The sequence below is a fragment of the Puma concolor genome, chromosome A1 (genome assembly GCF_028749965.1).
Source record: "Puma concolor isolate L17-30 chromosome A1, mPumCon1.1.hap2, whole genome shotgun sequence".
Classification (NCBI taxonomy): domain Eukaryota; kingdom Metazoa; phylum Chordata; class Mammalia; order Carnivora; family Felidae; genus Puma; species Puma concolor.
In genome coordinates this window covers 102,662,988-102,786,009 of record NC_141667.1, presented here as the reverse complement: position 1 = coordinate 102,786,009, position 123,022 = coordinate 102,662,988, and the positions used below count along the sequence as shown (strand labels likewise).

Genomic DNA, 123,022 nt, shown 5'->3' with positions numbered 1-123,022 from the left:
CATCTATGAGATGGAAGCCACCATATTCATACATATGGTTTATGGAGAGAACCAAAGGATATAATGTCTGGAACATAACGAGCACCTGATAAAAGCAGCTGATATTTTCCATCAGTCTTATTCGCACCTCTCGTCTCCATGAGCTAGGCTGATGGCTCTCTGGCCCCATGGCTTTCCACAGCAGTTTCTGCCAACCTCGGTCCTGCTTAACTCCAAGTACTCCCAGAGAGCCCCGTTTTCCAGGAGTTCCCACTCCAAAGTGTCCCCCCCGCCCCCGATACAACTTCCTTATGTCAAAAATAGAGTTCTTGCTTCCTAGGGCAATCATTACTCAAGAAACGCTTCCCACATTGGATCACGTACCTCGATGTGCCCCATTAAGTCACCTCTCTTCTTTCCCATTGCTCCTGTAGGTGGACTGTGTCCTGTTTCAGCAGAGCCGACATATTTACTCCAAGACACTTGTGCCATTTAAAATGGACACTTTCTCCCAAGCGCGCCACCCCACGGCCTGCCAGGCTGCTGCATGCCAACACGGGGCTTGGGAGGGGTGCATGCACAAACTGGCTATTCCTAAACCTAAGAATAACTTGCACCCTGTGCGATGAACTATTTTGTGTTTATTCACGGCCTGAGCCCCACCCACATTCAACTTGACATCACTGTTTCCATAGTAAGTAATAATCTTCAAATGGAATACAGCAGGAACTGAAAGCCCCACAAAATGCAGCCAAATGAGACAAACATGTTCCTTAAACAATGGATACAATAGTGTGGTGTGGCCGCAAGCCTATGCATTTATGTTCCAGATGACTTCCATATCTCAACCCCTGGTTCTTCCATTCAACAAGGAATGGGGAGGATTTGCAACTATGCAAATAATACACCACAACCTCACATATCCTATGGGAGCACATATTTATATAGAGAGACACGACTCACATTAACTGTTAAGACGTATTCACGCAATCCTGCATCTGGAACATGTGTTAATCCTCAACGTTTCAAAGTAAGTATTTGGACTTTAGTTCTTTACAGAATTTAAAATAGACCTTGGAACCTTGCTCTCATTCGTTGTTTGTAGCCCTCACTTAGCGCCCAGGATAGGTTCTTTTCATGGCTGCCTACGTTTTGATGTTTAGGTGTTAAATATAAGCTCTTTAAGGGCAGCGGCCCTGTCCTATAACAGATACCATGATTTCTCAGAACTGAGCACAGAGTCTTACACACAGAGGTAGTTGTTTATGTTTACGGATGGACAGAAAGCATAACACTGCCCAAGAGAAAAGAGAATCCATATGACAGGTAGTATCTGAACACACGTAAGGGCATTTTGTGCCTGGACATTGTAGAAAGACATTAACACATCCTTACCTTCATGCCTCGAAGTGTGGTCCATGAGTCAGCAATGTGACATCCTAGAGGTTGTTAGAAATGCAGAATCTTGGGGCGCCTGGGTGGCTCAGTCGGTTGAGTGTCCGACTTCAGCTCAGGTCACGATCTCACGGTCCGTGAGTTCGAGCCCCGCGTCGGGCTCTGGGCTGATGGCTCAGAGCCTGGAGCCTACTTCCGATTCTGTGTCTCCTTCTCTCTCTGCCCCTCCCCCATTCATGCTCTGTCTCTCTCTGTCTCAAAAATAAATAAAAATGTTAAAAAAAAAATTAAAAAAAAAAAGAAATGCAGAATCTTAGGCTTACACCTCCGGTCTATACCACCTTCACATGCATGGTTGAAAGTGGTATTCAGGAGAGAGAGAAAAGCCAATGATAACATTTACTGAGTTCAAACAGAGCCTAGGACGGGGGGTGCAGGGCAGGGGGGAAGATAGGGGCTGGGCATTGAGGAGGGCACTTGTTGGGATGAGCAGCGGGTATTGCCGCGATGAATCACGGGCATCTACACCCAAAACCAAGAGCACTCTGTATACACTGTATGTTAGCCAACTTGACAATACATTATATTAAAAAAAAAAAAAAAAAGAGCCTAGGAGGTAGGTACTATCATTATTCCATTTCACTAGCTAGTAAGTGGTGGAGATAGAATCAAACCTACAGAGTACATGCCTGTAAGTGCATTGCAACTTACAGTCAGGTGGAGCTTCCTTCATGAGGCATTTGCATACTGATAGGACTTAAGGCAGCCTATATTCTATATGTTACATGAGTACTACATGCTTATCGTAGAACAATTTGAAAATACCGGTGAACAAAAAGAAGTAAAAACCACCCAATAATGGTAGCATAGTTATTATTTTAATAAATACTCTTCCATATATCATTTGTTGAATATTTACGAGTGTCTATATGCATATATGTATATATTCCCTCACCTTTTTAACAAAAAAAGGAATCACAGTATCCATGCTATTTTGTGACTTTCCCTATTTTAAAATATCTTTTGAAGTTTAGATCTCTCCACTTTTCACCGTCTCCTCTTCTCCGCACGTGTTTTTAATTCCCACCCACCCTTGAAGGATTAGCTCAGGGTTCACCTCCTCCAAGAAGCCTCCCTTGATCACCCAGACCATGGGTGGCAGTGATGCTTAGCTGACACTGCCAGCATGGCCACCTCTGCCTGTATGCCTGTGACCCTCATTCCTGGGCCACACCAGCTCAGAACAGGGTTTGAATGATATTCACAGGACATCGGCCCCCACCTCCAGCTTCTGCTGATGGAAATTCGGCAGCCACATCAAGTTTCTGTCTCCAGGTTCCAGGGTGCTCTTGGATGCCTCACACATGTGTCCCATCTGTCCTCTTCTGTGACCCAGTGTGTCTGTCCTCCCCGTGCTGGCTGCTCCCGGCACTAACTTGTCCACTGTGAGCACCTATCCTCTCCCAGCCATAGCTGACAGTCAGCTGCTGGCTGGGTTGGATTAGAATTAACAAATGAAATTGCCAATATTCTCCGGTTTTTGACCTACGTCCGTGGCATTTTCCTGAGATTCACCCAAATACTCCCACTCTTGCATTCCATGTGACCGCTCCTCTGCTGAGCTCTGGCAGCTGTTCCCAGTGCCTGGAGTAGACCCACCCGCCTGCCTCATGCTCCTTCATTAGGGCACAAAGCAGAGCAAGCTTTCCTCTGGGCGTCCCTCAAGCTTCTGGTGGGCGAGGTCTTTCACTGAACCTCGCCTTTCTTCCAGGTGACAGGACCTTCTCCTGTAGAGGCTGCCCAAGTGTCTTTGGGGACACCACACCTGAAGACAATCTGAGTTACCTGTACCGGGTAGTACTCAGAACGGCCCCTCTTCACCAACTGCTCACCTATGTGACTGGCTCGGCTTGGGCACCATGGGGGTGGGCCCCCCCCCGTATCCGGTCACTGTCTGGTAAGCGAAGGGTGCCCTGCTTCTTCACTGCTTGGTAGCACCATCTCCCCCATGAAGCTGCTGCCTCCTGGCCTCTCTCATGCTCAAACACCCCACATTTCTCAGGGGTGTCAGCTCGCACCTTTGCTCTGGGGTCCTTGTTGTAATTAGTCTCCTCTCTCTACCAGCCTGCTGGGTGAGCATGCATAGGATCCCACTGGCAGGCTCAGCCAGGCTTTGAGTTCCGGCTCTAACACTTGCTAGCTTGCCTTAGTTTCTTTGGCCACTCAATGTCTCATTTTTCTTGGCTGCTAAAAGGAGATGATAAGAGTGCCTGGTTCACTGAGTAGTTTTGAGAGTTAAATAGAATCACCCATGAGAGAGGCTTAGAGCAATGCCCAGAACACCTCAAGCCCGTAATAAAACCTGGCATGAAGCCCCTGACAACATCTCCTTCCCCTTAGCACTTCGGTCTGTGCCTGATACCCCCGTGGTGGGTGATTAAAGCTACCTGTAAGGAAACGGAGGCAGCTGTCCTGTGCTAATTATAGAGAAAGCGGACTGCAATGAGAGAGAGTGAATAAGGGCATGGAGGAGTCTGTGTCAGAGGGGCGCTGCACCCCAGTCTCCTAGCCCCTGGTCATATCCCTCATCTCTGGGGGACATTTCCGCCCAGCATCCACAAACACCCAGGTACTGGCCGGGTGCTTCTGGAAACCTCAGGCTAGAGCTGTGCAAATTTCAGAACCTTGGAAAAAAGTGTCCTCACTCCATAAAGCAGCCATTCAAGTCCCAAGAACCTGGGGGCCAACTGGAAGACATCATAAACGTCAGGATCTGATGGCTTCAAAAGCACATTATTCAGCTCCAAATATATACAAAGAGTCCAGATTGATGTACAGCTTCTTAAGATCTGTGCAAATTTCAGGCCGAAAAACAAGAGGGGGCTGTGCAGGGAGAAATACTCCAAACTGTCAGCACCAGGCAAGCGCTCGTTCCTGGGACCAGGCTGGGACTCTTGACACACATATGTGACTTTCGAGCCTGCTCCACTGGAACCCGCTGACAAAACGCCCCCCCCCACACCCCCAGAAGCTTTGCTTTCATCTTGGCTACCCCTTCTATGCACCACCATGGCTTTCATATATAGCGTCATAATAATACATATTAAGTTTATATTTAGCCCTACTTTTACGGGAGAGACGAATGTAACCAACTCCTTTGGTGAATGAGCATTATAGAAACACAACAGCATGAATAGGCATGAGGGGGTCATGATGCATGTGGACGTACGGTGGGTTTGCCTGGTGGTGAGCATTCTCAATAAGTTCCCCAGCCCTCGGCGACGAGTGCTCCTAAAGATGCAAGACTTTTGGGGCGCCTGGGTGGCTCAGTCGGTTGGGCGGCCGACTTCGGCTCAGGTCATGATCTCACGGTCCGTGAGTTCGAGCCCCGCGTCGGGCTCTGTGCTGACAGCTCAGAGCCTGGAGCCTGTTTCAGATTCTGTGTCTCCCTCTCTCTCTGACCCTCCCCCATTCATGCTCTGTCTCTCCCTGTCTCAAAAATAAATAAAACGTTAAAAAAAAATGTAAAAAAAAAAAAAAAAGATGCAAGACTTTTGAAGCGTCTGCCATGTGGGGATGCAGCAGCCATGCATTTTCACAGGGCCAGCTATACAATCGGCACGTGAGTGCAAAATGAAACTGGGTCTCCTCGTCCAAAACGTATTAAGAGTTTCAAGATGGTGACAGCAGGGCATTGAAGTGCGGGGGGCTCTTTTAAGTATGAGGTCCTGGGTGACTGGACAGGTCACAGAGCCATATCATTAGCCCTGCATTTCAGGCCACCGTATCGAATTCAGGGAATGTCACATTCCCTTATTTCTCTAAAATGAAATTTAGCAGCCAAAGAAATTAGGGTGCTCCCTTCCCCTATCCTGGGAGCCTACAAGAAACGTGGGCTTATATGGCACTACCCAATGGCAGGGGTAGGAAGGGAGACTGTGTCCTTGGGCCCTGGTGGTATCCCTCTACCACTGCTCCTCTGGCTACATGAAGCTACAGCTGATCCCAGTCCCTCACCATCTGTCTTCTGGGCCCTCCCGGCAACTCAGAGAGGACCTCAGAGCTCTCCTCCTCCCTTACCACAGACCTGGCATCCACTAGCCACCCAATCTCTGCCTCCCCATGTTCCTCGACCATCCCACCCCTTGCAAGCCTGGGAGAAGTCAGAACCCTTTCTCCAGATCTGGCTGCTTCCATCTAGTCAAGGCATGGCTCTTCACCCTCCCTTCTGAGATGTTTCCAGATTAATGCCCCTCCGAAGGCCTGCTGCCCCTCCGCCTGAGGTGGGAAAGGGGAAAACAGACGCTTACCACATTGAAGCAAGTTTCGAATATTCTCACCCCTGTTGGCTTCACCAAGGTTGTGGTGAGATGACGGCCTCCCATCTTCTGGGTCTTCAAGTGCCTTTCACCTTTCGCACCTGTGGAGAACTGCGGAGCCCCGTGGGAGATGGAGAGGGGTAGGTGGGTGGAGTAAATGCAGTTGACTAAGGGGGAGACCTTACTGAATTCCAACTCCACTGCTTCCGTTGCTATGACCTTAATTTCCCCATCCGTGGAATGGGTGACAGGCCTGTCACTGCCCGGGATGGTAGGGATGGGGAAATCAGACGCAGCACATACCCAGCCCTTGGCCATGTTTAGCTCTCTCTCCTCTCTTCCCTTTCTCTCATCTGCTAACCCCAAAGCAACTCCAAGCCAGAGGAGATCAAGGAGTTTTACAGATTTGGAAAACTGTCTCAAGATGTTCGTAACAGACTGTTGAGTGAAAAGGCAGGCGATCAACATCCCGCCTGATTTCATTTCTGTAATGTTGTGCACATATCCATTTGAACCAGAAATATTTGGAAGCATATTCACCAAAATGTTAATAGTGGTCTTCTTTGGGGGCTTGGATTTCAGGTGATCATTACCTTGTCCTTTATACCTTTACAAATCGTCTTAATTTTTTTGCAATGAATATGTCTTTTTATTTTATTTAGTTTTTTTGAGAGAGGGCGTGCATGTGTGCTCGCCAGGGAAGGTAAGAGGGAGGGAAAGAGAGAATCTTAATCAGGTTTCATGCTGTCAGCACAGAGCCCAACGCGGGGCTCAGTGTCACAACCATGAGATCACGACCTGAGTGAAAATCAAGAGTCGGAGGCTTAAACCAACTGAGCTACCCAGGCGATGAAAGAATATGTCTTAAAAAACAAAAAACAAAAAAACATACAAAAAAAAACCTTGAAAATGTTGTAAAACGCAATTATCTAGGATGAGAGTGGTTAGTTTAGAAAATTTCTAAAGGTGAATGCATGACACTGTTTGAGGACACAGGGCAAAGATACGAGCATACAATGCAAGCTCTCTGGGCGCCTGGGTGGCTCAGTCAGGTAAACGTTCGACTCTTGATTTCTGCTCATGTCACGATCTCATGGTTTGTGAGATGGAACCCCGTGTAGGGCCCCTCACTGACAGCACGCAGTCTGCCTGGGCTTCTCTCTCTCCCTCTCTCTCTGGCTCTTCCCCATTCATGTGTGCTCCCTCTCTCTCTCTCTCTCTCTAAAAATAAAGAAATAAACTTCATTTTTTTTAAATTAAAAAAATAGAATTAAAAAAAATGTAAGCTCTAAAAATAGCTGCTCTCATCACAAACCGGTCCACTCTCTTTCAGATTCATTTGGCAAGTATCAAGCAACACTGAATATGGATATTCACTCTGACTCAGTAACTCCACTTCTTGCTATATTCTTGGAAGAAACTCGGAGGCATGAGCACAAAGACATTATGTGTAAAGGGATGTCAACCACAGCATTGTAAACAACAGGGAAGAACTAGAAACAATGCAAACATCCATTGTCTTGCTCCCTTTTGGCTGCTATACCGAAATGACCTTAGACTTGGTGGCTTATAAACAACAAACATTTGTTTCCCCCAGTCTGGAGGCCAGGAAGTCTGAGATCATGGCACCAGCAGATTCAGTATCTGGTGAGAGAAGACATTTCACAGTTTGTTGGCTATAGCTAGTCACATGTCCCTGCAAGGGGTGCTTTTAAATTAGAATACAGCTAAATGTATCTTTATGTTGCAATTGTTCTTTAAAAGTAGTCATGTGTGGCTTTGTCTAAACATGGGAAATCAGATTCCCAACATGTTTTCAATCATTTTTTTTTAATGGGTTAAAGAATCTTGTAACGATTTCTGGGTGTGTTTAGTAAGCTCGACGTTATGCAAAGACATTGCATTCAGAAGCAGGAAGCTACTTTATTTGTCTAAGAAATCATTTCACTATCCCAGACAGTGGCAACGTGCATTTCTGAAACCCATAGTTCTTTGCACAGAACTGAACCACTGTGGGAAATAGCTATCTGATTCCACACTTCCTTCTACTTTCTTGTAAGCTTTAGTTCACTGTTAATTCCTGACACTACCCAAGAGTAAATGTTCATCTCAACCTGCACGTTTCCCTATTTCTGCCTCCACCTAACCTTACAGATTCACTCTTGACTTTGTTTTTTATTATTAATTTTCCTATGTCCACTTGTCATTAAAACGTTCTGCAGATACCTGCAAGGCATCTTGCCCTGGAGTTGCTGAAATCCCTTGTCTATTTAAAGAACCCGAATCTCACGTTATGGTGTCAGGTTCTGGGCAGAGCAAACAGAGGGACCCCCCCAAGCCGGAAAGCAGTGCTCCCCAGAATCGGCACACCCCTCAGGGAACACAGTGTCAGGCCAGCAGGGAAACCCGTTTGCAGAATTTGTCTTTTAAGGAACTATCAGGACATTCCTACTGGGAGGAAGCACATGTGAGATCATCTATGGGGTGAGCCTCCCTGCCTCCTGCCAGAACTTCACACCGCAGACCCTGTGAATCCTGGTTCTGTCTGTGGAGCCACCATTGCCTAGTCACTCGCAGGCAAAACCAGAGCTCCTCTCTGCCTCCTCTTTGTCCTCCAGGCCGCTGGGGAAGATGATCCTGCCTTCTTGGAATCTGCCCTTCCCTGGCCCTTGTCCAGGCCCTTCTCATTGCATCTGCCTCTCTGCACCTGTTTCTTGGCTAGTCTCCCAGCCTCCAGTTTCTCCCACACCCAGAGTCCTCTGCCCTCTGCCCTACTGGGACTCCACCTTACTTCCCTTAAAACTGCGGCGGCGCCCCCTACAGGACAAAGGAGGAAACTCAGCGGGGCTGCTCCAACGGGATCCACACATACCTATTCGCCTCACTTTTCCCTGCAGATTTTCAAGCACACTGTGAAAGGGTCTGCCACTGGGCAGGAATGCCTTTGGCTCAAACTTCACCTTTACAAAGAGCCTCAAATTTAGACTTCTGACGTAATCTGCAAATGGTGCTATGCGCAGAGTCTCAGAGATAAACGGACAGAGGTTCCCATGCAACTTTATCTGAGGTCCTGTTCCTGGGCCACATTATCTGTGGGGAACTGTAAGTTAACATAGTTTAAGTAAAGTATGTAATTATTCTGTAATTATATTTTTTTCTGTAACTGTAAAGCATAATAATCTAGCATTACGTTTTGTGTTTAAAGGACTTAATTGTTCAGTGTAACATATTTTAAAATGATTACAAGAGCTATCACTCTGTTAAGCACTTCTTTCTCTTATCCTTTTCTTTCTTCCTTCCTGTTTAGGGGTGGGGAGGGAAATTCATCTTTTAGAAAGCAGAATCTTTTTTTTTTTTTTTAACTTTTTAAATTTATTTTTGAGACAGAGAGAGACAGATCATGAACGGGGGAGGGGCACAGAGAGAGGGAGACACAGAATCCAAAACAGGGTCCAGGCTCCGAGCCGTCAGCCCAGAGCCCGACGCGGGGCTCGAACTCACGGACCGTGAGATCATGACCTGAGCCAAAGTGGGACGCTTAACCGACTGAGCCACCCAGGCGCCCCTCTTTTTTTTTTTTTTTTTTTCTAAAGGCCTGGTTTTCCTGGTCTCTGCCTTGGGTGCGTCTCTCTCTCCCCCCACCCCCCAAAGCATCACTAAGCTCCCCCTGCCTAGAATTCTCTCCTCCCTGCTGAGCTCAGGCCAGGCTCCTCCAAGGCTCAGCCCTCGCCTCCCCACCCTTGGCGCTCCCACAGTCCACAGCCTCACCTCGCTGAACTGCAGCACGGCCTGGACCCTTGTGTGGGCCTGCCATAAAGTACCTTGAACTCATATCTTTCTTCCTACGCAGTCATGTCTTTCCAACTAAACTGGAAGTGGGACCTGTTTCCATCCTCACTTCTTGTATCCCCAGCTTCCCTCCTTGTGCCCTGAAGTCCCATAAATCCCACAGTGGCCTGTAAGCCTTTACTCAGGCTTTTGAGGACCCAGCTCATCATGCCTGTTTGTGGACTCCCCTTAGGGGAATGTCCTTTAGGGTGGATATTCTCTTTTTAAAAAAATGTTTACTTATTTATTGTGAGAGAGAGAGAGAGCAAGCAGAGGAGGGTCAAAAAGAGGGAGAGAGAAAGAGAGAGAGAGAGAGAGAGAGAGAGAGAGAGAGAGAGAGAATCCCAAGCAGGCTCTGAGCTTGATCAGAGCTCAACCAGGGCTTGATCTCATGACCATGAGGTCATGACCTGAGCCGACATCAAGAGTTGGACGCTTACCTGACTGAGCCACCCAGGTGCCCCCAGGATGGACATCCTTAACCACAGGTCCTTGGATAGGCTTCAGGGGGCTCCATGAACCCTCCAAAATTGGGCAAAATCTTCTGTGCATGTGCAGTTTTGTTTTATGGTGTGAGGTTTATACTTTCATCAAAGTCACAAAGGGCCTATGACCTAAAACTCGTGATGAACTCCTGCCCGGAGGTGCTCTGGCATACAGCACAGAAAGGAAGGAAAGGACTCAGTCACCTCATCTGCAAAATGGGAATAATGATGGGTGCCTGCATGTGAGGGGTGGTCAGGAAATGGCAATTATTAGCATTTCTGACCTACTCCCAGAAAGTACTCATAGGAAGGAGTCCCCCACCCCAATGACTTAGGTCAGAGGTTCCCAAACTTGGGTAATCATCACAATCACCTGGGGAGCTTTAAAAATACATGTTCCTGCCCTCTGTTCCAAACCCAAAGAGAAGAATCTCCAGAGATCTACATCTTTATCAAGTTTCCTCCCTAACAGTTCTGATGATCAACAAGGTCTGGGAGTCATTGCTCTCCCTTGCCCCCCAGGCTTGTACCCTACACTCCACGAGGCTTTGTCACCCCTGCCTTTACTCATTCTGAGAAGTACATGTGTTTAAGGAAATGGCCAGAGCCTCTGAGGGAACAGCAGGCTGCAAAAAATCCCTCAGAACAAAGAATTAAGTATCTTTATAATTATATCCAGGCCTATATTTAGGCCATGGCTCATATGGCCTCTTGAACTTCAAATAAATACCTATTTTGTTCCTTGTTTAAACAGGTGTAACAATATTGGGGGATACTAGACTTATCCAGGCAGGAAGGCAGCTCCCACAGCTGTCAGAAAGCACTGCCCTTTCATTCCTCACAAGAGGAAAAGCTAATTATACTGTCATAGAGCAAAATAAATGTACAATTTCTACCCCTGAGCTCACTGAACCACTCAGGGCAAACTTTTTTTTCTGGGCTGCTCTCTGGCAGGACCCAGGGCCAGCTGGCTTGGCCCAGGCTCAGATGTTTCAGAAGCGACTGCCGTGGGTGATTCCGGATTGGTGAGGCCTCCCGTCCCCAGAATGCCTAACACTGTCACTTGAACACTGCCCCCCCACACACACTCAGTCACACACTCTTATCCACACACACACATCCTCTCGTACACTTGCACGCGTTCCTGTACACAAACGTGCAATGTTCTTACGCACACTCGAGTGACATTCACATAAGCTTTCACACACACTCACGCTCATGCACACGCTCTGTCACACGCAGAGACACACACACCCCTCTTCTGATGCCAGAATGTACCACCCAACCATGAGAGTCTGATCCTGTGGGCTTCAGACCTCGAGTTCCCTGTCAAAATGGCCGAAACGTTCCTGTTTTTAGCCATTAAAGTCTCATGTCTGGGAACACCCTGTCCCCCAAGGTCCTGGGCAAACTGAGATGGCTAGTCACCATAGAAAGCATCTGCCTGGGAAGAGACCCAATGCACTTTCCCAGCCATGCAGTGTCCTGTGAATAAGGTTCTGCCCGCTCTCCTGACAGGCACACTTGCTCTGACAGCCCCACAGTTATTGACTTGGCAGAGCTGACTCATCCAGACAAGTCCGCACAGCGACAGCAGGTGTCTCCATAGATCAGGTAAAGGATATAATTGTGGGGAAACCTGGGTAGCTCAGTTGGTTAAGCATAGACTCTTGACTTCAGCGCAGGTCATAATCTCATGGTTCATGGGATTGAGCCCTGTGTCCTACTCTGCACTGACAGTGAGGAGCCTGCTTGGGATTCACTCTCTCTCTCTCTCTTTTGCTCTCCCTCTCTCTGCCTCTCCCCTGCTTACACACATGCATGCTCTCTCTCTCTCTCTCAAAATAAATACAACTTTAAAAAAAGTATATAATTTTGGGAATGCAAGCTGGTGCAGCCACTCTGGAAAACAGTATGGAGGTTCCTCAAAATACTAAAAATAGAACTACCCTAAAACCCAGCAATTGCACTACTAGATATTTATCCACGGGATATAGGTATGCTGTTTCGAAGGGACACACGCACCCTCATGTTCATAGCAGCACTATCCACAATAGCCAAAGTATGGAAAGAGCCCAAATGTCCATCGATGGATGAATGGATAAAGAAGATGTGGTATATATATACAATGGAGTATTACTCAGCCATCAAAAAGAATGAAATCTTGCCATTTGCAACTACGTGGATGGAACTGGAGGGTATTATGCTAAGTGGAATTAGTCAGAGAAAGACAAAAACCATATGACTTCACTCATACGAGGACTTTAAGAGGCAAAACAGATGAACATAAGGGAAGGGAAACAAAAATAATGTAAAAACAGGGAGGGGGACAAAACAGAAGAGACTCATAACTATGGAGAACAAACTGAGGGTTACTGGAGGGGTTGTGGGAGGAGGGATCGGCTAAATGGGTCAGGGGCACTAAGGAGTCTACTCCTGAAATCACTGTTGCACTATATGCTAACTAATTTGGATGTAAATTTAAAAAAAATAAAAAAAAAAACAAGTTAAAATTTAAAAAAAAGTATATAAGCTGGTGGGATAGGGATCCTACAGTGGTTCTACTGTGCATTAGAATTATCTGGGAGACTTTGAACTGTACCTTGATGCCCAGGTCCCACCAGACACCATGTGGTTTAACTCCCTGGGATGGGGCCTGGCCCTGACGGATTTCTCTAGCTTCTGAGGGGATTTGACTGCAGCCAGGATTGAGAGTCACTGAATCCAGGCAAAGTGTACATCAGCCAGGTCATTCCCTGGTGCCTTCCTGACCCTTTGCAAGTGTGTGTGGGGCTTACATAGCTGGCAACATGGCGGAGGTCACGTCAAGAGAGAGGAGCGCTGAATCTCCCCACTCTTGGACTTTGAAATGGACACACTATCTTGTAAACCAATAGACCCAAATTGAGTTTGCACACAAGGAGTGTCCCACTATGCCCCTAGCTGGAGGCTCAACCTGAACCTTATTTGCAAATGAAAGGAGCTTTCCAAACAGCAGTGCCATCTACAATGGCAGAAAAAGGCAGCTGTCCTTCTGTATGAGAGTGAGTATTCCTGTAGATGGAACAGGATGGGGATGAAGAACACCCTGGCTTGTAAGTTCCTCCTTGAGAAGCGGCAAAAAAGGGGTTGGAGAAAATAGCAAGGGTTTTGGAATTAGCTGACGTAGAGCACGTATTCTTTCTCTCCTCCTGTCAGCACTGACGTGTGGCCTTGGGGAAGTTATTTTTTGACTATGCTGAGCCTCAGTTTTACAAAGTGCGTAACAATTCCGGGCACAAAATGTTCTTGCGAGTATATCAGTGACCAAGCACTGGACCTGGTTTAGCGTTGGTGGTAAGTTAATGACAAATGACAGCTATTGAAAAAAAAAGGAACGCGGATGCTGTTTTATTCTTTGTGTTGTACCAGTGTTCCCATCAAATCCCCCCAAAAAAGTATTCTATCCACAAGTCACGTAAACAATTAAGTTACTGGATGGAGAGTACTGAGTTCCTCTTGTCACTGTAACAAATTACCACAAACTTAGTGACTTAGAATGACGCAAATTTATTATCTTCTAGTTCTGGAAGTCAGAAGTCTGAAATGGGGTTCACTGGACTAACATCAACACGTGGGCAGGTTGCATTTCTTCTGGAGGCTCTGGAGGAGGATCTATTCCCTTTCCTTTTCCATCTTCTAGAGGCTTCCAGCATTCTCTGGCTCTTGGCCTCTTTCTCCTTCTTCAAAGCCAGCAGTTCTTGGGGCTCCTGGGTGGCTCAGTCAGTTGCGTGTCTGATTCTTGATTTTGGCTCAGGTTATGATCCCAGGGTGTGGGATCAAGTCCGGCGTTGAGCCCCACATTGAGCTCTGCTTGAGATACTCCCTCTTCCTCTCCCTCTGCCCCTCTCCCCTGCTCTCTCTCTCTCTCCCCCCCCCTCTCTAAAAACAAAAAACAAAAACCCAGCAATTCAGCATCTTTCTCTGACTCTGACTCTCCTGCCTCCCCCTTTCACTTATAAAGACACATGTGATCTCACTGGGCCCAGCCAGATAATCCAGGATAATCTCCCCATCAAGGATCACATCTGCCAAGTCTCTTCTGCTATGCAAGGCAACACATTCACAGGGTGTGTGGATGAGGAAGTGGACATTTTTGGATGGCCACTGTTCTGCCTACTCCATGGGGACAGCTTTGTCACTTTTAAGCTTTTTATCTTCTAAAAGTCTTCCTCCAGTCTTTGACACCTGCTCCCACTCACCTGGTAGCAACTGCTGCAGAAAGCTAAAAACTTGTTTGAACCCATTAGCATATCCAGAACATTCAGAAATTGCCAGTCAGGAAATTCAACAGTTTTCCTTTGTGCCTGCATGTGAATCTTCTCGATAGTTGTGATTTCCTAGTACATGCCACAGCAGAGGCATAGTCTTCACTTGTAAATTTGTTACTAGCACATTTGAGGGGACTGATCGGTGACACAGTGCCCTGCAGAGATGACCTTGACAAGTCTGAGGACCTCTGACTCCTGACAAGTCTAAGTACTGCCCGTAGGGGCTGCCAGGTTTAAAACTTTACAAGACCGCCCTTCCCCTGGGAGGGGTACCATTGGCAACTCCTCCCATGGGTTTTTTATTCCTGCTCCAGGAAGGAAAGGCCTGAGTGTGCAACAAGCTCTTAGGTTCTTCAAATGAGTCGAGAACTTAAGTCTGGAGTTTGGACAGGAAACTGGAACTCAGTGGGAGGTCTGTGAGGGGTGGAGGACGGGGGGGGGGGGGGGGTGCTTCCAGGCTTTCAAAACACAAAACAGGTGGTTTTCGGCAGTGCAGGCCCGGCTGGGGAGTGGTGGGGAGGGGAGGGGTGAATACCAAGTAGGCAGGCTTCTGGATGGGTGGGGCTGGGCCTGCAGCCTGGGCTGGCTGCCTGAGAGTAGAGAGTGACAGGTGAGGGCTCTGAGCTTCCCTGCTTGCCGCTCAGGAAAATCCTGGGACTGCCAACAGGCGTGGGGAGGCGCGTCGACTCTGGACCGAGACATACTCAACAGTGGGAGTCCAGCCAAACTGAAGGCCCCCTGAAGGAGAAGACCGGGGAGCAGAGTGGCAGGAGCTCCTTCCTCTGATGAATCAGCAGTGATGTGGGCGACAGGGAATCTGAAGCCATGAGTCCAGCCAGAGGCACCATCAGCCAAGTCTGACAGGCTTTAATTATTTTAGGGTAAGAAATCTGTGCTTTGTAAACACGCCAGATGTCCATGCTTTTGTATATTTTGATTTCTTGTTTGTTTTACTTTTGGTTGTTGTCGATGATGTTGTTTTAGTAAAACTTGAAATAAGAAGAGGGTAACAGAGTCCTTGTCCTTTCCTGGAAAGGCCCAGCTGGAGAATCAAGGAGTCCTTGTGCAGCTGAGGCCCCTGGTGAAGTGACTCATAGGAATGTGACCAATCTCAACTCCAGAAGTGGCTGCTTGTGAATCTCCTGGGAAGTCTTTAATTACCTCTTGAACACATTGTGTGAGCGAGCGAAATGGTGATTTTAGTGGCATGTTAGTCATGGGGACAATAAGAGCAGGCACTGAAATGGACAACTTAGCCACGTCCCATCCAAATCACCCAGAAGGCTGGATGACAGTGCTTCTTTAAGTAGCTTGGCAGATAATGCAAAATGCCTCCTGACTCCCCAAAGGGCCTTAGCTGCCCGTTTTCTCTTTACCCTCCCTAGCCCTTAAACAAACAAAAAAATAAATAGAAGTCTACAGTCTTTGCAACAGACCTGCCTGACATCAATTAACACTAACCTCCGGCAAGTGGCAATCCTCACAAAGCTCCAAGATGTTTTCAGCGCGAGGATTTTCCTGTGTTCTCGAAAGTATGAGTAAAGTATGAGAATACTAATGACCACTTTCCTGACAAGGCAACCAGGCTCGAGATACTAAATGGTGACACTAGTTAAGTGATCCCGCGAGAAAGGGATAAATCCGTGCACAGAATACGGTCCGAGGGCCCCCATTCCCTGCATGTTCCATTAGACATTTGAAATCTCTCAGTCAAGCATGGAGCAAATGGGTGTCCAGGACTGGAGGCTGACTGATAAACCCCTGAGGTCTGATTCCAAGCTGTTGTCCAGAGAAAACTTCCACTGGTCACACTTGAGGGGGGTGGCCGGAGTGGCAGCAAAGAGAAGGGGGGAGGGGAGAATTAATTCAGGAGCTGGGAGCTGAGAAACAGATTTGGTAAGCACATACTTCAAAGCTCACTAGAGAACTCCAATAAAACATAGACTCTCTGCAGCAACCAGGGAGTGATTTAAATCCACTTGGAATTTCTAGGAGGAAGGAGTGAGACTTACCAGCTCTGCTCAGAGCCTCATGAATAATTTCACCTGACACAGGACACTGAACCAGCAGAAATCAGGGATGTACAAAGGATAAAGTGTTTCCAACTCATCTTTGTTACTCCAGTCTTATTCGTAAGTGGGGAACCAGGTTGGGTAAGGGAAGCCTAGACAGGAAATTCACCATTTTTAGACGCATTATTTTTGTCCTTGTGCGAGAGATGTTGGATAGGAAACACATTTTCTGGCAGCCAAAAGCTCGCTGGCTGGGTTGGCTAAGAGAAAGGCCACGCACCCACGTACTACGAGGATGTGGACAACATTGAGAACTCCCTCTGGGCTAGCGGACAGTGAAAGGGAAACTTCCAGAGAAGTAAGCACCTAAGCCCCCATCGGCACAGGTGGTGCTACGGAAGTTACTCTTGTTGCCTTGAACCCCCGGCTGTTGCCTTGAACCCCCGGCTGCGATCCCCTCACACTCCATCTCCTTCCTCCACACTGCACATCCACTGCCCGCCAACAGATCATCAAGTTTTTGTCAATGAGGCGGCCAGTCCTGGCTCTGGGAAAGGGTGTCCCCCCGCGGGTCCTCACTGCGCTTAGATGGGCGGGTAGGGACGGCCTGAACCCTCTCGAAGATCCCAGGGGGTCTCGGTCCGCAGGAATCACCCCTGCCCCCCTTCTCGGGGCTCAGCCTTTCCCGCCCGCCCAAGCGCAGCGCACCCGCGCGCGACCCAGGTGCCCACCGTGGAGGTGGCAGCGCCGGCGGCCCTGGCAGCCAGGGCCCAGAGGTTGCTCTGCTTTCCCCCTGATGGCCGCAGGGGGGCAGGAAAGAAGGACTAAGGATAGAGGCCAGCGGAGGAGCCGGCCGCGCGGAGGGTGCGGGGTTGGGGGGCAGGGGTTGGGGGAGCACGGAGAGCGGGGCGCGGGGCGCGGAGCCCGGGCGGCGCAGGTGGCTAGGACACCGACGGGCGGAGGGCGTAGGAACCGCCCCGACTGAAGGAGCTCGGCCCGAGACACCCGACGCCAGCCGCCTCGACACCCGGCTCTGACGTCCGCAGCGACTCGGGGACGGGAGCCCTGGAAGCGCCGCACCCTCCCGCCGCTGCGGGTGCCTGTCTGAGGGACGCGAGGGAGCCGGGGGTCCGAGGGGCCCCGCCGTCCCTAAGAGCCAGAGACAATCACTGCAGCCTCCGGGAGGAAAGCCGCGCTGGGAAGAAAAGACGCGAGCTGCTCCCTGCGTCCCCTCTTTCCCAAGATCCAAACCCGCCCTGCAGCCTCTGGCGACTGAGCATTACTCTCGTTTTGCAGATACTGAGGCCTGGACGTGTTGTGAGCCTCAGGGACCCAGGCATAAATCAGTTATGCTAATCCTGATCTCTGTGGTTCAGATACTTTAAATCCGGGAGCCACCCGTTTACATCTAATTGGCTGGACACCGTTCTTTTTTCTGTTTTCTCCAACCGAGGCCATTCCAACTATTTTATCTCCTAGTACAGACTTCCGTATACTTCGATCATTCCACCCCAAGACGTTACAGTAAACAGGTTCTCTTCCCCTCATCACATCGGCCCCATTTCTCTACTTTCTGCTTCCACATTTAACTCCTGACCCATCTGGACCAAAACTCCCCAAAAGTTCTAGACTAGAGAGCCCAACATACACAGAAATGGCCCAGGAAAAAAGGCGGCGGTGGGGTCAGGGAACGGGGCTATCAAAAAACCAAACTGAATTTTTGTGGTGTTTTTTTCTTTTTAACCTGATGGACATTAAATTGCTGTGTAAAATATTTCATCTGTTCAGAAACTTTATTCTAAAATGACTTGCGCATTTGTTTCACCGATGCTATTTATTTTGGAATTTCAAATAACCCTTAGAGACCATGGACAGTTTTTATGTTCATTAAAACTACACTGGGGTTCAAAAGGGTTGTGAGACCTTGCTGTTATGATGTTAATAAACCAACAAAATAGATAAAGATCAAATAGAAAGCAGCATGAGGAGGAAACCAATAAAATGTAGGCCAGTGGGATTTACAAAGTTGTCCTAAAAAACAAAGTCTTTGTCTTCCTCTCCCTTTCCTCATCCTGTTAGCAAATCGTGCTCAAGTAAGGAGAGAGTGCTTGGACGAGTCCATTGCCTGCTCTTTGGTACTGTGAGCCAGAAAGCCAGGCTCCTGGTTCCAGCTCACTCTTGCTCAGCTCAGGTGAACACCCAGCTGGTCACACTGGGGACAGAACGTGATCTGGGTGGGGCAGCACTGCCAAATAAGACGGCCCTCCACCTTCTGGAAACTGTAGCGCAGTGCTCCCAAGGCGTGGGTCTGTGGGTTGCTCCTTTACGTTAGTCCTCCAGTACCTTCCATTTCCTCAGCGTCTGCGTTTCTAGCTTGGCAGTGGCCCAGGCTCCTGAGTTTTCACTTTCCTTCCTGCAGTCTTCTTTTCTGGCAGTTTGGTTGATTCATTAACATCTCCATCAGAGGGATGGGCAGGGAGCTTGAAAGTCCACTCAGCTCTTCTTAATGGTCCTTCTGGTACTGGGTTTGGTGGGAAAAGAGCCACGCTGTTGGCTAAAATGAGATTTTGGGATTATCCATGGATTTAATCTGGTCTTCTCACATCTACCATTTCCACAAGTAATTAGAGATTACTAGATACATTGAGAAGTTGCATTAGCCTTAAAGAATTTGGAGAAAATCTAAATAGGCTTAAATACCATCTTGGAGTCTAGAATGTTAAGCTCTATGCTCCAGATAATTAACATTTTTAAGGCCTTTCCCTGCTCCTGCTCCCTGCACCCTGTGGTTAACGTCACTACTGGGTAACAAGTCACTGAAAACATTTTAAATATAATATATTTTGCAGGGAGGGTGAGCAGAGTAGAAACGCAGTAAATACACCACCGTTGTATTCAGAGAGAATAGGCCAGGCAGCATTGGCGATTTGAAACTTCTCTATCATCCGAAAGTACATTCCGATCCGGGCAGTTTGAGAAGTTGAGAAGATTTTGATTATTAACATATATGAGAGACCGGCAGGTGGAGGACGATTTGTAGAGCCATGCCCTCTCTGTAAGCGTGGGCATACCACCCCTCCTCCTGGAGAACACCTTAGACACACAGTGCCTGTCCAGAGCAGTGGGTGATGCTTACAGAGGGAGCACGGCCCTTCCTCCAAGCTCAGGGGGCTCCTTCCAGAGACTGTGAGTGTAGGCAATAGCATTCTTTTGATTTTTCTTTTCCCAGTGGGAGTCCTACATTAGCACTGACATAAAAAAGGCATCCTATTATGGCAGATGGCTGAGAACATGGTAATCATAGTATCTCGTGCTTCTGTAGCGTTTGACAGTTTTCAAGGCAATTTTGTATTTGTTCTCTTATTTGATCTTCATAATAACTGCGAGGTAGGATGGATATTATCACCTCCATTTCTTTCTGACGAGGAATTTAGCCACGGTCAGAAAGGTAGGAAGAGCAGAGTAGAATTAGAATCCAGCCTTCTGACACACCTTTCCATTAAGGTTCTATACCATTAAAGTTCTATAATAAAACGTCACAGTTTCTTATGTGACTGCATTATCATGCCTGCTATATGTTCATTAACTACATTGCACTCAAGCATGATAATTTTATATTGATTTAATTGTGCAAATTATACTCATGAAAAAATGGTCTCTTTTTTTAATAGTCTGTCTCCTTGGGGATACTATTATTGCAATAACTCTGTCCTTTTGTTGAATTTCTCCCCCTTAATAATCAGCGAAGTGTTAATCTAGCCACGTTGGACAATTTCCCCAAGTCACTTAAACTGACTTATAAAAGATCACCCACAATTCACTTTATCCCATGGCTCTTCTTTTCCATTACTAGAATCTGAGTGCATACTGAGCTACTCCCCAAAGGAACGGGTCAAGATCACAGGTTACCGAAAACAAACAACTCCAGCACAAACCAAAGGTTTTTATGTATACGTAATAACTACACATTTTATATCCATAGGTATTTTTAGAAAGATTGATAAAAAACTCTCTGACATACCCACATGATGGTAGTCCGATTCATGCTCAAAAAAAGCTTTTCAGCTTTTTCCATCAACGCCATTCATATTTTAGAAGACGGACTTTGCAGGGGCCTCCCCAAAGAATTTCCTTAAATCTCTGCCAACCTGCGGGGAGAAGGAGTAGAGATATTACATAAATATCTGCATTGAGTTCTTGGATAGAGTTGCACAATGGCCATATATGGTGAAAGGTAGATTTTCCCTTGTGACTATATTGTTGGAATATGTTAAATGCATATGTCTCCATTTCTGCTCCCAAGAAGCTGGTGTACAGATGTTTAGTATTGGGGTCGTAGAAACGCCGCGGTCTACAGTTTACATGATGTCTAATAGGTTTCTAGAATGTGCTTAAAAGGCAGTGTTCAGAATTGGGCCTCTAACCTTCTTTGACGTAATTGTCTTTCTTTGGAGTCACATCTTGAAGGAAAGGATGAAGATTTGGAAAGGGAATTAATTTTCTCAAAACCAGACTTACTCTTTTCCTTCTGTACTTTATAGTAATCCTTTAAACTCAAAAAAACTTCAGCTAATTATGGATTTCTACCTGACTAATGTTGCCATTTGAGTGGCTACATGTCACTCTTTCTGGTTTCTGACCCCCTGTCAGGCCAATTCTGCCTGATTTCACTCATGTGCTGCTGCTTTTTATAATCTGAACATTATTTCCACTCAAATGTTTCCAGCTTTGCAAAAAACCTAGGAATCTGAAAGGCGGGGGGGGGGGGGGAACCTCTCAAAACTACTATTTGGATAATTATCACTTTCAGTTATTCTGATTTTTTTTTTTTCTGCAAAACGGATACTATGAGAAGAACATTTGAAAAAAGTTAAAGGTTTTACTTTGAAAGCTAAATTTTCTAACTCACATTTTAAAAATAGAGCTTAGGCAGTCTCCCTGGTAATTAAAATATAATTTCCCCTCTATTTTCTATGCTCAATAAACTCAACTGTTACAATATATTTTGAAATGTACAACATGGAGTCTAGGGCATTAAACAAAAAAGTTAAAAGGCTTTGAGGGGATTTTTAAAGATCCAGTTTCCTAATAAGCAAAATAGACCCTGGAAAGATTTCATGGTGTTTAATATGTTTTTTCCCTATCTTCTAAATGCAATAATCTCTAACCACCACTTGATCATCAGAGATTTATATTCACTATAATTTATGTCAACTTATATCTGGGATTCTTTTTTTTTTTTTCTACAACGTTTGGCAGCAAACTGCTGGTGGAAACTAGAATGTTTCACATTAGCAGCCCTCTTAAATTATTTCTATGAAATAATTTACTGTGGATTACAAATTCTTATATGGCATTTAAAGTTAATGATTAGGCAGAGAGATATATCAAAAATATGATTAGTCACATATGTACCTGACTTGCATGGTTTTAACTCTATGTGTGTTTTACAAGAATTGCTTTTCAAAAAGATATTTCTGGGCTTATGCATTTTTCCTATTAAAGCCAACGTATTTTTAAAGGAAAAGAGAAAAAGACATACATGCTCCTATAAACTGTCTCCTCTAATTAAATGTCTATAAGATTATTTTCTATTTCTTGATGGCCATTTACAGCATAGGTATTGCTGCATGGTCTGAAACTTAAAAGAGCTCACAATGGTGAAGATCTCTTGCAGCATAACTTGAAGTCAAGATGTAAAAATCCTAAGAGAGTATGAGAGTTTTAATGAAAATTGTAACGTCTCTCTTTCACTGCCAGGAATCAGTAACGAAGTGATGTACCCCCAACAGAACAAGAAATGAAATGAAACCCAGGGCTCCTTATACAAAGCTCAGAATGAGCTCCTTCCTGACTCGATTTCATTTTCTCTACATAGTTAAGGCTTAAAGCTGTTAGATATTTCTGTGCTTAATTTCACTTATCACCCAGGGAAGTAAGACTCAGAAGGGTGGCCATGAAAGTTGGGTTAATAGAAAATAAAAAAATAATTAAAAAAAAAAAAAAAAGAAAGTTGGGTTAAAATTTTATTTGCATGGAAGCAGCTCCTCCCAGAACATCTCTTCTGTATCTCAGACAGATATTTCTTTTTCTCCTCCCTTCTTCTCTTTTCCTATTTCACAGTGGTTTTCTTAACTCAACTATTTATGATTCATTTCATGAAAGGCTAGGTTTTCTCCGAGGGTACTATAATGTCTCAAAGTGGTTTTAGAAACTAGCAGTAACAAGAAACTATTTTCTTTTGTGATGTAAAATAAAGTCATTGCTAATAGCCTACAACCTGCAATTAACTATTAAAAAAGGAATTTATGAGGGCTGGTTATTATCCTCCTGAAATAACGTTGTTACAAGTCTGCCCTTGTCAGTCATCTGCAGGAATCACGTGCTGGATCCCAAACAAAGGGAGGGTCTGGATCCACACAGAGGCTCGTGGCAAATTACCCAGTGACAGCCTGGCCTGATAGCCCCTTATGCCCTTTGTCACCTTTTCAAACCAAGAGAATAATAGCCACATGTGTATTTTATCCTGATTGGACTAAAAGGCACCTGTTTGTGAAGCTGAGTTTGAATTGGGAATTAGAAAAATATTTGCATGGCTGGTAACAGCAAATTACGTGGGAGTGCCTTGGGGACACTGGGGCAGTAGCAGGCAGGGCTTAGGAAAGACAACTGGAAGCATCCTGCACACATTGAAAACTGCGTGTCAACTCTTTTCCTTCTTTCTAACATTAATATAAGTTCTAAGAAGAGCTTCCTCTTCCTCTCCTTGCGCTGTAAGCGCTTTCCTTGGCCGAAGCTGGGTCTCTCTGGCCAGCCCCTTGTGAGTCCTCTTTGGCATCAGCAAAGAAGAGAGGAATAGAGAGAGCATCCTATCAAGCAGCTGAGCATGGCATGGGCGGAAGAGGGAGGAGGGGGCAAGGAGAAAGGCACAGGATTATTCACCAGAGGCTGAATTAGTCTAAAGCTCAGCAACTGGAACAGGTCTGCTGATGTTGCAGAAGCACCAAAGGTAGAGGGTCTGCCTTGGAAGGAGAGCTAGAGAGCATGAAGAATAATGAGATCGTGCGTGGCTGGGGAAGGATGGGAGATGGTCTAGGAGGTGGATGAGGAGAAGGAAGGGGGAGAGAAGGAGGAGGATTAAAGAGGAGGCAACGGGGGCGCCTGGGTGGCGCAGTCGGTTAAGCGTCCGACTTCAGCCAGGTCACGATCTCGCGGTCCGTGAGTTCGAGCCCCGCGTCGGGCTCTGGGCTGATGGCTTGGAGCCTGTTTCCGATTCTGTGTCTCCCTCTCTCTCTGCCCCTCCCCCGTTCATGCTCTGTCTCTCTCTGTCCCAAAAATAAATAAACCTTGAAAAAAAAAATTTAAAAAAAAAAAAAAAAAAAAGAGGAGGCAACGGCCTGAGAATGGTTTGATTGGTTTCCAAGAGCCAAAGATATAAAATTCCAGGTTCTAAACCTTTATAATATAAATCATCATTCCCTGAAGAAAGTAATAGAATCTCACTGGTAAAGTAATGGCCTTCTTTACTTAAAAAAAAAAAAAAAAAAAATTTTGCAGGGGGGAATGCAAGCTGGGGCAGCCACTCTGGAAAGCAGTATGGAGGTTCCTCAAAACACTAAAAATAGAACTACCCTACGACCCAGCAATTGCACTACTAGGTATTTATCCACGGGATATAGGTATGCTGTTTCGAAGGGACACATGCACCCCCATGTTTATAGCAGCACTAGTAACAATAGTCTAAGTATGGAAAGAGCCCAAATGTCCATCGATGGATGCATGGATAAAGAAGATGTGGTATATATATACAATGGAGTATTACTCAGCCATCAAAAAGAATGAAATCTTGCCATTTGCAACTACGTGGATGGAACTGGAGGGTATGATGCTAAGTGAAATTAGTCAGAGAGACAAAAATCATATGACTTCACTCATATGAGGACTTTAAGAGACAAAACAGATGAACATAAGGGAAGGAACACAAAAATAATAAAAAAACAGGGAAGCGGACAAAACAGAAGAGACCCATAAATATGGAGAACAAACTGGGGGTTACGGGAGGGATTGTGGGAGGGGAGATGGGCTAAATGGGTGAGGGGCACTAAGGAATCTACTCCTGAAACCATTGTTGTACTATATGCTAACTAATTTGGATGTAAATTTAAAAAAATAAAAAAATACAATTAAAAAAAATAATAAAATAAAATAAATAAATAAAACAATGGCAAATCTGATGTTAAAAAAATTTTTTTTTTTTTTTTACACCATGCCTGCAAATGTGGGGGGGAAAAAAGCTCTCCAAGATTTGGGTGAATGTTGCTTAATATGAAATGCCAAAGCACAGAAGATTGGCTTTAAAATGAGAATAAATGAGAATAAAAACACAAAACTAAGAACCATCACTTCTAAGACCTTCACTTAAATAAGCATAGTCTAACACGCTGTGATGTTCATTACTGATTTCAGAAAGTTATCAAAAGCATCTGTTCAGTATGTTTGGAAAGCCAACTTGCTTAGTTCTGTGAAACAATGTCTGAGTTAGCGTCTATGGAAAACAGAATAGCACACACACGATTTTAATCCCATTATTTTGAAAACTTGGTAAAGCTTTGGTGTCATCTGAAATGGCTGATTTTCTTATTTTGTATACTTAGACAAACACTAATAATAATTTTAGGAAAAAGTTATGTAGATTTAGAAAACTGAAAATCATAATCTAGAATTGAAATTGTCACTTAAGATAGAGCTCTGATTTGTAATTGTCTGAATACAATTTGTCCTTCATAGGATCAAAACTCACCTCTAAAGGAAAATCTAAAATCCACTACAATAGTTACAAAAATTTGGAAATTAAAGACCCACTAGAAATAAATATAACAAAACAATAAATGCCATCTGCCAAAGTATTGCTAATTTATATACTAGCAGTCTGTTTGACTTTATTATACAAAACTTCAGAGCAGCCACTATCACGGATATTTATGGAATGATGGCCTGTGTAGTAGTCCCTGCCCGTCACTTAATCACCCAATAAATCCAAACCTGGAATATTTTCAGCAACATTCATCAAGGGTCGCTTTTTTTTTTTTTTTAAAGCTTATTTATTTTGAGAGAGAGAGCACAAACAGTAGAGAGACAGAATCCCAAGCAGGCCCCACGCCACCAGAACAAGCCTGATGTGGGGCTCAAACTCACAAACTATGAGATCATGCCCTGAGTCAAGATCAAGAGTTGGTCGTTTAACCAGCTATGCCACCGAGGTGTCCCCATCAAAGGTCACTTTTAAGTGATGTAAACTATCAATGATAGCCTTTTAAAAGACTATCTACTTTCGGTCAAAATGTTGCTATAGAAAATCATCTCCCTTTGAAGTGCTATGTATTAATTGCATCTGCAATCACGGTGTCAAAATAAAATGCAAAGAACACCTATGAAAAGCCTTTCTTAGTTGAATGTAGAAGAGAAGCACAGAAGATGATGTTCATTTTGTAACATGCTCTTATTCCGTGATTATCTATAAATAGCCAGAGCAAAAAGAGACTCAAATGAGTGGCCTTCTGGTCAAAAGATGGAAACTGATATGTTTAGCCATTGAAAACTTAGGAGAACTTGTCACTGTACTGGGAAAATAAAATCCAGTAGAAAATAGGGTTTTCTAAAATGTTTTTCTAATTATCACATTGGTTCTCTGTGGTTCTGCAAATACAAATAGAAAGCTAAGTTCATTTCTTCCCAACTCTCAGTTTAGCTACAAAACTCCTAAATGAAAACACAATTTTCCTGGTGTTATAGAAGTCAGGAGTGGTGAAGAACAGAGGTTCAAGTATTCCAGGAAAGGCTGTGGAGGGGTGCAGAGGCCAGTGGGAGCAACCAGAGGGGTGCTGGCGAGTGCTCCTTTGTCTCAGACTGTCTACTCCTCACCTTGATCCACTGGCCACATTCTTTCCTATTTTGGAAAAGTGGAGCTGTTAATGTTGGTTCAATACCATAAGAAACACTGAACCTCCTATCACCAGCATCACCATTGCTCCTTGTAGCAAGAGAATGCTGAAATGAGCAGTTGTTGAATCCTAGAATGTTAGAGCTGGAAGGGACATTAAAGCAGTCTCTCTGGGTACAGTTTCTAACTATGTAGGGGCTAAATCAAGCATAGATTAACCCTTAACTCTCAATCCATAGTTGTTTAATAAGGAAAGATCACAAATTGGTATAGCCAACGGATTAGAGATGTTAACATATTTTGTAAGATTTATACCTAAATCGGTTAAGTGTCTGACTCTTGATTTTGGCTCAGGTCATGATCTCAGGGTCGTGAGACCAAGCTCCACGCTCAGGGAGGAGCCTGCTTAAGATTCTCCCTCTCTCTCTCTCTCTCTCTCTCTCTCTCTCTCTCTCTCTCTCTTTGCCCCGTCCCAACCCCCACCACCAACTCTCTCTCTCTCTCAAAAAACAAAACAAAAAAAGGATTTACACCTAATTATTTCATGGTTTTCTATATCATAAATTAGAGTCCAGCTCCCTAGAACCCTAAATTAAATCTGGAGCACCTGTGTCCCATGTGAGTCACAGAGACCAGTGCTGTCCAACAGAAATGCAATGTGAGCCACACGTGCCATTTAAAATTCTCTAGTAGCCACATTGTAAAAATTAAAAAGGGAAATTAATTTTCATAATTGTGCATTGGTTATTTATTGCTGTGTAACAAATTACCCCCCAAACCTAGCTTGAAACAAACATTTATTATTTTACAGTTGCTCTGCATGAGTGGTTTAGCTGGAGAGTTCTGGCTCAGGGTTCCTCCTCAGTTTGTAGTCAGGCTATCAGCTGGGCTACATTGACGGGGGCAGGAGGGTATGCTTCCAAGAAGTATCACTCACATGGCTGGTTGTTGGGTGATGTGCCTCACCTCTCCTCCACGTGACTTCTCATCCTCCAGGGACTCTTGTCTTCATTTGGCATCTTCTGCATGGGAGTCTCTTCTTTACTGGTGACTGTGCTCTGAGATAGAAGTAGAGAGGGCACAAGCTAACGTAGGGAGGAAGGAGCCCCCAAGATAAAAGCTGCATTTTGTAGATTTGTAACCTAATCTTGGAAGTTACATTCTATCACTCTTGCCTTTTTTTCTGTTAGAATTGACCCATTAAGCCCAGCCTACATTCTAGGGGAAGGAATTACACTTATGGGTTATTGGGGGTCATCTTAAAAGTAGCCTACCGCAAGTCTGAATTAATTATCCCAATATATTGGGGTATTATTTATGGTATTATTATATAATGAACATAAAAATTATTAATGAGATATCTTACATTCTTTTCTTCACACTAAGTCTTCAGGATCCGGTATGTATTTCATACTTACAGCTCCAACCAACTGGTCTAGCCACATTCCAAACACCACTGGGCACATATGGCTAGTGGCTACTTTAGCACGGTACATCTCTAGATGCTCTGCAGTCACCTAAAGACCCAAAGACCCTAACTTAGGGGATCTTCTTCATTTACAATGTAAGTGATTGATCAGATCTGTATCAAGGGATTACCATGTTCCAGGCACGGTGCTAAACGCAGGGAACCCCAAATCAGTAAATTACCATGCCTGCCCTAAAGGAACTCAGCCAGACAAATAAGAAGTTAAATTCTAAATCTAGATCAACCATTTTGGGCCTACCTCAGAGAGCTCTAACCTGTGATGGGTTCTAGAATGAAGCAGAACGCAGTCTCTCCACACTCCTCGGGAAGGTGGTGACCCAGAGTCTTTTCAGACCAGCCAGAACCTCCGACAATGACCATAGACATCACTCACCCCCAGACCCAACCTGAGGCTATGTCTCCAGCTCTAAGCTGGAGCCCATATGTTGGCCTGAAACCTGATTTGCTTTGGATGTGGAGCAAATTAAATATTTGTTTAACTCAGTACATTGTACTTTCCACTATTCTCCATAAGCAAGACCCGTAGGGGAAGGGAGATATAGGGCGTACCGTAACTATTTCAGGCTTCTTGGGTGCTTTGGAGGGACGTGCCATTGTTGCACCAAGTTTTATACATAAATGTGACTCCGTTTACATAGAACGGAAGGTCCTTAATTATCTTACCGGCTATGAATGGATTTAGCAACAGGGAGCATTATTTTTAGTCTATTCTCTGCCCTAACTCTGATAATGTACATACGTATTTGACTTGAGTCTTTTCTCACACTTTGTGTCCTGAAGCATATTTGTGCTGCTTAAAGAATAACTCTGTGCAGCCAGGACCTACCCGAGGAGTTTCCCATATCCCCAAAAGGCACTTACAGGCTATGTATTAATGGTGATATACCTGGCAATACAGTTAAAGAATTCTGGGTTTCATTGGGGATGGGGGGGGGGGCGGCGGGGAATGCAACATACTTTTCACTAGCAGTAGAGGAAAGCAGTTTTCTGAGTGGTTTTTCTACCACAGTAAAGAGTAGTCATGTATTTTCAAGTTAGAGGAAAATCCATGCCTATCTCAACGGGAAGAAATAAGTTTTATTCAGATGCTGTCTGGAAAAATGGTCTTGAATACCTTCTTTATTTCTTGTCTTCATAAAAATATTGTTTAGGGAAAAGAAAACCCCATAAAGACAATTTCAAGTCAAGGACCAGACATAAAACAACACACCTTTCTTACATGTAAAATTCATTTCTGAGTTTCCATCATGTATCTATGCACTGTTTCATCAAAGTGATAGCTGTATCTTTCAAAATAAAATACCTTTGTTCCACAATGTGGATACTATAAAACCCAAACCAAAACAAAACACCAACAACCTGATGACACATCTCGTTTCTGTGTCTAACGTCACGATTTTTGGTTGAACCGTCATAGTCTAAGGCCCAACCACTCAACCTGGAAAAACATTCATGGGGTCTGGAACATAGAAAAATCCCTAAAGCTGTTCAGCTGGAATTTTAAGGGTGAGATTACAGCTTCTGTTTTGTGTAAATCTGTCCAGATTTAGCATTTTACAGTATCAGGTACTACTCTAAGAGCCAAGAATGACTCTGCCTAAAGGCCCCTGCACAGAGACCTCCATGCCCCAAAGTCAGGTCACATTAGAGAAAGAAGTGAATTGTAAACACTCCATTGTAAATACAATTTACACACGTCATTTTTTTTTTTTTTTTACACGTAGAGTAGATTCATTCTAAAAGCACACTTTGCTCCTGTTTTGGAGGTTCTAAATAAAAGAAAATAGCATTTTAATGGGCCTTTGGGAAGGCCAGCATGCTCAAACAGGGCATATATGATGGGATCTATGACTATTTTCGCTGAGTTTTAGAATGCAAACTTAAGTCCACAGTATACACTCCAGCAAATATATGTATCTATATCTATATCTATATCTATATCTATATCTATATCTATATCTATATCTATATCTATATCTATCTATGTATCTATCTGTTCACAGACTGATACAGCCCGCAAGCACATAATGTGTATATGGACAGTGACAAAAATATCTCGATTTTTTTTTTCAATTACAGCTTTTGTTGTGATTTATTCTAACATATTCCACAAAATAAACGTTTCATTGATAGTGCAGGCAGTGTGAAGTCTGGGGGGTGTACAGCCCCCTCTTTGGAGAAAGAGGGAGACTCCTTTAGCCTTTTCCACCCGAATTTTGATTTGCTTCTTAAAAGTGGAAGCTGAGTCCATCAGCTAAACAGCCAAGCTTGAGATCTGGTTTAAACCGGGAACTCACTCCATTTGGCCGGCGTAGGCGGCTGCCAGCAAAGTCCCTGGGCTGCCTGTTCCCTAGAGCATTTGCTTGCCCTGTTTACCCGGCCTGGTTCGGCGCGCAGGGGGGGGGGGGGGGGGGGGGCTTCCCGTCCGGGGAAAGATCTTGTTTACTACCCTCTCTCCCAACCCCCAGGCTAACCGTGCGGCGCGAACCCGGAGAAGCGCGCCCTCCGCGGGGGCCCTGAGTCCGCAGCGCCCGGCGCCTCCCCAGCGGGAGGCGGGAGCAGGCCCCGGCTCGAGGGCTGGGCTGTAAGTGCGATCTTGACATTGCGCCCTTGTTGCCAAGACTCGTGGGGCACAAGAGCAACTGCAGCGGGTCCCGACCCGCGCCGGGAGACTGGGACTGCGGGGCGCGGCCTGCCGCGCAGTCCTCACAGCCCTCCGGGCCCTGGTCCGAGCAGCGCTCCCGGGCCGCGGGGCGAGAAGCGGGGGGGAGCCGGTCGAAGCCCCTGGCTCCGGGTTGGAGGCGCTCACGCCCGGGTCTCGCCACGCAGACCTTCAAGGAAATCTTCCTAAAAACAAAGTCCTAAACTCCAGGATATTCGTGATTACGCGGAGTGTCGTCCCTGCCCAAGGGCGCGTCCACGCGGACCCCGCGCCTCGTAGAGCTAGCTGGCTTCCACGCAGGCCGGAGCGGTTTGGTGGCCGCCCTAGCAGGGACCTGTGCAGCAAAACAGACAACGCCGAACACCGCAAAGTGAATTCATCGTAAAACTCACGAAGGTTAAGCTCCGGGTTCCTTCACGGCCCGACCCTCCTAAAGCCCAGAGAGGGGCGCTAGCAATTCCGGATTCCGAACTGTGCCGGTTAAAGTTCCCCTCCCCCGCCTTCCAAGCCCAGGCCGCACTCCCTGCGCGGCCCACCCGCCTCGCCGCCGCCCGCGGGGCCGGAACCGCCCGCCCCGGGCACCGCGCTCGCGGGTTACAGGGGAGCGCCGTGAAGGCGTAGCCAAGGAGTAACTCCGAAACGCCAAGCTGACTCACGCGGGGCAGAAATTCAGACTTATGACGTCATTTTCACACCTCCTTTCTCGGATTGTCTCGCGTCTGTTGAGCCCACCTAGGGAACAGGCCCACACAGCAGCTTAAGCCAAATTGTTACGATTCCGAGGGATGTTGTAGATTCGATGGAACTTTTCATTCTCCTAAGCATCATTTTTATTTTCTTCGTATAATAATCTCATCTTTAGGTCAAGGGAATGAATTCGATTATTAAATATCATATCTTTTATATGTTATTGAAACCAGTGTGGTGAGATGAAATATAGGCAGTATTAAATCGCAAAAACAAAACAGTACCCTAAACCAAAGCCTCCTCTTTAGGGCTGCCTCAATAAGCAGCTGGAGAGAGAAGAGGGAGGATTTCGGAATCACCAGAAAGCAGCAGGAAGGTCTCCCTTGCTTGTCATCAGAATATTATACACACCCACTTCTAGAATAAATAAATAAAGCATTGATTGCCTCTAAACCTGAGGCCTAGCCTGAACAAAAAAATGTCGCAGCAGTCTGCAAATTCAGATGGCTTTGCCCATTTCTATGCAAGGAAAACAGCTCGGTACTTTGAAATCTAGGCTTTTAAATTTCCTGACTCACTGTGAGGGGAGGTGGGATAGGTTGTTCTTACACGGCAAAGAAACACAAATCATTCCTGGTTAGAATCTTCCCAACTATATTCTGGCCAAGGAAATTATCAGAAGCCTACGATTACAAGAATTTTAAAAACTACCTACAATTATAACCTGCATTTTGTACTTAATCCTAAACAGGCTGAGGGTATTTTAATAAAAAATGATATCAAGCAAGTAGCATTCTTTCTTTATTTGTTGGCAATGTTGCTCTCATAGGATTTTTCCAAAACCATAGGGGTGGAAGGAAAGAGAAAAATGTGGGCAAGTGTGCGTTTTGCTTGGATCTGAAACTTCCTGATCTTAAATCTTTGTCTCTATCACAATCATGTCTAGACTCAAGCTGGCTGTGCTTGGCTTACTAACCTGGGTTTCTGCTGTATAAACTGAGAACCACAAGTGAGCTTAGCTGATCCCTGCTGGGCAGGTGCTATACCTAACGCCCCTGTGGAGGACCCCAGCCAGGAGAAAGCCTAGAGATCACCCCAGCCACTTCCCCCAGTCCCAGGCCTAACCCGGAAAACATTTAACCTTGAGCTTTTTTTTTTTTTAAGCACACACTTTTCACAAGCCAGGTCCTCTCCTCTAGACCAGCGGGCCCCAGCGCGTGTCTTCTGCTGCGTGGGGAGAGCCTGGCAGCTGGTGGATCCGTCTGGCCCACAGCTGCAGGATCGGGAGCTCCTCTCAGACTCGGCTTCTTTCAGAAAACTCTTTTCTTGTCGGATGTGGTTTCCCTTTAATTAATCACTCATGCCCGCGTGTCCGCCGCGCAGCTTCCCCACTCTTCCTCCAGCCCCGCGTATGATCCGCTTTTTGGAAGCGAGAGCACAGGCCGAGCAAGTGGGGGCGGCGTGGGTGTGGACTCCGCCGGCCACAGGGCTGCCGGCTGTCCTGAGAGACCCCAGTTCGTGGTACTTTCTAAGATAGGCTTTCTGGAAGATCCACTCCCTCCTCCCAGACTTTCTAGCCAGTTGGCCACGCAGTTCCAAGCCTCGGCCTGGGTGGTCCAGGTGTTCCGGGTGGTCTAGAAGACCATGTTTCCGTCAGGTTCTCTCCCTTCTCCACCTCCTTCCCTCCCCTCCCCTCGCGGCTTTAGGAGCTGGCATCCTGCTGGCAAGAGCCACCTTTTGCCCCCCATTCCCACCCCACTCCCTCAAGGATGGTCCCTCCAGGCCTGACGTGGCCTTCCCGAATGCTGTGGTTTACTGGACTTCGCAGGGCAAACTGGCCAAGCTTCCAGAAAGTTCAGCCCCTGGATGATGTTGGCCGAGGCCTCTGCAGTCTCCTCTCCGGAAAGCCTTGGCCCTAAACCCTAACACCAGGGTAGTCTCAGGACTGTGGGCCCTGATGATGCAGCCGGTGTCCATTCATCCCTTTTCCCTCGTTGCGTTTCGTTCTGTTACTTCCAAGCCACAAAGGGAGGCCTCCTAAGCGGGCATCAGCTTTAAGGGCGCAGCCGGTTGGAGCAGGGACCACCCTGGGACTCGTGGGTCTCCAAATGTTGTTGCTTCAGGCGCCACACGCCGAGCGGGGAGGGATCAGACATTCCCGTTTGTGAGCGGTGGTGGCTCCCAAGAGACCACGTGGGGCTCGGTGTGCAAACTTTAGTAGAGAAACGATCGGGGTGCTGCTGCATCGATGCCTCAGGCGGCTGGGGCGCCAAGTTCGTGTCCAGCCCGCCGCGGGGCGCTGGGCGCGGGCCTCGGCTACCCCAACCCCGCCGCAGGCCCCCGGGGTGCAGCAGGCTTCCGAGGCCGCGGGGGCTCGGAGGCTGGAGGCGGGGGGGGGGGGGGGGGGAGGGGGGGACAACCCACTTCCCCCTCCCCCCAGAACCGGGAGGCCTGAGCGCGATAGCGGGGCCCCGCGCGTGGACTCCGCCCGGCCGGCCGCCTGCCCACCCGCGGCCCGGCTCGGCCGCGTTCCCAGCAGCCGGGAGCGCTTCCTCGCTCGGTCACGGATCCAGGCCGCCGGTCCAGCTGTCAAAACAGGGGGTGTCTCTTTCATTCTGGCTCACAAAGTCCCAAAGGGGAACAGGGGGCCTTAATGCTTGTGTTTGGACACAAGCAATTATCCCTAATTATTCTTTTTCTTTTGAGCCTGCCCGTCCCGCCGGCGAGCTCGCCGCGGAACGGGCCCCGTAATCCTCCCCGGTCGGCGGATCGCAGTGGGTTCTGTGCGGCCCGAAGCTCGGGCGCTTTCATGTCACTGCGGGTTTAGAGCTGATTCAAACTCATTGCGATGGGGGAATTAACCCCGGGGCCCGGGCTTTCAGGGGCCTCTGATAAGAGATTATACGTGTTGATGGCAAGCTTTTCTTGGCAAAATGTTTTCAAAGGGCTTGGAGTTGTTAAATCAAAGCGCCATTGAATTGCTCGGGACCGCCCCCGCCCCCTCCCCCTGCCCTTCCCCCTCTCCATCTCTTTTCCCTTCATCCCTCCGCCCTCCTTCGCCGCCCGGGACTGCCCACGGTGAGCGGCCCAGCCATCCCGGAGTTTGCAAGACACTTTCCTTAGTAAGATTTTCCCTCCGTGCCTCACCATGTGAGGATTGTTTTTGTAGGTGCTCCGGCTGCTGGGCACATTGGTACCCCCTTCTCCCCTCCCCCATACACTTGTTCTGGTAAAGAAAACACATCCCAGATGAAAGACTTTTTTTCCCCCCTCCTAAACGTACATGTGTTTTGTAGAAAACGGAGGTGACAGGGTGGGATAACGAGGAGTAAAGGAAGGGTGGTTTTCTAGCCTCCCCCCATCCCAAAGGTCAGCGCAGTCAGAGGGGTAGCCGTGGGGTTAAACAGTGTTGTGGGCAGAGTTCAGATGTCCCGTGAATCTCACGATCCTGCCCTGGGGGCGATCTGGGGCTGCCCAAAGGAAGAAAGCGAGTGTTGGGAGGGCTGTGTGGATGTAAATTCTGCACTGTGGAAAGTCTCTTTATTCAGGACTCAATTATAAATTACAAAGGCTTATTGGGTATTCTGAGGGGCCCTGCTAGGAAGCAGTGGGGAATGCAAAACTTAGATGGGGACTGTAAAAGTCCTATCGGAACTAGATAGACTTTTCCCCTTAAGCGGCGCGGGGGGAGGGGGGGGAACTAAGATACTAAAAAACAAAACAAGTGCCAGATATGTAAAGCTGTGGCCCCTGTCATCTCCTTCCCACCTCCAATATATTCCATATACCACACTATATTGGTCAATTTCCACAGCTATACTTTTTGGCCATCCTGACCTTTGCCCGCCTCCTCCCCCCCTCCCCCCCCCCACCTACACCCCCCTCCCCCAACCCCTGGACTGGAACCCTGCCTTCCATCCATTTGGTTGCTCTGGACCCCTGCCTGGTTCCTGCCAGGAACCCTAGGAACAGGATCATGTTCTTTGTACCCTACCCAGTGGCTGGGGCCCTGGAATGAACTGGTTACTGGGAGAGCTGACTGCCTGACTCAATCTCCACGCTCCACAATGGATTGGACCCCATGGCATAAGTAAGCTGCTACCTAAAGTTCACAAGAATTCTGCATTGCACTGAGCCTCTAGGCAAATAGTTCCCCACCCTTGCCTCTCCTTCCTGTTTACTTTTCCTTCCCACTCTAGCTTTGCTAAGACCCACTGCGCCTGTGCAGAAGCCTGCACACGAGTCTGCCCAAGTTATAACAAAACTTGGTGCCAAGTTGGCACCTATTTGGTCTGCTGGCTTCCTGAAGGATAAAATGACCCTTGATTTGTTTTTCTGCTTCTTTCATAGTTAATGAGCTATGGGCCCTGTAGGATGCAAAATTCAGTTAGGACTTTTTGATTACACTGCCATGAAATCTTTGGCCCTGTGTCCAGTGGGTGCTTAATCTGTAGCTAGCTTTGTCTTCTTCTTCTTTTTTTTTTTTTTTTTTTAGCTTATATTGTCTAAGGTATGCATGTTTTTTTTTAAGTTTTTTTTTATGTTTACTTATTTTTGACAGAGACAGACAGAGAGAGAGCGCGCGCGCGCGCGCGCGCGCGCGCGCGCATGAGTGGGGGAGGGGCAGAGAGAGAAGGAGACACAGAATCTGAAACGGGCTCCAGGCTCTGAGCTGTCAGTACAGAGCCCGACGCCGGGCTCGAACTCACACACCGCGAGATCATGACCTGAGCCGAAGTCGGTCGCTCAACCGACTGAGCCACGCAGGCGCCCCATGCATGGTTTTTATAATATCAATCTACTTCATTGTTAAAATTTTATTTAAATTTTTGATTCTGCCGAGACTCACTTATACTTCCCCCTTTCACTCTGTTATACTAAATGCATTCCATTCCAATCCACAAATATTTATTGAGTAGGAGTGCCTGGCTGGCTCAATTGGTAGAGCATGTGACTCTTGATCTTGGGGTTATGAGTTTGAGTCCCATGTTGAGTGTAGAGGTTACTTACAAAAAATAAAATCTTATAGATTTATTGAGTGCTTCCTACATAGGCACTCAGACACTCTCAACGGTAAACAAAACAGATGAAAAATGGCAAAAATCCCTGCCTTCATGGCGGTCACATTGTAATGGAGAGACAATTTAAAAAATGTCAGAAAGAAATAAATGAGATAGTATGTTGGAAAGTGTAAGTGCTGTTGTCAGAATAAAGCCAGTACCAAAAAGACAAAAACAAGTGTTGGAGGAGATACGGAAGAATTGGAGCTTTCCTACATTGTAGAATAGGAGCTGTTCCTATTGTAGGAACATAAAGTGGTATAGCCACTTTGGAAAATAGTCTGGCAGTTACTCAAAAGGTGAATCATGGACCTACCATATGACCCAGCAACTCAACTCTTAGGTATATACCCCTCCAAATGAAAACATGTTCATACAAAAACTTATACACAAATGTTCATAGCAACATTATTCATAATAGCCCCAAATCAGAAACGACCCAAACTTCCATCAGCTTAAGAGTGGATAAACGAAATGTAGTATATCCACACAATGGTATATTATTCAGCCATAAAAAGAAATGCAGTATTAATACATGCTACAGCATGGATGAATCTTGAAATTTTAACGTTAAGTGAAAAAAAAGCCAGTCACAAAGGACCACATATTATATGACTCCATTTCTATGAAATGTCCAGAATAGGCAAATCCCTAGACACAAACAATAGCCAAGAGCTGGAGGAGGAGGGAAATTGGGGGATATAGGCTATGCAGGTAATGGGTACAGTGTTTTTTCTGGGGTGATGAAAATGTTCTAAAACTGATTCTGATGATGGTTGTACAAAGTCTGAGGAAAACCACTGAATGATGTACTTTAAATGGGTGAATCGTATGGCATGTGAATTTTAGCTCAAAAAGTTCATTTAAAAAGCAGATTTGGGGTGTAGTGGTGGGGGGGTTGCTCGCAATTTTTAATAGAGAAGACATGTTTAAGAAGTGACATTTGGGCAACAACTGTGAAATGAGGGCATTACTCATGCAGATATCTGGAGAAGAGCATTATAGGTAGAGGAAACAGAGACAGCAAAAGCTCCAAGGTGGAAGGCTGGCTATTTGAAGACCAGTGGGTGGGCCGCCGTGGCTGGAGTAGAGTGATGGAGGAGGAAGGGGCTCAAAGATGAGGTCAGAGACGAAGTGGAGGCGAGGTGTGGGGGAGAGTGTGTGAATGGTGTAAGCCTTCTGCTTGTGGGCCTGGGGAGGTTTCAGTGGTGGAAATACATGGCCTGACTTACTTTTTAAAGAATGTCTGGGCTGCAAAAGGACAAGGATAATGCAGGGAGAACAGGCAGGAGGCTATTATAGGCATCCAAGTGGGAGACAGAAACTCAGAGCAGGGTAGTGGCAGCGCAGGTAGTGATAAATGGTCAGATTTTAGATATATTTTGAGATACAGTCACAGGAACTTCCTGATGGATCAGATGTGGGACACGGGAGAAACGAGTTTCAGACTGTAAAATTTTAGGGTTGAGCTACCAAAAGATGATATTGCCTACAATTGAGATGAAGAAGACCAGGACAGAATAGGTCAGTGGGAGAAGGTCAGAATTTCAGTTTGGGTCATGTTAAATTTGAGGTTTCTATTGAATAGCCAAGTGGTGATGTCTATTAGGCAGTTCGATTTGGGAGTCTGGGACACACGGGATACGTATAGTCTGATAATAGAAGTCTGTCAATTGTTGAATATTGACAGCATGTAAAGCCATGTGACTAAGTGAGAACAATGAAGGAATAAGTATAGATAGAGAAAGAGAAGAGGATGCAAAGCTGAGCAATGGTGGCGCTCCAATATGGAGAAGTTAGGGAAAATAGGAAGAACCAGCTAAGGAGACTGAGGAATGAATAGTGATGTAGGAGGTAACCAAGAGAGTGAGGCAATCCTGGAAGCCAAGTAAAGAAAGGGTATCAAACAGGAGGGAGTGACCGACTGTGTTTAAATACTGTGGAGAGATCGAGGACAAGGATGCTGAAATTAGTAATTGAGAGGATTTAAAGAGGACAGTTTCAGTGGAGTGGTGTGGATGAGAACCTGATGAAAATCTGCATTTCAGAGAGAATGGACAGAGGAAAGAGTATCCAATGGAAAAAAGACAGTCTCTTTAGCAAATGGTGTTGGGAGAACTGGACAGCAATGTGCAGAAGAATGAAACTAGACCATGTTCTTACACCTTACACAAAAATAAACTCAAAACGGGTGGAACACCTGAATGTGAGACAGAAAACCATCAAAGCCCTATAGGAGAAAGCAGGCAACAATCTCTTTGACCTCAGCTGCAGCAATTTCTTGCTCGACACATCTCCAAAGGCAAGGGAGTTAAAAGCAAAAATGAACTATTGAGACCTCATCAAAATAAAAAGCTTCTGCACTGCAAAGGAAACAATCAACAAGACTACAAGGCAACCGATGGAGTGGGAAAAGATAGTTGCAAATGACATACCAGATAAAGGGTTAGTATACAAAATCGATAGAGAACTTACCAAACTCAACACCCAAAAAACAAATAATCCAATGAAGAAATGAGCAGAAGACATGAATAGACACATTTCCAAAGAAGACATCCAGATGGCAAACAGACACATGAAAAGATGCTCAACGTCACTCATCATCAGAGAAATAGAAATTAAAACCACACTGAGATACCACCTCACACTGGTCCGAGTGCTAAAATGAACAAATCAGGAGACTACAGATGCTGGCGAGGATGTGGAGAAAAGGGAATCCTCTTGCACTGTTGGTGGGAATGCAAACTGGTGCAGCCGCTCTGGAAAACAGTGTGGAGTTTCCGCAAAAAATTAAAAATAGAACTACCCTACAAACCAGCAATAGCACTACTAGGAATTTATCCAAGGGATACAGGAGTGCTGATGCATAGAGGCATGTGTACCCCAATGTTCATAGCAGCGCTTTCAACAATAGCCAAATTATGGAAAGAGCCTAAATGTCCATCAAGTGATGAATGGATAAAGAAGATGTGGTTTATATATACAATGCAATAGTACCTGGCAGTGAGAAAGAATGAAATCATGCCATTTGCAGCAATGTGGATGGACCTGGAAGGTATTATGCTGAGTGAAATAAGTCAGTCAGAGAAAGACAGATATCACATGTTTTCACTCATATGTGGATCTTGAGAAACTTAACAGAAGGCCATGGGGGAAGGGAAAGGGAAAAAAATAGTTACAAAAAGAAAGGGAAAAAAATAGTTACGAACCATAAGCGACTCTTAAATACAGAGAACAGACTGAGGGTGGCTGGGAGGAGGTAGGGGAGAGGAGAAAATGGGTGATGGGCATTGAGGAGGGCATTTGTTGGGATGAGCACTGGGTGTTGTGATGAACCATGGGAATCTACCCCAAAAAAACAAGAGCACATTTTACACACTGTATGTTAGCCAATTTGACAATAAATTATATTTAAAAAGAGAGAAAGAGAGAGAGAGAGTTGAATGGAAATAATCATGGGGGGTGGGGAAACGAAGAGAATGGATGGAAAGGAACTGAAGTGAATGTAGACAACGCTTTCAAAGAATTTTGCCATAAAGATGAGCAGAGTAACTAACGGGAGCTGGTGGGGGAAGTGAGGTCAAAAGAAAGTTTCTTTCAAGATGGAAGAAATAACCACATGTTTATGTGATAATGGAAATGATCCAGTAGTGAGAGAGAGGGAGAGAGAGAGAGAGTTTCTGGAGAGATGTCTTTTACTAGCCTTAGGTAAACAAGAAGAAATAATACCTAGTTCTGAAGTTGAGATATTGACTATGGATGGAAGCAGGGCTGGGTCATGAATAGTAACAGATAAGAAGAAAGAATACGTGGACTCATAGGTTGTGAGAAGGGCAAAAGTAGTGTTGGGAGTTTGGAAATTCTCCTCTGATTGCTTCAATTTTCTCAGTGAAGTGGAAAGCAAAGTTTTCAGTGAGTGAGGGTGTGGAAAGAGGTGTTGGGAATTTGAGAACAAAGGGAAAGATATACAATAGTTAAATATGATAATATGAGATTCATAAATTGAGAAATATAGTATCTTCCAGGGAGCATCAAGGGTTCATTTGGGGTTGGTGGTCCTGAATTTAAAATGGGCCAGTCAGATTGGTTGTGTCTCCCTTCTGTAGGCTCAGAGTAGGTGGAAAGTTGGATTTAACTAGGATCATGGTTTTGCCACCTGAGTAGGACTAAGGAGAAAGAGATGATGACATGGAGGAATTTCAGGTGGGTAAGGTGGAAAGAGAGGAGAATATGAGAGTATGAGAGGTAGGGGAAAAGGTGCCAGAATGAATACAACGGAGGTCCTGCTAGGTCAAAGGGTTTACTGAATTCAGAGTGCTGCAGTGAATGAGAAAGATAAGAGGGGATAAGAAGTTCTTTTTTCACCTTGACTTTTGACCCAACAGTTTAGCTGGGTATAGAATTCTAGTTGTCGGCGCTTTGCAGGTATTATTCTACTGTCTTCTGGCTTGTGTAGAGAAGTACATTAATTGCCATACTTTTTTTTTTTTTTTAGATTATCCATTGTTCTTTTTCTGGTAGCTTTTAAGATCTTTTCTATGTCTTAACGGTTTCTCTCTTTCATTATGATTTGCCTGGGGATGTCTTCGTGTTGATTTATACTGTAATTTCTGAAAAAATTAGTGACTTCTATTACTTGTGAAACATTTTCAGCCATTATATTTTTAAAAACCATTTTTAAAAACCATCTTCATTGAGATATAATTTGCATACTGTAAAATTCACACATTTAAAACATATATTTCAATGGTTTTAGTATATTCACAGAAGTGTGCAACCATCACTATCCATTATCTTTTGATATTATTTTTCCTCCAACCATTTTATTCTCATTTTAGAATTTCTTTTAGGGGTGCCTGGGTGGCTCAGTTGGGTAAGTTTCCAACTCTTAACTTTGGCTCAGGTCATGATCTCATGGTCATGAGATCAATCCTTTCTTCGAGTTCTACACTGGGTGTAGGGCCTGCCTGAGACTCCCTCTCTCCCTTTGCCCCTCCCCTGCCTGCATGCACACTTGTGCACTCTCTCTCTCTCTCTCTCTCAAAATAAAAAAAGAGAAGAATTTCTTTTAAATGTATGATGGGCTATTGGGGTTTGAACAGGCCCAATCTATAATACTCCTTTCACACCAAAAGTCAGAACTGAGAGATAGGCAAGGAAACTAAACACATGGAAATAAAAATGACAGCACTATTGCTAATAAATGCTGTATTGAAGGAGATGGCTTAGATCTTTCAGAACTAAACCCTGGAGTTAGAATGATCCACATCCTTTGCCACAGGCAGCACTGGATTACCAAATGCTCCCCACATGGAACTTGCCCCATAAAATGTGTGTTCAAGACTTATAGATCAGAAGGCATGTTCTCTGTGGGCAGGCTGGCTCCCAAGAGGAGGGCAGGAGGCAGGGTCCTGCTCTACCCCAAACTCACCAATAAGATAGGTCACTCTGGCAGAAGCCACACTATCACACTGACTGATGTCCCACCACATGCATGCAAAGCTACCCAGATTATTCGATGAAGCAAACAAAATTCTGATACCAAACCCAATACATATACACAAACCAAAAACTATAGATATTTTGAAAATGCAAAACTCTGGGGAAAAGAATTGAATATTATATGTTGAATACAAAAATAATGCATAAAATGTATTTATTCAAAAATTCAAGGACGTTACAATTTAGAGAAATATATTGAATAGTTATATAAATGTATGTTAATAAGAGTCACTAAGAGAAAACATGATGATTTTTAAGACAGGTTCACATAAAAGTATTGAAGGACAACAGAAGAGAAGGATACATTCTTAGGCCAATATTCCAATTTACTCAAAGCTGCATCTGACATGTTCACATGAAAATTCAGAACAAAGTTGTCCTCAATAACATTAATATCATTTTGGAAATTTTGGATAATACAAGATGATTAAAAATAGGATGAATAAATATTTCATCAGTCAAAGTGTCAGTTTTGGTAGACTGTCTAAAAAAGAAAAGACAAAGGAATTAACTGGAAACTGCCTTGGAGTAAAGAGTAAAACAGAGGAAATGTCAATCCCCCGAAATTAATGGTTAGTTTTAACCCAATCATGGAGAGAAAAAAAATCCAACACAATTTTCCTGGAAACTCTATGAAATTTTAATAAAATTGATAGGAAATATAACTGGGTAGGAATACCAAAAATATTTTGAGGAACAGAAGCAATGGGGGCTGTCAGCTCTGAAAATATATTTTAAAACAATAATAAAATAAGACCCAGATACTGAAGTAACACTAAACACAGGTATCAGTTAAGCCGAATAGAATGCCTCCAAATATATCTTATCATACATAAAAATGTAATATGTGATATAAAAAAGTTATAACCAAAGATCTGTAACATTTAATAAGCCTTGTGGGGACAATAGATGACTATATTAGAGGGGAATTTATGTACATGTATTTTATGTACCAAACCTCTCCCCCTAGTTTGAAGTGTAACCAAAAAATTAACTGAAAAAAAGAAAAAAAATCACAGAAAAAGTACAAGAAAATATGAATACTTCTTAGGTCTTTGAAAGAGTGAACACATTGTATGCTTTGAAGCAACAGAAGAAATTAGAGACAAAACAAATCAACAGATTTAACTCCATAAACACTTTATACCTCTGTGTAAATAAAAATATTTAAATAAGCAAACACGGAGAAACACATTTGTGGGGGGCACACACACCTACCCACCCCAACCAGCAATAGGGTTAATATATATAATCATATAAAGAGTTCCTCAGATGGAAAACACAGTTTGCTATATTCATACCAAAATTTGGAATTAAATTTGGCCATTTAAATGAACGAACTGGATCTCATAGTTAATCAAAATGGATAAACCTAGCAATACAACATTGAGCTTAAAAGGAGCCATTTTCAGAATGCTAAGTTTAGTATATTATCACTCAGATAAAATATAAAAACTTACAATATCAACACTTTGTGTGTGTGTGTGTGTCTGTGTGTGTGTGATAACCAAAGACCAAAAATATTAAAATGTGGAAAGGAAAGATATACAGCAAGTGTAAGTGGTTATCTCTGGCAGAGGGGGTGGGACGTAGGATCTGGGAAGTTTATAAAGGAGCTCTAAATATATGTAATTTTCCTTATGTCTGAAATATTCCATAATAAAAAAGGGGGAATTATGAATTGTTAAGAAAAAACTCCATAAAACTCCAAAATACATATATGAAAAACAACAGGAACAAACAATTTGTAGGACAGGAAACACACACACACAAAGATGTATAGCCCCTTTGTAAGCAAAGAAGTTAAGACTAAAATGAGATACCAATCACATTTATTAAATTAAAACAATTTTGAAAAGAAACACTGTCCCACATAGTCCAAGAGTTAGTATGATGTTTTAAAAATATGTATACAACATACAGAATCTTCAAATTTCAGAGTGGAAGATAGTGGTCATCTAGAGCAAGAATTTCAAGCAGCATTTGAGATTTTTCATTTGTCTTTTTCTTTTCTTTACAGTTCAGACCATACTCGTCACCACTCCTGAATCTCAGGAGCAAATTTCTCCTTTAAAGAACTTCAAACTTTCCTAGAAACAAAGACGACTCACGAAAGTAGGTAGGGACAGAGTCTGCCCTAAATGTTTCACAAAAAAACAACTCTTAATACTTAAATGTCTCTCAAATAAAACTTTTAATTCTCAAATATCCACCAAATCCTCAAATTTTTCTTAAAACATTTAAGATAATTTATAGTCCTGTAAATCAAATCCAGACTCTTGGGGAGCCCTCCTCCCACCTATCTGTGTGTACACACACATACACACACACACACCAGAGTTGACTTGTGGTTTTTGTTTTCAAGGACTTGTCAGTCAAGACGGAGCTCATCTTTTGTGAAATAGCATTCCTCTCCTTTACTGGGACATATTCGAACCCCCCAGCGACTGTCATCAACACTTGGCTTTTTCCATTTGTTTTTAAAGAGAATGGTGGGGGGCATCAGAGGAATAGAGATGTTGAAGCAGTGGGAGGCATTTTTATTTTTGTTTTTGTGTTTTCACAAGGGAGCCCTAAATATATTGAATTTCTGGTTCATCGCAGTTCTTAAAGTTGTTTCTTTGGGATTACTGTCTTCTGTGAGGTTCTTCATTCCGCCAGTCCTCCAAGGTGGTTAAAAAGAGAGACAGCAAGAAAAAGTCACACTTCCTTTAGAATCTAAATATTAGAGTTCGTGAGTAAACGGAGACAGGTTTGTGTGACAGCTCTCATCAATTAATCCCTCATAGTGATTTCAAACTAAAATAGAAGGCAAGTTGGGGTGCCTGGATGGCTCAGTCGATTGAGCTTCTGACTTCAGCTCAGGTCATGGTCTTGCAGTTTGTGAGTTCGAGCCCCGTGTCGGGCTCTGTGCTAACAAACAGCTCAGAGCCTGAAGCTTGTTTCGGATTCTGTATCTCTCTCTCCCTCCCCCTTCCCCGCTCATGCTCTGCCTCTCTCTGTCTCTCAAAAATAAATAAATGTTAAAAAAAATTAAAAATATTAAAATAGAAGGGAAGTTGGCAGTCTGCAGGTTCAAAGATGCCTAAAAGAGAATGCCCAGAGCCTATATATTGATTGAACGGGGGGACAAGTCAGGATACCAGTGTTAGCAACACAAGAGTTAGCTCGAGCAAAGTCGAATGAAGCTGAGACAAGAGCCCAAAGGGCAAAACCTTTTCAGCTCAGGTAAGGGAGCGGAGGGCGGCAATGGAATAAGAGCAGCCAATACTATTCTAAGCACTTTACATGGATTCATTCGGTCAGTCATCGTAAAAACCTACGATGAAGATATTACCGCTCCGGTTGTATGCACAAAGAGACTGAGGCTCACAGATTACATAACTGGCTCAAGGCCACACAGCTAGGAAGCCAGAGAGCTGGGCTTTCACAGGACATGGTAGTTAGAAACCATGTTATTAGCTCCTATGTTACTACACACCAAATACTTGGTCAGAAGAAAGCAGATGGAAGAGGAAAAAGGAGAGTGAAGTTGAACGTTCTTGGTTAGATACTCCCAGGTGCCTTTCAGTTTAGAGAAAGGACTCAACAGTTAGGGCACTTACTCTGTGCCCTGGACTGTAAGGAGCCCTAGGGCCACACAGCTGGGTAAAGTTTGTGCTCTGCTCTCCAGGGTCTCACGCCCTGGCTAGATGCAAGGCTCAGTTGAAGTCAGGGGATCTAGAGGAGTTCTAAGCTCTGAGACCCAACTGTTAAGATATTTAAGAATATTTTTAAAATCAACTTTTTATTTTAGAAAACTTTTAGGTTTTTAAAAAAAGGCAAAGATAACACAGAGTTCCCATCTACTTTGCACCCGGTTGTCCCCGTCCCTGAGGCCTCACATAACAGGATACGTTTGTTAAAATGAATGAACCAATATTGATACGTTATTAACAACTAAAGTCTATATTCAGATTTCCTTAGTCTTTACTTAACGTCCTTTTTCTATTCCAGGTGCCCATCCAGGATACCACATTACCTTTTGTCATTTCTCTTTAGGCATCTCTCGATTGTGACAGTTTACTTGGCTTTGATGACCTTGACAATTTTGAGGAGTTCTGATCAGCTATTGTGTAGAATGTCCCTCAGCTGAGATTCATATGATATTCTTCTCATGATTAATGTGGGGTTTTACATTTTTTGGAAGAAGGCCACGGAGTTAAAGTGCCATTTTCACCACATCACATCAAAGGTATATACAATCAAAATGGGTTACCATTGTTGGTGTTCACCTTGACCACCTCGCTGAGACAGCGTTTGTCAGATTTCCCCACTGTAGAGTTACTCTTTCTCCTCTCTTTCCATCCTTTCCTCTTTGAAAGGAGGTCATTATGCACAGTTCACGGTTAAAGAGAATATTCAAGAATTGTATTAGCCAGTTGTTAAATCTTCAGTAGCTTGAAATCAGCCCAGATGAGAGTACACCATGGAAATCAGCAGAACTCTTTAACTGGGGTTCTTTTTGGAGAGCTGGGTACCAGCAGACCATTGGTTATGTGGCTTGGGCTGAGTTTTACAAGATGGTGGATGGGCGGGTGGGAAAGTATTTGGATAAAGGGGATCACAGGGTGGCAGTGAAGACGCCTCAGAGGCGGCGGGGGCGGGGGTGGTGGTTCTGTGCTTGTAAGACATGGGTTGGGATGAAAGAAGTTTGGCACAGGCATTCGGCCACCTGACAATCTGACAGAAACCATTATCCAAAGGGCTTTAATATAAACAACACTGGGACCCTGCTGGAACTACCTCTGTGTTTGCCTTTTCATAGTAGTAATGACTACCACTTGGTGAGTACCTCCTCTGTACAAGGTGTTTTCCAGAAACACAACCAGCAAGCGGCAAAACTGAGATTTACACTTCCTGTGTAACTCCAAAGTGTGTTTCCACCAGCCACGTTATCCTGTTTTGGTTACTGCCTCCTTTCCTGATTATTGGTTTACTCATCAGACCCACGTCAAGGCTGTGGAATGGTGATTGATGGTGAGTTTCCCAGGAGTTGATTAGTGGTGAGAGTGTGCTGCCATTTGCCGTTCAGGGCATTCTGTCACAGTTCATGCCCCAGGAAGTGTGCGAGAGCTGAGACAGGCACCCCACTATAGACTCTGGAGGTTTCATTTCGAGTCAGCTAAAGTACGCTGGCATTTTACTATATCGTCTTCCAGACCAAAGTCCTCCTTCTTAATAACTTTCTTTATTTTTCCTGTGGATGTATCATTAAGGAGGCAGAAACTAGGACACCCTTCAGCTTTGTATCTCCGCTGGATTCTGTGACTGTGGCATCTTTCTGGTTTAACTCAATGTATAACTTCATTCTTTTTGAAGGTGGTTTTTAAGAAACAGATTCATACAAACTCATCGCCAGATTCAATCGTTAGGGTTTTAGTTAACTCTACAAAACCGCATGATCTATCTATACGCATACTGAACAAATACATGTAAAAATGCAATATATTTCATTTTAAAATTCAAACATAAAAATCACTTAGAGTTAATGTAATATTTAAGGCAAATGAAATGTTACTTGGCCTGTTTCCATTTGAGTGATTCAGGGAGTTTAAAGATATTTTAGGATAAATAGTCTTAAAGACGTTTCAAAAGGTTAAAATGGGACTTGCTTGCATTAGAGGCAGTTGAATCATAAATTTCAGTTACTATTTTAAGCTAAGACCTCATTGGATTTATTAAATCTGGGTGATATTTGGGAACTGTTCTCAAATGATGGTAATGCTATTTTTACTTTCTTCTCACATCATTGAGGCTGTTTTTAACTGTACAACTGGAGGTGAGGCGGTACAAGAGTTACATTCAAGAAAACTTTGTTTTATTTGGTCCATTGCCTCTCCCCACCCCCGCACCCCTTGCCTGCACTCCTAGCCCCAGCTGCCTCTTTTTCTCAGAGGTCTGGCCTCAGATGATTGGACCCAGGACAGACACCTGATCCAATGGGGAGTCAATTTATAAACCAGCTGAGCCAATCTCCTCCCAAGAGCATTTGCATTGGGAGGCAGAGACTGAGTCAGCCTGTTGATGGATGGTGATGGACCAAAGGTCATATGGAGTCAGAGTTGGAGTCAGTCCATATGCCAGTTGAAGTCATGAGGTGGTCAACCACAGGAAACAGAAGTTGCCCTGTGCAGAGAAGTGGGACAGCAGACAAGGCATGAGAGGAGGGAGGAGCCCCAGTATTTTATTTCCTGGTTCAGACCCCAATGCCAGATGACATTGGTTTTGCTAGTTCTGAATGCCTGTGAGATTGCTTGTTCATTTTATTAAGCTCTTTAGGTAGGTTCCTCTCACAGCCCAACTGATTCAGGTGAAGGTAACTCCATATTCCAAACGTCAAGTCCAGGCTACAAAACAGTTCCCACCCCTTCAGCATCACACCAAATCACCCAGGCTTCAAAAGTCCAGGGGACAACACAGGGATCATGACGGGAGGTAGGCAGGACATAGGAAATGGATATATGAAGAGCTTTGCCATGTGTTATGGCTTCTAAGTGCCCAACTTCCAGTCTGACATTTCCGATAGCGTTTCCCATTAGTCTTTTTCACTTCCAACCTCTGTGGGCCAATGATCAGGGCTCAGCACCCTCAGCATGGTCACTGCTAAACTATGAGTGACATCATTCCAACACGGCAGTCTCCTCCTCTGCTCCTGACAGGTGATGGCAGAACCTTATAGGGATGCTTGAGACAGAGGATCATTTATTCAAGAAATATTTATTGACTGCCTGCTCTGGCGAGGCCCTGTGCCAGGTTCTGGGGATACAGCCAGGAGCTGAATGGCAAATCTCTTACCTGTGTGGAATTATTTCCTGGGCGGGGGAGTAGGTGGGAAGGAGCAGGTGTGATAAAAAAACTAAGAGGCGCATACACAGGGCAGTCTTAGAGAATGACTTGAGATCATAGGATTGTATGAGGAGACTACCTAGATGGGCTGGTCAAGAAAAGAAGGCATGCACAAAGGCCCCATTGTGGGACAAAGCTTGGAGAGATCAAGGAACTAAAAGAAGGTATGTTGGTTGGGCCACAGTGAGAGACAAGTAGCACAAGTTGTGGGGAGATAGGGGACATGGCTGGTAAGCCATGGTGGGGAATTATTTCCAAGGACCTCACGTTTTGATAAATTTTTGTCCATCTGAATCAATCAGACATTACTGCTGATACTGTCTTATGCTTATATAACTTAGGGTATCTAGCTTCAATTAAAATTTAGGACAGTATATTCCCAGCTTTTATGACTTTTTTAAGTTTACTTTTGAGAGAGAGAGAGACAGAGAGAGACAGAGAGAGAGAGAGAGAGAGAGAGCATGAGCAGGGGAGGGGCAGAGAGAGAGAGGCAGACACAGAATCCCAAGCAGGCTCAGGCTCCACGCTGTCAGCACAGAGCCTGATGCGGAGCTCGAACCCACGAACCACGAGATCATGACCCGAGCCGAAGTCAGACAGACGCTTAACAGACTGAACCACCCAGGCGCCCCAATCCCAGCTTTTAAAGGCAAAGAGACAACCAGTTTTAACCGATGGGTTGGATTAAAAATGGCTGCACGTTCTTTGATAATCTTCTCATTTCCCCTCCTTTTGTATCTGGACCGTCCTATGACACTTGGACCAACAGAATGTAGCACAGTGATGCAATGCAAGTTCTCAGCTGAACCTTGAAGAGAACCAGCCGTTTCCTCCTGGAGGCCTTTTGGAACAACAGCTGCCACGGAAGAAGTCTAATTAGGGGCCCAGCAGGGCCCACCCTCTACTGTCCTCATCAAGGTGCCAGGCATGTGAATGAAGCCATCTTGGAGCCTCTAGACCAGACTGACGCCCAGCTCAACACCGCCTCATGACCTCAGTTAATGCCACCTGGGGTAGAAGAATTGCCCTGCCAAGCCCAGCTTAAATTCCACACGATGTGAGATACAATAACATGGTTGTTTGTTTAGGTAGGCAGTTATTGCTCAAGTTTGGGGCTAGTCTGTTACACAGCCACATGTAGCCAGCATAGTTAGCATCTGCATTCTTAATACGAATCACCTAGTGAGTATTTATATTCAGCTTTTCAAACAACTGAAAATAGTTCACAGACCTTCCTTATCATTGGGAGCCTCAGAATGGGAACCACTGATCTGTGGTCTCCCATGCATGTCCCCTTGGTGCCATGTGATGCTAAACAGTCTCCCTCTTCTTCTGATGTGTTAGTCTCATCTGGATTACTTTTCCCCCAAGGAAAAAATATTGTCCCCAGCAGACCTCCCCATCACACATCTGGACTATTGTAACCACCCGCTAATGGTGAGGGCAGTGACCCTGGCCTATTCACTGCTGTAGATCAGCATCTAGTATCTGGCAGAAGCAGGCACTCCAAGGAATTGTTGAATGAATTAACGACGTTTCCACTTCAGACTTCACCTGCCTCCCATATCCCCTATTCTGCATTCCCATCTTGCATGCTTCTGTGAGGATTACGGTTCTAAAAGAGAGATCAGTTATATCACTGATGAAACCAAAATCCTCTGGTGATTGGTCCTGTTGACAAAAGAACAAAGCTCTCCAACACAGCCTTTATGGGACATCATAACTGGATTCTAATCTGCCTCTTAGGCTCATCTCCTGAACACTAAGCCCAGCCACTCTGAAGCCCCATCTCCAGAGACACCATGCACCCTCTCTGCTCTCATATTTTGCTCTCTCACTGGGATTGCCTGCCTGTCACCTTCTCAGTCAAGCTAGATAGTCCTCATTCTTCAAATGTCACCTCCCGTGCACGTTCCTGATGCTGCTTTCTTCAGCCAGTGAAACTGACCAGCCCCTCTGAGCTCAACATACTTTGTTCATATTGCTCCTATGGCATATGCCTGCCTCTCCCCAGAGATGGCGAACTCCCTGAGGGCAGAGGGGTCACCTCTTATCCATCTCTGGGTCGCCAGTTCTTAACACAGAGGCACGTGTAAAATTCATCAAGCTAAAATCTACTGAGTGCTTGCAATGTGCCAGGAATTTTACACAATTATCTCTTTAATCTTCAAAATAAACGGCAGGAAATAAGTCATATTGTGGCTCCTACGTTAGAGTTGAGGAGACCGAAGCTTGGGGAAGTTGCATGAATCGTCCGGAGCTGCACGGGAGCAAGCTAGCTACCACATGGACCAGAGTCAAACACAGGTAATCTGACTCCACAGCTTGTAAGTTGGAGCTAAGGCAAACACTGTGCCTCAGAGTAATCCTTGACTGCTTATCAGAATCACCCAAGGAAAACACACCGATTCCCGGGCCCTGTCCCACATATGAACCGCTGGACCATTGAAGCACAGAATTTGGGCACAGGCGTTATTCAAAACCCCTCAGGGTTGAGAACGCTGATGCTAAGTGTCACCTGGAGCATTTGTAAAATCTGTAGATGATCATGTCTCTTTTCCAGAAAATTCTATCTCACTAGATTAGGGTTGGAGCCCAGCAATTTGTGGTTTAAGGAGCAGTCCAGGTAAATTTCATCTTTTTCTTTTTAAGAGAGCGAGCAGGGGAGAGAGGCAGTGGGAAAGAGAGAGAGAGATAAAGAGAGAGAGGGAGAGAGTCTCCATGCTCAGCATGCAGCTGGATGAAGGGCTCCATTCCACCACCCTGAAGTCAGGACCTGGGCCAAAATCAAGAGTCAGATGCTCAACCAACTGAGCCACCCATGTGCCCCCAGGTAATTTTCGTTTTAAGGCAAGTTTGGGAAATACTGGCAGACATCAGGATTTCAAAGACATTTCAATAGGTCTTTAAATGTCAATTCAGCAGAGTGTCTGAGTACTTCCATCGGTTAGATCTCGGCTCAGGTCAGGACCTCATGGTTTGTGAGATGGAGCCCCACATGGGGCTCTCCACACTGTCAGCAGGGAGACTGCTTGGGATTCTCTCTCTCTCTTTCTGCCCCTCCCCCCCGCTCACTCGCATGCTCTCTCTCTCTGTCTCTCAAGAAAAAAAAAATATCCGAGTGCCTGGGTGGCTCAGTCAGTTAAGCCTCTGCCTCTTGATTTTGGCTCAGGTCATGAACTAGCGGTTGGTGGGTTCGAGACCCACCTCAGGCTCTGGGATTCTCTCTCTCTCTCCCTCTCTCTCTCTACCCCCTCCCCCGCCAGCTCTCTCTAAATAAATAAATAAACAAACTTAAAAATAGAAAAAGAATTAAAAACAAATTTAAAATGTCACTCCATCAGTGATGGTATGAAGACTGAAAGATTTCTGGCTCTGTCTCACGTGGATGAGGCTTAAAACTTTATTGTCACTGCTTCTGAGGGGAACAGGGCTGGAGTAGTTGGTTGCACTCACTAGCACACATCTCTGAAACCGTCCACTGATAGTGCCTGATACCAAAACCCAATATTTTGGCCGTACTCATTTATCTGGAACGTTCTATATACTTTGGCCCAAACTGGAAGAGGCCTGATGCCTTCTTAGTAATGGTGGAAGGGGATCATGCAGGCCCCAGGGCAGCAGTGCTGGAGGCCAAGGACCTCCCCACCTCCACCTCCTCTTCCGGGGCCTCCTGAACGCCATCTGCCAGGGCACAGTATGCGCGCGCGCACACACACACACACACAAACACACACGGAGGCTCTGGTCATGGCCTCGATTTCCCTGGACGTAGACTTATAAAGTGCCTAAGGTAAGGCAGACGTCTTGCCTGTCCCTGCCTCCAAAGAGGTCACTTGTGTTCCTCATCAGTTACCTCCTATCCTATCAAGGACTCTCTAGAGTCTTGGTCAGCGTGTTTCCGAGCTATTTCATAAGCACCATTTTGACCAACTCCATTTAATGTTTCCTGACTGTTGGATTTACTGACCTTACTCTAAATTTAGAGGGAAGTGCCTGATCTTTCACACACGAGGCATACAGTTTCACTCGTGCAACCAAGAAACATCTCTCCTTTGCAGCTTTCTTCTCTTTCCCCCTTCCTCACCCCAAGAAAAGTCCTGAATCTATTTGTGGACAGTGTTCCAGTTCTAGAATTTACCCTGCCAGAATAATCTTCCTAATGGGAAATCTAATGGGGCCTCCCACTGCCAGAGGAGACCACCCCATCTGCAGCTGGGGACAAGAGGCACTCCCAGCCCAGATGTCAAGAGACGCAGCAGATCAGGGCTTGATGTATATTCATTGCTTATTTAATATTCGAGCATCTTTTTCTAAAGATATTTCTATTGAACTCACTTGTGGTGTCACCATCTGGAAAACATCAAGCCTCACCCCACTGAGGTAAACCCCTATTGCGTATTTTTTCCCTTTTATGTGAGCCCAGTGGGCATGGAGCGTGTATCTCTGTGTTTAGCAGAGTTCCTTGCCAAGGCAGCTCTCAAACATATGATATTCTCTAAATAAATCAGTGTTGTAGAGACGCATTAACAACCCCTCCTAATTGACGCTAACAGAAAGTTTAAGTTGGGCTCTAAGGAGCTCCCATGACTTCTTGATGTGAGGTCCTTTCACATTTTAAAGTGGTGGATTAGGATTTTAAGAGAGAAGAAGCTGTCCAAAAACTCATTTATTTCATGACAATCAATTTTTAAATTGGGCCAAATCTTCTTGCAAGGTCTAGAACAAGATATGTGTCTAAACCTACCAATAAAGGGTTTAGTTAAGTCTCAAAGATACACAAAGATACACCAAGGGGCAAGCAGTGTGCTACAGACAACCAACGGGAATGGAAAAACCATCCCTGTCAGACAATAAGGATTGAGGAAGATGAAAATTTACATTTGGGTAGGGAGAAGAGTCTTATTTTGCTCAGCAGGTTTGCAGTCTTTGTGTTTTGAAATAAACTTAATTTTCATTGCTGGGTGTTCATAAACTTCTGGGGTGGGGAAGTGTCTCCGATATAATCCAGTCGGCCCATGAAAAGTGAGTCTATTTTTTTTAAGTAAGCTCTAGTTCCAACATGGGGCTCAAATTCATGACCCTGTGATCAAGAGTCACATGCTCCACTGACTGAGCCAGCCAGGCACTCCAAAAACGAGTCTTAATTTTTAAGTTTGTTGCAGGTAAAGTAAAAGTGAATACAATTTATTCATCCAAAAATTCATGAAACACTCGCTTATGTGCCATTGGTAATGCGGTTCCCAGAGAGAATAAGACCACCCTCCCTCCCCCGCCCCGGCACACACTACCAAGCACTCAGAGTTCACCTCAGGTAGACACGATGTGGGGCAATGTGTTATGTCATACAATACTGTGTTTCAGGTTATTGCTCTAAAAAAGTATCCATTCATTTGGTGAGAAGCTCATTTTCCTCTATGCTTAATAAGTACTGCAAAGAGGTAGTTTAAGAAAAAAAAAAAAGCTATTCTAAGTAAAAAGGACAAAAGTGAGTGATTTAGGAGGAAGGAGGAGACAGACTTGTCTTACTTTTGGCCTGAAATACCACGGAGAGGAAACTGGGAGATAGCCAAAAAGTAGCTTCCCCCTCACAAGGGTGATCCCCACACAGGCCTTCTCTTCCCCCTCTACCACCTTGAACTGCAAAAGGTAAATCCCCTGGTGGTGAGCATAGCAGATACGCTTGCCACTTGCCGACTCAGAGCCCCAGCCAGGACAGGGCCAGTGAATGAATTTGCACACAGCACACTTCCACTTTCACTCTCCTCGTACCACCTGCTCCCACGGGCCCTATGGCTGCCCCTCTCCAGGTCCCCTCATGACGTTCCTTCCACATCAACACAGACTCATTATTGCTGGCACATTCCTCTCCTTGAGGCCATTTGGCGGTTCGTCCGTTATGGCACTTGGCAACAATTTTCCATACAGCATGAAATCATATCAAAAGCCACTTTGTTGACATTAGGACTGAGGCTGTTTGAATCCAGATGTGATGTGATGTCATCTATTTGTCATATAGACATTGGGGGCTGAATTCTAATCGTTTGCCGGCCGTCTCTAAGATGATTCGACATAGCAAATGGAAATGTACTGGCCTTAGCACAGTTGGTTCTAGCACAGATTTTGACGTTTCTGAAGAATGAAGTAAAAGAACGTTTCTCAAGAGAGAAGGGCCCCCACTGAGACTATCATATGCACTGTCCCTTTCCTTTAGCAAAAAGAGCTTTTGTTGGAAAATGGTAGGTGAGGGGCACCTGGGTGGGTCAGTCGGTTGGGTGTCTGACTTCAGCTCTGGTCATGATCTCACAGTACATGGGTTCGAGCCTTGCATGGGGCTCTGTGCTGACAGCTCGGAGCCTGGAGCCTGCTTTGGATTCTGTGTCTTCTTCTCTCTCTGCTCCTCCCCTGCTCGTGCCTCTGTCTTGCACTGTCTCTCTCAAAAAGAAAATACACATTAAAAAAGGAGAAGAAGAAGAAAATAGTAGGTGAAATGAGATTTTTACCAAGTGGCTTTTGGAAGCCCTCTCTTTCTTCAGGAGCCCAACACTCAACCAACAATTCAGGGTTTGTAGGCACTGGGAAAGGCGTGGAGGATCAGAACAAAGAAGGGTCTGAGCCACATCTCTTCAGACAAGGACCTGGCAGACCAGGTGGGGTGCTAACAAGTCAGCAAGTCATGACCTCACAGTGTGGAAAGTGCTGGAACACAGGTCTGTACAAGTATGTTAAAGGGCCAGAGGAGGAGTTACTAGGACTGCCTGATAGTGAACAAGGAAGCCTCAGACATAAACTTTAAAAAAAAAAAAAAATTTTTTTAACATTTATTTATTTTTGAGACAATGCAAGAGACAGAGCATGAGCTGCAGAGGGACAGACAGAGGGAGACACAGAATCTGAGGTGGGCTCCAGGCTCCACGCTGTCAGCACAGAGCCTGACGCGGGGCTTGAACTCACGAACCGTGAGATCACGACCTGAGTCGAAGTTGAAGGCTCAATTGACTGAGCCACCGAGGCGCCCCAGGGATAAACCTTTTATAGAGTCACATTATGCTCTGCCCCTCAGCTATGGCTGCTTATTAGTTTCAAGGGGTTTTGTTTGTTTGGTTTTCGTTTTTGTTTTTATTGATTCTTTGAGATTTCCTACATAGACAGTTATGTCATCTGCAAACAAAGACAATTTTATTTTGCAGTGGGAGGTCTGAGAGGTGCATTTGCAAGGTCGCCTCTCCAAGATTTGAAGCAAAGAGAGAAGGCAGAGCCCCCCCCCCCCCCCCCCCACCGTGGCATGAAGGAACTCAGCATGTCTGAATGAAGTCATCCGGTGTGGCTAGAGATTGGGCTAAGTGGTAGGAGGTACAAGAGATTAGATTAGTGTGAGGTGGGCCTCAGAGGACAGCCAGGGTCAGAATCTAGTGACAGGCCCTGTGGCCATGGAGAAATTTTTGGATCGTATCCTGAAGGCAAAGAAGCCCTACTGAGGAGTTTGAGAAGAAGGTCAGATGAGATCAGTTATGAGGAGATTCTGGCAGCAGTGTGGAAGACTGAGTGAGGGCAGGGCGGGGCGTGGGAGACAAGTAAGGAGAGCATGGCCTTGGTCTGATGACAGGCGATGGGTGTCCAATCCAGGCCGAAGGAGACCCAGGGGGACCAGATCCAGGAGTTCTATAGGAGGTAAGAGTCATGTGACTCGGGCACAGGACAGGAAAACAATAAAAAGCCCCAGACATTTCACTTGGGGGCCCAGTGGCAGGGGAACAATTCACAGAGAAAGGGAATTACAAGAGGGGAAAAAGTATAGAGGGGGAAATCAAGAGCGTGGTCAGTTTGGGACAGGTGGCTTCTGAGGTTCCTCTGACTCACTGGCATTTGGACACACGGGTCTGGGACTCAGAATCATTGCCCGGACTAAACAGAGAGGTTCTGCTGCATTTTTGAGGCTATAAGTTCACCCAGCCATAGAGTACAGCTTTAGAAGACAAGAAGGCCAAATACTGAACTCCAGAGAACTCAATGGCAGAGACAGGTGGAAGAGGAGGAGCCAGAAGAGATGACTGAGGAGTGGCCATGTCAGTGGGACGGAGAGCGCGGTGCCCTGAAAGCCAAGGACCGGGGCAGGGGGAGGGGGAAGCTTCTGAGTGGAGTGTGGTCGGCGGTGTCAGATGCGGCTACAGGGGAGCCAGTTAGACGAGAGCTAGGAATGGTCTGTGGTCCCCTTTGTACAGTGTTATAGGTTGAACTGTGCTCCCAAGAAGAGATGCTGGAGTCTTACCTCCTGGACACTCAGAATGTGACCTTCTTTGGAAGCACGGCTGTTGCAGATATAAATAAGGCACAAATTAAGATGAAGTCATACTGGGGTAAGGTGAGCCCTTCGTCCAGTACGACTGGTGTCCCTGGAAGAAGAGAGGAGGCAGGTGTAGAGAGAAGGCGGCTACGTGCAGATGGCCCAGCTGCAGGCCAAGGATTTCTGGCCAACTCTCCGTCCAAGAAGAAGGCCAGGGACGCATCCTTCCCTGGATGCTTCAGAGAGAGGATGACCCTACTAACACCTTGATTCCAGACTTCTGGCCTCCAGAACTATAGAGAATAAATTTCTACTGTTGCAAGCCACCCCAGTTTGTGGTACTTTGTGATGGCAGCCCCGGGAAGTTAATATACAGAGTAGAGTGGAAAAGCCTTTATTTTGCTGCAAGGGCAGACAGGTGAGTCTTCTTTAAGACTAGAGGGAAGGGAAACGTAGTGCAGAGCTAATCTGTTTAGAGGTGAGAGTCACGAAGGGGGGGGGGGGTGCGGAGAAAGTTACAGCCTGTTGGCATCATTGGTTCTAGGAATCCAGGGATGGGGATCATCTGCTGAGAGTGAAGGGGATGAACAACTTAGTTGCCACTTGTATCAGTTCTCTATTGCTGGGTGACAAATTACCCCCACATTTAGCAATTCAAACAGCAAATGTTCAATGTCTCACATAATTGCTTTCTCAGAGTCAGGAATCTGGGACTGGCCCAACTGGGTGGTTCTGGCTCAAGATCTCTCATGGAGGTTGCAGTCAAGGTGTCAGCCAGGGCTGCGGTTTTCTGAAGTCTCAACTGGGGCTGGAGGATCTGCTTCCAGAGTCGCTCATTCACAGGGACCTCTCTATGTGGCAGCCTGTTTCCCCTCTGGCAAGTGATCGGGAAAGAGACCAGGGCATAAACCACAGTGTCTTTTATGACCTAAGCTTGGCAGTCACACCCCATCACTTCTGCTGTGTTCTACTGCTTATACAGACCAGTTCTGATACAATGAAGGACAAACGACACAAGAGAACAAATACTAGGAGGCAGAGATCATTAGGAGCCATCTTGGAGGCTGGCTACCACACCAGTCTTATGCTGGGGCCTCCCAAGTCTCGGACAGTTCTGGCATCTCTCCCTGAGTTTCAGACATGCACCGGTAAGGTGTCTTCTGGCCATCAGCACCTCAAAGCACCCAAAGGTCCCACAAGCACCTCAAAGGTTGGCAACCTGTATAAAACTGAACTCTTCATTCCATTCCCAAAGCCAGATTCCTTCTCTAACACCCTCGTAGTCAGAGGCTCCAGCAGTGACTCAAACATTCAAGCTAGAAGTTGGAATCATCTATGACTTCTCTCCTTCGCCAACTCTTCCAATCCCAAACCATCACAAGTCCCATCAATTTTGCTTTCTAAGTATTTGTGGGATCTATTGCCTCCTCTCCATACTTACTTTCATAGTCCCAGCTAAGGAATTTATCTCTCACCTGGGTCCCTGCAACAGCCTCCATACTATTGGACCAACATACAGCTGTTGAGAGCCATGAAGGTTCTAGGATTTACCCTACTTGTGAGCTAACAAGTTAGCTTGGATTCTAGCAGTTTCATGGATGCTGACAGAATACACAAGATTCCTGGGTCAGATGCACAGGACTTAATAACTCCCAGCATAGCAAGCAGCTTGAACTCCACATTCATCTCAGTTCCCCTTGCCTCCCCAACAACCAGAGGGCAACATGGAGTGACCCAGGCAGATGCTACATATGCAGGGGGATTCTGTCCCAGTTGAGAAACCCTAAGCTTAGGGAAGCTGAAAATTTTTTTATTTTTTTGAGAGAGTGAGAGAGAGAGCATGCGAGCAGGGGAGGGGCAGAGGGAGAGGAAGAGAGAGAAGCCTAAGTAGGCTCTACACCCAGCGCAGAGCCTAACATGGGGCTTGATTTCATGACTGTGAGATCCTGACCTGAGCCAAAATTAAGGGTTGGATGCTTAAAAGACTGAGCCACATAGTCTCCCCAAGGGAAGGTGAATCTTTTATAGCAGGCTGTAAGCAAAGCTGCCTGCTCTTTGCTCCAGAGAGTCACTACGTCTATCTTCCAAGTTTGCTTGGGAAGCTAGGATTCTTGGAACAAACATCCTTGAAAGAACAAAAGGGCAGTTAGTACTTCATTTGCAATACATGCAACAAAAGTGAGAAACTCACACTGTCTCCCAACAACAGCCAAAATCCAAATCAGGCCATTCGAGGGTTTCCTATACCTACAGAATAAAATCAAATCTCTACAAAAACAACACTGTCCACCTCTACCAGCCTTGTTCCTCGGATTCCCTACCTTACAACATGAGCCGGAAATAACGCACAGCCCCTCCAACTGTGTTTGTGTGTGTTACTTCTTGCCTCTAGGTCTTTGCCTGGGTGATCTTCTTTGCCGGAATTTCCTCCTCCCTTCCCCAGAAATCATTCATCTGATGTTCTGTGAAGGAACCTCTGAGACATTCACTTTGGGTGTTGCTGGGTTAATGTTTGTCTATTGGGGCAGGGGTCAGCAAATCCTCACTTTTTACTGGACTAACTTGCCACTTGCAACCGTTTTCTTCTTTCTCTAAATGGAACTACCCGTTAGGGGATGAAGTCACCGCATGTTCCAGTGAGACGAGTCTCCAGGATTTTCCGGCAACTTCGGTGGCAGTGTCAGGTAAATCCCTCATTTCTAGTCTCACTCCTGCTTCTCCTTGGCCTCTTGGCTGCACTGTCCCCACAGTCCGGCTGAAACAGCTCCTTTCAGGTTCTGGGTCTGGTTGTTTTCACTCAAAGCCAAATACACATGTTCAGTTACAAAATAACTCTTCATGCCATAGCTTTGTACACCTCCAACCGGAGGCCTGCTGCAGGGCCACAAGAAGCAGAAGAAGTAAGGTTGAGAACCGTGGCCCACGGCACCATCTATTTCACAAAAATGCAAACAAAGCTGCATAGAATGTGTTAGAAAAATAGCGTAGCTTTGGGACAGCTTTGAGAGACACTGCAAGAAAACCATTCATTCATTCCAGAAGTGAACTCTGGTGGTCACTGGACCATGTTTCAGGAATCCGTCGGCTTCCAGAGAATTCTTAGGAGTGGTGCCCAACCAACACGGACTTCATCTAACTCCTTTCTTGTATTGCCCCCGTTCGTTTTGTTTTTGCTTTTCTCTGAAATGAAGTTAATAGCATGAATCACCAGCCTGGCTTTGAGTAAAGAGAACCAACAAGGAGTGATAGCATTAAGGCTTATAACGCACTGCTAGAGCGCGAACGAAAAGCGTTGTATGAGATCACGTCCTCGTGGGTGAACTAAAAAGGTACAATCTTCCCATTTGGCGTTGTCTTTTTGGTTGTGCCAGTGTCACCTTCTGGGGTGTCTGCCCAGCTGACAATGACCTCTTCTTACTGAGATCTATGGAGTTGGGCCTTTGACAACCATATTTATGGAACATGATTCTGGCTCCCACCTCCCACCCGACAGGGATCTTCTTCATTCCCTCACATATCCCAAGCACCTACAGCAGTGACTAGAACATAGTTAGTGTTCAATAAATATTTGCCTAATTGATGAGCATGAGAATTGAGACTAAATGGAACGGTCCCTCCTGTGCTTGAGGCTGGAACTGTATGTAACCTGTGCATTCTGGAGCTGTAGGCATCGTAGGGGCTGAAGGGCAGGGGAAGGTGGAGATGATGGACACTTGGAGAGACGTCTGGAGGGTGCGCCTTTGGGCTGGCTCCCAACAATTCCCTAATTCCTGCTCCGAGGCCATTCTAAGGCCAAGATACAAGCCACTAGCTTTGAATAAATTCCTTTGTCTATGCTTAAACTAGCCCCAGGGCGTGAGCCCAACACAATGTAGGAAATCTGGAAGCTGACCTGGCAAAATAGAGGTGTGATTAGCGGAAAAAGTTGGTCCCCCAGTACCAGAAGCCCTAGAGTTAAGATGGGTTGTGGCCTCTGGAAAATTCTCCGTGAGCTAGCACAGCGCACTCCTTTCTCCCACCCTTCGGAACTCACAGGCGTGTTCTGACAATAACACAAGGACACTGGCTTAACACGGTGAGACGTGAAATGGTTAAGCAATAACACACCAGTTTTCACAGAGATATTTGATAACGTTATACAGAACATACTGTGAAGCCCACACTGGAGCTCTCAAAGAAAGCATGGTCTCAAGTGGAATTATTTTTTCCCTCTCACCACAAAGCGGAGGCAAGTAAACACCATTTCTCATGGCCACAGCTCCATGGAGACACTAAGACAGACACAGCACGTTCGGCGCGGAAAGTGAGACAAGAAGCTGCAAAACCCCACATATAGCAAGTGGCCCTGCTTATTGGTATTTGGTGCCAGGCCCCTCCGCAAAGTATATCAGAAGTGGAGGAAACTTCCTAGGTTCTTGGCAATTAGGGATTAATTTACAGAGATACAGCTGATGAAGTTCTGGTATTTCAACCCTGAACTTTGAGCGTTACAAGATGACTCCTAATTTTCCGCAGTTAATACGAAATATGCCATTAAAAGGAAACACACACGCTGGTGCGGAACACAAAGAATTCGGATGACAAAATAAAATCCCAGACCCACTGAGGACCAAGACCTTTCCCTTAGCCACACCCGGCTTAGTATTTCACCAGCGCTAATGAGCAGCCATATGACATATTAGTGGCCGGTTTCACCCAGCTACACTGTGGTACCAAACACCTCCTCAGGCTCCAGGAGGTAAAGCAGGTTGGGTTTATTTCTCACTCCTGGAACCTGCGGGTTCCGCCGTCTGTCTTTCCCCGAGGGTGCAGACTAAAGGAGCACTTCCTGGGTGGGACTGGCGGAGGGAAGAGAGAGGGCAGAACCACACGGTGGCTTGTAAAGCTTCTGCTCACAATAGCACCCACCACTTCCACCCACACATGGCAAACGCCTCCTGCAATGGGGCAGGAAGTTCAATCTCCCGGGGACAACACTAGGGTGGGGCTGAGTCAGGAGGGGCCTTGAAGATGTTGACAGTAATTACAATATAGCTCAGCAGGGATTAGGTGTGTTTCCAGGACCACGCACTCTATTAATGGCAGTCTGATCTAGATAATTACGCTTATGTTAATTGTAAACAGTTTACAGACTCAACGCATAATGTGGGCTTGGTCATCTCTAATGACTTTGAGGCTCCCCAAAGCGTGTGTATTAAAGACTCCCTCAGCTGTTAACAGAAACCACTGGAAAGGCCGGGTGAACCCCAAACTGCGGGCACAATTCTGATAGTGGGCAAATGGCTTCCCTGGGAGCATTTCTCAAAGTGTGGTTCATGTTCCTCCTGCAGCAGAAGGCCTTGGAGTGCAAGTTCAACATGCAGACGTTTGGGCTCCAAAGGGAATCTGAGTTTCTAGGGGCGAGGCCTGGGAATCTGCATTTAAGCCGCATTCCAGGTGATTCTGATGTAGACCACCTAGTGAGAATTGCCAGCTCAGAAAATCCGCCCTTACCTGTGCTCCCTCCTGTCAGAGAGCATTAGGCTGGACGCGGGTGTCGTCATCAATTGCTGTCCCGGTGTCCGTCACGTGCGGGGGTCCAGCCAGGACTAGGAATTTCCTGGGAAGTCAGAGAGCAGGAGGCACTTTTTATGGAGGGGCTTTTAGAGGGCCCCTATCCTTCCTTCATATACATTACAGTTTATACAGTTCACTATTTTTCTCATAAATCAACATCTGCGAGTCATTTTGTTATTTGTCTATTTTTAGAAATGAAATGTGACTATATTAAACAATGTTCTCATAAAAAACCCTCTTGTAGTAGTCACAATTGTTTGAAAACGTGTATTTTAACTGCTTTTCCTCAACAGTGCACATTTGGAACAAAATCTGTGATGAAAGCTTAACCGTTAAGTTTCCAACCTGATTTTTGTGGGGTGGGCATGTTGTTAAATATTTCAGTTATCGATCCCTAAGATGAAAAGTAAAATTTCTAAGTTTATATTCTGGCTCTGCCTGGGACTTTCCTGGGCTTTTTCAAAGAGAAAGAGACAGCAGTGTTCCATGTGGGATGATTTTGTTTCAGAGTTCTGTTGCAGTGACCTCTGCTCCTGCCTGGGTCATTAAATTCAATACACTTCTTCCAACTAAGTTTCCTGGCCTCCTTGTGCCTTAACTGGGCCTGGTCGAGCACTCTAGTAACATAGGCTGCCCCAAAGCTGCCAGCTCATTTTAGGACAGTCCAGCTTGCAAGGAGTTTTGCTAGGCTGGTCTGCTTCCCTGTGGACTTTGGGGTCATCACTGTGCTCTGGAAGAGGGGACGTTTGGGCACAAATCCCTTCAAGGTCTATTCTGTTGTTCAACCCACACTGCATATATGAATTGCTTTACAAACTTGGTTCAGCAAGAAAGTTCATGACATGGAGATCTCAAACTTTATTTTCAAGTTATTTCTGCCTTTTTGAAGCCATGTCTATTGTCAAAGTGAGGAAGTCGATTTGTTACAAAATTCAGTTGAAAGAAGTGAGAGAGAAAAAGAAGGAAGGGAAAGAAAGATATTTTTTGTACTAATTAAACTTTACTGAAAAAGAAAACAATACCAAACAAATGCACTCAAATGCTTTCTAAAGTATCAATTTTAAAGGCCTTTCTTTGCAGGCTAATGACAAGCACAATACAGGCAGACATACTAGTTTAGCATAATTGGCTGATTTTATACAGCGCTTAGATCTTTGAGTTCACAAGCATATTATTAAATCATAGACAATATCTAATGCAACTGTTTCTACAGAACTAGGAAATAAATTTCTAAGAAACAAAGATTTTATAGACCCCATGTTTTACACCCAATTCCATCAAGGGAAGGGGAAGGGAGGGACAGAAAGAAGAAGAAAGAAAAGAACAAAGGAAGGAAGAAAAGGAAGGAAGGATAAAAGGAAGGAGGGAAGGAAGGAAGGAAGGAAGGAAGGAAGGAAGGAAGGAACGAAGGAACGAAGGAAGGAATGCTGCTTTGTCCACTTTGCCTCCATGTTGTTTCTGCTCTGCTGACCTGGCCTCATAGCACCTATCAACTGAACCCAAATATTCACAGTTCTGTGTCTCTCCAATGATGGGTTCTCTTTCCTATGGCTCCTAAATTCTGCAACTTGAACACAGCCAGATACATCTCATAAGATGAAAACCATCATGCCCAACAAACTTCTGGATCTCCAGGAAGTTGGCACCAAAAAGGACAGAGGGTGGCGTGAAGTCTAAACTCAACCATCATTGTCATGAAATTGTCATGAGCCTCACTCACCAGAAAGGATGTGCTCCCTTTTATACTGATCGAAAAACAACAGCTCGTTAACATGGCATCACAATGAACCGTGTGTGTGGTGGTGGGGTGGGGGGGGGGGGGGGCACTTTGCCAATGGTTTCATTTTCAGCAAATGTAGATTTAATTTAGTTTCTTGAAATGAGAATGCTTCAATATTGCCTTATGAAAGTACTCCATTCTGGTTCTCGGGCAGAGTATCAGTTCAGAAAAGCTGCCAGTGTCTCTTGCATTCCTGGTTTTGTCTGTAATTTCTAAAGACTAGTAAGTAGACATGGCACTTTACAAATACACAAAGACAAGGGCCTGGCCTTCGGTCAGAAAAACACAACCCAAATGAAAATAATCCAAGCAGAAGCAGTAACAGACAGTTTGGGGGGAGGGCACTGGCTCTGGAAAGCTAAGTTTAAAGTATTTCTGTTTTTGTTTTTGTTTTGAAATGGGAGTGATTTGAAGGGAAAGGGGGCGGTCACGTCCGAGGTTTGCTCTGTGTTTAATCTACATGGGCTCGTGGTCTCGGATGGTCACTCAATTCAAAAGCACAGTTGTTCATACCGACCCTCCCCCCCGCCCCCCCCCCCCGCAAAGAAACTGCTTTCTATGGCAGACAACTTCTTTTTTCCAATGGCTTTGTGGCTGACCTCAGCTCCCCAGACAAGTGTAGGCTTTAATAAGATAATTGCTTTCCGAGGCATTATGCCTCCTTTGTAGAAAAGCTTTTTGAACACAGAGCACACCTCGATTGGGAAGAGACCACACCTGAAGTCACAGCCCTAATTGATTGTTTTATTTGCCTTCATCAGAAAGCTCTAGCGACTGCATCAAGCAAAAGTCAGGCATATTGAACTTCCTAGAAACAAGCCAGTTCCCCGGCACTGTGGCATAGTCACTTAATCCAAGACATATTTTTACGCAAACCTCAAGCTATAACCCACATATGGTGGCAGATCATTATCCTAAGACTCTAAATTGAACCAGTTATATAGTTGGAGGGGGATCTATCATAATCTGGAAAACTTTTCTTTTTACTGGTCTATTTTAACAAGTGTAAGGAGGAAATAAAACTCAAAAAGCATAAACTGTTTTACATTTTGAATTGAACTTTGAAAAAAATGGAAATACTCCAAAATAAAGACATACTGGCAAGGGGAGAGGGAAAGATATAGACAGAAATAAAGGAGACTATGTGGAAATATAAAGGTCTGTTACTGCTTTTACATTTCCTGATTTAGTTAAGTTAAAACGGCAGGATACACAATTATATAGAGATACTATCCCTAATGAAAGGGAGAGAGAGAGAGAGGGAGAGAGAGAGAGAGAGCACCAGAGAGAGCCAGAGACCCAGAAAGAGAAATGCAAAAGACTTAAATGAAATGGATCAAAATAGACTCCAGTGACTAGCCCTGGGAACTGGAATCAGAGATAACTTTCATTCTGTTTGGGGGCCTTTTTGTGATTTCCAAGCTCCTTCCAATGAGCATATTTCTCTTTAATGTAAAAAAAAAATAATAATAATAATCAATAAAATATGTTTAAAAAATTGCTTCTGATTCAAGATACAAAGATCTTGAACTCCATATCTGAAGACATAAGCTGACAGACTTCAGGGTTATTAAAAGTGGAGTTTCTCTTTGTGCTAGTATATCCCTGGGGCCCAAAGGATCAGGGAGTGCACACACACTCCCACACATTTTGTATACAGCTCACAGGGAGGAATAAAGACTTCTCCGTCCTAAACATATTTTCACAGTTCCAATGCCCCAGGCTGCAGTAACAGATGACAAAATAAAGGGCTCTTTACTGCTGACTTATGGCAAATTATTACTTTGTCATCAGTGGACACTGTCTACAAGGTCAATTCCAACTGTCACGGTACATTGCTTTATACCTTATGTGTGCTACCCAATGTGAGCCTAACCCAGTGGAAGCTGATGTGCTAGGTTGATGGCTTTCATTGTATCGGTTGTTTCAGGAGCCGTGATCTCCAGATTCTGGGCCATTCTCACGCCTGGAAGAGGGAGAGCTGGGAGAGCATCCAGAAATTTGCTCCAGGCATCTTGTTCCATCCACATCAGGAAGCTGGCTGCACAAGGTCTTCTCTGCAGACATTTCTGTTTCCTTGGCATGTGTCCTTTGGATCGCTTTGTGGGTAAAAGGTACCCTTGGAGGCAGCCTCCAGATAGTTATCCTAGCCCGCTGCCTAAAACTGTGTGCTGCATTTGTTCCTCTATTTGAAGACCCTTGAAGCAGAGGTTTAGTTAGGTGACCAAGATCCTTTCCACAGAAATGCAAATGCCTCAAATAGGGTTACGAGCCATCCGCCATTCTGACCTGAGCACAAATTTGTTCAATCAGGTGTCTAATACCTAAACAGCTAGATTGAGGAGTGAGAATTGTGATGATCTGTAAAGGGAGCAAAGTGGCAGGGAGGGCTAGAAGGACGCAGCTTGAAGATTAAGGAAGCAGGTGGGCATTCTGGGGGTGAAGAAAGAGGCAGGCTTAAGGAACTAAGGAGCAACTCCCCCCTCGCCTCAAACCTCGAGACCACCTTCCTCCTTCCACTTAGCTTTCTTTCAGCTGTTCACTACTATTCCCGCACTACACGCTGCCCCTGCCCCTGCGGCCACCTGAACCCTGCCCACCCAGTCTACCCTCGTCTCCCACTGCCCTTCCATCTGGTGCCAAGTCTTCTGCCTGCTGGATCCCACCTCCACTGCCTTCCGAGCAACCTCAGTCTAGCTCGAGCGACATTGTGACAAAATGCATTGGAAACATTGGTTATTGGCTTATTTGACCTTTCTAAAGCCCTTGACCCTAGTGAGCTCTGTCTGCTTTCTTGGATCTTTTTTCTTGGCTTCTTTGGTCCTACTCTCCTTGGGTGACTGGCTCCCTTCTCACTAGCCTCATGCAGATGCCTCCCATGTCTGTACTCTAAGCCCAGACCGCCCTCCTGAGCTGCATATCCCTACCCAACTCTCTACACAACAACCTACATCTCACAGACCTGTCAGTCAACATTTCCAAAATGGAAGCCATCACATTCTCCCCCTATCCCCATCAGCCTGCTGTCTCACATACTGTGGACTCTGTCTACAAAGATGCCTCTGATTGGAGAGGGCTTCTTTCCCCCTTGACCCTCTGATCCCCCTCACTTAGCTAACCATTATTCACCCTTTAGGTCTCATGTTAGATGTCACCTCTTCTGGGAAGCCTTCCTTCATACCTCAAGTCTGAGTCAGGGGCTCCTATGATTTCAGAAGCTCCCACTTATAATTCTTTATTAAATCATCCATCTTCCCCATTAAAATATTTGCTCCCCAAGGGCAGGGATCTTTCAGTTTTGTCCATGACAACCCTTCACCCCAGCATGATGTCTGGCACACAGGATACTCAATAAAAAATGCATTTATTTGAGGGGCGCCTGGGTGGCTCAGTCAGTTAAGCGTCAAACTTTAGCGCAGGTCATGATCTCACACTTCGTGGGTTTGAGCCCTACGTCGGGCTGTGCACTGACAGCTCAGAACCTGGAGTCTGCTTCAGATCCTGTGTCTCCCTCTCTCTCTCTGCCCCTTCCCTGCTTGTACTCTCTCAAAAATAAATAAATAAACATTTTTTAAAAACGCATTTTCTTGAGGAAATGAAACATCCATTTCCAACAGTCAGGCACCCAGCAAAGGTGGAAGTGTCACTTTTCTCTGCCTAGTCTCCTGCCCCCATAATTCCTGTTCAGAAGGTTGGGGCTCCATTACCCAGGTGAGCATCCTTTGACCTGCTCTTTAGCTTAATCATGGGCTGTGTAGCCTTATGTGTGCCCATCCCACATTTTTTCCACCATGTATAACAATTTTTTTTTTCTATGAGAAAATGTATTCTTAGTTCCTAACGCTGGCTTCAAATGAGCTTTTGTACTAAGTTGAGTACTATCTCCACCACATGTAAATATGGATCACTCAGCGCAAACACATTCTATGTTGGTTTTTCCAAGTAAAATAAATAACCTTGCCACAGGATAATTCTTAAAAGCAATTTGGTTTATGTCTTAGTCTTTGTTTTCCTTTTTGGAGTCCAACTCTGCTGAAGCAAAAATGCTCCATTCCAATAGGGTCATTTCAAAAATTCATTTTTTTAAAGTTCCAAATGCTCCATAGTTTTTCCTTTTGCTTTGGCTGGTTAGGAGGATTTTATAGGTCCAAATACATATACTTCTACGCTGTAATTAATGCTTATGGCTACATTATGAGAGAAAAAAATAGTTTATTAAGTTTATACAAATGAGTCATATGATTTCCCCAACTGTAGCCACAACACACAGCATCCTGAACTACAGGCCATCTGTTTGTCTCTTTCAAAAGGTTGGGTATGGCATTTTAGCAGCAAATTTGAAAATAACAGAGCCACACTCACCACCATGTTGGCAAAAGATCTGTCCTGAGCCCTTTCTTTCTCAGCTGCTATATCAAAGAACAGCAGCTGCATAGGAGACCCTGTTAAGCATACCTTTTAAACCAATGAGGGGGACAGGGAGATATCATGGCAACTCTTTGGCCAAAGAAAGGTATTCCTTGTGGGAATAATAAGAGAAGTGTAAAGAAAATGGAGGGAGTCAGTGGTCTGCGAAGAGACAGATTCTGGCTCTCTTTGCAGCCATTGGGTAAGATTTGCTCTTGGCATCACATGAACGCCCCTCCTCCCAACAGAGCTTTCAAGAAAGTGCCTCATCACGCTGCTCAGATAACCATGGCCTGTTAGCCCCAACTTGGAGAATGCTCTCGAAGCCCTTTTGCTTTCTCTCTCACTTTTCGTGTTCATTTTGCAAGAGTGTGCTCTTGACCTGGATTTGCTTTTCATCTTCATTTTGTTCTCTGGGGTAGACAACTATATGGACTATAGGTCACAGGCCAGGACCCTGTCTTATTTCTCCATGTCCCTGCGATTTCTCCCCTCTATCCTCTGTGGATCCCAACTGAAGATTTCTCTTTAAATCTCCGATTGATCACGATGATGAAAGAGGGCTTCCAGTTCCCTTTATTCAACTGAGGATTTCCTGTTTTGTCTTCTGTGGCCCCCCTGCATCATGCTGAATGTAGTGAGTGTCCCATCACTATTGAAATCAGTGCTACTTGGTGCGGTCCAGGGATCAGCTGCATTAGGCTTACTTGAGAGCTTGCAAGAAATGAACATTCTCAGGTCTCTTACTAAACCTACTAAATCAGAATCCCTGAGTGGGGGGAGGGGCCAGAAATCTGGAGGTTGACCAGCTCTCCAGGGGATTCCTACACTGTGAGAACCACTGTCTCAACTGCTAGCTGCATGAAAGAAGGGGCAGTGGTGGGGGATTATTTGTGCTCTTTGTAGTTCCCAACGGAGAGGGAATCAAATACCCAGGTAACAAGGTTCTCCTGGCCGAAGAGACAGCAAGTCTGCCTGAAGTCCTACACAGATAATTATTCAAAATCAGCAGCGAGGACTAAGGACCAAGCTTTACCCACTGGGAGCTTTCTCTTAAAAGTCCCCAAGTTTCTGTTCTTTCCCCCCATGGCGCCCCCAGCCCCATAACCACTTTGCAGCAACCAGTCTGATGCGCTCACTGCCTGTCTAGGCCACAGCTTCACCTTTGCCTGTACCCATTTGTAGGTTCCTGAATCTCCAGCAATCTAGAAATGACCAGCACCCCCTTCCAAGGCTGGGCTCTGCCAGTGAACACTGGATACGTGCAAAGTTTCACTAACCACCAGCCCCCAACCTCTTCTGCCCACTGCTGCCCATGGCCTGAGGAATCCTGTCTTGGTGACTGCCTGACCCACAGCTGGGCACACAGCCACCAAAACTCAGAAAGCAATAGGCCCCTTCCGCAGTCTCTGCTCTAACAATTTTCAAACTGTTTAGAACATCTCCACAGAAAATAAGAGCAGTGTTTTATTCCTGTGAATGCATTTTGAAGTTAAAAAGAACTTAAATTATAGGCTATCCCGTGAGTATAATAAGGCTATTTTAACCACCCCCCCAAACTGAACTTAGGTGGATAGGATCAGTCAGGTCTGCCTCTGCACCTAGTCTCTCTCTGGACTAGTTGGTTGCACAATATTGAGAAGAAAAAATGTGCACTCAGATAAGTGGTTGCACATGGTAACAATTGGGTGTGGTTTTTTTTTTTTTTTTTAAGATAACTTTCTTTGCAACCTCGGGGTACTGTTCGATTAGACAGATGGCAAGACAGCTTTATTACAAGGTTTCCCCGCAAAGAGGTGTTTATACGGCCTCATAATGAACACGTCGGCAGTCCTTAGCGGGTTAAAATTTGGCACATGTCATATTTGATTGTGTCTGTTTTTTTATATACAGTTGGAAAAACACTTTAATGAAATTTAAATCAAATGTCTGGAAACTCTAAAAGCCTTTGCAGCCCTCGGGGCTCTACGCAGCTCGAATCACTTCACAGATGACAGACCAAGATGAAGTCACTTACTCAGGTCCTATGGCTTTTTGGTGTCAGGGCCGGCTGCATCTCAGGTCGCCTGACTCCTGTGTGCCCGTGGACATCCGAGACCCCATGCAGACGCCGAGCGCCTTGTGCTCTGGGCCGAATCTTCCAGAGCGGGAGCTCTGTTTATCCTGCTTAAATGAATTACAGAATGGAATTTCCCCAGAGCCATCTCTCATCTGCAGCCGGAGGGTGCCGGGCCGGGAGGGCTGCACAGGAATGAAGATCCTGCTACGCGACTCTGCCTCTTCCTGGTGTCTGACCATGAGCCGGCACACGCAGTCCTCTTAAAACAACACGGTTTTCCTTGCCGGCAGCCCGGGTTTGGCGCGCTCACGGAGCTCTCCTCGGCTATGCTTTCATCAGGCCGCGTCCCAGAAAGCACTTGCTCATTTAGATGAAGGGCATCTGGCACGTGCTCAATTTAGCTAACAAAGATATCACTCCAGCAATGAGGGGGGAAGGGCAGGGAGACAGGGCAGAAAGATGGCGGGGGGGGGGGGGGGGGGGGTTGGGAGGAAAAGCAGATCCATCCTGGCATCCACGGCTCGTCTCGGAGACCACAGGCTGCATCGCACAGACCCTTTGCCCCAGGAGCTCGCTGGTCTGAGAATAGCAACCCGGGGAGCAAGCCTTAACAGGGTGAGGGCAGAGGGTTCTTGAAGATGGGACTGCTCTAGCAGGGTCGCCGCCTGATGGAAGGAAGGTCGCAAACCCTTTTCTGTACTTCGGCAGCCTGTGGCTTCTCTTCGGGAGAACTTGCCACAGCCTGTGATGGGGGGATCGCCCTCTGCTCAGAGCTGAAACTCTGCCCACCTCCACACAGCTTTGGGGATTAAACACGTTTCAGGCATGTCTGTCATCAGGAGAGAGAAATTCAGCCACGCAGGCCCCAGACCGCTCACCCAATAAAGCCCCTCGGGTCTCCTAGCAACTTGCGGAGCTTGGATTTTTCCAACTACTTTTGCAAGGTGGAATTTAATTTTAAAAAATAGGAGGCCCTGTCGGTAAGACCAAAAGGGCTGGAACACAGAGGTTTAGAGGACGTGGATCCCTCTAAGTGCCCCCCATTTTATGAGGAAAACTAGCCCGGGGCTGATGATTTATTCTTTACTTCCTGTTAGAATTAGAATCAAATGGATTGCTTTAATATTTTTGTCTCTCACAAAGAAAAGTAATAAGTCTAAAAAGGCTGCATGCTGCTATGTTCAAGCCTAACCTTTGTCACATAATCACCCCACAGAAGATACCGCTGGTTGCTTCCCCAGTATAGGTTCTCTGCTCCCTTGCCAGAAGAAATGACTGGCAATGTGCTCAGGTGAAAATACTCACATCCCCAGACTCCTCTACACATTGGAGCAGCCGTGTCACCCAATTTGGCCTAATGACCTGTAAGCAAAGTCTACAGGAGGCGGGCTTCTGATGAAAATAGACTCGGATAATATAGGAATTTTGCATGTCTTTTTCTCTTCTTCTTGGTAGGAATGATGGCTGGAGGCTGGGCAGCCACTCTGCAACCATGAGGATGAAACCCACACACGACGAATGGTGGAAGAAACAGCCAAAGGTCCGGAGGTCCTTGATGCCTACCTTCAACATTTGTAACAGCTCTTCATGGCTTGTCTCAAAACTTCTCCTTAACTAAGCAAAATAAAATCCACTTGGTTAAGACTTTGTGTTTTGATTTCTCTTACATGCAGCGAAACGCACTTCTAACCAATACTCTTTCAAAGCACAATCTTCGCACCATCACAAGGAATGCTCCTGTCCGGCTCGTAGAACAAGATTCTCTTTCCTCATTTCACAACATGAGGGAATTGAGGCAGGTGGGAAGTCATAAAGTGAGCAACTTCCCTTTTACCGAATCAAATTCTGCCTCTCAGCCCTTAGCTTCTGAAACCTCTCAGCAGTGTTTGAGCCACTGGCTACTTCCTCTCCCTTGAAATTTTCTCCGTCTTTACTTCTGTGATACTATGTTTCCATGCTTTGTTGGCCCACTTTCTAGGGTATCTGAAAGGCTATATAAGATTTTAACAGGGCACAGGTGGTGGAGCTAAGGGTTTAAAATCCTTAGGTCGAATGTAAAACTAACCCTTTAATCCCTAAGGGTTGAATCAATGGAGTTTCAGTCATTTCCAAATTATTTTCCCATGTTTACTCTATAGGGACTTAACTGTCCTTTAGATAGTAGGTCATTTATTCGTTCAGTGAGTTTTTATTATGTGACTGCTGTGTGCCAGGTCTGTGAAAAGTAGTGTAAAAACAAACCCTAAGGGTAAGGAGTTCTCATCTGAAACAAACTGGGTAAACATGATTTCATTTTCAAACTGATAGAGGAAGGACCTCATTTGCATACTCACACTGAAAGGATTATTTCCGGGTCGAACACAATATGTGTTAGGCAGCAGCTCCCCCTGGCATCCTTCCTCCTGAGAGGGAGGGCATTACACCCAGGCCCAGACTGATAGCTCCTCACAGCCCCTAGAGGGGGTTCTGGGGGTTCTGCTCCCGAATCTGCTGAATCTGTCTTCTCTGGGCAGTCTGTGAGATGACATCCCCAGAACGTTTCCCGCCTTCTCTGATTAAACCCAAGCACTCCAAAGTGAAATGTTTAGGGAAAACAAAAACAAAACCAAAAACAACCCAACCTACAAATGTAAGGAATTGCTCATATAACCTTGCTCCTTTCAGAGCCTGGACCTCTCACCCTTGTTCTCTCCCCCTTGGACAGGCACAGTACAGTGTTGCACTTGCAAAAATACTGGGGTGATCTGGGAGAACTCTTCCCTATACACAGAAATGGGTGTGATGGTGTCCAGTCTCAGAATCCTTTACTCCTTGCAAAGCTACAAACCCACTGGTAGCTTCCCTCCTGGGACAGTAAAAGAGGCTGCCTTCCTCCTCTTTATGACCAGTCCTGGTGCCTGTTCTTGATTCTACGCCCTGCCTCTTCCTGGGTCTTCCTCCCATTGGTCTTCCTCTTTCCTGTATCTTCGACCTCTCTTCTTTGTGACTAGCTCTTTTTCATCAGCATTTAAACACACTCAAAATCTCTTCCAGTTGCAGGAACATATGGAATGGATTGATTGTGTTATAAATTTTGGATGAGGATGGACCTCTGAGCTGTTCAGTTGCTTCTTGTACATCTGAAAAAGTGCTGGGTCTTCTGGGGGTTGTAGGCCCATTAGCAGATCACTTTTGTACTGAACATTCTGCAACATTTTTTCAGTTGCTGGCACCAGATCACTCCCTCGGTGGATAAGCACTCTAGCTTCTCTGGAAAGGCCTCTGATTCCCCATGTGTGGAATGTTGCTCCTCTCCCATTACTGAGCGTGATGGGCAGAATGGATGGTGACAGAAGCTGCTGGAAGGCTGTGTACCACACACCATTTCCTCCACTCTGACATTTCCTTGAACACGAGTCTTCAAGACATGTTGGTTCCATACACCAACAATCCCTCAGCAGGGGCTGAGGGGATGTCTGTGTATCTAGTCCACTGTAAACGAGGGCACTTAAATGTGTGCTTTATGTCTAAAGATCAGATGAATAAAAGGGCAGTGTTAGGAAAAGTGGCTGAAAAATTCATAAAAGTTACTTCTATTTTCCTTATAGAGATGTCCGTTAGTATTTTTTGAAATCATCCTTCAGAATTAAAAGACGAATTTCTTCACTTGAATCCATATGAAGGAAATCTGATACATTAAAACAAAAAACAGAAAACAAAAACCAACCTTGTGCCTTTACCTGGAAAGCCAGCTGCATCTTGCTGGGACTCCTTAGCTGTGGAACATGCAAAACGACAGCGCCTGAGGTGGGCTTCATTCAGGTGAAAGCTTCTGGGGGCTTTCAGGCGGACAGGAATAAAAATTTGGGTTAGAAGTTGGCCAAGCTACAGGGTTTTTGAAGAACCTAGATGACCTCCATTTCCCAGGGGCGTGGTCTCAAGTCTCATCTGAAACGGGAAACTGCCTGTAGGACCTCCCCATCCAACATCATCCCCGAGTGCTCCACCACGCCCCTTCTCCCACCAAAGGATGCCAACCCACAGCCTGGCAAACCCCACCTAAGCGGGTCTGCTAATGTGTTCGATTGTGTTGAAAGTCAAAACGGAGGTCTGAGCAAACAATTCACTTTGAAAGACACCGGGAGAAGCCCGAGAGAAGATCCCTGCAGTCTGTTACGGATAGAGGAGGGGACAGCTTTGGACAGCACGCTTGTTTATTCATGTCTCAGGTGGGGGTGGGCGAGCGCATCTGTGGGCGATCTTTCGGCCTTTGTCCAGATGTGAGTGCGGGCTTTGTTGATAACGAGTGACTTTGACGTTGAGGTCACAGTGTGTGCACAACCTCTGGTGTATGTTTGTCTAGGCTGAAAGGACACACTGGTGTCTGTTCGCACGCATTATCTTGACCCTTTCCTGTAGCCACTCAGTGCGCTTGGAAGGGAGAACAGCTCCTTGAATGTTTTTCATGCCTTTTCCTGTGTGCTCCTCCCACGCCTACTCAGGCCTCTCCCGGTACATCTTGATCTCCATCTACCCGTCTCACTGGATTCTGGACCATGCCACCCCCTTTGCAAGTTCTCCTTTCTGGATCAAGCCACTCAAATCCACTTTTTTTTTTGATGCCAGGGGTGGGACTGACTTGCTTTAGGTTTTGACAGTAAGAAACCCTGTTGGTTCTAGCACTCCCTAGTGCCTATTTCCCACATGGAACTTTCCTGGGGCAGAGGGAAAAAAGAATCCGATTCCTTTTGCTACATAAATAGATGCGACACTCAAACTCAGAGAATTTCTTGAACATTTGTGGGCTTGTGTAATCACCTCTGAAGTCCAAGTCACTAAAGCTTTGTGATTAACTGCTTGTATGCAGTAACTTTAATGCCTTAAAAAAACAAAACAAAAAAAAAAAAAAAAACAAAAAAACGAAAAGAAACAAAGAAATGAAATACTTCGCAGTCCCGGCAACCTACTGAGATTTACTAAGATTCTGGGGAGGATTACTTCCCTCTGACGACATTGAGGCCTTTGCTTTGTCAAGAACTGCTGGCAGCTGAGGGTTTCGCAAACGGAATTCAGAAGGAAGGAAAATATTTCGTGATGGCATCACTCTGAGCCAAGCACAGCATTCGCTAAATGGCTGCCCTGTAGGGTCAGCATGGACACAACCACGGGCGGCATTTACCAAATCTGTCAACAGAGGGCAAGGGGGTGCCGGCACAGAGGACGCTGACCCCGTCACCGGTGTTTGTAAGTGACAACCACCCTGCAAATATCAGCCCGTGGGATGACTGCAGCGCTGAAGCAGTGCGAATGTGAGGGAACGTGAGGGTAGGGAGATCGTGGGACATTCCTACAGAGGGTTGGGGAGGGAGGGGTTTTTGGCAGAACCGAGGGTCACAACCCAGTCCTGCTGGTTTGGAAGAGAAGTGGGTTTTCTATGTAAACTGACCCCTGGGGCTGGGAGAAGAGAGAACAGAAACCTTAGCCAGGGAGGGTTTCTGACCTAGGTGCAGTTCAGCCCAAGGGGAGCTGCAGAGCTGGGGTGGGGCTCCCTGACTCGTCAAACTGCCCAGTGGGCACCAGCCTGGGTGGAAACGAACAAGTCAGTTGGCCCGTGAAACAGTTCTCCTTCCTGCCGGCCATGCTGAGGGGATTCTGCCCCTAGGTAGTGTAGTCAGTCCCCCGGGCTATCCCCAGACACAGGTAATGGCTTGGCTCCGGTAAGAAATGGCTGGCTTCATGTTTCCCCCCAGTATGACTTCCTGTACATCCGCGAGGGGCCCTGCCCACTCCCCTGCAGAGCTCGGGAGCTGAGCTGAGAAGGAAAAAACAAGGCTGATTCATGTTTGTGATTAACTTCTCACCGAATGCTGTAATCCCAGACGCAGAACCGGCCCAGCTGTCAGGGCTTGGCTGGGGACTCCGCTCTCGGAGGAAGGGCTGGTGGCCTCGGGTCCTGCAGCAAGCCCGCTCCAGCCAACCTGCCATCACCACCCTCTGACGGCTGTGTCTCAGATGTCACCCCCCTTCTGCCTCCACGGTCGGATCTCTCCCTTCACATAACCTTACGGCATCCTCTGTGCCTCCTTCATGGTACTTGCCTTTCCCACACCTTGACTCGAGGGGGACAACCACCTTCCCCTTCTCGGAGGTGCCCAGCCGGATACCAGGCACAGGTGAGGACTCAGTAAACCACAAAAGAACGGAACAGCATGGGATGACCTCCCTGAAAGACTGCACTGGACAGAAGAGAAGCCCAAAGCAAATTCCAGCCTCTCGTCTGCAGCTCAGCTGGCCTGGGCTGGGGGGCGGTGGGGGGGGGGGGAGCGGGGGCAGTGTGCAGTGTAGACGTGACCTCCCTCTGCTTTTCTCAACAATAATCCCAGCCCCTTGTTATGATAAACTACTTGCTCCTTGCTCGGCAGTACATTCAGGAACTGGACTTCTGCCAAGGAAAACTCAGGAGCAATGGTAGGGACTATTGAAATAAATTAATGGCCTATGATAAATACAGGAAAAACAGTGCTAGGTAATACGCTTATACACCAACAAGAATCACATGGTTATTTGAGAGGAAGAGTTTTTACATAAATATGTATGATTTTAAGTAATAAGGCTGATTTTTTTTTAAATAAAAAAGTAATTCACAACCTATTTAGCAAAGTAAATACTGGCCCTTCAAAGTTGACATCAATAACGCAGAATGCTATGACTGCCTAAAAACAGCCCTGTTCTTTTTGGAGGTCTTCAGGGCTAGTCCAGGAGGGACATCAGATACATGACTTCATAGTTACGCTTTTTGGCTTCAAGTAGCAAATGAGATCACTCACCCTGATTATTGGCCTGATTCGCCAGACATGGCTTTGAACTATTTTTGACGTTTTCCAAAATTTAAACCCACCTTCAGAAAAACAAGCCTTTGCTGCTTCGCAGGCATGCAAAAAAAAGAAGGTACTGTAAGTTCTGGAGTTGCAGAGAAAGATTCCAAAGCTGTTGTGAGCAAGAAAAATGTCAGCGTCAACCTCACAGGTAACCACTGCAAACATGCAAGTTCTAATTTCTTTGTTTGGAGATCTGTCATGTCACTTTAGAATCAGACTTCATACTTGCTCCTCTGCGGAGACTGTCATCAGGTTCCGTTTGCACAAGATAGTTGACCCGCATCAAGGAATTTCAACTTTGAATACCAGACCGGCTATGACATTTGGATCAGTGGGAGCCTTTGCAAATCAGTACAAAAACCTGAGCAGCCCACACAGGTGTTTCCCCAGCTGGCCACCCTGTAGGAGACACATGGCGTGAAATAACTAAAAGCAGCCTTTTTACTTCTAACCTGGCGTAAATCACCCTGACTCGATTTTGAGGGGGTTAGAATGTGCAGGAGTGACTGGGCTGGCCCCAGCATCAAGCAGCTAAGTGATAACCTTGCTGCTCTCCGTGTAGAGTTTAGGGCTGGTTTTTGCCCTCGTGACAGTAGAATGCCACGACTCACTTCCAGATGAGAGTCAAAACACTCCCAGCACTAACTCTGTGCTTAACGCAAATCAAACCCCAAATGCCCGGTGTGTGAGGAAAGGCTCTGGGTAGTGCACTTCGGGAGACTGAGCTGGGCAGAACTTCTTGTCACCCCACGCTTAATTCATGCTGCCCCAGGAGAAGGTCAAGCTCTTGTTTTTCCCCCTCTCCCTTCCTCTCCTTCCTAAGAAACCAGCAGTGAAAGGGCAGTAATTTACCGTGTAAATCTCCATCTGTTTGCAAAGCTAAATTCTTGCCTTTCTGCTCCCCCCTAAGGCGGTGGGAACAGCATCTCCCAGTTCCCCAGCACCCCCGGGACACCCCGGCCCTGGGAAAACCTGCCTGCCCTGCCACCCTCTGTTTGGGGTCCACGTCTAGACTGCAGGTGACATGGGCTTGCACAGCTCCGGCCACATCTTTCCTGGAGAGCGAGCAGGTACACCAACACTCCTTGGCAGAAAGAGCTGCTTTTCTTCCCTCACCGCAGGAGGATAAGTTGCACAGAAAGGCCATGCACAGAAAGACCACAAAAGTGGCCTTGGCCATGAAACCCGTAAGGGGACATAACACGTTTATGAAGCCCAAGTGCCCCTAACCTGAACTTTAACATAGCCAGGGACAGGGCAGTTCTGATCAGCAGTCCTACCGCCCACTGTTTTGTAGGGATGACACTAAGATTCTGAGATTTTCCATGGGTTAGTTGGGGGGGCGGGGTGTGGGCGGTAGATGGAAACGGGGCCTCTAAGGGGCTTCCATTCCACTTAGGATGGTTACAAGCATAGATTCTGACACCAAAGTGCCTGGGTTTGAATCTGGGCTCTACCACAGTGTGAACTTTGGGCAACTTGTTTAATCAGTTTGTGTCTCAATTCCTCTTGGTAGAAAGGGTAGAGAAATAGCACCTTCCATATAGGGTCACTGTGAGGATTAAATAATTGAATATATACCCAGGCTTAGAACAGGGTTGGACACATAGGCTGTGCTCTATGAGGGTGGGCTATTATTACTTGCAAGACAAGACCCAAGTCAAAAGTCATCTCCCAAAAGGGCAAGGTCATTTGTGAGGACATTCGGGGAGAATATGTTGGTTGGAGAAAAACCAAGGGTCTATGGGGTTGAGGTAGGCAGGATGAACTTCTAGGGAAAGGTGGGGCCTGACTCATGACCTTGAGGCATGGTCTACACTGATCCTTTTCCTCTAACCTACTCCGATCACCCATGAATATGAGGCCACCACCCATCAGGAAGACCTCAGGCCTCTCTTCCCAAGCCCTCTATGACACATGTATTACCGTCCCCCCATCCTGCACCTCACCTCCCAACCTGGTCTTTTTGGCTTCATCTTTGATTCCTGCATCTGTCTACATGCTATTGGCTCATGTGAGAGATTTCAGTTCAGGTCTGTTCTGAGTGACGAGCTGGGGCGACAAAGGTGAGCGTCAAACAATATCAAATATTACCCTCGAGACGCTCCCGGTCTGTTGACAGGCAAGGAAACGGCTCCCCAAGTCAACATGTGGAGAGTGACTGCCATGAGAATACAGGAGGAGGGCTTGGTCCAGGGGCGGAGAGAGGTCAGAACTCTTCACAGCTGAGGAGGAGGAGCCAGGGCCAGGGGGGGTGCAGTGGGGGGTGGAGGAGGGATGGCGTTCCAGACAGAAGGAAGTCCTCGAAGTGTAGTCTGGACCCCCAACACTCTCTGTGAACACTATGTGGGACTGTCCTTGTGTCCGTCTCTTCCTTCAGCTGCCTCAGAGGCTCCCAAGGCCGAAGATGCACCTGGGCCTGAAGAAGACACCTCCAGATGGGCTGCACAGCAGGTGGGGTGGAGGATGGGGACCCTCCAGGCAGGAGACACAGCATTAGCAAAGACCACAGCAAGAAGGCATGGCACCAACTTTTAAACCAGACCGCTCCTATCAATCAGCTCTATCATCTGGAACAAGTTGCTTTGCCTCTCTTGAATTCTGACAACAGAGCAGGCAGAAGAATATGCCACAGAGTGGTTATGAGGACAGGGTGAGACACCTGAGGAATATCTAATCATAAGCCCTTCCTATGTGCACGGCCGGAAGGGAGAGTCAAGGTCCCAACCACCCTCTCTCATTCAGCTGTCTGTGTTTATGACGATACCAGGTGAGTCTGCTGTTGTATGCACGTGTGTGTGTGTGTGTGTGTGTGTGTGTGTGTATTCTTTATATGCATGTCAGTATCTTCAACAAATGTTGTCAAGTCAAAAAAGTAAGTTGCCGAACAGCGTGTTTAGCATGCTACCACGTATAAACAATGCTGAAGACCTTGAAGAAAGGATTTGCATTGGTGCCTTTGAGGAGAGGAGTTAGGTGGCTGGGAGACAAAAGCAGAAGGGAAACTCTTTCTATTTACTTTTTTGTACAGTTAGAATTTTGAACCATGTGAATGTGTAACCTACACAAAACATTAAATAAAAAATAGTTGCCTTGGGGCGCCTGGGTGGCGCAGTCGGTTAAGCGTCCGACTTCAGCCAGGTCACGATCTCATGGTCCGTGAGTTCGAGCCCCGCGTCGGGCTCTGGGCTGATAGCTCAGAGCCTGGAGCCTGTTTCCGATTCTGTGTCTCCCTCTCTCTCTGCCCCTCCCCCGTTCATGCTCTGTCTCTCTCTGTCCCAAAAATAAATAAACGTTGAAAAAAAAAATTTAAAAAAAAAAAAAATAGTTGCCTTAAAAAGGTAACGAACGCTGGTTGTCCCTTGATGGATGCATGGATAAACGAAATGTGGCACATACATACAAAGGAATATTATTCAGCCCTAAAAAATAAGGACATCTGGCACATGCTACACTATGGATGAGACTTGAGGACATTATGCAAACTGCAATCAGCTGGCCACAAAAAGATTAATACTGCATGAGGACACTTACCCGAGATACCAAGAGTAATCAAATTCCCAGGAACAAAAAGTAGAATGCTGGTTGCCAGGGGCTGCAGGGAGGGGGCAATCGGGAGCTGTGGTCTAATGGGTACAGAGTTTTCATTCTGCCAGATCAAGACAATTTTGGAGATTGCTTCTTATACAACTGTGCAACTAAATGTAGTTAAGATGGTAAATTTTATGCTGTCTATATCCTACCACTACTGGATTAGATTGATTTCGTCACCCCACCTCTGCCGGCTCTGAATGCAGCTGGTAGTGTAATGTATTGGAGGATTTCAGGTGTCTGCTTCTCTGCCCGGCCTCTCCCTGGCCCAGATTTCCCAAATACCTGATTGCAAATCCAGATTATCTGATTGCTCTCTGCTTTCGTTTTTTTAATCTGAAAAGCAGGAACTCGATTTCCCAACCCTGATGCCTTAATTGGATTATTATATATCGGTGCTTTTCCACTCAGGTTCCCAACCATTATGATAAAACCAATCCTCTTGGATTGTCTAACCTCATTATACGACCTCCCCTCTCCCCAGGCTTAGAAGAAGGCTACCAAGTTATCGTGTTTAAAATGCTTTGAGCCCTTGATTTAAATAAGGCTAAGTATAAAGGATCCTTTTGACTATTGGGCATACCTGATTGTATATCTTGTGAACACTGTGATGGTTACTCCTACACAAAGGAGGGACGAAAACAGAGAGCAAAGAATCCTCTGGCCAAACCGTGAAGTCAGCCCTCAAGCGCAGAAGCAGTGTCAGTACCCTGAGCCTCACCAGCATCATCAGCTCCCTGAGAAAGGTGGCAGAGAGGCGGGACAGATGCACAAAAGGCTGTGTTTGTTCTCTGGATGTTCCTGCCAAATACTGTTATAACACCCTGCCTCTAACTGGCAAACCAAATAGTGCACGCCATCCTCCTAGGCTAAAACTTGTAGGTTACATTATACCCTGAAATTAACATTAAAAACCAAACTACTTATTTTGAAGTGCTTTTCACAACTTAATCCCTGACTGGTGTAGTGGGGAGTGGTCAAGAGGGTCTTACCTCCCATCACCACGCCCCCCCACCCCCACCAACCTTCCCTCCTCAGGGGGAGAACTCAGATGGAGAGGAGTAGTCATTCTCCTCTCCTCCCTTGACCTAGCTAGATTGACCTGAGTGGGATTTCTAAGGCTGTGCCTCATTCTTTCTTGACATACCAAGTCTAAATTCCATTGCCTGCCTTTCCACACCCATTATGACTGGACTCTACCTTTCCATCCAGCCAACTTCTCAGTCTCTCTTGCCTCATCCTTGGGCCTGGGGGCTTGGGACCCTGTGAATCCTCCCTTATGCCTCTCTTGCAAAACCAGGCACCAATCCAAGCCTCCACCAGCCCAAATCTATCTTTTCCTCCTCTGAATTCCTATGGCATTTATAGTTAACACCCTACAATTTACTGAATCACTTAATTATATCCTCTTGGGTACTGGTAGTGATTACATCTTGCATTTTACTCTGGCCTCCTGAGTAGATATTGAACCCCAGTGGGGCAGAAACCATACTTTATATATATCTATTAGGTCCAGAGAGCACGTAATAATAATGGTGGCCATTTATAAAGCACTCAGTGTATACCAGACAGTACTATACGTATGCAATTTATTTAATACTCATAATACCTCTAATGAGGCATAGTAATTTTATGTCGATTTTTCAGGTGAGAAAACCAACACACAAACAGAGTAGCAAGGACAAGTGGCTGATAAGGGTTGAGTCTGGGGTCAGATCAGTGGTCTCCAAAGGCCTTAATCCAGACTTTGACAGATATAAGAAAACTGAAGTCAAGAAAATACTTTCCTGGGATCATCCCCTTATGAAGGCGGTGAGCTGGAACCACACCCAACGATTCTAAAACATGTAAGCTCCACTATAAAGGGAGCTCCTGGGAACAGGGACTTTTGCCAGTTTTATTGACTGGTGTATCAGCAACTCTTGGAGCAGTGCCTGGCTCACCCACAGTAGGGTGCTCAATAAAATATTTACTGAACGAACAAGTGAAATCTCACCTGCAAACCTCCACCAAGTGCCCATCAAGTGTAAAGAATTGCTAACAGCAGGAGAAAAACAATGTAAAAAAAAAAAACCACTCTAATTTGCTTGACTTAAATCCACTTGCTGCAGAATACTAGAAAGAGAAATGTGTCGCAAACCTAGGTTCCCAGCGTGATGCCAAATTTGTCCTTTTCAGCTTGGGAGGGCCGGGGGGGCTTCCCACTCCCTGTCTGTTCCTTTCCTTCAATCCTTCCTCCGTGAAAACAGTCTGCCACCAAACAAAACACACAAAGTCCCAAAATGATTATTTGAAATTATCTGGATTTTTTTTTTTTTTTTTTTTTTTTTTTTTGCCCTATGTCATAACCATGTAAAAGCAATGAAAACAAAACCAAGACTTTTAGGTCTAATTACTGTCAAAAAGTCATTCTCTCCAGTCACTTTGATGGTTTATTTCTTTTTAAAATTCAGCATAGCCTTACAGGAGTATGAGGGAGTAACAGCTGGCATATGGTGGTGACAGTGGAAATTAGAAAGGACTGGTGTCGGTCGAGGCTTTGTGATTAGCTGGATGAGGGCCTATAAGGGTTCCTGACAGGACTTCCAGGACACCCATAGCATCACTGAAAGGTCAGAGAAATGGAGGGGTCAAGTTCAGCTGGAAGGAAAGATAGTGAATTTTACTCTCCTACAAGCTCGTTATGCTCCGGCCTTACTAACCACTTTCAGTTTTTTTTTCAAACCACATCACCTTCATCTATTTGAATGAATGAGAGAATATTATTTCTGGAATGTTCTTCTCCCAAATGCCCCCATGGCTTGCTTAGTTTTGACATCACCTCTTCAGAAAGGCCCTCTTGAACTGACCTCACACCTGAAGTGGCCATCTAGTCTTGTCCCTTCTCTGTGTTTTCTTTTCATCAAGGCTCTCGGCACTAGCTGAAGTTTTCTTGTTTGCGTATTTGTTTGTGGTCTATGTCTCCTCAACTCTAGTGTGAATTCCAGGAGAGCAGAAACATCTTCCTCGACTCAACCACACTGCATTCGCAGAGCCTGGATGAGTGTCAGGCACAGACAAGGCGTTCAGGTGGAAACGTCAGGTGGCAACATTCAGCTCACAGTGGAAAATGTGGGTCTTGAGCTCAGGGAAGTGGGGCAGTTTGAAGATGTGAGTCAGGACTGTAAGCCAAAGAGCCAAAAGCAGGCACAAACTCTTTAAGTCCAATTTGGGGTAATTAGCTCAAGCCAGTGTAAGAAAATGCTCCCCAAAAAGCATTTTTCTAGATCAAAGTAAGAAGAAACAGCTAAAGTGATCCTTTGTCCTTTCTTTGAGGAAGGTTGGCACAGCTTCTGTTGCTTCCAGTAAGACTGTGTACAGGTGTAAAACTGGAAAACATTAATGAAGGGAAGAACTAAAAAGTAGTGAGCATGTGCTCCAGTATCTTCAAGTTCTCTGCCATGTGGCAGCTGTCCCGTGTCTTCATTAACACAACAGTCAATCCCTGTTGTAACTTGTGTACTACTATGGACGGGGCTCCAGAATATAGAGTTAAATGAAAAAGGCAGGTGCAGGGGCACCTGGGTGGCTTGGTTGGTTAAATGCCCAACTTTGGCTTAGGCCATCATCTCACAGCTCGTGATTTTGAGCCCTGCGTTAGGCTCTGTGCTGATGGCTCAGAGCCTGGAGCCTGCTGCGGATCCTGTGTCTCCCTTGCTCTCTGCCCCTCCCCTGCTCTCTCTCCCCCTCTGTCTCAAAAATAAATAAACCTTAAGAAAATTTTTTTAAAGGCAGGTGCAGAGCAATGTAAATCATATGCTACCTTTTGCATAAAAAGGATGAAATAAAGAAGAATTTACTTAGATTTGCGTGAACACTGGAGAGATACAGACCAAGGTAATAAATGTGGTTACATATTGAGGCAGGTGAGGTGGGGAACAGGATAGCTAGGCACAGGATGGGAGCAAGCCTTCTCACGGCATACTTTTCCATACTGTTTTAATTCTTGAACTATGTGAATGAACTAACTCTTAGAAAAAATAAAATTGCTTGAGTTGCATTTCATTGATGGTCATTTGGGTCATGAAGCTCAATGATCACCTCACCAAAGTTTGGCACAGGTGATATTAAAGATTCAAGCTGGGGGAGGCATCTCAGAGTAAAGAGTACAAATGAGAGAGGACGTTATACTCACGTATTCACAGATGAACAGAACTGGGAACCGAGGTGATGTTTCCAATTCTGGAGGCAGACTCCTGACTTGGTTTTGTTCTTCATAATCATTAAAATGACTGCACTGAGAATGACAAAGGTTAATTATTCTTTCTCGCATGAATAATGTCATGACAGGTGAAAACTCATCTAAGCTACACAAACTTGGGTAGGTCTGAGCCCTCGGTTAAGCAGGGGGAGAGCAGTTTGTTTCTCAGCCTTCTGCTGCTTTGGTCCCTTTATTGTTTGTGATAGAAAAACTTGTAGTGGGAAGGAGGGGAGGGTGGGTGATGGGTATTGAGGAGGGCACCTTTTGGGATGAGTACTGGGTGTTGTATGGAAACCAATTTGACAATAAATTTCATATATTGAAAAAAAAAATTTTTTTAAAAGAAAAAGAAAAACTTGTAAACGGAGTAAATGCCCACCAGTAGGAGTCTGGTTACATAAATAAGTAAATGTGATGCATGAATACAATGGAATCCCATGTGGCCTCCCCATTAAAAATGATAATACATCTGGCAATATCTACGAAAGTTGAACATACATTTACCCTACAACCCAGCAATCCCACTTCTGTGTACATACCCAACAGGAACGTGCATATATATTCACCACAAACGTGCAGAAGAATGTTCACAGCAGCACTATTCATAACGGTCCCAGACGGGAACCTACCCAAATGTCTGTCGAAAGGAGGCTGGGTGAGTAAAATGTGGTTACAGGCATTCAGTAGAATGCCATATAGCCATGAGGGTGGGTGAACAATAAACACAATGATATGGATGCATCTCACAAACATAATGCTGAGTGAAAGCTGAAAGGAAGAATCACACTGTATGATACTATTTACGTGATGTTCGAAGGAGGCATAGCTAATCCCAGGCAGTCGGGACAGTGGTTATCTTGGGAAGGAGTGGTGACTAGGAGAGGGGCAAGAGAGGTTTCTGGAATGCCGGAGATGTTCTGTTTCTCGCTTTGGCTATTGGCTACATAGGTATGTTCACTTTGTGAGAGTTTGTGGCACTGTAGACATAGGATTTGTGCACTTTTCTGTGCTCACGTTAAGCACAAGGAAGAAAAAAGAAGGAAAAAGAAGAGTGAGACTGACCTACATTTATTGACATGGAATGTAGAAAGATGTGCAGACCCTGTTATAGGGAGGAAAAGCTCATGTGGTATATTTGACTTGTGGGGATATCAAGCTGTAAGGACCTATATGCAGAGAGTTACTTCCTCATAAATGTTAACAACGCTTACCTTTAGGTCAGATTTTAAGGTTGCTTTTATTTTTTTCCACTTCTTTATACTTTTCTGAATTTATTTGGATTTTTACACAGCATCTGTAGGATTTGATATAAGAAAATGGTTTTCATTTTTTTTTTTTTTTAATTTTTTTTTTCAACGTTTATTTATTTTTGGGACAGAGAGAGACAGAGCATGAACGGGGGAGGGGCAGAGAGAGAGAGGGAGACACAGAATCGGAAACAGGCTCCAGGCTCTGAGCCATCAGCCCAGAGCCCGACGCGGGGCTCGAACTCACGGACCGCGAGATCGTGACCTGGCTGAAGTCGGACGCTTAACCGACTGCGCCACCCAGGCGCCCCGGTTTTCATTTTTTAAAAACCCCTCCTTCATTATAAGTAAAATTATAACCTGCTTTTAATTTTCCCTAGAAGCAAACGACGAGATGCCAAAGGCTATCAACCAGGGACATAACGTACGCCGCGTGCCTCTAATACACTTTGCAATTGCCTCAGTTTGTGAGCTTTTCCAGGGCTGGTTCTGAACACAGGAGCCACCATCCTTCATGCAACACACAACACAAGCCCACGGTAAAATCAGAGTGGACAAAGGGGGGAGGTCAGAGTCTCTGAGAGTTCTGGGTAAATGCTGTAGAAATTTTAGGCGATCTGTTCCTCTTCCCTTTGAAGCAGAGAGCAGGCGGATCCGTTTATTAAAGGAAAGCAATCTTTCTACCATTTGTCTTTCTTCTGCCCCTAATCTAGCATGCCTCCCACAGTGCTATCGCTCTTTTACTCAGGGCGAGGGGTTTCCACTATGTTCTCCCCCAATGCTGGACAAGCTAGCTTAGTAGAGTTTCTTATTTCTTCCTCAACTTCCTTTCCCACCAAGAGCCTCCTCCACACATTCACATACGTGAAATTCTTTTAATGGGCAGAAATGACTTTTTTCTACAATGAAATCCCAAGCTTCCAATGGGACTAACCCTCGGTGACTTAACACGTTACCTCAATATTCACACTAAGGTGTAAGTGTCTAATGTAATTTCTGAAGACACAGATTTCGTTGGGAGATGGGGATTGGGAACGAGAGGCCCAGATCTCGCAACGAGCTGGCCAAGTTGCTGACGGTACCTGTGTTCCCTCCCCTGCAGCCCCAGCCTCCTCCCGGGCCTACGCAGAAGATCCCAAGCCACCCAGAAGCAGAAGGCAGCTGCCGTCACCCAGACCAGATCTGTATCCATTCCAGACCCAGGATTACAATAATTTGGGAGAGGGTCAACCAAGTCAGAGCCCCAGATGGCAAAAGAGCTGCTTCAGCTTAAGACTCAGCTCTTTTTCCTCAGGGCAGGAAAGGTTTGAGACAATGAAGGATGAGGCTTTCCAGGCCCAGGACACAACCTTGATCCAAAGCCTAGTCATGGCTTTAATTTTTGTAAATCAAAGCCTCAAGTTTTTCTTCACTCTCTTAGCTGAAGACATGTTTTCCAGGATGCATGAAAACAAAATAAAAGGTACCAAATTGGAGAGTGTGTGACATCCTCTTTGTAGGCAGGCAGAAATCACTTCTTTACTAAATTCCCTTTCCTAAGTTTTCTGCCCTCCCACCCCCACAGCCATTGTCTTCACAAGATCATCCCATACTTGGAAAACGTTTGTCTAATTATCATCACACACGATGGGCCTATTGCCAGCTGCTTTTTATTTTAACTTCAGACTCTTTCCAGGGTGTTTTTTTTTTTTTTTCCCTTAGGGGTGGGGAGTGGGAGAGGAGTGTATGTCTGTTTTTGCTATTACACAGAACCGATCAGATTTCCTTTTATAATCACAATTAAACTTCCAGATCCGATCAGATGAATACTTTCTGTCTAGAGGATTTGAATGTCTATTGATTTGGTCAATTTAACAAAGCCTTCCAAGTCTAGAAGTGAGAAACTGATCCACGAGCTAATCATTCTCGGGACATAAACAGCACTGATGGAACCCAAGGCTGACTCCCAGCTCTGTGTTCTTTCCATCAACTAAGGCTGGGTTCCATGGGGTTAAGCCCCAAATCCCTTTGCTGTAGTCTCTCCAATAGAAAGGTAAGACAAAGAGCAGGGCCTGTGTCTATCTTGCTCGCCAAGGTAGCCCCAGCACCTGCTTGGCAGGCATGATAGCGGGTGGGCAGCAAATACGTCCTGAGTAATGAATTCCCCTTTGCCATGCCTCCTACTGTGGTGGGGGTGGGGGTAGAGGAAGGGCACACTTCATAGACTCTCTGTGCAAAGCAGAGCCGTCAAGCATTAAAACCAGTCACACAAGAGGCAGCTCAGCTCTCAAAGGAGCTTAAGGACAGCAATCTGGCTGAAGGGCAAGGTGCTGGGGCTTAGGGATGGAGGGCATAGCCAACACAGTTGTATTTCTATCACATTCTCTTTCAGGGTTCCTGATGGAGTCTATGGGGAAGGGAGGAGGGGAGGCTCGAACTTCCCTTCTTCTCCGTCTGCCTGGCACCCTACTGGCTCAGAAACAAACTAGGGTTGTGCTGATGGGAGTCTGAGGTCAAGTGACCAAAAAGATGCGGGGAACTTGGGAAAGATTTCCCTCCCGCTTCCAGGAGTCAGCTTTCCTACCCCTGAAGAGCAGAGAGCATGAGGAGAAACATCTGTGAAATTTAATCTAGCTAGACACCTTGATGCAGAAGTTATAATGTTTACACATTCTTCCGTGAGAGCACCTTCACCAAGTATTCTATGGCCCTCCAGAAGTGGACCCCTAAGTTATCATTCACTGTTCTTCTGTGACAAACAGTGGCCCAATGTGGCCACTGGGCCTCCCTGACTAATGTGGAGATTCACGGGAATAACCGGTTCTCTTAAAATGCATACGTATTCTAGAAGGGTTAATTTTGGGGGCGCCTGGGTGGCGCAGTCGGTTAAGCGTCCGACTTCAGCCAGGTCACGATCTCGCGGTCCGTGAGTTCGAGCCCCGCGTCGGGCTCTGGGCTGATGGCTCGGAGCCTGGAGCCTGTTTCCGATTCTGTGTCTCCCTCTCTCTCTGCCCCTCCCCCGTTCATGCTCTGTCTCTCTCTGTCCCAAAAATAAATAAACGTTGAAAAAAAAAATAAAGAATATTTAGAAGGGTTAATTTTGTAAATTAGTCATACCTCAGTGAGATTTACTTCAACAAGATAATCTAACAGCTAACAATAACGGTATGTAAGAAAGAGAAAAGTATTTTAATGTTTACTTGCAGTGTCCTTTCTTCTTTTTTAGCAGGGGAGAGAAGGGAGGAATAGTGAAGGAGCTGTTATTAACTTAAAGAAAATCATTGCTTTGTATGTACTAGGAATTAACAGTGTATAATCTAGAAGAGGAACTAGGACAAACATCCAAGTGGCTTTTTTAAAAAATTTGTTCATTATTTATTTTTGAGAGCGAGAGAGACAGACAGACAGACTGCAAGTAGGGGAGGGGCAAAGACAGAGGGAGACACAGAATCTGAAGCAGGCTTCAGGCTCTGAGCTGTCGGCACAGAGCCTGACGCGGGGCTCAAACTCATGAACCGTGAGATCATGACCTGAGCTGAAGTCGGACACTTAACGGACTGATCCACCCAGGCGCCCCCCAGATGACTGTTTAAAAGAATTTTTTTAAGTTTATTTACTTTTGAGAGGGAGAGAGAGAATGTGCACAGGGGAGGGGCAGAGAGAGAGGGAGAGAGAGAGAATCTTAAGTAGGCTCTGCACCACCAGCCAGCGCCTGACGCTGGGCTCATACTCACATACTGTGAGATCATGACCTGAGCTGAAGCTGGAGGCTTAAGACTGAGCCACTCGGGTGCCCCATCCAAGGGACTATTCAGCACATCTCTACAAGTGGTACGAAAACAAATTACCTTGAGGGTCAGGGGAGGGAATGCTTGTGAATGGCTGGAGAGTGAGCAGGTTTTGAGCAAGACTGAAGGATTTTGATCAGTGGCGATGGGACAAGGGTCTGCCAAGTATTAGAAGGTTTGAGAAAAGGTCCAGGGACAGGAGAGCTGGAAGGATCTGGCTGCTGGGAAAGGGTGGGACAAAAGCTGTCAGGGGAGGGGTGGCAGGAGGGCAGTGGGGAGAGCAGGGGTCTGAGTCAGACAAGCCAAGGATGTGACTCTCTGGAACGGATCTGATGGGTTCCTGTTCTAGCAGCAGTCTGCAGCCTGGCAGTGGAAAGCCATGGAGACTTTTCATCAGATAAGGGACATCGAGTTTGGCCTTAGACGACCGATGAGTGTACAATGGGTTGGAGGGAAGGTGTGAAAGAACAGGAAGCTGGCTGGCAGGCAGTCCCAATGGTCCAAACTGGGAGAAATAAGGGCCTGTTCTGGAACAGAACAGAAGAAATGGAAAGAAAAGGCCAAAATCATGCTGCAGAAGCAGAAAAGCCAGGACTTGGAGAGGAGCGAGAGAGATGACTGGGCTTCTCCTTTGTGTGCAGGAGACAGAAGTAAATTCCAAGTATGACAGACTAGTAGAACTCGAGGCAGATGAGTTGAGCCATGCCAGGGAAAGGGCGGGTGACAGGTAACACCTGCTGAGGCGGGCTGGCCTTCTCAGAGCCTTTGAGCATCCGAAGTGCACAGGGAGTGTCAGGGCGGGGAAGCAGAGCAAGGAAAGAAGTGCGTGGGGCTTTTCAAAAGCTTGGGAGTTTCTCCAGGACAGTTCACAAGCATCTACTAACAAGTGGTTGCCTCTCAGGAGGCGAACTGGGAGGCCCAGAGAGATGGGAGCCTTTGCCTGTTACACCCTTTGGTATCTTTCGAATTTTGAACTTCTGGTACGTCCTACCCATCATAATTCAATTTGAAAATGTGGGGATCCAGGGCCTGGCGGCTGTTTGCTACAGTAAAGAAACCCTGCCTTTCATCGTGTTTTGTTTTGTTTTGTTTTGTTTTGTTTTGTTTTGTTTTGTTTTCCACCAGCCCGGTGTACCAATTAGGGAATCTCAGTGTTTCATCCCTCCCTACCCTTCATCCTATCTCCCCTAAGCTAGTGGAAGGTTTTTTGTTTTTTGTTTTCCCTTCTTCCTGTGTTTGGGCTTCCACTTCATTATCTTCACCGAAGATACGAAAAGATTTCAGTTTCGTCTCAGAAGCCTAGGGAGTCAAGGGCGCTTTAGCTAGATCATCACTGTACCAAAATCTGGCAGAAGATGAGTGTGTGAGAAGTGGGGGAGGTGGGTGGTTAGAAAAAGGGTGGCGGGGAGAGGTCCCTGCCCTTGCCCCAGTTTGGACGACCCGGAAAGCAGCGTCAGTACCTCCCTCTTCAGCATGCCTGCTCACTTAGGCCAAGCGGGAGGTGGATGGAGAAAGGTTCTGTCCCCAGACTGCCGCCTTGCAGAGGATAGGTCGCACCTCCCCGTGTGTCCAGCTCCCGTGGCTCTCCCAGGCTTTCCTGATCTTGGAACCAAACCCTCAAAGTCTCCAAGTGGCCTGTGGGGTGCACCGGACCCGAGGATGGAGCTGCCATTCTGCTCCGCGCCCGCTCTGCACGGTCGCCCACTCACCTCTAGTATTTCTGGCAGATTCCACTACAGCCTTTTCCCCCTTGACCTTCACCAGGGGGGCCACAGAGCTCACCCTCCGCTGCCAACAAATAAAACTCATCTGGCGGGCAAGAACCTGAAGAAAGCGCCCGAGAGGCCCCTCTGGGGACGCGCAGCCCAGTATCAGGGCCCCGCCCCCTCCCTTGTCCCCAGTTCTTCTTGTGCGGGTGGTTCTGGCGCGGCCCGGAGCCAGACAGAATAGGAAGCTGTGCGGCCAGCTGGGACCCTCTCCTCTGGAGCCTGGCCCGCGGGCGGAGAAGATCCCGGGGCCCAGGACGCACGCTGTGCTGTAGCGGGAAGCGCGCCCCGACCGTCCCCGCGCACCGTTCGCGCTATTGAAGCCCCAACCCCGAGGGTTCGCGAGCTGCTTCCGCCCAGTGGGTACGAACCCGGGCTGTCCTAAATTCATTTTTCCCCCTCCCTTATAGTCTGTTAAATTGACTAATAAACTCAACACAGCGTTCTCTGTGCGGCTTCAAAAAACTCGGTAATTTCGTTAGAAAACGTTGAAATTCAACCCCGAAGTATTCAGTCCAAATGTTTAGTTAAAGTAACCCCGTGGGTTAATAAACTAAACAAAGGCAACCCATGCAAAACTGGAGCAATGAAAACCAGGCTAAATAAACGAAGGGAAGTTTATAAGAACCCTCTCGGAGAAAAAAAAGAGAAAAGGCACCGGGCACGAAGGTTTAATATGAAGCATGTGAGCGGGGCTCAGCTTACAGGTACGCGGGCCGACGCCGAGGAGCGCTGTCAAGCGGCCTCGTGGATTTCGGGTTGCTTTGCGCCTCCCGGGAAACCCTACCCGGGCGCCGCGAGCAGCCTGGCTGCGCGGGCGGCTGCGAGCTTCCCACTCGGCCACTAGGCGCCCAGCCGGGCCCAGGGCGCTCGGCCAGCAAAGCCCGGCAGCAGAGCCGTGCGCCTAGGGCGCGGTGCGCGCCGAGCCACCCTGCGGTGGCGCTCTTCCCTCCCGGGAAGGGCGGCGTTAGCTCGCTTTAAAATAACCCTGAGTGAGGAGCACTTTGCAGTTTGGGGATGCAGACATAAAACAGTGGGTTCCGCGCGCACAGACGGTCTCTCTGCCTCCCCTCTCGCTCCCGGTGGGTAGCAGGGGAGTAACAAAGACGCTGCCGCGCCGCTGACGCCGAACAATCTCTGATGCAAGAGGAGGGTAGGCGTAGGGGAGACGTGTCTACTTTTTTTTTTTTTTAAACGTTGCCTTTACGTTCCCGAAAAGAAGCCGAGGAGGTAGGAGGGAGAGAGAACTAGAAAAAGCCAGGCCCAGAAATCAGGAGCCACTGTTTCTCGTTTGGGAGAAAAACTGTCTAACAGCTCGGTCACTTGTCCACCTCGCCCTCAAAGCAGGTTCGACCGTGAAAAGAAAAAGGCGGGCGAAGGAGGAGGTTTATTTTTCAGACCACTGTAACTTCCCTCTCCCGGGCTCCTTCACCCCAGCCCCCCCCTCCGGTTTCTAGGAGGGGCGTCCCTCAGTCCCTGGAGCTGATTCTGGGAGCGCCGCTCAGAGATCAGAGGCAATACAGGTTCGATGCTAAATGAACCTTCAGGCGGCGGCACAATGGCCTGGACCTCACACGGGGGCACCGCGCCTTCCCCCAGCCGCGCTCAGCTCCCGCGGCTTCTTTATTCCACGTGGTGAATCCCGCGCGTCTCCTACCGCCGAGGAACCAATGGGCCGACCCGGGGAGAGCAGGGCGCGCAGGAGAGGGCCTGAAAGGAGGTGTGGGTTTTAATTTTTAAAGAGCATAATTGGGCTGAGGAGGGTTATTTTTTCGCTGACCAAGGGGGGAAAAAAGAGGAAGAAGGGGGGAAAAAAAGGCGAAATACAACACATTTATCTATCAACCGCTAGACAAGACAAAGAGGTTTTAACAACAGTTTGAAAAGAGCGGCCTGTGAATGGTTACTATTCAATTTGTATTTTATTCCCCGCTGGTCATGGAATTGAGATCAGAAGAAAAAGTGAAAACACATGGCTGAGGTCAGGGGATCAGAGAACCACCACATACAGCAAAGGGAAGGGAAAGCAATGGGAACTCGTGTGAAGAAATGGATTATATAAACAGAGCTTACCATCGCCTGCGCCCCATTATCCTATAATTTACCCTGCATGGGAGCATAGAAATATATTAAACTAGTGATAGGTTTTACCATTTCTTTACAACCCAGCCTCGTGCCAATCAAGCCTACTATATACTTTGAGACATGTTTAGAATTCTTGAACTAATGTGTTTATTTTAAATATCACAGGGAAATTATTACATCACCAGAAAATAATGCCAGAGCGGGGGTCTGCCGCCCTTTTGAAGTCCTGCTGCAACGAAACATGATTTTAATTACATAATCACTTTGAAACTATAATTATACAATAAACGATGAGGATTAAGCGGGAAGTATAGAGTACATTAAAAATTGCTTAGGTCTTGAGAAAACAAACTGAACATGCAGGGGGAAAAGAAAGAGATGAAATCTGAGGTCCTGGGGAGGGGGCTGATAAATCTTGCAATCGCCTTCCTCTGGGCTTCGGTTGTGACCGGGGCCTGGTGCTCGCGCTGCCCTGTCTGAGGGAGGGTGGGTGGGCAGGCGGGTGGCCCGGACCGTGTCGCCGAGGAGAAACCCGTAAATCTGAGACAGAATCAAAGAGAAGCCGGAAAGACGGCTCTGGTGCTTTTGCTAACCTTCCTACACCAAAACAAATAAACAGAGTCGTTGCTGTGGCATTTAAGAAATTCGTGTACGTTGAAAACCGTCAGGTATCGGAATGCCAGGGGGAGGTTGAGCGTTGCGAAAGATTGGTTTTTTGTTTTGTTTTTGTTGCTGTTGTTGTTGGTTTTTTCCGCCTTTCCATTCCACGAGGAAAGGCATCCAGCACCGACCGCGTCCTCGCGGGCGCAACGAGTTTATAAACAACCGCGCGTCGGTGGCGCGGGCAACCCAGCGCGCCCGCGAACAGCTCCGGGTGCGCCTGGTTCCCGGGACGCACGCTCTGCCTAGCATCCGCTTTTTCGTCCGAGGCCCCCCCCTTCCCGAAAGCTGCCCGGATGAAGCTTAATTTGGGGTTTGTCTTTCCGGTGAGGCCGAGGTGGAGGCAGGTCTTCCTTTAGAAGGCAGCAACTTGGTTCCACCTAGAGCTCACCCCGGGCATCTCTCTCTCTCTCTCTCCTCAGCTTCCCTCTGTCCCCAGAACTTCGACACAGCCCAAGATGCTGGAACCCGGCCCTGGACGCTAGTCCTTCTGTTCAGATCCTGATGGGGTGCCCTTCACTGAAGACTCGTGGAGGAAGGTTTGGGCCTGGACACGAAGTCCCTAATGAATTTGGAACCATGCTAGGGACAGAAATCTCCGACTGAATTGCACAGGTAGAGGCTGGTGACTCTCTTTTTTTTCAGCGGCACCTACTTTTACCGTCGGTGTTTTGTCAGGCCAGCAGCGCCCCAGGGAGTAAGGAAGAGGGCAGCCCCTGATGTGGACCTCATCACCCGCCCTGGCTGGATTTTACGAGACTGCCTTCACCAACGTTCCAGCCAAGGACTGCCGGTTCTCGCCTTTCATACTTCACAGCAGGTGCCCTGAGTGGGGGAGTGGAACGGTGGTGTGGAATGCGGGTGCTGGCCCAGGCAACCTTCCCGGATAAAAAAGGGTTAAATACTCCCAACCGAGGCGGAGAGAGGCACCCCAGCACGCGAGGGCACGCCCGCTTTTCGGTCAGGCAGAAAATGATGATCACAGAATCAGAAATGCTTAAATTCACTCGCAACCCAGAAGAGGCTTCCCCAGGAACTTAGACATGACGTGTTGGGCAAGAGGGAGAAAGTGGCAAAAAGAACCTTGCCCGAGGTTGGGCCTCCTGGTGGCTCCCAGCCCTGCCGGGGGCCGCCCGAAGGCGTGAGGAGAATGGCTGTCTTCAGCTCCAAACCATTAATATTAAGACACATCAGCCTCGCATTAGTCTGCAGCAGACCATCAACGACCAAGAACAAACACAAAAGAGAAATAAAATAGTTCATCCGAAGAGTCCTACTGTGAATGTGTTTATTTCTTGCTTTACTCAGCCCAGGATATAATTTACTCACTGCCCTCTTGCAAACAAAAGCGCGGCACTGGCCTGGCAAGGTTGATGAGCCCTTTTCAAAACACCCAAGGAAATTAAAACTGGGCACGAATTCAGGGTCCATTTTATATAGAGCCTGTAGCGCCAATGCGTGCAGTTCTTAACCCCAGATGAACACGTGACGACGCCAAGATATTTCTATTTGAAAAGGAAGAAAAAGAAGAAGAAGAAGAAGAAGAAGAAGAAGAAGAAGAGGAGGAGGAGGAGGAGGAGGAGGAGGAGGAGGAGGAGGAGGAGGAAGAAGGAGAAGAAGAAGGAGGACGAGGAGAAATCTGATTCCCAGGGAGTAACAGTAACACTAATATGCATTATTTATCCGCCTCTTGCTTAATACTGGCAATTTATGTACATTATCTCATTTAATAAAGCAACACTCCATATTATATATAATATAGCAACGTTGGTTATAATTCCTACTTTATTAGTACTATCTAATACTTACACAGTGGTTATGTGCCTAGCACTGTGGTGTTTTACATTCATTCATTTATTCCTCCCAACAACCCCAGTTGGATAGGAATGTTATCCCCATTTTACAGTTGAGGAACTGGGGCAAACAGAGATCATGTAAACCGTCCCAGCTCACAGGGCCATAAATGGCAAGGTAAGGATTGGAACCCAGACTTTGAAATCGACACCACGTAAAGAGGGACCGGGCGGGGAGAAACTGAGGCTTTATCTGAAGTTCCAGCGAAGACTCCTGAGGAGCCGAGATTGGAAGCCAAGTCGCGGCGAACAGGGATTTCGGTTCGTCCCCCACCCCCAATGGGGGCACGGAACCCCAAGCAGTGCGCCGAGGACAGTGAATCGCACTTGAACCCACAGCGCCTGCCGGTGGCCCGAGTGCTCCGCCCGGGAGCCAGGGCCAAGGGTGATGTGGCCCGCCGGGCACTGAGCTATTTCCTGCGTCGCCCGATCCTCCGCGGCCTGGGTAGCAGTTTGTTTTCTCAGAGACACAGCTGGGGAACCTCAAGGAAGGGCCGTCCGCCTGGACCCCGGCGCGACCGCCCCCGAGCGCGAGGAGCGGGGGGCACAGGGCTCTGGCCTGCTAGATTGAGAGAAGAGCGGAGGGGCCTGCCCACAGCTGGCTGGGGGCGCCCTGCCCGCCGCCCAGGGGTGGGCGCGCAGCTGCCTTTGCGCGCGCGAGGGGCTCAGCTGGCACTTCCCTGGGGGACCCGACCGCGCTCCAGCCACACGACGTGGCCCGGGGGCTGCGGCGTGCACCTTTCCCTGGCGCGCGGCGCGCACCCCGGGGAGGCGCACCCGTCCCACAGGGGCAGGGCGGGGGAACTTCGCAGCGGCCTTCGCTTCCAGCGCCGGGGACTCGAACTCAAGTCCGAGCGCGGCCCACCAGGGCTGGGGTGGAAAGAGGTGCCGGAAATGGGCCAGGAGGGGGCGGATTGGAGATGGTGTTTGTGCTTTAGTAAAGCCAGCGGGCGGGGGAGAGTCGCCTCCGCCTTCCGAAGCCTTCCCCATCTCTGCCAGGTGCTCCAGGCAGTGACTACAGACTCTGCGCCACGGAGATTACCTTCTGAGACCACTAGTGCCATTCTACCGGCGCAGCCTGAGGGTCAAGTGTGTCTGGAGGCTTTTTGTGTATGGGCTTTGTCTCATTTCCTCCTCACAGCTAATAATTTTCAACACAGAAGTTAGACAAGATACTGTCCTAACTGCTTAGCAGAGTGCCCAGCCCCTCTGGGGACTTAATACATGACAGTTTCCCCCTATTTTATAGGAGGAAGGCACTGAGAGGTTAAACAATCTTTCCCGGTAGACACAGCCAGGAGGCGCCAGGGATGGGAATGTATCTGTGAACGGTCACCTGACATCAGAACGCCTTTCACTTCCCCAGCGGCAGTGTTTCAGGAAAACTCAGGATGGGATTTCTGGGCAGAACGGGGGACGGAGGGGGGCTGGGGGGGTGGGGAGAAAGAGCCTTTCCAGAAAATCCAAAAGGAAGAATGTCTTCCTTCCAGAGGGCTATGAGGGTCTAGTAGGGAAGGGAGATTTGAATGATCATCAGTGTTGTACTCATATGAGAAGCGAATTACTTGAGCGCTAATCACTTGCTCAGTGCTACGCTGAGCCCTTTACAGCCAGCCATGTTTTCCATCTTGGCTGCACAGTTGGAATCGCTTGGGGGAATTTTAAAAATCCAGATGCCTGGAGCAATTAATTCGCAATTACTAGGGGTGGGAGCCGGCCATCAGCGCATATGTGTGTTTTAAGCTCCCCAGGTAGTTCCGAAGCGCAGTCATAACTGAGTACTGCTGCTTTAGGGAAATTCTCTCCTTCGATTCTCACAACAACCCCCACAAGGTAAATACCATGATGATGCCCATTTCATTGGTGAGAAAGCTGAGGCTTAAAGAGAATCTATATATGGTCCAAGGTCAGCCCAGAGTCAAACAGATTTCTCTGCTGCCAGACAGCAGGTATCCAGCCTCTTAGAGTCCCTTCTAACTTTAACACCTCCTTGGCCCCCAAATTTTACCCCACTGGGGAGATATCCTCAAGTCACAGCAGGCAGAGGTTGGAAGGCCATGGACATTGCAAAGCCTTAGGCAGAGAACCTCAGACCGCCTATATTCAGAATCTTGAGTAGAGAGGGAAGCCCAATGGGCAGAACGGGGTAAAAATGGCATTGGTGTTCTTTGGAAAAGATAGGTCACCAAATGCACCACAGACAGAGTGCCCTGTTCAGAAAGATGATGGGTGAAGGTTCAAACCCAACCACAAGGGCGCAGTATAGACTCCTGGGGAAGTCTGGGGGAAGTGAGCACTCAACTAGGAAACCTGACACCTGGCTGGCAGTGTTACCTCCAGCGGGCGGAATCCCTTAACCACTGGATCTGTTTCCTCTCCTGTAAAACACAGTGGTTGGACAGAATTATCTATAAAGTTGCTTACTGCACATACACTGTATGGTTATTTAAGACCCCCTCCCCCATGAATAAACTCAATTCTGGATTACATTAGAATACAAATGACAGGATTTTAGCATCTTCACCGTCTCTCATTTGCTTTCTCACACCTTCTCTGACAGCAAAACCTGCTACCCCCATTTTGTCGGGGAAACTGAATGAGGCTCAGGGTTATACTGCTTTCTCTAGTGGTTTCTGATACTATGCCTAGAAACACATCTCCTGTTAGGCCCTCTGCTCATGTCTTCTTGGTCATTCTGTAGTCAGAGAGCCTCGGGGCATTGGCAGAATGGCAAATTGAGCTTGAGGCCTTCAAAACACCAACATTGCCCCAGAATTCAAGCAGGGTCACAGAAGGTTTTACGTTGGGAAAGGGGTGGAGGGGTGGAGAAACTGGTCTTCTGAATCAGTCCTTTCTCTCAGCCTCAATTTTTTTCATCTATAGCCGAAGGATCACTTGTAACTCTCAGGGGAGCCACAGATTCATCCATTAACGGCTGTGAAGATGTTTGAAAAGTCTAAGAGCCAGAGATGTGACTTATTTTCCTTGAGGAAGGCCTAGTGTGGAGAGGCAAAAGTCCATAGCACTCCAGCTCTCTACATATGTGCCTTGTACCTCAGGGTCCTAAAGTCTTTATTTTTATTTTACTTTATCTTATCTTATCTTATCTTATCTTATCTTATCTTATCTTATCTTATCTTAGAGAGAGAGTATGTGAGAGAGACAGAGAGAGAAAGAGAGAGAATCCTAAGCAGGCTCCACACTCAGCATGAAGCCCAATGCTGGGCTTGATCCCACGACCCTGGGATCATGACCTGAACAGAAATCAAGAGTCAGATGCTCAACCAACTGAGCTACTCAGGTGCCCCTTAGTCTCCTAATTTCTGATGGCTCATCAGACTCACCTGGGAGGATTTAAAAATAATCATGTCCAGGTCTCCATCAGATCAACTAAATCAATAGCTAAGGTGGTCAAGTTCTCACATGGTTTTTTTTTTTCTTTAAAGCAACTATGACTCTAATATGCAGCCAGAGTTGAAAGCAATTGTGATAGATGTTTATAGAGCATCCATGAAGAGGCCAATGGTCACCACAGAACTTTAAGGAAACAAGTCTGTTTGGAGATCTACATCTAAGGCTGAAGCCAGGTGGGTGTATGCGATTGCTCAGGAAAAGAGTGCAGAGTCTGAAAGAGCTGAAGACAACACCTTAGGAAAGCTCAGCACCAACAATGGAAGAGGATATTATCCAAGAGATTGCTTGGAGGAACGTGAGATGCAGGAGAAACACCTGGAGGCATGAAGGGAGAAGAGAATGTCATGGTGGACAGGGAGGTCAACAGTACACCAGGCTAATTTAAGATTAGAACTGGAAAGGCTTCATTGGACTTGACCCCTGAGAAGTCCCAGGTGGCCTGAGCAAGAAGAGAAATGAAGTGAGGCCAGGCAAGCTGAACTGCGGTTCACTGAGAAGTATCTGGAGATGCGCCAAGAGAGACAAGGAAACTCCTTTCCCCAAGCCAAGGATTCAGTGAGGATTGCCACAGATCTCCTCCTTGAGAGTGTAAGGGTATCTTCACCACTCCACTGAAAATATAAGAAGAATCTAGCTGTTATTTTTGAAGCCCGAATTGAAATGGGTTTCTCTCCCACAGGTATAAACTCCTCCTCAAGCACCAAGAGTACTTACCACACGCCAGACGAAAGCTGAGCCAAAACTCGGAGCCAGAACATAGAACCTGTTTAAAACATGCTTGGTTCTCTTCAGAGCCAGTGTCTAACCATAGTCCGCTGCAGCCAGGGGGCAAAACAAGCAAAACCAGCCACGGCTCCGGGCCACAAGAATCAGTGTGGAAGCTGCCCCCCATGGAGGCCTGACTCTGCTGCCTGACAGGAAGTCAGGAGAGCAAAACAGCCGATATCCTCCCCAGCATGGCTGACCCCGATAAGGCAACGCAGAGAGCCTACAATGAGAGAAAACCCCCCAAAACACCAAAAAAGACAGAGAAGCCTTGTATGAATGGCCCAACGCTGTCAAGTAAGACCAAGAACCTGGACGCCACGAGGAGACTGGAGAATTACCCTGATCGGTCTCAGGCAGGGCAGAGCCCAGGTCTGAAGCCAGGCGGCAAGGGGTGCAGGCAGCCTGCCTTCTGGTCCCCTCCTTTGCTGCAACTTGTGTCTTCAGGCCTCCTCCTCTCAAGGCCTTGCCCGCTCTTCCTCTCCCAGCCTGACCCTGTCAAGATCCAGAGAGGCTTCTGAGCTAGCTAGGACCCAGCAGGCTGCCGGGCCGGGCCTGCAGCAGTGGAGTTGTGGGAAGAGTCTGGACCAACTCCACCACACTGTCTCCTCCTCAGTTGCCACTTGGCTTACATTTAAAAGACGAGGCCCAATCGGAACAGCAGCTCCCCTTTGGGGTGGCGACGGGAAAGGGATAGAAGGGGCTGTTCTCTTTCTTGACCCCGGTGTAGGTTACCTGTTAGGGTTTCAAAAGTGCACCGCGTTTCATGATTTGTGCACTTTTCTGTTTGCGTATCGCACTTCAGTGAAACGTTGTTGTTGTTGTAGGTGTGTGTTTGAAGGCAGCGAGGAGCATGTCCAGTGGCCCACTGTTGCCAGGCCCCAAAATACCACCCTGCTATTTCTCTCTCCCTCCAGGCGATGGCCTACAATTTTCCTCTTGCCCTGCAGCCACCACCATGCAATTTGCACCTCGCTAATTTCCTGGCTAAAGCTTAATGCTGTCTGGTCACTGCTCCACCCTCCCCAAAAGCAGCGACCTGATGTCTGTCCTGCCCCCACACTTTGCTCTCTGGGGCTTCGGGACAGCATCTGATTGGCCCCTCGGGACTGGGACGATCCTTTTTAGAAATTCAGCTTTAAGGACTCCCATCAAGGGGTGGATGCTCCCTGGTGACATAAAATATTGCAGCTTCCTCCAAACCCGCGGTATGAATGGAGCTGAGGTGGTTTTGGAGTTGTTCTGAGCAAGCAAAATATCACATTTCGCTTAGGTTTGAGGGGGTGTCGCTTGGCAGGACCGAGTGATTGACGCTCTTACCCTTCAATTTTCTGCTCGTTGAAGCGTTAAAGCGGCAACCGTGAAGTCAAGAGGAAGCCAACAGTCTGGGCACAGAGTACTTAATTCCAATCTACAAATAAAAAGCTTTTATTAGACCTTCCTTCCTTCTCATTTTGCCTTAGATCTCAAATTATCTTCCACAGGGGCTGGCCAAAAAGCAATGGCAGCGGGCTGTGAAGTTTTTTTGCAGGCAGCAATGAAAACAGTTGAGCCCTTTATCCTCCATAATGAAGGGTTACAAAGACTATATATAAGTGGTGAGTAAACACCTAAGACTATTTATGCTTCCTGATTCTTAAGGCGGAGTGAGTTAGTGGGAAAATTCACTCGGTTAGATGTCAGAAGAGCTAGGTTCCGGTACAGATTAGCTGTATGACCTCAGATAACTTATTGAGACTGGTTGAGCCTCGGTTTCCAATCTCTAAAATGAGAGAGTCGGACTAGATAAGTCACGGGTCTTGTGTTGTTAAATGTTCTACTGATCCGTGATATTTTTACCCAGCTAAATACACATTCCTCCACGCTCATCAAATGTGTGGTGGGTAGGAAGAAAACAATCCCATCCACGTGGAGGTGAGGGTTCGTTCGAGAGGCGAGTGTGGATTTAACAGATTCTGTGCGGCCACACTGCTAGGCTCTGTGAATGACACAAAGATGAATCCAATGAAGGTCTCATTCTCAAGGGTCTGTGCGTAGCCAAACAGTGTACACAGTGGCATCTCCCTCCTTATTAGTGACCACATAAATGCCCTCTGATCTGAGCGTGAACAAGACATAAACTTCTGGCCAAGTAACCGTCCGGAACCAGATTTGTGCCCTGATTCCTCCACCATATTGTGTTTAAAAGTCACTCCCGTAAAGTCTCCAACTCTAGATGTTTTACAAGCGTTTTTGAATGAGCTGATTTAGAAAAATTTGCTTGTTGCAAAACCACATGCAAGTTGACATTTGATTTGCTCTTGACCTTAAATTGCTCAAGGTCTCCCTGGCCATTTTAAGGATTTCTGTGTATACACTTGTGTAGGTGTGTATGTGCATATATATATATACACACACGTGTATATCTACCCACATTGGACACATGCATTTGTTTGTGCTTCCGGTGGAAAAAAAAAATCCTTCTAGCTGAGAGTTACAAGTGTATTTTCACTGTTCTGTGCTTGCACACGTGTATATTTAGCCATGTCCACATACCCCGTCAACTCTTGCCCTTTAGTCTGTGGCCAGGGTGTTCTACCAGTTCTGTCCCCACTAGCTTCTGTTCCAGAAGCTGCCCAGTGGCAAGGTGTCCTGTTAGGACTGGCTCCACAGTTTGTGGCATCCACTGCAAAACAGAAATGCAAGGCCCCATGTTAAAAAAAAATCATTAAAATTTTCAAGATGCTGGGGCGCCTGGGTGGCTTAGTCGGTTAAGCGGCCAACTTCAGCTCAGGTCACGATCTCGCGGTCCGTGAGTTCGAGCCCCGCGTCGGGCTCTGGCCTGATGGCTCAGAGCCTGAAGCCTGCTTCCGATTCTGTGTCTCCCTCTCTCTCTGCCCCTCCCCCGTTCATGCTCTGTCTCTCTCTGTCTCAAAAATAAATAAGACGTTAAAAAAAAAAATTAAAAAAAAATTTTTTCAAGATGCTGACACCAGAGCATTAAGCCAAGCATGGGGCCCTTCCATAAAACCAGACCTGGCCTCCTCTTCGCCTGTCTGTGCTGTTGGGGAAGGGCATACGTTTAGGCAGAGACTGCTGTGCTTTTAGGCAGCTCCCCCAGGGACGCTGCACCACTGTCACTCGTGTGAGCTCAGGGTCCTGCCGGTCCTGCCGCTACAAGTGGACAAGGATGGAAAAGCTGGAGAGGATGGCAGAGGAGAGCGTGCCAAAGATGGTTCGTGCTCACAACACGAGCAAACGTCTGCAAGGACATCAGGGATCGTGTCACTTAGCCAGCCCTTCACTTTTGTTGTTGTTGTTTAATAACTAAAGGTGGCCGGGTGGGGTGAGGTTGGAAGAGATAAATGCTCACATTTTGGGTATCTGCCCCTTCCCTCTGTCCTCCTGGGCCTGGATTCTGAGTTCGTCATCAAGGCACTCTTTCGCTCAGACCACATTTGACTACAGGTGAAAGGAGCCACCCATGGATTTGTCCTTCACCTTAACTAAGTGTTGTAGTCCTTCTGGGTGTCCTCAGGGCTCACCCTGGAGCTGTGGACAGTCCCTTGCTTTCCACGTGAGGAAGCTGAGGCCTGGAGAGGCACTCTGATTTCACCAAGGCTACAGAAATCGAGTCGGAGCTAAGGCCAACCCCAGGCTTGCGTCTAAGCCCAGGCACTTCTCACAGTCACACCTAGATCAACAAGAATCTGGAAATGCAACCCATTTATAACAAAGGACATATTTTAAAATGTTCTTAAATTCTGGAAATAGTTTCCATTTTTCCTCCTCCAGGTAGAAGAGGAGGAAAGAGGACCAGGGTAGGAAGCTCAGAGTCCTGTAGGCTGTCTTCTGCGTGCCCAGACTCCCCTTCTCAGGCCCTTGTCACCAGTGGTGACAGCATCTTCCCTCCCCAGGTTTCAGACCCCTTAAGTTCTCCAAGCCGCGCTCCTCCATCTTGGTCTGGTTTGAGGGGCTGAGACTTCTGGTGTGAACCATTTTAGTCACAGAGTGGGGAGACTTCCCACTGGGGGAAGCCTTGGAGATCTCGTGCGAGCAGTCCCAAGGACGGGATGACAAGAGAGGAGGAGGAGGCAGGTAAGGAAGCCTCTTTCTTTGAACTCGGGAGGTACATGCTCAGAGGATCTCAGGGCGCCGGGCAGAGAAGGGATGGCTGATGCCGGGGCCCAACCCTTTCACTCTAACTGACCTCGGGCCCAGAGCCGGCAGGTGACTTGACCAGGGTCACAGGCTGAAATCCATGCCTCCTGACTTTTACCCCAGCCTCATCCCACTTTGTCGTTCTGTCAATGATCTCTCCACGCTTACTTTAAAATCTTTATCTTGGGGCTTTTCATCCTTCCAGCTTGTCGTTTTTAAGCAGATCCCCACCAGCCCCTGTCCTCCAGGGCGAGCGCCTGCCTTGCTCTGGCAAGTGGATCTCCTTCTCAGCAGCAGCTGCTAGGGCCCTGAAGACAGCTAACATCTGGTAGAACCTGGACTGACTCCTGCAGCGGGCTCTCCAGGCTCACCTCTAGCCGAGCCGGGACTGTTCCCCTTTCCCACCTGCCCTATTCTTGACGCACCCCCTCCTCTCCTCCCATGGACCCAACACTCCCAGACACAGCATTCCTGTTTTCTGGTAGGTTTGAGGTTAGCCCCATCAGTGTTTAATGACTCTTCATGTCATAACCTCCCCATTCCTGACACCCGCAGGCCTCCGGCGTGATTTCCCTCCAGCTGCGGAGTTCTGGATGAAGGCCCCCCGCCTCTGGAATGCGTGCTCTGGGGTCCTGGAAGTGTCGGCGTGTAGAGCCAGCCAAGCGAGGCGGGAGCGTGTGCCTCCTGGCCAGTCTGTGCTAGGACAATGGGACTTTTCTTCCTGGCCTGGCTCAGCTGGCAGTCTCTCTCCCACTCTCTTTCTTGGTTGGGCTTTGGTTTAAAGTTCCCTTTTCAGGATTAGGTTGGTGTTTTCTTTCCCATGCCACCGGGGAAGTTTCTGTTTCCCAAGTGGACCGTACACAGACAGGTCAGTGAGTCAGAGGCCTCTACCGGACCACAAGGGTCGGTGTTCAAAGGCTTCTCGAAATCAGCCTGGCAAACGGAGGCCCCGCCAACCTTGTTTGTTGTCACATGGAAAGGCGCATTACAGTGCAAGCTAATCTTTAAATGATTATATATGTTATTATAACCAAGCACCCTCTCCCCACCCCACTTCCCAGGATTTTCAGAGAAAATCCTCAAAGACCACCTTCTGGGGGATGGAGGGGTTTCTGTTTAAAGCAGCATTGGCTTTTTGCTCCTCCTTTTTATGCCTTCGGCCACCTCAAAGTCTGGCTATCAAGGAAAGTCGGATCTCCTTCTCTCTGAAACTCAGTGAAAAAACAAATGAAACACCAAAAATAGTTGTTTTGTTCCTCTGAACCCAGCTGAGACAGGCCATCATTATTAAAAGGAATTCTAGGGGCACCTGGGTGGCGCAGTCGGTTAAGCGTCCGACTTCAGCCAGGTCACGATCTCGCGGTCCGTGAGTTCGAGTCCCGCGTCGGGCTCTGGGCTGATGGCTCAGAGCCTGGAGCCTGTTTCCGATTCTGTGTCTCCCTCTCTCTCTGCCCCTCCCCCGTTCATGTTCTGTCTCTCTCTGTCCCAAAAATAAATAAAACGTTGAAAAAAAAATTAAAAAAAAAAAAAAAAAAAAAAGGAATTCTAGGGGCACCTGGGTGGCGCAGTCGGTTAAGCGTCCGACTTCAGCCAGGTCACAATCTCGCGGTCCCTGAGTTCGAGCCCCGCGTCAGGCTCTGGGCTGATGGCTCAGAGCCTGGAGCCTGTTTCCGATTCTGTGTCTCCCTCTCTCTCTGCCCCTCCCCCGTTCATGCTCTGTCTCTCTCTGTCCCAAAAATAAATAAACGTTGAAAAAAAAATTAAAAAAAAAAAAAAAAAAGAAATTCTATAAGCCAGGAGGTAGGTGTGAAGGGTGGGAACACAGAATCTCTGTAAAAGCGGTGAGACTCTTTCGGAAGCACCAAGGCCTCGAACCTACCATTTTTACACACCTGTCCCTATGGGGCTGGCACACCCTCGCCCCCAGCTGTTCCTGCAGCTATGTGGCTGGCCCCCTATTATTTTCTGCCCGGGGGGAACTGTGCCCCCATAAGCACACCTCGAGACCCTGAGAACGAGCCTGCAGCCTCCACACTGGGCAGTCTTAACAGAAGTTTGCCCCCTTGCAAGGCTGCGGTCTGATGTTAATTTAGCCACAGGACAGCCCCACCCAGAGCTGCACCCATACGGTAAAGGGAAGCTCAGTAAGAACAAGCAGAGGCTTCTCTCAGTGCACTGTAATCTTTTCCTTTCTTTTCTTTCTTCTTCTTCTTAGTGCAATACCTACTGACAAGAAGGGCGCAAAGTAAACAAAACAAAACAAAACAAAATGCCTTCCTCTCATTCGGCTTCCCCACATCATACCCCCAAAAGTAGCTGTGACTAACAGTTTGGTGTTTATTCTTCCAGATCACAGACACTTCCAAGGATCCAAATAAATACTCTAGGACCAAGCTGTTGCTGTCGATGTTTTCAGCTCTTATTTTAGAACCAACTTCACTGCGATCAGTTCACACTTAGTAAATCGAGTACAACTGAGTCCTTCGGTAGCATTGAGTCCTTTTGCGAGGAGAGCTGGCTTTGCCCGAAACTTTACACTATGGTCTGCAGTTGCGAAACCACAAACTCAAAAGTTCACCTGAACCGCACCTTTGGCCATCCCAGGCAGCTCACTGCCCGTGTTTCCACTGCAGGTTTTGTAAGACATCTGCAAACACATCTCCTGTCTTGATTTCATTCTTTACGTAATTTAGAAGGAAGAGCCCTATGGATTCCTTATCAAGAAGAGCATTTACTGAATAGCAGCTTTCCAAGCTGTGTTCTGATGCCTGCTACAGCATCCCCCCAGCCTGCACCCCCCACCACTTTAAAGAAATGAATACAAAAAAAAATTCCATGATCCAAGTCTGTTTTCTAATAATTGCTTCAATCATAGTAAGATTTACTTATTCTTACTCTCAACACCAATCTTGATTGGCTAGAAATACCAGAAGCTGTTCATCTCATAAGGAGAAAATATCGATGATTATAACGTGTGAAAACACTTTTTCTCCACTGCTCCCCCTCGTTATAAGTAAAAAGAGAAAGAAAGAAAGAAAGAAAGAAAGCGAAAAGCTATGCAACAACCAGATGCAGCAATTTGCAAGACAGTGACAAGGGACACAGAGCCTAAAGGAACTGGCCACCTCAGTAGGTTATCAAATTCTCTTTGGTTCCTATGCGAGTTGTCTGATCAAAATCACATTGGTCACTGACATTCATTCATTCATTCATTCATTCATTCAAGTTTTCACTTACATTCCAGTTACTTAACATATGGTGTAACATTAATTTCAGGAGTAGAATTTAGTGGTTCATCACTTACATACAGCACCCAGTGCTCAAACCAAGTGCCTTCCTTAATACCCATCACCCATCCAGCCCATCCCCCCCCCATCTCCCCTCCAGCAACCCTCAAGTTTGTTCTCTCTAGTTAAGAGTCTGTTTTATGGTTGGTCACTGACATGTAATAGAGAGCATCATAGACAATATTTTGTTGGCCCTGCAGCCAAAGCATGTCTGCCCTCTGACTCTGCTCTGCTGGTACAGACCCAGCCTTCTTGGATGAGTCCTGTCCCACTCAGGCTAACCCGAAGGATGTGAAGGAACTGCCCGGGACCATTTCCTGAGTCCACCCCACCTCTTCACCTGCAGTCCACCATGGGACACAAGGCTGGCTCCACTGGTACTTAAAAAACATGGGATGAGCACTGGGTGTTGTATAGAAGCCAATTTGATAATAAATTATATTAAAGTAAATGAAGAAGAAGAAGAAGAAGAAGAAGAAGAAGAAGAAGAAGAAGAGGAGGAGGAGGAGGAGGAGGAGGAGGAAGAGGAGGAGGGAGAAAACATGGGAGATTCTACTAATAATTTTGCCCATGGAACACTGACCTGTGTGCCTGCTTGCACAGATTATTTAATTCCTGATTTAGTTCAAGTTTTAGGGAATTTAATAAGAACTATTTTCAGAGACCCGTCAGGGCCAGGTCTGCTATATATACATCCATTAATTAAAAAGAACTCATTAAAAAGAACCTTGAAAAAAGTACAAAGTAGATAGCAGCAAAGCATGGTTTGACTTACTTTGCTGACTTCATGAGGTAATTTGGATGATGGAAGACATGCCACCCAAAAGGCAAAATCATCTAGTGAAGTGGGAGAATAAACCCATACATTCAAGCAATGACGTCCATGCTTCTAGCCAGGAATGCAATTTTCCTCTCTTTTGAATTATTCATTTCCTTTTTAATAGGTCACGTCTCATTTACCTTGATTTAGCATCAGACCATGTACAGTTATGGATTTGGTATGGGGGAGGGAGGAGAAGGAAAAAGAACAAGAGGGAACTTTATGTGAAATACGGTGACCCTGTCCTTAAAACCCAAGTCCACACTGGTGACGGATTGTATCACATCTTTGATTTTTTTCTATATTGCACAAAGAGTATAGGGCTTCCTTATGTTTAAATATTTGCAAGAATAATGAAAAGTATGCCTGAGAATACCATTTGATGAATGACGCTTTTGCATGTGTCACTATGAGGAAGTATCATATGCACATTTGACCACAAGGCTAAAGAGAATATTGAAAAAGAAAACGCCACTGTAGTGTGAAAAATAGACCGATCTCTACATCTGTCTACAGGATGAATAAATCACTAAATAAATATTTTAATGGCCTTAAAGTACAATCAAAAAGAGCAATTCCCTAAAGTGGTTAACTTGAGTCCTCATTAGCAGGTTTATTTTCTTTGAATGTATAGATTGTTATGTATCTTCTATTGCAATTATGATAAATTTACAGGACAAACAACATATGACCATATTGTGTTAACTGGGCATTCTACACATGATGATAAGTAGGAATAAAGTATTAAGATGGAGAATAGGCAATAACCAACCTCGACAGAGTCTCAGGTCCTGATTCTGCAGGGACTTTAGGTGATTTAAAAAAAAAAAATCCATCTAGAACCCTGACTTCTTTCCACCAGATTATTCTTTGTACCACAGTTCCTGTTGTACTTACTGGCTCATAGAGTAAGCACAGCACTCAATAAAAACTTGTTGAATAAATAAATGTTGAACCTGATGGAGTTCATAACATTCTACTAACTTTTTTTTATAGCATTCTTTAAACAAAACAAAACCAAACAAAACAAAACTTACCACTCTCCTGGGGGTTAGAGATCATTTGATGAGAAGCTAGGAAATTATCATGACCTTTGGAGGTGATGAACCTTCTGAAATTTTGGTTTCTCAAGTTAACATTTTTCTATTGGGTCACGTGTTTTAAACATTTTACGGTTTTTTAAAAGAGGTCTTTTACAAATTCTTATTTTCTAACCCAAAAATGTAGCACAGCAATCCTCACTAGGCAGCACAGTACGGAAATACCAAAATTATGCAAAATCTGGTAGCCTTGGTCCTCAGAGGTAGCCATCGCAAGCAGTGCAAAGTTTAATCTCTCAGTAGTTTCTTTCTAAGAAGATCCTTTTTTAAAAGATTGTATTTATTTATTTTTTAAATGTTTATTCATTTTTGAGAGAGACAGAGATAGCACAATCAGGGGAAAGGCAGAAAGGGGTACAGAGGATCCGAAGTGGGCTCTGAGCTGACAGCAGCAAGCCTGATGAAGGGCTTGAACTCATGAACTGTGCGATCATGACCTGAGCTGAAGTCAGACACTTAACCAACTGAGCCACCCAAGCCCCCACAAGATTTTAGTTCTAAGTGAGCTCTACACCCAACGTGGGGTATGAAATCACGAACTTATGATCAAGAGTCATGTGCTCCACTGACTGAGCCAGCCAAGCTGGCTCTTCTCTGTCTGCTCTTTTTTTTTAATGTTTATTTATTTTTGATAGAGCACAGGGGCGGGGGTCGGTGGGGGGTGGGTGGGAGGAGAAGAAGAGAGAGAGGGAGACACACAATCTGAAGCAGGCTCCAGACTCTGAGATGTCAGCACAGAGCCCGAAGCAGGGCTCGAACCCACAGACCATGAGATCATGACCTGAGCTGAAGTTGGTCACCCAACCAACAAAGCCACCCATGCGCCCCTCTTCTATGCTCTTCTAAATGCAGTGTTTTTCTTTAATTAGAAGTTAAAAAAAATGGATCAGACCACACATATTATTTTTCAGGTTGCTTTTATCTTAGTGAGATTTTTTCTAAGTTCATGTGATAAAACAGAGTCCAGGCCAGCCTTCAAAGAAAAAAAAAAATCTCTTTCATTCATTAATCAATTCAACAAACACTAACTGAGGCTTCACTGTGTGCCTGGTACTATTCTGGGCTTGAGGCACACAGCAAGGGTCCCTGCCCTGTGGCTGCCTTCCCTGGGTCAGTACTCAGGTGTCTCAATGTGAATAGTTGTTAACTACTTCTTGAACCTTTGGGAACACACATTTTAGTTACTAGCTGAAGCATGTGATTACAAACCTTCTTTGGGGGTACTGTAGGTTAAGTTCTAAAATTTAAGGGGCGCCTGGGTGGCGCAGTCGGTTGAGCCTCCAACTTCAGCCAGGTCACGATCTCGCGGTCCGTGAGTTCGAGCCCCGCGTCAGGCTCTGGGCTGATGGCTCAGAGCCTGGAGCCTGTTTCCGATTCTGTGTCTCCCTCTCTCTCTGCCCCTCCCCCGTTCATGCTCTGTCTCTCTCTGTCCCAAAAATAAATAAACGTTGAAAAAAAATAAAATAAATAAAATTTAATTAAACCACTTATATTAGCTAATAGGATTTTATCACATACATTTTTTAGAATTTCACTAAAATCAAGCAGTATCTTTATCTTGGAGTTTAGAATATATTTTGTTATTTGGGGCTCCTGGGTGGCTCAGTCAGTTAAGCGTCCGACTTTGGCTAGGGTCATGATCTCACGGTTCGTGAGTTTGAGCCCCGCAACAGGCTCTGTGCTGACGGCTTGGAGTCTGGAGCCTGCTTCGGATTCTGTGTCTCCCTCTCTCTCTGCCCCTCCCCCATTTGCGCACTCTCTTTCTTTCTCTCTCAAAAATAAGTAAGCGTTAAAAAAAATTTTTTTTAATGAATATATTTTGTTTGGGGATTGGATGTTGACATGCAGTACGGTGTAGCTGCAGTTCTGTAAGGGGGGTTGGGATCCCCTCCTACCGCCAAGTTATGCCTAAATCATATCACCAACCACAAGAAAAAACAATCCACAGCAGGAAGCAAGTCTGTTCTCATCCACCGAAGAGCCCTGCGGTGCCGGCTTAGATAACATGCTGAAATGGGAATGTTCGAGTATGAGGTTTTAAGAGAAAAAGAACAAATGCCTTCTGGATTTCCTTGTTGCACATGTTTCCATGACAAAGGGAAAAAACCGTGTGCACGCGTGCACATGCTTGTGCACACACTTAAACCTGCGATAGGCTAGAGTGTAAACTCTTGGAATCCTTGAGTCAGCATGAGCTAATCACTGTCCAGGCCCCAGTAGCGTTCTCTAAGGAGGAAATGCAAACCCTGTAGTAAGGAAAATATTTTAGAGGGCATCTCTTAACGCTACATGTCCCTCCTACACGTGATTGGCTGTGAGACGAGGCCGAGACTCAGTCCCTCCCCGGAGGCTGCCGGCTCTGTTAATCCGTCTCCCAGGTCCCTCATGGGGGCCCAGAGTCAACTGGCTCCCCTGCACAGAGGTCCTATTGAAGCTCAGCTCTGGTCAGGTTGCGGGCCTTGTCAGGGCAGCATTTCTAACTGCCCGCTGGCCTTGCTTGGCCCACTGTGAACTGTGCGGGCATTCGTGCAGTCCCAAATGGGAACACCTCTGCCCAACTCTCAGTCTTGAGCAAGAACTTTTTGAGTCCTGGCAGCCGAAATGGACTGCCTGGAGGACAAAGGGGCATTTTCTGGAGACTGAAAATGAACGTTTCCTTGGTAAATCACCGCAATTTTCTCAGCCCTGGTAAGGCTGGGCTGAGGTTTGGGCGAGCAGTCTGTGGGGAGAGGGAGGGTGCTCTGTATTGGAGAGAGGCAGCCCAGCATGGGCCCGGCGCTTCCCTGTATGTCCTTGCTGAACGTGCCAAACTGCTAGGCTAACAGTCGTCCGACCTTGTGCCACTTCTGTAGCTGTAGCTAGTCACGTAGACAATTATGTAGGTCAAGGTGACCGTAGGGTGGCTAGTGTATTGTCCACTTGCTCCCTGGTGGAGCGGGGAGTGGCTTGCTTACTGCTTGATGTAAAAATGTGCTGAGCTCCTGGCCCTGGGTTCCTTCACTGTGGCTACATGCGTAGCTACCTTCTGGGACCATCACATCTCCCCAGGGGACCGAGGGATAGGGAATCTGCTCCATGAGAGTCGATCCCTGCAGATCTTGCTGTTTGCGTGTTGTCAGTGATAAACTGACCTGAGTCTCCCTATCTACTTGCAGTACCTATGGAGTTGTGGCAAGCCAGCCTACTTGCTTGCTGTATTAGTCTTCTGTTGCTGCTGTAACAAATTACCACAAATACAGTGGTAACACAAATTTATTATCTTACAGCGCTGGAGATCAGAAATCTGAAATGAGTCCTACGGGGCTAAAATCAAGGTGTCAGCAAGCCTACCTTCTTTCTGAAGTCTCCAGGAGAGAATCTGTTCTCTTGCTCTTTCCAGTTTCCAGAAGCTACCTGTCTTCCTTGGCTCAGGGCCCCTTCCTCCATCTTCAAAGTACATTACTCTGACTTCTGCTTCTAACATCCCTTTTTCTGCCTCCTTGATCTTGCCTCCATTTCATAGGCACCCTTGTGATTATATCGAGCCCACCCAGATAATACAGGATAATATCGCCATCTCAAGATCCTTAATCACATCTGCAAAGTTCCTTTTGCCATGTAAGGGAACATATTCACAAATTCCGAGGATTATGATATGGACATCTTTTGAGGGCCATTATTCAGCCCATTACAATTGCCTTGTCATCTCCCGGGGGATCTTGCTACTTCTTGCCATTCTCTAGAATGTTACTCCCTGCCTAATACTCCAGATCCCAGTGCTGATAGGCAGCACACACTCAAGACAAAGCAGGGGAATCTTTCCTGCCGGGCTTTAGTCAATGATCTGGTAAAAGCGTCGACTGAGCCAAACTCAGAGGCCTGGTACATATCAAATGAAGATCCCCGAGGGCAGAGAACCTTGCTTGATTTGTTTACCAATCAGCCCCCATGCCTCGAACTGTATCTTCAGGAACATGGTAAGTGTGTAATAAATATTTGTTGAATGAACGCATTTGTTCAACTTGCTCGTTGCCAACTGTCGATGTTTACTCATACATAAAGTTTTAAAATGACTCACCGCAGAAAACCCCTTATCTATGTGACATCTCTGCTTCCCCAGCCTTAGGTCTCAATGTGCGGTGCCTGGTGGTGCCTTGATCAGAATAGACAACAGGGAAGAAGGAGCGGGTTTTGAAGGAAACTAGGTTGTGTTTTGCACTTACTGAGTTTGAAGTGCTGTTAAGTCAACCAGGTTGAAATGTCAAATGGGAAGTTGGAAATGTGGCAGAGAAACATGGCAAGGTTAGAAATATGTATAGGCTGGGCGCCTGGGTGGCTCGGTCGGTTGAGCGTCCGACTTCAGCCCGGGTCACCATCTCGCGGTCTGTGAGTTCGAGCCCCGCGTCAGGCTCTGGGCTGATGGCTCAGAGCCTGGAGCCTGCTTCCGATTCTGTGTCTCCCTCTCTCTCTGCCCCTCCCCCGTTCATGCTCTGTCTCTCTCTGTCTCAAGAATAAATAAACGTTAAAAAAAAAAATTAAAAAAAAAAAAAAAGAAATATGTATAGGAGCCAACCATGGAATAGAAGTAGATGAAGGTATAAGATTGATGAAGCTGCCAGAGGAAAGGCTGTAGGGAGAAAAGAGACCTGATTTGGTTAATTCTTCAGCATCTTAATTCTAGATTGATGGTCAAGAACATTTTGGAGTAATATTCATACACTTTAATGATCACAGCCACTGACACATGTTTTCAGGTTCAGGTCATATTCCTTAGCCATGACACCTTATTTCCTGTCTCCTTCTAGCTCCCATCCGTCTGCCAGGACAGAGGTTCCCTGTGTTTCGCTTACCCACTCCCACTTTAAAAATCTTGCCTGTGGGGTGCCTGGGTGGCTCAGTCGGTTGAGCGTCTGACTTCAGCTCAGGTCATGATCTCACGGTTCGTGGGTTCAAGCCCCGCGTTGGGCTCTGTGTTGACAGCTCAGAGCCTGGAGCCTCTTTGGATTCTGTGTCTCCCTCTCTCTCTGCCCCTCCCTCACTCAAGCTCTGTCTCTGTCTCTCTCAAAAGTAAATAAACATTAAAAAAAATTTTTTTAAATCTTGCCTGTGATTCTCATCCCACCTTATGACTGACTTGAGCAGTTGTCCACCTGTTCCCTTCTCTTCTTGCACCCTCTGCCTCTGCCACCAGTCACACCGCTGAGCTTTGAGTGACCAAACACCAGATTTCCAGACTCAGACAGCTTCTGCATGGCAGTGTTTGCTTGGATTTACAACTACCACTACCCCAACCCCAACCAGACACCAGGCTCTGAAGTGCACGGGTCACTCAGTCCAGATTTCTATCTGTAACTATAAGCAAAGAGTTTTTTAATCACAGATTTCATTGAGACAAAATGAATTGGCGAATACTAGCCTCGTGATGAAAACGAAACTATGTGTGGTGAACGTGAACACATTGCGAACAATCATAGAGAAGGGTCCTGCTACTGATTCCTCTCCTCACAAAGGGAGCTGGCAAAAGCCCATAGCCAGTGTGGTAGCCAGCTTTCAAGATGGCCTCCAATGATCCTTACCTCCTGGTCTTCACACTCATCTATTGTTTCCTTCTACACTGTAACAGTGTGAGTCTGTATGACCAACGGAACATGGCAGAGGAGGTGACATATCATTTTCACTACGAGGTTATAAAAGGTACAGAGGCTTCCATTTTAATCTCTCTCTTGAATCATTCACTCTGGGGAAAGCCACTGCCATGTTGTGAGGATACTCTGTAGAGAAACCCATGTGATGAGGAACTGAGGCCACCAGCGAATAGCCATGGGAGTGAGCCACCTTGCAAGCCGCTCCTCCAGCCCCAGTCAATGACTTGACTGCAAGCCAGAAACACCAGCTAAACTGTTATTGAATTTCTGACCTACAGAAACTGTGAGATAATAACCGTTCATTATTAAGCCATTAAGTTTTTTTACAAGCTTATTTATTTTGAGAGTTGGGGGGTGGGGCAGAGAGAGAGAGAAAAATTCCCAGTGGGGCTCCATGCCCAGCTCAGAGCCCAAATCGGTGCTGAGTCCCATGACTGTGAGACCATGACCTGAGCCGAAACCAAGAGTCAGATACTCAACCTACTGAGCCACCCAGACACCCCAAGCCATCAAGTTCTGAGGGCAATTTGTTGAGCAGCAATAGATAATTAATATAGCCAGGAATGGAGACAACTCCTGACTTACTCCTCCTCTGGAGGTCCTAGTCAACTAACTCTCCTCTCTGCCTCGCTGCTCTTGCCATAGGATGGTCTATACTGAGGTGGGAGCATCTTTGCACCAAAAAGCTCAAAATTTTTGAGCCTCAGTCCCTGGGCTTGAATGTTTCAGACAGAATCAAATGCAAATTGCTTAAAAGATTTGAAAAAAAAAAAAAAACAAAAAAAAAACAGCTCTTTTAACTGGGTACCAAAGTAGATTCATGCTAACACGAGACTCTACTTTTTTACTTATCAGGAAAGTAAGGCTTAAAAAAATATTCATACTTCATGGTGAAAAGGTGGTTCAACTTTTCTGAAATGTACTAAGGATATTCAAAACTTTTCATGCTCTTTGATGCAGAGTTGGTTATACTTCTAGAACTAGATCTTATGAAAGCAATCTGAAACGTATAGCTAAAGATGTTTCCTGAAGCATTTATAGTAGCAGAACAGTAGACACAACCTTTGTCCTGTATTAGAGGATTTGCTTTTTTTTTTTAATTATGGTACGTCCACTTCATTTGAAATTGTGTTATTATTAAAAAGTAAGCTTATATAGTTTTTTAGTATGTGGGCCAATGTTTAAGTAGAAAGGCGGGATACAAATTTATAAATGCAATATACTTTCAAGCCTAAAAATGTAAACATAGGGGCGTCTGGGTGGCTCCATTGGTTAAGTGTCTGACTCTTGATTTCAGGTCATGATCTCACAGTCATAAGATCGCGCCCTGGCATCAGGTTCCGAGCTGGGCATGGAGACTGCTTAAGATTCTCTCTCTCCCTCTCTCTCTGCCCCTCCACCACTCATGCATGCTCATGTGCTCTCTCTCTCTCTCTCTCAAAAATATAAGTAAATATAAATATAGATAAAAGACTGGAAAGAAATGTGCTAAAATATTATCATCACCTACTGTTTGAATACTCCATCCAGGCAAGGATTTGGGATAATTATTTTCATCTTTATACTTCTAGAATTCTCACTTTAATAGGTATTAGTTTTTATGCCAAGAAAACAAAATGTTTAAAAATTGCAAATGTAGTAAATATTGCGAAAGAAAGAAAGAAAGAAAGAAAGAAAGAAAGAAAGAAAGAAAGGAAGGAAGGAAGGAAGGAAGGAAATATAATCTTAAAGCCTCTAGCATTTTTCATTGCCTTTTATCCATAAGCTATAATACTTTGGGTGATGTATGAACGACTCATTGAAAACTCCTGGCCCATGCATGTTCACATTTCTTCTTCTTTCAGGTAGGGGACTAAGGGACATTCTCCAATGAGACAGTGGAATGGGAAACAAGTGGGTCATGAGACCACAAGAGTCCTTGTGGCATTCCAACGACAAAGTGCCCAGGGTGTGGTGCTCCGAAGGAAGCCCTGTTAACTCAGGATTCTGTTTTCTTTATGTAAGGATGGAAGTAGGAAGATATAATGCAATTATAAAAAGTTGGTCATCGACTCTGAAAACGACTCAAATTACTGACAGCTTAAAGCAATCAACGCTAGGAAAGCCATAATTATCCCAATACTGTAAAGGTTTGGGGTTTTAAAAAAAAAAAGAAAGAGTTCTTGCAATCTATGTCTTTCTGTCTGGATCTCTCTGGTTACATAACTAGAAAAGGGCCTGCACAGGAATGAATCGCAGATGGCTCTGCTCAGTGTTTGCTTTGAAGTCGGTTCAACTCGATTTATCTGGTCCGTGGTTTGAGGATGGGTGGAAGGCTCCAACAACACAACAGTGTCCGGGCCTCAAATTAGGGACAGAGCAACCATTTCCTGGGCATAGTGTGTGAGGAAAGGATTTTCCCTTTCGGGGTGCTGATCCTGATCCTGCTAGCTGTAGGAGAGGGGTGGAAGGTATTGCTTCCTTGTCTGCTGGTCCTGGAGCCTAGAGGCAGCTGAGACAGCTTCTTGCCCTGCTGTGGGAAGGCTGCGGCTCTAAGCATGAACCAGGCTTGGCCAGACTGGTCCCCTCCAACCAGGGAGACATCAAGACCACTCTTAGCAGGACAAGGTCGAGTGGGGCCCTGGGGTTCAGCCTCCATTGTGGGTCTCCGTAGTTACAGCTTGTTGCTCTGTTCATTTTCTCCCGGGTAGTTAATGATATCATTTCTCTCGGCAGTTTTCTGAAGGGAATAATTGACTCAAGAAGCCGGAGTGTCAAATATTTGTGGAGGGCGACGTGAGGTGACTGTGGGAGGCAGCAAAAGTGAGAAGGCCCCATTGAGAATGGTAGACCCACTGAAGGCCAGGACCAGGAAGGCAGCAGAAGTCACCTAGTTCAGGAGCCACGGATACAGATGCCCACAGTGACAGAGTAGGTCACCGAAAAGCAGGAACTTGGCAGGTCTGATACAGCCTGGAGCGGGGGGGGGGGGGGGGGGGGGGGGGCTATGGATTGGGGAATGCATACCCTTCCTAATAGCATACAAAACAAACAATCTTAATAAACAAATTACAGGTCAAAATAAACACAGTTGCAGGTTGGATTTGTCCCAAGGGTCAGCAACTTGATATTCTTGGGTGGTCACACCCCTTTGATGTACAGATAATAAACAGGTCTGGGGAGACAACCCATTCAGTCAGTGATGAGCTGGCCTCAGAACCCAGGTTTCCTGGCTCCCTGGCCGGTGCCCTTCTGGTTCGAATCTCTGCAGAGAAAACTGCCCTGATGGCAGGCCCGCCTCCTCCACTCCCCCATAAGGGTCAGGATGGCAATTTGATAGCAAAAATGCACCCTACCAACCTCTTTCTCGAAATGGCCAGCCTCAAAAAACCCTCTGCCTCTAACATGAAACAATCTTTTTTTTTTTTTTTTAATATCCCACAGCTCACTTGCTACCCTGCAGCAAGTGAGCCAATGAAGGTCCACCACATATACCTGAAGACCAATTAGAAAGTCTCCTTGAGGGTCGCCTGGGTGGCTCTGTTGCTTAAGTGTCTGACTTTGGCTCAGGTCATGATCTCACGGTCTGTGAGTTTGAGCCCCACATCGGGCTCTGTGCTGACAGCTCGGAGCCGGAAGCCTGCTTTGGATTCCGTGTCTCGCTCTCTCCCTGCCCCTCCCCTGCTCACACTCTGTCTCTTTTTCCGTCTCAAAAATAAATACAGATTTAAAAAAATGAAGAAAGTCCCCTTGCTTCCGAAATTCCCACCTTAAGAGAACACTTGCCAATCAGAGACTGTCTCAGTATCTCCTCTTTCTATTTTGTAAAGCAACTGTCCTTTCCTACTACCTTTCAACCCCCGCTGAAACAAAAGTGACCTGCAGAAGGGTTCCCTTGCTGTAAGTTTATGAATCAAAACCCTGAGTTCATTTTGTCCTGGCCGTGGCTTTGCCTCTGACAGCGGTGTGTGACCGGACTGGAGCCCTCGGGGATTTTGTCCCGTATCTGTCTATTCCTGGCAGAGTAGATAAAATTGGTCCCCCATCACCAGCAAGCTTTCCAAAACAGTCCACATTCCTGGGATGCCAGCTGGCAATTTCTGCTTCCCCCTGTCCTGGAGCTGCAGAAGAGGCGCCTGAGCCCACAGCACCCTGGGAATGGCGTCAGTCCCTCGGGCTTTGCACAGAGGCTCCTATGCAAAGCTCCTCCTGGAGCCCCACCGCACCCTGGCCAGCACTACCCCCTCATAAGCCTCGCCTGGGACCTGTGAGCCAGCCAGTCACATAACCTCTCTGCACTGCTGTTTTTCTTCAACTGTGAGAACAAAAACGCAGCCACTCAACATCCACTCACTAAATATTTTCTCTGGTGCTCAAGCTGAGTAAAAGCCTTAGTGATCAAGACTCCCCCCTCTCCCTCGCCTGTGAGAAACTGCTGAGGGTCACAATTACATTTATTGAGCACTTACTGTTTCCCAGGCACAGAGCTAAGCACGTGATACTCTTCCTCTCACCTGATTCTCATGAAAACCCAAGGAGCGAGGCATTCTTGTCTCCTTTGTGCCAGTGACGAAACTGAGACTCAGAGAAGTTTAGCGAGTCGCCCAGGATCACACAGGGGCAGAGTTAAGATTTGAACCTAGGTTTAAGCTGGATCCTTGACCACTTTCCTATATGGCATAACAGCCTTTCTCAGGGGCCCTCAGCCTCTCCCCTACCTCCACCCTATACCACGGACCACAGTTCCATGTCACTGCCTTCTTCTAAACCCAGACCAGCCTGGTATGAGGCTCTGGGGTGTGGAGAGAGAACAGAACCTTTAAGTCCTTTGTAGGTCCTAAGACATGTAACTTCTACAGGTACCACTTCAATGACAGCAACTATATTAAAATGTTTCCACAACCCATCTTAAATATAAATGCCATTAAAAACATTCTGAAGGTAATTTTATAAGTTTTCTTTTGAAATTATTTTTTTAATTTTTAAAATTTTAATGTTTATTTATTTTTGAGAAGCAGAGAGAGACAGAACACGAGTGGGGGAGGGGCAGAGAGAGAAGGAGACACAGAAGCCGAAGCAGGCTCCGGGCTCTGAGCTGTCAGCACAGAGCCCGATGCAGGGCTCAAACCCACGGACTGCGAGATCATGACCTGAGCTGAAGTGGGAAGCTTAAACAACTGAGCCACTCAGGCGCCCTTTTTTTAATTTTTACTTGGCCATTTTATTTTCTTATTTTGAAATCAATTTAATCACTCATTCTGAAACATTTTGCTTGAAAAGCCCTAGGCACTGGGCTTATAGAGTACTTAAATGACTTAAATTTTTTTTTAATGTTTATCATTTTTGAGAGAGAGAGAGAGAGCAGGGGAGGGGTAGAGAGAGTGAGACACAGAATCCAAAACAGGCTCCAGGCTCTGAGCTATCAGCACAGAGCACGACATGGGGCTCGAACCCACAAACCGTGAGGTCGTGACCTGAGCCAAAGTTGGACGCTTAACCGACTGAGCCACCCAGGTGCCCCTGAAGTGACTTTTTAAAAATTCTTGGGTTGTGGAGAGAGTACCTCCATAGGGTTCCATGCCCTCGCCAATGCGTGAACTTTTGAGTCAATTTCCAGAAGCATTATTTTTGCCTCCTGAGCTGACGGCACTAAATCCTTTCCATGAGTGCCTTCTGGGAATTTCGGCCCGTCTACTGTTTTGGAGTTCTTTCAGCCTTTTGGTGCTGTGGGAGGGGAGTAACTGGAAACAACCATGGTTTGGGTGGTGCATCCCAAGTCCTCCGTGACTGCAGCCATGGGGCGCCCTCCTCCCTGAGGGAGGGTCAAAGACTGGCAAGGATGCATTTTGGAGACATTGACACTCCTTTATCTCCGGGATGGTGTATTCGCTGGCTATAGCAAAACACCACAGACTGGGCGGCTTACTTGTCCACAGTTCTGGAGGCTGCAGGGCAGAGATCAAGTGGCTTTCTCGAAGGGCCATGAGGGCAAGACCTGCTCCAGCCTATGACAGATGGGTTTTGGCTTAAAATGCCCTGATGGTGCTCAGAGGCATTCCCTCTACCTTCGCCTAGACCTCAGGAGAAGGCTCCGCCCCACTCACATCAGAGCTGGAGTTCTAGCGCTTCTGCCCTGTGTGTGCTTGTTAAGCTCTGGGCTAAATAAATGCCTTAACTCAACATCCGGTGCTGTGGTTATTATCCCCACTTTGCACATCAGAAAACAGAGAGGTTAAGCAATCTGCCCAAGATTAGTCAGCTAAAAAATGGCAGGGCTAGGACATGAAATGAAGCAGGCCATGCTCTTAGCCTCTACAATATGTGGGTTTGTAAAAGCCCTTTATGGGCAGGGAATAGCCTTTCATTTGCAAAGGATTTGGTCTGCTCATGCTGTGTGTGTGTGTGTGTGTGTGTGTGTGTGTGTGTGTGTGTGTGTGAGATGGAGAGAGGTGATAAACAACTTCTTGTTTTGTGTTTTGTTTTGTTTTGTGCTGTGTAGAGTGGTTCAGAGACTTGCTCGAGAGATCACCCATAGTCAGGCCTTTGGTTTCAAAGATGGAGGCCAGAGAGGCAATTTGCATGATGGCCTAGCAGTAGGGAGGTAATAGGCACTGTGACCTTGAGGTTAAGAGAAAAGGGCCCTCTGCCCAGGACTGTCTCCCAAGATCTGGAAGGGGTCGGTACAAACAGCATCCAGGGTGGGTAGAGGCTGAACCCACTCACATACTCAGACCCCAAGGTGGAAGAATCAGGATGCCCAGTGCCTATGGAAATAGACACTGATTCCTGTGACTCTGGAACCCTACACGATGGTCCCTGAGGCCAAGCCTGGCATAAAGGGAAGCATCTTCAAGAAGAACCACCCTCCTTTGAATGCTGATTGACAGATGAGGATACATCCTCCTGTCTCGCAAGCCCAAGGGTTCTGACCTAAGAAGGGGGAGGGGGTGCGGCGGAGAAGACACAGAACCCTGACAACTGGTCCTGGGATTCTCCACATCCGGTCAAGTGGGTGCGTGTATAGCAGGTTTATTTTGATTTAGAGAAATAAATGTGACATTTCTTATCATTCGAGTGCCATGACGCAATTCACATTGCACATTTATTCTGGCTCCTTTCCAATTTTTCCCATCTTGTTCAAGCTGTGGGATCCCAAACTGGGTATGACAGATTAGTCAGGAGTGT

General features: G+C 46.3%; 3 long non-coding RNA genes across 3 annotated transcripts; 1 reads left to right on the top strand and 2 right to left on the bottom strand.

The window, feature by feature from the left end:
- Nucleotides 1-18,016: 18,016 nt before the first annotated feature.
- Nucleotides 18,017-71,669, bottom strand: LOC147584338 (uncharacterized). Its single transcript, XR_015248526.1, has 5 exons — nt 70,601-71,669; nt 62,334-62,439; nt 27,206-27,326; nt 20,350-20,476; nt 18,017-18,882 (listed from the first exon to the last, which is right to left on the bottom strand). It is a non-coding gene; the product is annotated as an uncharacterized LOC147584338 (long non-coding RNA).
- Nucleotides 59,367-72,286, top strand: LOC147584337 (uncharacterized). The gene is made up of 3 exons (XR_015248525.1): nt 59,367-59,524; nt 66,107-66,290; nt 72,098-72,286. It is a non-coding gene; the product is annotated as an uncharacterized LOC147584337 (long non-coding RNA).
- Nucleotides 72,287-81,039: 8,753 nt separating this feature from the next.
- Nucleotides 81,040-85,367, bottom strand: LOC147584336 (uncharacterized). Its single transcript, XR_015255358.1, has 3 exons — nt 85,265-85,367; nt 83,231-83,340; nt 81,040-81,148 (listed from the first exon to the last, which is right to left on the bottom strand). It is a non-coding gene; the product is annotated as an uncharacterized LOC147584336 (long non-coding RNA).
- Between the last annotated feature and the right edge of the window lie 37,655 nt (nt 85,368-123,022).